Below are 138,231 nucleotides of genomic sequence, written 5' to 3'. Positions count from 1 at the left end.
TTGAGCCTAAAATGAAGTATTAACTCCAGAAGAGCAAACTATAATGTGGACCACAATACCAGACGTACACCAGTATTTAAGGAAACAGTGAACTGTATAAGCTATCATTTCAGATAAGAACACTTAAACCACATCAGCTTACACTGTACCCAAGCTGGAAACAATAGGACAGGCGCGGCGCATGGGTGATAGTGCTATTGTTACTAAGTTGTGCAAGTGTCATACATGCTTGTGCAATTTGTAACAAGCCAAGATACCTGAAAATAGTAATCAACTTGTCATTAAGAATAAAATAATTAAAGGTACACAATCTGTTGTAATTCATTACCTGTTTATGGAAATAAAATAATTAATTACATGAAAACAAATAAAACCAATGCATTAATATAAAACAATAATTATATCCAAATATCCACAAGTCAATATTATTACATACTTCCTCCCCTTCAAGAAATGGCGTCCTCGTCATTTATCATTATCATCAACAATAGAGACAATTGCCCTAGACACGGCATCACTAATGTGTTCGAAAACTCCAACTTTAGCAAGTTGTTCCAAAAGTTTACATTTATTCTGCCAGTCTGGACGCTGCACATTCTGACTCATGACATACTCGCCAGATGTTTGCCATTCGGGTCGTCTTCTGTCTCTTGTTGATCGTCTAGGTCGTGGTGTAGGACGAGGTGGTGGCTCCGGCTGAGGTGGCGTATCTGAATCATCAGATGCTGTAGCAATTCTAGATGTTTCTATGTCTAGACCATCTTCGACCTCTTCATCCAAGCGTTCTCCCGTACTATCGTCCTCGTGAACTGAGTGTTGTAGTATGTGGTCGTCACCACTGGAAGAAACACTCTCTGACTCAGCAGACAACTGATCGTCACCAGAAACCTGTGAGTCAGAATCAAATATCTCAGCAGTCTGGTCACTAATGATTGCTAAATCATTAGGAGCTGCTAAAACAATCACCTGTGAGGAATCTAAGTCAATAGATTCATCATCATCATCATCCCGAGTTGGCGTTGCAACTGGTTGTGCAACTACTCTATTTCTGGGTTTAGGTCTAGGTTGATTTGAACCTGGCAAAGATCCTATTGGCAGAAGATGGTTCCTGTGAAGAGTTCGCCGTCTTCCTTCACCATTCTCCTTTCTCACAACAAATACAGGAATGTCCTGATTAGGCTGAGAAAGAACAAGGTATACATCATCTTCCCATCGATCAGCCAACTTGTGTTTGCCATCAAACGCAAGGATCTTCACCAAAACACGGTCACCTGGCTGTACAACTGCACCTCTCACCTTCATGTCATAACCTCCCTTCTGTCGTCCTTGTGCAATCTTAGATGCTTCTGTCGCAAGTTCATATGACTGCTGAAGTCGTTCACGAAGAGCTGTTGCATAGGACGTCAACGAATGGTGTTGTTGATTGGTGTTAATTCCAAAAGCAAGGTCAATCGGCAATCGAGGTTCTCTTCCAAACATGAGGAAAAATGGCGAGTAACCAGTCGACTCATGCCTAGTGCAATTATAAGCATGGACTAGGGGTGCTACATGAGTCTTCCAGTCCTTCTTCTGGTTAGGATTCAAAGTACCAAGCATGTTGAGCAAGGTTCTGTTGAAACGCTCACACATGCCATTCCCCATCGGATGGTATGATGTGGTCCTCGACTTGTCCATTCCTAAAATTAAACAAAGCTCTTTTAACAATTTGCTTTCAAAATTGGCACCTTGATCACTATGTATTCGAAGAGGAATACCATAGTGCATCACAAAATGATGATAGAAAGCCTCAGCAGTTGTTCTTGCAGTCATGTTACGGGTAGGTATTGCCTGAGCATATCTTGTAAAATGATCCGTTATGATGAGAAGATGTTGGTAACCTCCCTTGGACGTTTCCAAAGTCAGAAAGTCCATACAGACCAATTCCAAAGGTTGTGTACTGGTAATACTTACAAGAGGAGCTCGAGCATTCGTTGGGGTCTTCCGTCTTAAACATCTGTCACAATTCTTGATCCAGTCTTCAACATCAGCTGACATTCCAGGCCAGTAGAATCTGTCTCTGAGAAGTGATAACGTTCTATCACGACCAGGATGCCCAATGTCTGTATGTAAACCTTTTAAAGCATCATTTACATACGCTGATGGAAGCACTAACTGAAGTTTATCACAACCATCTATTGTGACCTTCCTGTGAAGAATTCCTCTTTGGAGAACTAACTTGTCAAAGCTCCGATGTAATGAAGAGTGAACCGAAGTATGTGGATAATCTTCACGGCTAGGCTTCTTCTGAGCTCTAACAAAACACTATCCACCTCCTCAACACATCATCTGACTGCTGAGCCATTCTCCAACCCCGATCTGTCATTCCGTGGAAATCTGGTTCTTTCAGGTTAACATCCACAACATCTGCTGATAAACACAAAGACTGTACAAAAGGTTGAACATATAAACAATTGCAAACAGCTTTGACTGACTCTGAGTCTATATGTGTGGATTCCTGCTTTGCTTGTAATCCTGGCAATCTTGATAACCCGTCAGCATCTGCATTATTCAAACCAGACCTGTAAATAATATCAAAGTTATAAGATGCAAGAGCAGCTAACCAGCGATGACCAGTGGCATCAAGCTTAGCAGAGGTAAGTATATAAGTCAATGGATTGTTATCTGTATAAACAGTAAATTTGTTGCCATACAAATAATCATGAAACTTTTCAGTCACGGCCCATTTCAAAGCGAGAAATTCTAAGCGGTGAGCTGAATAATTCTTTTCTGACTTACTTAAACTTCTACTAGCATAACTGATAACTCTCTTGACACCACCCTGTTCTTGATAAAGAACGGCTCCCAGTCCTTGGCTGCAGGCATCAGTATGTAGTTCAAAGAGTTTGGTGTAATCGGCATACCCAAGAACTGGAGGTGAAGTCAATACTTCCTTCAACTTTTGAAAACATTCTTCCTGGCTAACTCCCCATTCCCATGGTTTCTCGGGTACATTCTTGTTTCTCTTGGACTTTGTAGAAGGCATCAAAGCATACAAGGGTTTAGCAATTTTAGCAAAATCTTTTACAAACTTGCGGTAATACCCGGCAAAGCCAAGAAACTGTCTAACTTCATTATGGTTCTTTGGTGTGGGCCAGTCCTTGATCTTCTTAATCTTGTCACTGTCTGCCTCAATACCTTGCTCTGAAACAATATGCCCAAGAAACTTGATCCTGGTCTTGAACAGCGAACACTTACTTGGTGTTTAACTTCATCCCAGTCTCCCTTATTCGCTGAAAAACTTGTCTAAGCCTGTTCAGATGTTCCTCATAGGTGTCTGAAAATACAATAATACATCAAGATATATCAAGCAAGATTTGAGATGGAGACCTTCAAAACATCATCATTCATTAACCGTTGATATGTTTGCAGGACTGTTGCAGAGACCAAAAGGCATGCGGTTATTCATAAAATCCTAATGCCCAACAGTGAAAGCTGTTCTCTCCTTGTGTGTTTCTTCAATCTCCACTTGATGATATCCACTCTCTTCATGTCCAGTGTGCTGTAATACTTGGAACCTGCGAGCATCAACATCTCCTCGATCCGTTGGAAGGGCATACGAATCCTTGATCGTCTTCTCGTTGAGATGTCTATAATCGACGCACATCCGAAGTTTACCATCCTTTTTGCGAGCCAAGACGATGTTAATGACCATGGAGAGTAGGATCTCGGATAATACCATTCGCCAGTAATTTGTTGCAGATGATCTTTCACTTCCTGGTACATGGCAGGTGGAATTCTTCGATGTCTCTGCTTAAAGGGTTGATCATCTTCTAGCTCAATGCGATGCTTAACAGCAGTTGTGTGCCCAATATCATCATCACCTGTAGAAAAGATATCTTGAAATTCATGAATAACATGTTTGCCGTGTTCCAGTTGTTCTTCTGTGAAATCTGCTTCAGAAAAATTCATCTTTTTAAGAATAGAATCAAATCCACTATCTGAAACTGATGTTTTACCTGGGATATCTTCTACAGTTACCGCTTGGAGTTCACACAAAAGAGCTCGAGATGGTATACTGATGGCTCTAGTTGTAATATTGGTAACATGAACATCCACATACATTTTGTCTTTACAGTTATAATTCACAATGGTTGGTACAATGTCAAAATCTTCAGGTATAATGGAACCTTTTGTGGGTTGAATTAAAGCACATGTAGATCTATAAGCAACAGGCTTATCTACATACCCTGGCAAAACCACTTCACTGTTGGCTGGAATCAGGATACGTTTAGAAGATGCACTTCTCACTTTACCCAAAGAAAAATGTTGTCTGGATAATTCCTTATCCTGAATCAACATACACCTGAAAGCCAGATACCATGGAGTATGAATATCTGCTTCCTGGAGAAAACGATTACCATGTTGTAATCTGCACTCATCCATAAATGTAGACAGGACATTTGTACCTAGAAGTATTGGAACATTCATGTTATAAGAACTGTCGGAAACTACTAATAGAAGACATGGCTGCTTGATTCCATTAGCACCCTTTGCTTGTAACTCAACTTCGATATAGCCATGATATGGAAGTTGTTGACCATCAGCACATTCAATCTTTAAAATGACATCCAAAGGATTCATGGTTACATCAGGAAAACTATTTTTATAAAAACTTTCAGAAATGGTGGATACAGTGGAACCAGTATCCAACAATGCCTTAGTTGGGATACCATTGACAGTTACTTCACTCTCATTTGGATATCCAACTAAATCAGATTCATTTTGTTGTAGATTGCTAATGGGGCGTTTAAACATATAATCTACAGGTCGCCCATCCCCATAGATTGATTCTAGTTTAAAGGATGTCGGGAATGGTCTAACCTTACCCTGCATCCATACTTCAGGTGTCCTGGTTGTCCACAACGGAAACAAACTGGTTCACCTCTTGGTGGTTGACGCTGTCTTTGCTCGACAAACGGGCGCGATTGTGGCTGTTGTGGCTGCTGTTGTCTCCAGTATCGATGTGGCTGCTCCTGTGTCGTAGGTTTAGCATAGTTACCAGAAGAGTTCTTAAGTTTAGCAACATCGGCTGATAGCTGTTTTATCATACCTTTCATCTCCTGTAGTTCAGATGTCTCAGTTGATGTGGCAGCTTTACTAATAGTCTTCTTTGTTGGCTGTCTCTCTGACATGTCAGCTTCCATACGTCTCAACGACCTCAGAAGATTTCCAAAGCTTCCACCTTGGTCGAACAGGTATGCTGACTTGTCTCTAAGATCTGCCCTGAGTCCTGACCACAGCTGATTATGCAGCAGTTTCATCCCTGGATGTAGGCGTGAGACCATCATGGGCTGAAGCTCTGTTGAGTATCTCCTCAAGTCGACATGCCCATGATGTAACATCTTCATCTTCTGTCTGACGTGCTCTATAGAATTCTGAAAGAAGACTTTGACCACGGACAACACTACCAAACATATCTTCAAGCTTAGCAACTAATTCATTTACATCACCATCAGGTCCCACACTCATAGCAACTGTAGCAGCTTTGCCACGCAATGACTGCTGTACTACTCTAAATAACACCCTACGAGACAAAGATTCATTGTTCAATAAACAATTATACTGATGTTTCCAAACATCGAACGCTGTTTCGCACTTGGAGTCACCTGAAAAGAAAGGCAATTTTGGAGGTTGATTTAAAGTAATGGATGTTGGGAAATCAGTTTTTGAAGAACCTGATGTATCTGCTGACTGTACATAGCTAGACATCCACTCAACTAACTCTTCAGCACTATCTGCTTTGGGCCATGTTTTTAACTTTTGGAATGCTGAAACAAGTTGTCTAACTTCCTCGCTTGTAGGTTCAGACATGGTGAAACCGTAAAATTCACAAAAACTAAAAATGAAAAATTATGTACAGAAATATGATATATCACACCAGAATACAAGTAACTAAATATATTCAGCCCGTTTTATCCTGTGTATGACACTGAAACAAACAACGAGTAAACTGGAATATGCTGCAAATAAACAATGAATTACATGGTTAGTATTGCATGTGCATATAAAATTTAGGAAAAGAAAAATGAAAGGAATAAGAAAGACCAAAGAGAAAATAGCCAGCAACTAATACCACTGAAACAACTAATCCTACCACTAACTGACTGTTGTTGACTATAGATCTAACACCCTAAACTGTTTAAGTTTAAACTTACATAGTTTTTTACTGTTTTTATCTTAGTAAACATTCAACACATCTGCTCGGATGAACACATCGTTAAACATTTGTTAAGGTATTATAGCAGGCATTGTAAATATACACAACAAGAAAAAAAACAAACAAAACAAACAAAACAAAAATTATTGAAAATAAAAAATAAAGCCAAGACAATAATCAAAAGAACAAAAGAAAATGAAAAATACAAAAAATAATATAATAAACAATTATGCACGTGCTAAGTAATATAGTCCAAATGTATCAAAATACTTGAATATTGCGCAAAAATAAAAATAAATAATTTATCTGAGAGCTTAATAAATACTAATCACATGATCACATAAAATACAAAAATAAAACTCACAAATGACACAAGTCCATAGAAAAGTCAACACTGCAGCACACAATAATGTCCGAGTGGAATTCCTTTAAAATGTTCACGAAAAGTCAAGATCACAAATGTCAAGGATACTCATGTTAGGACGTCATTCTGTAGAGGGGTGAAGGTCAATCCTGTACTGTCAACACTCCATCCAAACCATCTGTCAGCCCGTTGTTAGTCCCTACGTCGGCTCCAAATGTAGTAGCATCATCGTTTTGGAACAAATGACAACTGCATTGTTTTGGGTTAAAGGCTCTTTAATGGCTGACAAGTTTCCATTCTTATATCACCCTGTAACAATATAATTAAAATACAATATAACAATACATTCATTATACATATATAAATCTCAGGATACACAATACATAATATTCCATCATTTAAATAATAGTATTTAACATGACATGACATATTAAAGTAATTATTGCATAATACAAAATATGTCTTATGATTACAACAGACATAGTTATAATACATACATACATAATATACATTATCACTCACATGTCCAAATAATGATTTAACATATGTCTCCATTATCACAAATACACAAGATATTATCAATCATGTGAAATACATACATGTCCTGAAATAAGAATTATATTATAAAAATACATATACAAATATATTACATACCAAGTATGTGACACCAGGGCAAATGGAACTGGTCACACTTAAAAGGATTGACGTATCTGCATAAAAGAATTACAATAATAAATAACTACACAGACACGTTATGTTTCATAAAATATATAATAAAATACAACAATCTCTAAAGTGTTCATCACCACAAACATACACACTGCATTCATACTAAATTATGTTTATCACATATTTAGATATAGATTAATCAAATTACTGAATTAATAAGAATTAATATTACACTGTACAGTTTATAACGTTATACAGAAATATATAATAATTACTTGTTGTAAAGCATGATTTAGTCAATTACATTTACATTAAAGTATATGTTATTATAGTGTAGCCGAACAATAAATAACCTAACTATAACTAACCTTAAATCTTCTCTAGAAATATCTTCCAATAAATTGAGCCTAAAATGAAGTATTAACTCCAGAAGAGCAAACTATAATGTGGACCACAATACCAGACGTACACCAGTATTTAAAGGAAACAGTGAACTGTAATAAGCTATCATTTCAGATAAGAACACTTAAACCACATCAGCTTACACTGTACCCAAGCTGGAAACAATAGGACAGGCGCGGCGCATGGGTGATAGTGCTATTGTTACTAAGTTGTGCAAGTGTCATACATGCTTGTGCAATTTGTAACAAGCCAAGATACCTGAAAATAGTAATCAACTTGTCATTAAGAATAAAATAATTAAAGGTACACAATCTGTTGTAATTCATTACCTGTTTATGGAAATAAAATAATTAATTACATGAAAACAAATAAAACCAATGCATTAATATAAAACAATAATTATATCCAAATATCCACAAGTCAATATTATTACATATACATGCTTTGTAAACCATAAGCATTGCCTCTGTTTGCGCTCCCCAGATGGTGCCTGAGATTGCTTTTAGTAAGTTTAGAGTATTTTTAGCTTGTCTGACGATATCATTAATATGATCACTAAAGGTTAGTTTTGAGTCGAAGGTGACTCCTAGGAATTTAAATTTGCTAACTCTTTAGATTGGCTTATTGTTTGAGGTTATTTGAAGGTTATCTGACGAGTTGACTTTATTAAATAGCATACAAACTGTTTTTAGTTTCAGATAATGTTTCATAACGTTTTTGCATTAAATTAAATAGATTCTTGGTTACTCTGCCTGTGCGCCAGATGGCGCAGTCATCGGCAAACAGTGCTGTGTTTAATGGAGTGGTTGATTTAATTTTACCTTTAGCATTAAGTGCTTTAGTTATGCCATTAATAAATATGTTAAATAAGGTTGGTGATAGGACCGAGCCTTGTGGTATTCCATTAATTATTTCGGTTTTATCTGAGTAGTGACCGTTTACTCTGACTGAAAATTGATCTATTATGAATAAAATTAGTTTGTAATCGCCAAATCGAGGCTTATATAGCAATGACTTTGTCATCCGTTTAGGTGGCGCACCCTCACGGGTGTAGAGCTCATGAATGCCTGAGGAACTCGGCGAGGACACCTCTCATCATCAACTATCGGATCACCGCTCAACATCAACAATACGTTTCACAACCACTCCAAACGACGCCTGGCGGACTTTCATATCGTCATCATAGAGTTCCCAGCCCATCCCAATCGCCAAATTAATAGGTTACACCAATGAATATCATGATTTTTATTCCCCGTGTAATGATTGACCGTTGGGGTAATATATAGTAATCACGTATAGTCCATGGGCCAGATACCGAAACCCCCCCCCCCCCCCCCCCCCCCCAGGGATTTTTGGAGACAAGTATTTTTAGATACCTCATTATATATGAATTTAATATCTGCTTGCCTGCAGCAAAAATGTTGGTGGATTAAAAAAATATCGCCATTTGAATGGGGGTACCGTTGCACATTTTGTGTTCCAAAAACACTATATTGAAAAATTAAATATAATGATAAATTTGTCATCCATATAAATTTTTAACAGATATAAGGCCAAAATGAATGATATTCTAGATGTTAATAGTAACAAACGAAATAACAATGCAATATGTGGTATGAATAATGATATACTCATCGGCAAAAGTTAAGCAATGCCTGAAATGCACTATTTTTTATATTTACACATATTTTGGGCTGCTTGAACCTTTCACTATTAAAAATTGCACTGTATTTAATATATTGAGGCAGCATTATTCAAATATGGTTCAGTATATCTGCCTATACTATACTCAACAAAATTAATTAAGGTCCAATAGATATTTTAGCATTTTCCTTTAAATATGGGGGAAAATACAACTTCTTCCGTTGAAAGTTGTCAGCATTGTGGCATGTTGTGACGGTATATGCTCTTAATTTCTTTTCGCCTGTGGCGATATTAATTGTTTTAGAGGGCCGTGTACAGTTCCAAATTGCACTTAAGCCCAGATGGGCAACTTGTTACGTGATACCTTTGCGCGACGGTCATCGAGCTGTACTTCTAATACACACCCAGCCCAGGTGTAGAGGCCATGTGGCTAGTAGTTACGTAATATCTCCGGTAGTGCTGTTTATGGCCAGGGGATTGCTCGCGGATGGCGACAGCCAGTCTGACGATCAGAGAAAAATATGCCGGCGTGGTAGTTGTGGAAAATCCACATGATACGTGAGGTACCGCTTTGTATCCCCAGGCGATTTTCGCTGTCTTTGAGAGAGAGAGAGAGAGAGAGAGAGAGAGAGAGAGAGAGAGAGAGAGAGAGAGAGAGAGAGAGAGAGAGAGAGAGAGAGGAGAGAGAGAGAGAGAGAGAGAGAGAGAGAGAGGGATAGAGAAGAGAGAGATAGAGATAGGGAAGATAGAGAGAAGGATAGGGAAGATAGAGAGAAGGACAAAGAAGAGAGAGAGAGAGAGAGAGAGAGAGAGAGAGAGAGAGAGAGAGAGAGAGAGAGAGAGAGAGAGAGAGAGAGAGAGAGAGAGAGAGAGAGAGAGAGAGAGAGAGGGATAGAGAATTCCAGTTAGCAAAATTAAAAGTGGAACATGAGTTAAAGTTGAATACTGAAGAAGTTAGAAGTGAGGCAGGAAATGGTTTTAACATGTCGGAGGCTTATAGATCAGTGCCTGTATTTGATGACCAGGAGGTAGATATGTTCTTCCAACTTTTTGAACGGGCCGCTAAGCAGCTAAATTGGCCGCAGTCTAAGTGGACATTGTTAGCCGTGTCTAAGTTTAAGGGGAAGGCTAGTGTAGCTTATAATTCAATGAGTGATGAGCGAGCAAGTCAGTACGACCTAGTTAAGGCGGCAGTGTTGAGGGCGTATGAATTACGACCTGAGGATTATCGTTTACGGTATAGCGAGTTGAGAAAAACGCAGGGTCAGTCTTATAGTGAGTTTGTGGCTAAGAAGGCAGGGATGTTTGATAAATGGGTGGCGTCTCATCAGGTAGAGTCATATACCGAGTTACGGGAGTTGTTGATCTTACAGGACATTAAGAATGGATTACCAGTTAGCTTACGTATTCATTTAGAGGATCGTGATGTCAAAAGGATAGAGGAGGCAGGCATAGTGGCAGATGATTATGTGTTAATACACAAAGCCCAGGCAGTACAGGGTAGCTCTTTACAACAGGGTGATAAGAAGAAATTTCAGCCAGGTTTTTCCCAGGAAAGTAACTATCGGGGAGAGTCATCTAGTTGGTCAGCTAGTCAGGCAAGGAATGTACCTGGTGGGCAAAGTAAGGATAGGCCTGCATTATCAGCCAATGCACGAACGTTTCGTCCACATTGCAGTTACTGTAAAAAGGATAACCATCTTGTCGGGGACTGTTTTAAAAGGAAACGCGATAATGCGCAAGTGGTCGGTTTAGTGAGGTCAGCTCCGTTAGCGAGAGAGTTAATGGTTAGTCCCATGGCAGAGAAGGTAAACCCGTATGTGTCCACTGGTATGGTTTGTGATGTGAAACAAGAATTGAGTCCTAAGGCAATATCAATCTATCGAGACACCGGCTGTAGTCAGTCGCTGATAACGCAAGAGTGTTTAGCTGGTATTGACAATTCAGATACAGGACGTAGTTTGGCTTTAACCTCAGTTACTGGAGAGAAAAAATGGTTGTTCGGTTACATAAGGTTTTCTTGTGTTCGAAGTTTGTGACGGGATCAGTCATTATGGGTGTTGTAAAGGATTTGCCTGTTGAAAACATAGGAGTTTTGTTGGGTAATGATTTGACTAGTCAGTGTTGTCAGCCGAAATGTGACCAATTGTTAATCAAAGACAGCCCTTTACCAATAGAAGAGAGTGAGGTTGATGAGATTAGATATCCTGCATGTGTAAAGACTAGGGCTATGGCCAGTAGGGTAACACGATACCCAGAGGATATTTGTGATTTGTCTGATATGTGTGTGAGCCATGAAATTGGAGTGGATGAGGTTATCAGTAAATTGGTAGATAAGTCAACTGACGAACTAAATGTGGTGGAACCTGTTGATCTCCCGCAGAGGGGAATTGAACCAGTTGTGTTTGATAGAGGGGAATTACCTTGTAATAGACAAGAGTTAATTCTAGAGCAGGGGGCTGATCCAAAATTGTTGGCAGCTCGCACTACCTTGTTAACTGTGGACAAGGGAGTATTAATGAATAAGAGAGTTAGAGATAGAAAGGATAGGAAGCAACTGAGCCATGCTCAGAGCAAAATAAAATCAGTGTTTGATAGGAAGGCTAGGAGTCGGGAATTTAAACCAGGGGATAAGGTGCTGCTGTACCTTCCCATTAAATGGGGTTCATTGCAGAACATGTATTTCGGGCCCTATGTTGTGCTCAAACGGGTTAATGAGACAGGGTATGTGATAAACACTCCTGATAGGGTTAGGAAAAGTAGGTATTGTCACATCAATTTGCTAAAAGGTTATTTTGACACACTGCCGATAGTTCCAGTGTTGCCTGTCCAAATTGAGAGTCACTCAATTTCCTGTGATGACGTCAAGACTGCAGAGAGAAAATTAACCAACAGCCAGATTCTAGCAGACTTGAGCCCCCAGCGAGAAAAGTTGACTACGCTGATACAAGACAATGTTTCCATTTGTCAGAACCTTCCAACGGTTACCAATACCTTAAGCCAGGATGTGCGCCTGGAACCCAACGCTACACCGATTCGACAGCATGCCTATCGGAGAAAACCTGGAAAACGTGCGACACTGAAAAAGAAAGAAACGAAGTTCCAGTGGTCAGGTGAATGCGAGAAGTCATTCAACCTTCTCAAGCAGATGCGCTACTCGTCTCCCGTGATGGCAGCACCAGACTACCGAATGCCGTTCAAGCTAGCTGTGGATGCCAGTGACGTGGGTGCTGGAGCTGTGCTGTTCCAAGAAGACGAAGACGGACTGGACCATCCTAATGAAAGCCTCCAACCAGAGAGTTTTGAGATGGAGTCTTCTTCTGCAAGAATACCCAATTACCACTGAACATATCAAGGGCACATCCAATGTAATCGCTGATGCCCTGTCCCGAAGTTGAACGTTATGATAATGTGTTGACATTCTTGATTTCTGTTTTGTTTATATATATATATTATATTTGTATACCAGGGACTCAGAGACTCAGTGTGATTACTGGTAGTCACCTTATTATTACATGTGTTATAAATGCCCGGATGCGTCGGTTAACGCACTTTTTGTTTTAATGTAGTATATTTCCCTATTCCTAGAGTAGAGGAAATATCCTTTTTGAGGTGGGGGTGTGTAACGGTACATGCTCTTAATTTCTTTTCGCCTGTGGCGATATTAATTGTTTTAGAAGGCCGTGTGCAGTTCCAAATTGCACTTAAGCCCAGATGGGCAATTTGTTACGTGATACCTTTGCGCGACGGTCATCGAGCTGTACTTCTAATACACACCCAGTCAGGTGTGGAGGCCATGCGGCTAGTAGTTACGTAATATCTCCGGTAGTGCTGTTTATGGCCAGGGGATTGCTCGCGGATGGCGACAGCCAGTCTGACGATCAGAGAAAAATATGCCGGCGTGGTGGTTGTGGAAAATCCACATGATACGTGAGGTACCGCTTTGTATCCCCAGGCGATTTTCGCTGTCTCTGAGAGTTTTGAATAAATAGCTAGGATTTAGATATATCGAGGAGAAACATTTTTGGAAGTATCCAGGGGAACGGCTGTCCGTCCACTGAACGATCTATATTAGTTCAAACGGGACTTTGGTAAATATATATTTTCTGCTCTGTGTATAACCTTGATGTGATTGATGTGACTTTAAATATTTTAATACTGTATTATACCAATATTATTTAGACGGTGCTGCCGGTCATCTGACGCAGTATTCTGTAGGCTCACCGTTCTGATATATATATATATATAAAGCTTAGCCAGTCATCCTAGAGGACCTAGGTAAACTGTAGGTTATTGTCTTTATTGTGATAGGTACCAGTATTAATTCTGAATTACAAGGTTATTGAATGAGTAGTTAGGATTAATTAAAAATTAACCAGTTAGGAATAGTGTTGTAATTCCTTTATTAATTAAGTTCCCCTGGAAGCGTTTCTCCATTATCGCACGTGTGTGTGTTAGCGTTTCTCAATTATCACACGTGTGGGTGTTGTGTCACGGTGAAGTGATTAGCATATTGTGTAAACTAGACACCTAGAGATTAACTAATTAAGTGGTCAGTTCTGGGTTGTTATTATTGTTGTTATTAATTAACTACTGCGGCAGTACATTTGTCAGCGTAGGTTAATACAGATTCCAAAGTGTATTGTGTTTTTGTTGTGTTTTCTAGTGAACTAAACGTACTATAATAATATATACTTTATATAAGATCTTATCTCTGATCAAACCTAGAGACGAGCCACAGCGGGTATAACTGCCTGTTACAGAGAGATCTAATAGTTATACAGTTAGGAGAGATATTTGGACAATCGTGATTCATTCAGTTACGGGTATTGTAGAATCCCCGTGACACATGTTCTTAAACTTAATGACTTAAATAACAATTTTGAGGGAACACAATGACAAAAAACATTCTGAATAAATGTGTAACAAATACTTGCCTAATGCTCATTTCAATATTTTTCATAAGTATGTGAAATACCCAGTGTTTTTTGCGTGTATAACCAGTAATAGTTTACTGAAACAATGTATAGAAGCCATATATATGACCAAAACATGCTAAAATAATATGACAGTAACAAAGAATTATATTATAATATAAGAAAGTTTACTAGCCCTTAATTAATTTTGTTGAGTATACATGTATGTGCATCAATATTATGAATATGTCCCTCTTGACTAAACACCAGTGTTAAAAATTTTGTGTACCTACCATAATTTCTTTTGCATTACATGTACAAGTCATCTATCTCACAGAAGTTCATCTTATACTAGTCTGTGTTTGTAATATTATTAGATTTGCCTTTATATTTACATTGTGCTTAACTTATGCTCAAGTGTATATAATTAGTTTCTACATCAAATATGTCTAGGAAAGTTTTGACTTCCTTTCATATTCCTTTGCATTCATTTTCATGCAATTAAAATATGCCTGTCATGTTCACAATTTCTGGTATTCTCCTTCTCCAGACTCTACTCTGGTTCCTCCATCAGTATGTCCATCAGCTCTCATGGTATCATATCACTATTTCATCTCTAGTGTGCCTTCTAAAATTTCTCAGCCATATGACAATTTGGTTGGGGAATAGCCTGGTATGCCTGGCATGACTGATACCAAATGACAACTTGGCAATTTGTTCTTTTTATGTGCATTCTTAGAGCATTCTCAGTGAATACATACATGTAGAGTGGAGAAGGCTGATTTATACTCTTCTGTAGTTCAATATTATCATCCTTGGTTTGGCAACAAACATTTCCAGATATTTCTCAAGTCATGATGTTTTTGTACGTTATTCGCACCTGCACTCCCATAGAGAAGGTATATGAAATGATCTGCTTCTTAAATATATGAACATCAATTTTTACTGAACTTCCATGAGCTAACAGCATTTCAAGGAAGTCTTGGTGTTGCTTGAGAATATTCAAAACCTCCAGTTTTCCATTCTGCATAAAAGCACTGTTGGTATCATAGGCAGTAATGGCAAGCACAGCTGGAATTGCTAGATGGTGTCTTCTCTGCATCCTTAATGATGCTGTGCACATCTATAAGATGCCTCTTGTTGCCAAATTGAGTGTATACAAATGTCCGTATCTGGGATGGTGAACTGGCAGCAATGTACAGACATTGAAGTATAATCTTTGTTTCTGCATCTTCTTGTGCATTTTACAACACCCTCAGACATGGTTTGCGTTTGAAACATGTACTTTGTCTCACAAATAGAACCCTCTTCCCAAGAAGCTGAGGGCAGAGTTTTCTTTTTTTTCATTTAAATGGTCTTCCAGTCTCTTAAGACCTTTGTAGGGATTCCTTAGATCAAGTGTGGCTTGGAAGAACCCCTTTCACATGAGAAATTTAGTGCCAAACCACGAATGCTGTTATTATGCTACTGTGGATTAGTTGCAAACCTTCCATCCAGTAGATCTTCCCTGAAAATATGCTGTACCAATAGAGCAGGTTGGAAGAGAGCAAATTGCCATGGTCTCATATGGTATTAGTCATATCACAAAGTCCAGGGTATTCCTCAACCACATAGAAATGGCTGAGAAATGTCCAAAGAAATACTGAAGTTGAATTGGATGGTTTGTGATCTGATAACAAGAGCTGTTGACATACTGAGGGAGGAAGAAGAGTAAAGGCCCAGAGGACAAAATAAGAAATTACAGATATTGTGAACATAATAGACATTATATTTGAGTCAGATGATAAGACTGAAATAGGAAAGAATGTCAAGTACTAGATATGCCTGATGACTATATCTGATGTCAATTATATAAACCTAAGCATAAATTAAGCACAATTTAAATACAAATATGTTTTTAAAAATAGTACAAGCTTTTGTGAGATAGATGAATTGTAAATGTTTTAACACACATGCCGAGGAAAGGTACTTATAATTGGTTGGTACTAAGAACAGAGGGACATCTTCATAAATTTGTAAACATAGTATATAAACTCCATATACTTAACCATATTTGAATAATGAAGCCTCAATATGTTATAGAAAAAAGCAAGGTCAATTTGTTTTTTTAATAGTAAAAGCTTCAGGCAATCCGAAGTATGTGTATACATAGAAATTAATACATTTCTGGCATTGCTTACTAGTAACTTATTTTGAGAAGTATATAATTATTCATACCTCATATTATATTGTTTTGTAATTGTTATTAACATCTACTTAATATAATAAAAGGAAGGATGTAGAAATAGAAAATTGTAAACTTCACATATATCATATTTGGGTCACATAAAATGATTGAGAATTGGGAATGAAAGTTAGATTTTTATAGTGCTAGATATTTGCCTGATGACAATATTCTATGTAGATATCAATTATATACACCAAAATATAAGTTAAGCATAATATAAATAGAACTGCAATTCTAAAATATTACAAAAAGCAACAAAATACCTAGCTATTGTAAGATGAACTGTTGTGAGACAGATACATTGTATATGTAATGCAGACTTGCCTAGAATGGTATGTAAATTCACTTTATATGTTTGTAAGACTTGTGTGTAATATAAAAATATTCAAAATATCCATGTAAATGGTTTAGACAGCATGTACTGCATCATATTTAAGTAATGCTGCCTTCAGATATTAAATACAATACAATAATAAAAGGATCAGAATGTTTTAGGTACGGTATGTATATATACACATGTACATAGAGAATTACGTATATCGGGAACTGTGTAACTTTTGCTGATGAGTATACCCCCGGTACTATATCCATACCACATATATTGCTTTGTGGTTTGTTGTTATGAACATGTAATTTAGTATGAATATCATTCATAATTTGGTCTTAAACCTGTTCAAAATATATCTGGATGTTAACTTAAACGTTGCCATGCAGTTTTTTTCATATACTATGTTTGTAATACTCAGGACATTTCAAATTCATTGACTCACTATGCTTAGTCAGATACCAAAAACGTATTATTTTTTGGTGGAATACATTCACCAGTAACCCAGCTTTAAAGTAAAAGCAGTGATATAGTCCAGAATTATTTTCAAATATTTTTGAAAATTATGTGGAACATTCACCTTGATCAGAAATTTGCCCTGTTAAAAATAAATAGGGTGCCTACACTCAAACATGCCCTACAAGCACACCCACCAACAGATTGCCTGCAGACAAGCTGATTTGAATATGTCTATGGATAGGCTTCGAAGATATACTCATCTTGAAAAATCCCGGGGGGGGGGGGGTATAGTGGGCCCACGGTCTAGTATCTATTAGATGCCATATTCACGTTTTCGTGTTTTGGGGTGGGTTTTTTGGAGGGAAATACATCCATCCAATGTTATAAGCGAGGTAACTCTTGGATAACTCAATAAAGTTCGAAGATGCGGCTGCAATTCACATAAACGAGCTTTGCTTAAAGTGTAGTCACGTGATCCGTAGGTGTTCCCTGTGGGATCGAAAAATGCAGGTAGGAAGAAATAAGTAACAATTCCCACCTGTTTCGCTTAATTATAAAACCATTTATACATTAAATTATTTCAAGCTGTATTTTGTCCTCAAGAAAATTGCGGTAAAACAATACATGACAGATATTAACCTTTGTAAATAGCAGTACACTAAAGATGTTTATGCAGTGTCAAAAAGAAATTTATAAGCCAGTTTACACTGTTTGGCATTTGATTTTCATAGGAATGTTTGTGTTTATGTGATTATTACTGTCTGTTGAAACCAATTAACTACAATTTTGAAAGAAAATACTTGCTGTTACCATATGCTTAAGATTGTGTGACCTAGATTCAGATAGTTTTATGGTTCATTGAAAGATTTAATATGCACCAGTTGACACTTTCAATGATGATTTAAGTTAAACCTGCCCTACCCAAAAATGGGTTTGAACTGATTGATTTGAATAGTCATTGGTTAGTCTGTTAAGCAAATGCACCGCCTGCATAAATTTTACATTGTTGTAATGTTTATTTATGTTGTAATATTTGAATTTATAGGATTTGCTTTGACATTTTTTACCCATTTTCATTAAACATGAGTCTGACACAATTTAGTCTAAAGTCTGAACCAAATTGTTAACAATTACAATAAATTATTATCTTTAATTACCTTTAGATTTCCCCAACATTTTGTCAAGACAAAAATTGTGAAAAAAACATTGCAATGACATATTCCACATTCTAGATGGTAACCATGTGACATGTCACCTAGATATATCGACTTTGCTGAAATGTGTTAGTCCGAACCAAAAACATGTAGGCTTCCATTTTACTTTTTTTATGGAATAATTTCCAGATGGGTGGAAGGAGGTGACATAATCTAACAATGTCATGATGTGTTATGGTATTTATAGGCATTCATCATTCTTCGGAGGCTTCCACCCCTCTTGAAGAGTATTCCATAAATAACCAAAATGGCAGACGGTAAAAAAATGCTATACTTTTTGCCGAAGTAGGAGAGCTCAGCGACATCAATATAGGTGACATGGTTACATTTAGTATTGTGGTCCAATCTATGCCAATGCAATGTTTTGTTTTCACATGGGTGACATAGCCCTATGGTAGTTGGGCACTGTACTTGCCTAATGCATGATCAATATCTGGCCCATAACCAGCATATCAAGTGGAGGGGATCGACTTTGAATCAGACAAAACTTGTGTGGAGGGCGTAGTCCGACAAGACAAGTGCTGTAAGCGCGAATCCTGTGACGGGGGATTTTGAAATATTGAACCCGCTTTAGCGCTATTCTGGCATGTTTTCTGCTGTTTTCAAAGGATTTTTTAAATCATACTTTTGGGTTTCGTTAATAACATTTATTTGATTCATCCTGTAAAATAAACTGAAAACATCATAACCATTTCTATCTATACAGGGTAAATACATTTAAAATCAACAAATGCCCCACACTCTTTGGTTTCACTTTAAATATGTCTCAGTCATCTACATAAATAAATATGCTTTATGGGCTCTGTATTCCAAGTATTTTTAAAAAGAAATGGTCATTTTGCAAGCTTGCCATAGTAGGTGTAAAATTTAGCTAGAAAATTGCCACCATAATTTATATCCTGTTTCAAGTCCCATTATCTCAGCAAATATTGCAGATAGAATTCTAACATTTTGTATAGGAAGAAGATATAAACATCTGATATATAGCAGACTGGCAGTATTCATTAGTCTTACTGAATTCCTAGAAACAATTGAAAAATCTTGAAAATCCCATTTTATTTTATAAAAAACACTTAAATTCATTATATTCATTAGACTACACACATTTAAATTTTTCTAAATAAGTCTTAAATATTACAACTATGTTATAATTAATTATGGAATATAACATCCTTCAAAAATCAGAAGCATCATTTTGGGGGTCTTTACAATGAAAAACCCCTGAAACAATGTGGGTAGATTTTTAAAATCCCGAAACCTGTCATTTTATAGCTAATGGTATGTAGTTCATGTGTACCAAATTTAATTATCCATATAGAAAAGAAATATTTTTTAGGAATTAATTTTTTTAACTATGCATGATTTTAGCACTGATGGAGAATTGTGATGGACTTGACAGAGAAACAAACGGACAATAAATAAATGTGTGTAATACTGATTCTACTGAATTTAAAACATTGTTTATGGTGTCTAAAAATTGGCTGCTCGTAACATAAAATGGCATTTTCAAGATTCTTCAGTTGTCTCTAAGTATCCAGTGTGACTGTTAAAAACTACTAGTTTCATGTTTCTATGTACGTTATGTCCCGAGATAATGCGACTTGAAATATAGCACAAACATAAACTTCTTGGAATACAGAGCCCATATGGATGTTTGTGGAATATTTGGTACAAATTTCAAGTGAATCTGAGACCGATGTGTGTGTTCGACTCTAAATATTTGAAAATGGATTTACCCTATTAATGTTATTTTGACATACTAGATGCCATAATAGAATATTGCTTTTCTTAAGTAATAAGTTCATCTTTACAAGAGACCTGTTCTTTTATATATTCCGCATTATTTTTCCTCTTGAACATGAACTCTTTTCTGCGGGGTTACGGGCCAGAATGTAGAATGGAACCACATTGGTGGACCCTAATGTTGGGAATACGTTGATTTTTTTTTATTGATCATCGGTTATTATTGGTTAATTGGCACCAACAGATCAACTTTTAATTACACAACCTGTTACAATTATATGAACATAGGAAGAATTAGAATTTTAAGCATCGCTTGTTACACCTGTGATTTAGACAATAAACTTGATCTATATATATATATAACCAGTAATACTACATATATATATATGTGTGTGTGTGTATATACATATATATATATATATATATATATATATGTGCAGGCCTCACATGAGGTCAAAATTATAGAGCGAAGTCTCTTCTCTATCAAACTTTAGAGAGTGCGAAGTTTTTAACAGCAGGGAGACTTGAATTTTTAATCCAAAAAATTAAATACGCAAAAAAAGAAGTTATTTTAATACAGGTGCAATGTTTACAATCTGTATTTTAATTTTTTTTGTTTTTCATTATTATTTTGTTTTACCGTCTGTACTGCTAATTGAAAGATATGTGCTCTATAGTTTTCACATGTCGCCTTTAGAAATAATGAAATGTAATTGAAAAGCACTAATTTAACCATTTAGAATTCATTCTCTCACAAGTTTGTCTTCTCATTTAATTTAATAACTACTCCATGCAGAATATTATCCTAGTAGATTAATCTACCACGGTCAAGCTTAGATTACCCAGTTAATTAAATGCATTCCACAGTCACAGTTTCTTAATTGTTACACTGTCAGTCTCATTGAGTACTAGTATCCGTGAAGGTGTGAAAAATGCTTGTCAATGTTTAAAAAATAAATTTTTATAGAATTTACGGTGGGCACTCTAGCGACTGGGGAATCCATTTTGTGGCTGCTGGGTGTGTAGCTAGGACAGGTCACCGCTTATTATGAGTGCATATACATTAAAAATCGGCTGGGACAGGTTTGCCTGTATTATTTAACAATATCGACATCTATTTTGTATGTTGAATTTATTTATTATGACAAAGTCTACGTAAAACTAATTAATTACTCCCAGAATTTTTTTCACATCGAGGTCTGCTGCTGCAAAAGAATATTTTGCAATATTCAAACTCCCTATAAAAAAAATCACTCACCATAGTCTAGATTCCCAGCACATTCGCCTGACAATACTCTTCAACAGTCAGTAAGTAGCACGTTTAGGCCTACTATTAGTGCTAGACGTGGATGTTTTTTTTCTTCAGCTACACAGTCAGTCTGTGAGCATGTCGCATGCTTTTGTGGCGCCAGTCTCTCTTCAAACTTTCACACACTTCACACTTAATTTTATCTATGAATTGGTGTTTCTCAAGTTCTTCACCATTCATCCGTGATTCACATTGCAAATGATGACTATTTTTTTAATAGGCAACACAAATTTCGCCTTATAGTGACTGGCACGGCAAAGTCAGGCTGCTCAGAGCAAAGTTTGGGTTCACTTCGCCAGGTCACATGAGCCCTGTATATATGTATATGTATATGTATATGTAATAATGTGTATGTGTGTGTATGTATGTATAACAGTGGTAAAGTTAGCATATATTATATATAAAATACAGCATATATAAATTGAGCAAAATAAAAATGGGCTCTCATCACCTACTATAGTCTTGGGACATGAATCTTGAATCAGCTGAATATCCTGATACTTATATCGAGACATTCTTGACATAAAATGAACTATAATATTATAATCAGAATTTAATTTACATCCAGCTTAATTGTCATTGATATTTCAGAACTATGTTCCTGTCAGTGACTCGACATTGATCTTGTTTGCACCATGATGGTTACCTGTAGCCATGAGTAAGTACATTTCTATTTGTGTGTTTAATTACAAACTTAAGAAGTTGTCTCCCACGGCAATTTTTAAAAGAATTGCCATGGATGAAACAGCCCACCGATGGCAATTTTGAGACTGCCTATTGCAAATTTTTTTAAAGTGACATTTGCAGCAAATAAACATACTGTACAGCTATTTTGCTGTATGTAAACATATTTCAAATGTGCAAATGTTAAATATTGGCAGATGATGTACAACAGGTGTATACATTTTGCCATTGTTGAGGAGCTTTACCGATGGCACTTTTGTCGGTGATGCTCTCTACCTATGGCAATTTATATCTCAATGTCAGCAATTGCTGTCAGTGCCGTTGTTAAATTCTAGCTCTGTCTCTCTACATTGCAACTGATTTGGTCGAATATGCAACCATGTTTTATTTATTTGGCTACTAGAACATGTCATACTATTTGTATATATATATATATAAAAAAATAGAAGTATATGTAGGTTCCATCTGGCTCTTAGATGGAAAAGTAAACGTAGAGGGCTGAATTATTTTACTGAAATGTTTTTTATCAAAATGTATGTGTATATGTTTTTTTCAGTTTACAGTAAGTAGTCTTTGTTTTGAAATGTGAAATTCTACATTGCTCGGAACACAAACAATACATGCACGCTGTATGTTATTAGTCCCTACAGGTCCAACTGGAGGGGACTATAGGCTTCATCTCCGTCCATCGGGATGTTTTTTTTTTCACAATGCCCTGGGATATTAGGGATGTCACGATACACCTACCCCACAATACGATACATAGCCCACAATATGTATCGCTATACCTGATTCACTGTAAAACACAGAGGTAGGATTTCTCCTCTGATCAGCTGTTTTCCTCTCATGGAACATTGCATTTCCTTGCATTTTAATCATCCTTTTCTCCAAAATGTGTTCGATAGCACAGATTTGAACCTAGTATTTCAAGAATTTCCAGGACCCCTCTAGATTTCCTCTTTTTCACAGTTCACCAATACCCACGTCTGAAAACAAGAAGTTAAAGCATAGGTGAAGTGATTTAAAAATAAGAAATGAACATGATAAAAGTAAAACACTGATTAAGCAGAGTTTTAATGTAGAAATACCACATCATAGACATATTAAACAGGCACATATTATCTGTGCACTGTCTTATTATTATTATTTATTTTTATTTCATAGGAAATAACTTGTCAATAATTACTTACTAGTACAAATTGGTGTTGGTAAATAAATACGGAATTAAGATGGGAATCGAAACATGGTCAAATTAGGAATCGATACACAAGCAAGGGTATCATGTATCGTCAGCAATAGCATTGTGATGCATTTGTATTACACTATATTGTGACACCCCTATGGGATATTGAGCTAATATATCGTGTATAGCTTTATCGTGTACTGTTGCAGATCACATTTTACTTTCATGGTGATTTACCCATTTTTGACAGAATTATGGCCCTTGAACTTAGGAAATTTATACAAAAATTGGTTTTTCAGATGTTTTTATCACAATGCCTTGAGATATTGAGCTGGAATTTTGTATGTAGCTAATATATTGTGTATAGCTTTATCGTGTACTGTTACAGATCAAGTTTGACTTGCATGGCTATTTACTCATTTTTCACAGAGTTATGGCCCTTGAATGTTGAAGGAAGGAAATGTTTTATTTAATGATGCACTCAACACATTTTATTTGCGGTTATATGGCATTGGACATATGGTTAAGGACCACACACAGATAATGAGAGGAAACCCACTGTCGCCAATTCATAGGCTACTCTTTTCGATTAGCAGCAAGGGATCTTTTATATGTACTATCCTGTCAGTGGGATAGTACATACCACGGCCTTTGTTATACCAGTTGTGGAGTACTGGCTGAAACGAGAAATAGCCCAATGGGCGCACACCGATAGGAATCGATCCTAGATGGATCACGCATCAGGCGAGCGCTGTACCACTGAGCTACGTCCCTCCCCTTGAATGTAGAAGATACACTACATTGTTGGGCGTGGTAGGGGACATGTAATATTGCTTTAGCAGTATTCTCAGATTGCTTGTTACCCATAATATTGCTGTGAATGATTGCACTTGTTATTAGGTGCCTGTGTACCTATATGTACAGAAGAAATATCAACTTTTTAACTTGATTTTTTTTAAATTAAAAATTGTTTTTAAGACAAAGACTTTTTTGTAATACTTACTTATTATCCTCTTATTAAGCACATTGGATTCCTTTTTAAATTAATAAAAAAAATCATTTTGCTATTCAGAAATCCAATTACATTTGTATAATTCTATCATAATCATGAGTGGCAGAACAGTACATACATTTGCATACATTTTTGTTTGTACATGTACATGAAAAGAGAGTAGATGGTTTTAAATTGTATGAAACAAAAACTGTTTGTTATGCTAGGACTACTACATACATTATTAACCTAAGATAGCGAATATCAGCCTAAAAGTAGCAGGGTATATGTACTGGAAATAATTTAATTTTAGCCAATTTTGAAATTTGTAGAGAATTTCTTTGAACATGACTGGAAAAGGAATCATTTATAAAACAAAATTGTTATCCAGTTACAAAATGTTGTTGCCACTTTCAATAAAAATGAGTAATTAATTTTCCAATTTGACAATGGGCAGGTTGGGCCCACAATAGACTGCTACAGACCATGTCCATTTAGCATGGTTACCCAAAGAGCTACCTATAGGTAGTACTGTAAACCAAATAACTTCTGGCTGGGTCAGAGTTCGAGGTGCACTCAACTTTTGATTGAGCAGTTAATACCACAAGTTCTGTCATTGGTGAGGGTGTTTGTTGTAAAACAAATTATTTTCATCTGGGCAAAAAATGTTTGCAATTTTATTTCATCTAGTACAACTGTGTCAAGTAGCCTTGTGCTTGAAACATGTATGGGGTACCTGTAAAAAAAAAAATGTTTTGCAGAACTAATTTATTCATAGACACTACCTATTATTTCTGAATTGAGCAGCTTAACCCCCATTTTTTTCTGATTTACTTTAAGAGTGAGGGTGCTATAGTATTTGTATATGTCGATTGATACGTTGCAGGTAGGAGTTTTACTTTTAGCCACATGTGTTACTATTGTCATCTATGAAATTTGATTTGGTGGTATACACCCTGTACTGTGCACGAAGAAAAGGGGCTACTGCTCTCCTGTACAGGTACTGGGGTATTAGGTGTCTGAGCAGTATACATCTTGAACACAGGGATGCTGATGTGATCAATCATACATGTACATGACCACCATGTGTTTAACATATTTCTCAGTTGTGTGGCTGTAAACCACTGACCCAGAACAATCACAGTTTGACCTTTCATCAAACAAGCACCTACATGTAATTGTAATGTTGTCATGTTACATACACCAAGGGGTCGACTTCTTGTTTGAACAAGTAGCTTGTTTTGCTTCATTATCTGTCTTGTTTATCTTTCTTTCCTTTTCTCTGAGCAAGATTCATGTGCTGGCCTCGGTGGTGTAGTGGTTAAGCCACTAGGCTGGTAGCTACTGGGTTTGTCTCTGGCCCCAGCTTCCACCCAGAGCAAGGTTGACAACTCGATGGGTAGGACCTACAGTGTAAGGCTACTACACTGACTTTTCTCTCACTAACCACTAACCCACTGTCCTAGGCAGACAGTTCGGATAGCTGATGTATATGCCCAGGACAGTGTGCTTGGATATAAGTATCAAAATAACTCTAAATGATCGAATGAATGATTCATGTAGCAGAAAGATTGCTGGTAAACTATAAATAATATGCAGTTTTGCAGACTTCTGTACTTGTGCCTGAATTGATCATATGTTGAATATTCTGAGCTTTTCTTTAAAATATGTGTCAAACAACAACTTTAAATATAGTTAGTTTTTAAGATTAAAGAGAATGTAAAAAAAATTCAATCTGCAAAATATTTTGGGTATGGTGCCCTCTGGCAGAAACCCTGTTAATGTACATGAAGCTAAAACTTTACTGGGATTGGGCATTTGTTGTATCTAAAATTGTGGTAGCCTGTTTATGCCATCTTAAAATGAAACATATGGGCTCGACATGCCAAAACAAGGTGCATGTATTTAGATGTCGAAATGTCGAACGGTGTTTCGTTCTCGACAAAAATTTCAACAAACTGTAGTTTTGTTTCCAAATGTAAACCAGGCAATGCATTCCAGACTTCAGAGTTTCATTTTCTCGTTAGGAATTGCATAGATGTTCGCACACACTTGTGCAATTGCAAGCAATTATAGAGTCATTCCGCGTTTAAGCAGTGTCCACTAGATGAATTTACTTCCGGATTTTGTTTCTCGTACCGATGTTCACACGCATTGTTACAATTTCAGAACGTCTGTAGTATAGTAGTAGTAACAGGAATTAAATTCTAACATTCATATAGCTGTAGTAACCGATAGGCTACCAGGCTATATTTTGTGGTAACCTGTAAATAGGTTACCAGACACAATGCTTATTTCGATGCCTTGTATTGAACCAGTGTTGCTTGGTGATATTCAGACCTTGTTGATTTAGAGCACTTGGAAATTCAAGCTGCAGTCCCATTTTGTAATGCAGATTTCTGTACATGTATCTGTTACAGTGGCCTTATTAATGACCTGATGGGCAGTGATATACCCTATTTGAACATTATCTGAGTATTAAATATCATAGGTACTTAATGTGCTATTGTTGACAGGACTCTACATGTACTGGCTCTGGCATAAAGTAGTACATGTGTCTGTGTATTTTACCTTGTGACAAAGTCCTAAAATGTGACATGACCCACCCAAATGTTTCTGTTAAAAAGAGTCAAGCTGGTTTCTAGTTAAGCAGCAAAATACTTGCTTGATTAAAATATAACTGTCAAACAAAAACAACAGCAAATTCATGAATAAAAAATCATATTTGTCACACTGTTAGAACAATATACAGCAATATGTACAGTGAAACCCCTTAAAACTGTAACCTTTGTAAACTTGAATTTCCTCAAAACCAGACACGTTTCACAGTCACATTTTGGATATCAGTTTAGAACAGACCCTTTCTAAACTGGATACCCATTAAAACCAGACTTTTTAGTTTGTTCCATAGGTATCTGGTTTAGAGGGGTTTTACTGCACTTATCTTACAAACTAAACCACTTGTTTCAGGGGCCCAGTTCCAGGGCATGACAAATTTTTTAAAAAGTCACTAGCCACAGGGCTAGTGGGTTTGTAAATTCCACTAGCCCACTAAAATAAAGCTGTCACGGGGATCCTATAATACCCGTAACTGAATAAAACACGATTATCCAAATATTTCTCCTAACTATATCTATTAGATCTCTCTGTATCGGGCAGTGTATACCCGAGTAGCTCGGCTCTAGGTATAAACAGAGATAAGATCTTATATAAAGTATATATAATATAGCACGTTAGTTCACTAGAAAACACAACAAAACACAATACACTTTGGAATCTGTATTAACCTTAAGCTGACAAATATATTTGCCGCAGGTAATTAATTAACAACAACAATAATAATAACAACCCAGAACTAATCACTTAATTAGTTAATCACTAGGTGTCTAGTTTACACAATATTCTAATCACTTCACCATGATACAACACACACACGTGTGATAATTGATAAACGCTGCCAGGGGAACTTAATTAATAAAGGAATTACAACTCTATTCCTAACTGGTTAATTTTTAATTAACCCTTAACTACTCATTCAGTAACCTTGTAATACAGAATTAATACTGGGACCTATCACAATAAAGACAATAACCTACAGTTTACCTAGGTCCTTTAGGATGACTGCCTAAGTTTTAATAATTTTAGACCGTGAAGCCTACAATTTACTTCGTCAGTTTACCGGAAACATTGTCTAAATAATATTGGTATAATACAGTATTAAAATATTTAAAGTCACATCAATCACATCAAGGTTATACAACAGAGCAGAAATAATATATTTACCACGTCCGGACTGAACTTATATATTTCGTTCAGTGGACGACGTCCGTTTCCCCTGCAGCCTTCCTATTTTTCTCCCCGATATCTCTAAAATCCTATCTATTTATTACAAAATTCGAATATCGCCTGGGGGCACATCGCGGTACTCCCCTTATCATGTGAATTTTCCACAGCGACCAAGACGACATTTTTTCTTAGATGGCCAGACTTACTGTCGCCTAGTTTGCCAAAAATCACGGTCGTAAAACCGCACTATCGTAGGTATTACGTAACTACTGGCCACATAGCCTCCACAACTGGTCTGGGTGTGTATTAGAGGGGTACGGTCCCGTGGAGGTATTACGTAACAAGGTGCCCACCTAGTCTAAGTGCATATTGGGAACAGCTCGACCACCGTCGCGCGGTGTTATTATGTAACCACGCTGCACACAGCCCTCTAAAACCATTAACATCGCCACAAGCGAAAAAAATAAATAAGAGCATGTTCCGTCACACACCCCCACCTCAAAAAGGATATTTCCTCTACTCTAGGAATAGGGAAATATACTACATTTAAAACAAAATGTGCGTTAACCGAGGCATCCAGGCATTTACAACACATAATAATAAGGTGACTACCAGTAATCACACTGAGTCTCTGAGTCCCTGGTATACAATAGTATATATAAAAACAAAAACAGAAATCAAGAATGTCAACACATTATCATAACGTTCAACTTCGGGACAGGGCATCAGCGATTACATTGGATGTGCCCTTGATGTGTTCAATGGTAATTGGGAATTCCTGCAGAAGAAGACTCCATCTCAAAACTCTCTGGTTGGTGGCTTTCATTCTGTGAATGAAAGTAAGCAGATTATGGTCCGTAAAGACAACCACCTGATGCACTGCCGATTTCACGTAGATCTGAAAATGCTTCAGAGCTTGTACCATGGCCAAAGCTTCCTTCTCTATAGTGGAATAGTTCACCTGGTGTTTGTCAAACTTTTTGGAGAAGAAACTTACAGGATGGTCCAGTCCATTTTCGTCTTCTTGGAACAGCACAGCTCCAGCTCCCACGTCACTGGCATCCACAGCCAGCTTGAAAGGCATTTGGTAGTCTGGTGCTGCCATCACGGGAGACGAGGAGAGCATCTGCTTGAGACGGTTGAATGACTTCTCGCATTCATCTGACCACTGGAACTTTGTTTCCTTCTTTAGCAGCGATGTGATGGGGGCAGCTACCGTCGCAAATTTAGCACAGAAACGACGATAATAACCGGCCATACCAAGGAACCGGCGAACTTCACGACGGTTGGTCGGTGCAGGGTACTGGCTGATGCTTAGTGTCTTGGCCTGCAGTGGGGCGACGCAACCATGTCCGACAGTATGACCTAAGTAGGTCACTGAAGCTTTCACAAATTCACATTTGCCCAGGTTCACAGTCAAGTTAGCTTTCTGTAGGCGACTGAATATTTGTTGTAACCCGGTTAAATGTTCATCCCAAGTGTCTGTGGCTAACACCACATCGTCCAGATACACACTGACGTTTTCTAAGTCTGATAACACCTGGTTCATCATCCTTTGAAAGGCAGCAGGGGCAGTCTACAAACCAAACGGCATCACTCGGAATTGGAAGAGGCCGTCAGGTGTGATGATCGCCAGAATGTCCTTAGCTTCCTCCGTTAACGGAATGGCTAAAAACCCTTCAATAGGTCCAATTTGGTGATGTATTCAGCGTGTCCAACTCGGTCGATGCAATCGTCAAGGCGGGGTAGAGGGTAGGCATCTGCCTTGATGAGTTGATTCACGCGACGTAGGTCAGCACACACCCGAAAACGTATCTCCCTTTTGAATCAGTATAACCGGTGATGCCCACTGACTGTTTGATGGTTCCAGAATGTCGTGTTCCAACATGTAATATATCTCTTTTTTCAGTGCCGCACATTTTACAGGGTTTATCCGATAGGCATGCTGTCGAATCGGTGTAGCGTTGGGTTCCAAGCGCACATCCTGGATTAAGGTATTGGTAACTGTTGGAAAGTCCTGACAAATGGAAACATTGTCTTGTATCAACGTAGTCAACTTTGCTTGCTGGGGGCTGTCAAGGTGCTGTAGATAAGAACTCAAGTCTGCTAGAATCTGGCTGTTGGTTAACTGAGAACTAATCACTTAATTAGTTAATCACTAGGTGTCTAGTTTACACAATATTCTAATCACTTCACCATGATACAACACGCACACGTGTGATAATTGAGAAATGCTGCCAGGGGAACTTAATTAATAAAGGAATTACAACTCTATTCCTAACTGGTTAATTTTTAATTAACCCTTAACTACTCATTCAGTAACCTTGTAATACAGAATTAATACTGGTACCTATCACAATAAAGACAATAACCTACAGTTTACCTAGGTCCTCTAAGATGACTGGCTAAGCTTTAATAATTTTAGACAGTGAAGCCTACAATTTACTTCGTCAGTTTACCGGAAACACTGTCTAAATAATATTGGTAAAATACAGTATTAAAATATTTAAAGTCACATCAATCACATCAAGGTTATACAACAGAGCAGAAATGATATATTTACCACGTCCGGACTGAACTTATATATTTCATTCAGTGGACGGCGTCCGTTTCCCCTGCAGCCTTCCGATGTTTTTCCCCGATATCTCTAAAATCCTATCTATTTATTACAAAATTCGAATATCGCCTGGGGGCACATCGCGGTACTCCCCTTATCATGTGAATTTTCCACAGCGACCAAGACAACATTTTTCCTTAGATGGCCAGACTTACTGTCGCCTAGTTCGCCAAAAATCACTGTCGTAAAACCGCACTATCGTAGGTATTACGTAACTACTGGCCACATGGCCTCCACACCTGGTTTGGGTGTGTTTTAGAGGGGTACGGTCGTGCGGAGGTATTACGTAACAAGGTGCCCACCTAGTCTAAGTGCATATTGGGAACAGCTCGACCACCGTTGCGCGGCGGTATTACATATAATCAAGCTGCACACAGCCCTCTAAAACCATTAACATCACCTCAGGCGAAAAAAAAAAATAAGAGCATGTTCCGTCACAAAAGCACTAGCCCAAATTTCTTATCAATTACAACACACTTTATATAGGGCTGAAAAACAATGTTTCAAGGAACCCAACCCCTATAGTACCTAAAAAAAATTGGCCGACCTGTTTTCTTCTCCTTTATTTTATGTACATGAGTATAAAAATTTTGTTTAAAATATTTGTTTTAGTATTACTTAGTGAAAATTTAGTGATCTCGACCTGTACAACTTGTGAATGAAGTTTCAAAAATAAATTAATAATTTAGTTACATGTGTAGTTTGATCCTAAACCATTCCTGATTGCCAACATCCCTTAGAAGTAAGTGAGGCATTAAATTAGAAGACAATAGATGTAAATAAGACAAACACAGTAATTCTAAACATGACTGGGGTTGTACTTCAGTTATACTAGCCTGTTAATTAATTGGGACTGGCCATTCACACCGTTGCTACCTTGTTGACATTTACTACCACATGACTTGTACAACCGATCAAAACACTCGTTTAAATATTAAGGTTGTTTTCTGTCCATGAAACGAAAAGAAAACAAAGTCTGTATCATATGTATTGTTGTATTTGACAATGTAGAACATTCTTGTTGCTGCATTTTGTAGAAATCTATAGAAATCTAGTTCAAGATGAATATTAATATATACTTATTGATGTGTTGACATTATGCAATGACCAATGTCAGAATAACATTTATCAAACGTAGGTCAGTGAAGGAAAAACATTGTGAGCTAGCGGTGTTTGTTTGTTGTTGTTTTTTTGTTTGTTTTTTTAAGCCACTAGCCCATCAGGCTACTGGTTTTGCATTTGTCACAACCCTGTGTTTTCACTAAACATTGTAAGTTTACGTCTGCTGCTAGCAGTTATACCGGTCGTGCGTTTGCACATGTTTGGCATCTATTTCACGCAGAAAATTACATCATTGCAAAAGCTGGAGTATTTTAAAGACAAAAGAAAATGAAATATGTTTTCTTCTAACTATATTTGTTGAACTATAATAGTAATAAGAATTGTGGTTTAGTCGTAGATTTATGTTTACATGCAAAACTAGGCTTACGATGTTTTATGAAATTGGGCCCAGGTAAGTGACAAGCATTAACATAGAGCTCTCATTGATCAGGTTAAGCATACTTGTTTTGTTTAATTCTGTCTACCACCTCTGATGTTTATAACATCACACAGACTGGTCTGATAGAACTTTCTTAAATTTGAATGACGTCTAAATTCAAGTGTTGTCACTTTGTATCTCCCTGCAATAAATCACCGGCCTCGGTGGCGTAGTGGTTAGGCCATTGGTCTACAGGCTAGTAGGTACTGGGTTCGGATCCCAGTCGAGGCATGGGATTTTTAATCCTGATACCGACTCTAAACCCTGAGTGCGTGTTCCGCAAGGCTCAGTGGGTAGGTGTAAACCACTTGCACTGACCAGTGATCCATAACTGGTTCAACAAAGGCCATGGTTTGTGCTATCCTGCCTGTGGGAAGCGCAAATAAAAGATCCCTTGCTGCTAATTGGAAGAGTAGCCCATGTAGTGGCGACGGCGGGTTTCCTCTCAAAATCTGTGTGGTCCTTAACCATATGTCTGACGCCATATAACCGTCACTAAAATGTGTTGAGTGCGTCATTAAATAAAACATTTCTTTCTTTCTTTCCCTGCAATAAATTAAACTAAACAAACTAAAATAATTATTTTTCAGAATGATTGAAAACTTCAAATGTTAAATACTGGCAGCTAGATAATGTGCACCAGATCATATAGTAATTTTTCTGTCATTGAGTTTTACTGACAACAGTTTTGTGCCACTAGTAATGCTCTCACAATCTGAAGGCAATTTATATCTCAACATCGGCAATTGCCATCAGTACCTTTGTTAAGTTCAAGCCCTGAAGTAACTTATTAACCTGTTTTTGTACAACATATCACCCCATATCGTTTTTTTTTTTTTTTTTACTAGACCGCCAGACTTTCTATATATTATTTTTTAATGATAAACATATTAAGGACAATATTAAGTGATCAACATCATGTAGCAAATGAAAACCTTGACTGACAAATCAATACATTTTGAAATAATCTGGTAAATATAAAGATTTTCACATTTCTTTTATATAGATTTACAAAATTCAAGTGATATCCCGAAAATGTTTAACAGAACAATCTATTCAGAACACACTGTGGATTCAATGCAAAAACAATATATATATATAACAAATTAAATTAGTCAGTCAGAAAAAGGCAGATTGCCCGTCGGACTGGTAGTTGCATTTTTTAACTCGTTCGTCAGAAATTTGACTCGCATTTGGCGACCAGGCGAATACTTTCTGCAGCCCTGATATAGCTACTGTAGTAAATGAGATGTAATAGAAGGGTATGGTGGCAAACCAGGTAGGGCACCACCACATTTTTCTTGCCATCAACAACGTCTGATTTTCAGGGTCCAGCAGCAAGTAAGGAGGGCAACCACAGCATGCACTTGCCGTTACTATCGTTGTGAAATTTGAAACCTGTCAATCTGTAATTTTTCATAATCTCCATACATATTAAAGACATATTGTCACAGGCCACTTACCTATTAAATGGCCTAACAGAGTATTACCTGAATATATATATATATTTGACTTGTCCCTAAATGTACTTTATTCAACCATCTACGTAACCACCATACTCCACTTATTAATGATATTTTATAAAAATAAATGAATTATGGCAATGGTTCATAATTAAAAAACTAAAATTGCCGAGAGGGTTGACATGGATTTCACTCCATCATGGTTCAGTTAGGATGATGCAATAGCCAGTTTCGGTTTTCAAAAATTAATGTAATTTTCATTTACTATCCACTTTTAATGAAATAAGGCCATTACATCTGTGACAGTATGCCTTTAATCCTTTAAAAAACTAAATTTAATGTTAAAGCAGAAAATTACATACATATTCATGTTTCTTTTGGTGTTCAGTGTATTTTATCAGAAAAGCAGAGCACTTGTATTTTATGTGTTTGATGGGATAAAATGCAGCAGGTGACTTCTGAAACCTGCAGCTTGTTAAATACATTTAACTGGTTTTTTAACACCTGTCCTGTCAGACTAGTCTGGCCAATGCATTTGATCATATTAGTACTAATTGCATACATGTATGTTATAGGACCAAGCAGTTAACCCACCTCTAAATGGAAGGAAGGGGGGGGGGGGGGGGGCAAAGAATACAGTGTATTAGAGGAATCTGCCTTTAAATACAAATGGGTGTTTACCCTCAAAAGCATTCAATTCCCTAGACATATGTGTATGGAGTCTGTGACATACAGACTATATGTACCAGTAACTACATTGTCGTATAAATCTGCATTTACTTGAGTATTATCATTGTTGTATTGATTTCCATTGTTATAGTTGCAGTGAGAATGTCAAGCCAAGTGTTAAGTACTTTTTATAGGATTCTACTGATTTTAGCATAATTCCTGTGTTGTTTTACATATGTATATATACATCTGTTTAATCAGTTAATACCCGGTATATACTACTCAAAAGAATTTAAGGGTCAAAAATTTATAACCAAATAAGTTTCAGAGTGTATTAGATTGATGATGTAAACTACACCAAATTTTTTATTTATTGTTCCATATTTACAAAAAACCACAAATAAATGTCACTGTATACAAGAAAGTCACATGACATGCTGTCAAAGTTGAAGGTTGTCAAACATGGATTTTACACATTAGAACATTCGTTTAATAGTGTGTGAATCCACCCCTGGCGCGAATACACTCGACACATCGTTGCCTCATGCTGTTGATCCAACGTCTGAAGAACTCTTGGGGAATGGCCTGCCACTCTGCCATAAGAAGTTGACCCAGATCATGAAGGTTGGCCGGAGGGGCATGGTTATCCCGAACTCTCCTGCCTAATTCGTCCCAGGCGTGCTCTATTGGGGCCAAGTCAGGCGAATATGCTGGCCAATCCATCCTGGCGATACCTTGTTGTCTGAGAAAGTCCGTTACCACCCTGGTGCGGTGGGGTCTGGCATTGTCATCCTGCAGAACTGTCCCACCGCCAATCTGCTGAAGGCCTGGGAAAACCAACGGCCGGATAATCTCATTCAGATAGCGGATTCCATTCAGATTGCCATCCACCACATAGAGGGGGGTCCTGTGGTGGATAGAGATGCCGCCCCACACCATGACGCTGCCACCACCGAACCGGTGACGTTATCTAACGTTAACGTCAGCAAAGCGCTCCCCAGGACGTCTGTAGACACGAACCCGACCGTCGTTGAACTGGAGACTAAACCTGGACTCATCAGTGAACATCACTCGACCCCACTGAACACGTTGCCACCGCAGATGAAGCGTGCACCAGTGACGTCTGGCCGTTCTGTGACGTGGTAGGAGTGGTGGTCGAACAGCCTGGCGACGGCAGCGTAGATTATTGGCTCTCAGACGATTGCGTATGGTTTGAACAGACACTCGAGTTCCAGTCGCAGTCCGCAGATTGTCACGTAATCGGCGTGCAGTGGTTGTGCATTGACGTAGAGCCATATTGGTGATGTAGCGGTCCTCTCTATTTGTAGTGCTTCGGGGTCTTCCCGAACGTGGACGATTTCGAACAGAATTCGTTGCTTGGTACCGTTGCCACAGTCGGCCAACGACACTCTGACTGACACCAAGTCTCAGAGCAACATTTCTTTGCGTATTGCCATCCTGAAGCCAAGCAATAGCCCTTCCTCGATCTTCGATAGTCAGTTGAAGTCGTACCATTGTCGAATTTGGAGTGTGCACCGTACACGAACACAAGCTCCAATTATACGGAAATTCAGCATTGGGAACATGGAATACACGTGCAAAGCGTGCAAATGAAGCGCTTTGTGAAAAAGCAAGTTATGGGCACTTAGCAGACCTTTCGCTTTTGCCCTAATTTACGTGCAAATGTAAGCATGTTTTCGCCATTAGAACTAGTCGACAGTGTCAATGACAGTGGATTTTAATTCATTTATGGGTTACTTAGACCTACTTTCGTCAAAATGGAACAATACCATGCGTGACATGGTCTAGCTAATATAACTGACATTCAGAAAATAATGTCGAAAATATCGTCTGACCCTTAAATTCTTTTGAGTAGTATACATTTTCATGTTAAACTGTTATGTATATGTGTATATGCTATGTGTTAAATCGTCATGTACATACAGTAAACCCCACCTAACGACCACCCTACTATGAAGACAAATATTTTAAAGACCAGAATATTTCCTTATTATTTTATAGAAAAACTACCCCGGTATTAAGACCATCCCGCTATTACGAATTACGACCAGTAAAGTCCGACCCAATGGTTGTTTTCAGAATGCATTTGGACCCCACAAATGCAACCACAACATTTACTTGTCATGTCACATAAGTGACAAACAATAAATAACAGTAAAATCTTGCTTAGTTGTCCACGCTATGGTGTTAAAGTTAATTGCAGGGATATGTGTTGCTCAAACTAGCAATGAAATAGTCTTATATTTATTTAGTTTCAAAGATAAAGGTATTACTTTTGAACTGGAAAGTCATAGTTAATTTCTAGAAGGTATGGCGCATTGTCATTTTGTTGTTAAACTTGTATACAATAATGTTGAAAAGTAACAGTTACACAGAGTAACATGTTTTAGTTTTTTTATGAAAGCACATGCGATACCGTCTTAATATTTAGTTGAAAAGTAACAGTTACACAGAGTAACATGTTTTAGTTTTTTTATGAAAGCACATGCGATACCGTCTTAATATTTAGTTTTTCACAGAATTTGACTACAATTTAAATGCAACAATTACATTTAGCTGTCCAGTGAGACAGAATTTAGGTGTTTGTATTACCTTGGGATAGTGGATGTCCTAAAACATTGGGGAGTGTGTCATTTGTCTAGACAGTTGTAAATCTGTATTGTGTAATAAATAAGAAAAAGAACAGATCCAAGCTCACAAATAACTGAAGCAGGTTTGACACATGATTATTCTTGCATTTCAGTGTAAATGTTAATACACCACCATTGCCAATTAATTTGATCAGTTTACACGTTGCTGATGCCAACCGAAAAGGAGGGGAGACGTAAAATTCACAATCCATATTTACCAAAGAAACATCATTATGAATGTTGGTAATTCAGTATTAGGACCACCCCACTATTAAAACCAATTTTAATAAGTCTTGCTGATAGTCACTATTTTCATTGTGTGTGTGTGTGTGTGTGTGTGTATGTGTGTATGTATATATATATATATATATCAATCAGCGCCCTCAATAGTTTAAGAAGTAGCAGGCTACAACAGTGATGATAGCAGGGGGCAAAGCGGGGGGGTCTGGGGGCCCTCCCCTAGAAACATTTGAAAAATCAAATTTCGATGTGAACTAATCGCATTTCAAGACAAATAAACAACTATTTTGGCACCTTGTTTGGATCCCTTTTGTAGGAGACTTTATTAAAGAAGAGAAAGCACGTTTTTTTTTTTACCATCAACGAAAAGTAGGCGGCAGCAAAAGCTGTTTCAGGCGACGATTTGCCGCCGGAGACCGGGTACTTTTGAGGGCTCTGATATATATATATATATATATGAATAAAATCATTGCTTTACAAGAAGTAAATTAAAAGGGCCAAAACAAAGTTGTGTAAGGGCAAACATTTGTTATTTTTGTTTTTATATATAGAGATTATATAACTTGAATCATAAAAAAATTATTGAACCCAACAGGTTAAACAAATAGCAAAATATGATACAGCTACAAACATGTACTGGCATTATGTTTTGATAATACACCTTACAATTTTGATATTCTTGAGTCAGTTGCATGGATGCAAATAGATTACATTGTAGTTATCTTTAACACATCTTTAATAGTACATAATGTATTAGAACACTATTTTATTAAATATAGTCCATTAATGTAAAGTATTCCAATTATGTGGCATTAAAACTCATTCCTTCATTTTCATATTTTGTTTTGAGTACAGTACTACCCAGTCCAGTTTAAAATACAGTCAAATCCGCTTATTTGGATGTGCCTCATGCAACAAAATTATATTCAAATAAGCGGCATATTCAATAAACCGAAGGTACAATTTCGACATACGATATACCCAATTAAGACCTCTTGTTGATTTATGCAAACCCTAATTACGATTCTCCCAATTTGGGCCTCATGACATGTGGAATTTTCGTCAGAAACCGGTAAGTATTTTGTGTTAATAAAATACTGATTCCAAGTTCCATATTGTGACCGTTATCATTATCAAGTTTGTCTATAAACTTGATAAATACAAGAGGCAACAGTTAATGCCGTTTGTACGCCTAGAAGTAGAAGTGACTAAACATCTAATGACCCAGATAAAACCACCGGAAGCTCAATTAGACTGGCCACAGTCAAATAATTAAAAGGCCGTTATTAACTTCTTGATAATTAAACGGCCGTTATTAACTTCTTTGTACATTTGTAAATCAAATGCAACAAGACCCCACCCCCACCACCCAATATAATCTTGAATAAGTAGTCATTTCCATGTTCTGTATTTTACCAGGACGTCTATCTGACTATTATCTGTGTGCATTTGTAACTGATTTGACAGGTAAACTAGACTGGCCAAAGTCAAATAAGTGAAAGGCCGTTATTCAATGTAACAGAAGGAAAAACACAAACACAAACGCTAATATTGGGCCTGATATTGGAATGTCTTTTTGTCTCGCCACAGAAAACCATTCTGATAAGGCCTTCTCCACATTGGCTGCTTTTCCCGTTCTCTGTCTTTTTCGTTCTGGGTTAGCATTGGCGAGATACTAGGCACATATCTCGTCATATTTCTGAGCCAAAGATAAATCGTTTCGTTTCCGTTTATTTGCCATGTTGACATTGTGAAGAAAAAAAGTTCTTGTCAATATTTATAGCCAAAAGATGATTAATCCAACTTGCTACGAAAATCTCCTACAACTTATCTTTTGTCGGCATTTAACAATTTAAACAGTAATCACCATAATCGGTCACCCCAAATGGGGCCTCACATTGTGAGCTGCAGAGGAAAAATCATGTGATCAAAAGATCCCGCTAAAAATAACACTAGTAGCAAACGGCTTTTGTTTGTTACTGTCACCGACAATTCATAGAGAAAAATATCTGACAAGTGTTTATTTATGGATTAAACATACACTGCTTCAAACATATTCAAATATCCGAAATATACAATAATCCAACATCCAATTAAGTGGATTTGACTGTATCTAGAGAGAAACATGCATATGTGATGTATACAATCGGGGGACATTTTGTATTCAAAATCTTGATTAGCAATATTTGTAGTCAATTGAAAATTGATTAACAACTGTGTTTAATGTTTTAAAATACTGAACGAAATGTTCCCTGACACTGTATATAATATACACTGAACACATAAATATACAGTAGATTCTCATTGGCTCGAACACTGTCGGTGCATCAAAGTCTGTTCGACCCATCAGGTAGTTTGAACCATGCATTCAGCCGTTGTCGTGTGCTTCTGTAAAACTGGCTTAGGCGAGATGGTCCGATTGACTCATGAGTAACGAAGTCGCCGTTAAATGTCGGATGAGATACACATTTGTAACTATTATTTATCACTGTTAAATAAACAAATAACAAACACACTGGTAGTCTATATTTATAAATATTTATTAATTTAAAAAATCGTTCTTTATTATGCTGTTGTAGAATCGTTTGCGACATATCGACAACGTTGAGAAAAAATGAAAGTGCGTGAAGCACAGGCGGAGGCCATTTACCTGTTATTGTTGCAATCACTACATTACATTGATCTCTCATGTATTTCAAGTTAAAAGTAAAATATGCCGAAGCTCATGCGTAGAGTAGCGATTAAAATGATTAAAGTAAACCGGCGAGGCCTGCCTAGGCTCACCAATTGATTGGCGAACTAGCAATGAGACTAGACGTTGTTTCGTGTGCTCTCAACCTACCCCCCCACCTGGGGGGATTGATGGCTAGCTATGGCTTGCTGTTGGAGTACCGCGTCGCGTACACCGGGTCACGGGCAACCGTGACCTTGGTGTATGGTGACGCGGCTACAGCCAAGAGGAAGAGGACAAGAAAGAAGAAACGTGCGCCAGGGACAGCTCAGGCGGGGACAAAGCCGGTGGCTCGACCACCGGCAGCGGTCCCGTCTGCGTCGCTGCCCCCACCACGACCAATAATGTAGTCAGATGTTTTGAATTTCCCCTCACATTGTTTATTCATAAGAGAAAAAAAATACATGTTTCCAACCTACATGTAGCTTGCCATTAAAAAGAAATAAATTGTTACATGGCTATTTATAATTTATCCCCATTGTACATGTGGCTGAATTGATAACAGGGAACATAAAATTTTGTTTTCAAAATTTTTATCAGCAATATTTGCTGTTAGTTTTAAAATTAATTAGCAAGTACTATTTAATTAGGAGATAACCATATGGAGTGTTTAGATTTGTGGGTGTTATTGTCTTTTTGATCCTGCAAATGTCATTTTTGACTGAAGCTTATGTCCATTGTAAACTGAATCGGTTTTTCTTTGGAAATAACTGTAAATTTGGTATTTCTTGAAAAATATACCTGGCTACAATCTAACTGTAGACCCTAATTGAACTGTCAACTTGGCCTGTTCCAATTGCTAATGACATCACTTCCTGATTTCTAATTACGTCATTGGCTTTCCGGGTGATATTTTCAATTGATCCTGGAAAAAGAATGTAATTAACCAATCACAATACAAAACACACTCGCCATCAGTTTACAATGTTAGGTACACAATTGTGTAACGATCTCTGAAACTTGCATAATAAATCTTACCTGCATAATGCTGTTATATTAGCCTTGCATGCTCAGTGTTTCCCCTAGGGGCCGGAAGGACCCCACACCGACCCCGTGAATTTCTTTACTGGGACCGTAAAAATTGTAACCATTAAAAAAAGTGACGAGTTCACTTCTGTGATTAATTCGCTGATATTATTAAAAAAATGCAAATGCTAGTAGTCCTAAATATACTAGTATTCCACAAATATGTACATTGTTAGAGCCCGGTGGCCGGTGAGGGGAAAACAAATAAACCATCATGATGATGATCGAATGAAAACAAATAAAAATCAACCAACATCGATAAAAAAAGGAAAACGGATCTACAAGTCAATACTTTTGATTTCCTTTCACATGCAACAGTTCACTAATGAACATATGGTCACCTGTAATCTATGCCCCATCCCTGAAATGAATATACTTACAGATGTAATTTTATTAAAGTCCAAGTTAACAAAATGTTGCAGTCATTTTGGCGCCATGGTAAGTGACTGGTACTCAAACAGTTGTTACTCTTAACACAGTGCAGGCGTAACAAAATAAACGGTGACCAGTCTCGTCAGATCAGGGTGGTGGTTGTTTTTTTAAAGGTTGCACATAACCATATTGTTTTACGAACTTCCAAATGTTTTTTTGTTTTGTTTTTTTTGGTCTTTTTTGTTTTTGTGTTGTTGTTTTTTAAATTATATTTAAACATTACATAATTAAATTTGCAAGACTTGAAAGATATTATTTTTAATGCATTATATGATGAATTAACACAAATTTAAAAATGTACCTACATATATAAAAAAATAATTGCTTTCTTGTATTTGTTTTATCAGTCACTGAATGATTACAATTTAGCAGGTGAATTTTTTATCATGACCAGTAAATTTTTTATCCACTGGTCAGTATGGGAAGTAATTTTTTTTTTTTTAATTCTAAAACCCCTGATATACATACAGAAGTAGGGCTAATGAATATTCAATCATGGATAATTAATTTTTAAAATCACCAATCCCATGGTTAGTGGATTTTTTTTAAAATTCTAGATGACCTGGGTTTTAGTTTTAGATAAATAGATAGATAACAGATAATACATATTACAATCAGTAATTCAGTAATATGTATTATCTGTTTGTGCTTAGTCTAATACTTTTATACTTCTTTTTCAAATTATTGTTTTGACATTATGCAAATATTTAATAATAATAATAAACATTATTATTAAAATCTATCTTAAAATAAATGTATCTCCTTCTATAAGTGTACATGACACCCTCGTGTATTCCATAATGCATCTAAAAACAACTGGAAAATTAAAAAAAAAAAAACATTACTGGGGAGCATGCCCCTGAACTTCCCTAGCATTTTCGCACCCTTTGGGGGCTCAGTTAACGTCAAACTATTTTGCCAACCCTCTGAACAAAAATCCTGGGGGAAACACTGCATGCTGCATGCAATATTGTTCTGCTAGATCAGAAACATTGCACTGTAGATTTGAACAATAGGAGGATTTATCCTATAGGTTATCCATAATATTCATGTCATAAACCCATTTCATATGTATAGAATACTAAACTAGCTTGCCTGTCATACCATTTTTATGAAACGAGTGAACAATTTCGGTATCTGACGAGTGTAAGCAGAAATCACTAGGCGAGATTTTCATATCGTAGTTTGTCTTTCGTGAAGTGTTGACGTTTTCATGGGCACTGATGTACATGTAGTTGGCAATTTTGGATTGATTGGTGTAGTTTTTATCATTTCAGTTTTAGAAGTTTCTACCGAAACAAGGACGAAAAAGTAATCTTTGTAATGGAGAATGTATGAGGAGGTATAGATTCATGAAAAATAATCCATTATTCATTAAAACAAATTACGTGACTGCTGAATTAACAGCTATGTTGTCTTTTTTAATAAAAAATATTGGTTAAAATGGCAAAGAATATTTACAAAACAAATAACCCAAAACCACAGGATCCTTTTGGATCTAACCTGAATGATTTGGTCAAGAAATCCTCAGTAGTGGGTGGATGGCATTATAAGTGTGATGCACGTGCTAAACGTCACTGTAATCTCTGATTTCCAATTTAGTTTTTGACAATTTTCCCTGTGTTCTGCCAGAATAATTAATATCACTAGTATCAGGTTTATTAGGCTTAAATTACATGTTTATTTGGTGATGCAGATGTTTGGCCAGCTGGGCTAAAGCATTGTACTTGTTTACAGTGTACAAGTTCTGTCAGTAGTGGGTTCGAATCCCTGACTTGAACACATAAAAAGTTCAAATTGCATTGTTTCGCAGGTGTTCTTTCTTGAAAAATAATCTACACCTAGAACAGTAGAGTGACGGCACAGGTATGGATTAAAAAAAGTTCATTTAGATCTACATATAGTCAAAATCGGTCTCGAAGAATTTAGAAAAACGGGTAGTGGAAACAGTTTCTTGAATGCGATGCATACAATAACTCACAACTTGCATTAAGGTTCCATCGTCTAATTTAATGTTTAAAATGTACGTTCCGCGAGGCTTGATAATGGATTGCACCCAAGCCACGAACTTGCCGTCAACTTTCACACAATCGTTCACTACGTTCTATTTCAATTCGGCTATTTGCTATTTGGAGATTGATCATAGATCTGCTAATTTTGTAAATCTTAAATTTATTATTTTAAAAATTAATGATGTTTATGTCTTTAATTAAAAAATTTTAACTCCTTAAACATGTTAACTTATTTATTTAAGCTATGTGGATGAAATAGTATGAATTATTAAAAGAACTTCGTAAATTCATGTCATTTAAAAAAGTGATATTTTGACATTGGCCATTTTGATAGTCACATGACACATGGTCACATGATCAAAAGTAGTTCTAAGGATCTACCTCCAACCATGCCCAGTCTGTGTGTGCCAATATTACACCAATAATATATATGGTGTGTAATAATTACCATTGTTACTCATAACAGGGAAAATATTTTTAATATTTTTTGTCAGTGAGAAATATTTTGCATTGCTGTGAAGTACACTACTTTTGGATTATTTGATTCTTACAAACCAGTGACTGTGACAGTATAGACCTCTGAGAATTGGATATTTGTGTAAACCATTTATCGGTTACGAAAAAATAAATTCAGGTAACCCATTTTCTTTTTGCGTAACTCGTAAACAAGTAAATAATGTCCTAAATTTAATGCGCAAACTGAAAATAGGTTACGTTAAATTAGATTTGCATGAGCGGCGCGCGAAAGAAACGATCGTTCTCGCAATTTTCAGAGGTCACAAATAGAATAACAAACTCTGTAACAGTTAACCAAATAATTTTCACATATCACTTACTAAAGCTTGTGACAAGTAAAAATTATTTCACTCGTGACATACATTTGATATTAACTGGTAATTCATTTATTATCTATTCATTAACTCTGTTAATAATGTTTTGCTGTCAATGGGTCATACCTGAGCTTAACGTTTTCATAAGATTTAGTTAAAGTGTGTGATGTCAAAGTGCATTTGTGCAAAGTGTGATGGTGTCATATTAACAGTGGAGGTGACTTTAAAACTATGATTTACTAAATATTGAATTGTGATGTTATTGTGGATGTGTTATAGGATAAATATAAGTTGCTTCTCATGGGGTTTTTTAATATATGTAAAAGATTAACCTTGTCTAGTTAATAATCGCTATTTGTGTCAGCAGGGCCTTGACAAATACTAATTAACATAGACTCAGATGATTATTAAAACATTTGTGATGAATCTGTTTATTATATGAATTGGGATGATCTCATCATTGTTGATGGCATTATATTGCATGATCGCTCATCATCCTAGACAGAAGTGCCTGGTGAGGTCAGAGCTTTTACCCTGGATGTCTGTTCTTGAACCGTTAATGTATACAGTGTGTATGAGAAGATTAGATTTCATGGTCAGTGCATCTGTAATGATCAGGTGTCTGTGAGTATATAACTGGAACATGACTTGATGATATAATGCCCAGTGTTTAGACACCATGCGGTGGTTGCAGCTGTGGTAAAGGAACTCTGGGTTAGGCTATATAGAGAAATGGAGGAGCATTTGAAACTTTCTTTGTATGATATTAGTAGCAGTGTTTTCTTTCAGGATTTCATGTAAGCTTACCAGGAAGATGAAAAGCACCTGACCAGCTTGTTCAGATTTAAAGAAAGAAAATATACATACTAGTATACAGAGTTGATCCACTGATCCTCTGGGGCATGGGAAAAAAAACTACAGCAGGTGCCAACATGTGATAAAACCCATGGAACACACGAGGTGAAAAAAAAACCTGCCAGAAATACTACAAGTAGTTAATTAATATTGTCCATGGCTTTAATTAGTCCATTGGTGCTAGTCACAAATATTAGAAGGATCGGAAACATAATGAATATATATACATGTATATACAAACACTGATATTTTATTATTTATATAAGAAAATATATTTATTATTTATTATTAGTCATTACAAAATGTTTTAAATTGCAATGCAGCAAACTCTGGATAGTCTCTTTTAATGAGTATTTTTATGCAGATTGTACAGGGATTTCTCCAGGCGTTCTATAGGTCCAAAACATAGGCCTCTTCTCAAAAGAAAGTGGTACTGAAACTTCCATATTTGTGTGCTACAAATTCCCAATAAATATATTTAATTATGTATGTTCTAACAAATTAATGTTGAACCACCTCGGTAGATCCATTCAGCTGATTTTTTCTCATTCCAACCAGTGCACCACAACTGGACAAAGGCTGTGATATGTGCTTTCCTGTTTGTGGGAAAGTACATATAAAAGATCCCCATCTGCATTTGAAAAACTGTAGTGGGTTTCCTCTGATGACTACGAGTCAGATGTTTGACATCCAATACTAGCCGATGATTAATTAATCAATGTGCTCCAGTGGTGTTGTCAAACAAAACAAATTTTTTTAAAATATAAATTATGTAAATCTGGAGTACTGCATCATGATTCAGTGGCCTTAAAAAATATCCCAGATATGATTTACTGGTGCTAATTTTCCCAATTCCATCCGACTTACATGGGACCATGGCAAACATCCTTGATAAATCCCTGCAGTGTATTATTACTATTAAAACAACTGGCTTTATGTTCACCAGTGCCAATTGCTCATAAACACATGCTGTGCTTCTTTGGTAGTTATTATCTCAGAAACCACTTGTGGAAAATAGGCTTTCCCTGTCTCTTATATCTGACATGTGTCAGGCCTGCAGAGTTGGAAACATTGCAGTCTCCTGATAACTTGCAGCAGCAAAATTTGTCTGGCAAATATCATTGTCCAAGCAAGAACTGTTAAGTACTTCACTGGCATTTTCCATCACATGTGTGATTTCTGGTCAGCTCAGTGTTTAGCAACATTGCATTGTTTTTATTACTGGGCTGGACTGCTTGAAACAGGAAATGGTAATTGCTGTCATTATGTTGATGCTTTATTTGGTGGTATTCCTGTAAATAGTTGACACTTTTTTAATACATTATTGATACACTATAATTTCATGAGTGTAACATTTTACGTATTCTGTTACTTTAAAATGTTAGGATAATAAATGCGGCTTGTATAGATTCATTACATGGCTAAATGAATTGTGCACTAACTAATCGGTTGAGGAATAACAAATCACTTATAATTGCAAATGTTATTATCTGAATAATGTTACATGTACGTGTAATACAATTTATGTATTGGATAATTAGAACTACAGTAACTACCGTATATTAGTAATTTTCTGACTATGGAATGTACTACAATCTATTTGTGAACAGATTGTTTTTTAAACTGAACACAAAAATAGGATTCTTTTGTTATTTCTAAAACACTTCTACTTTCCCTTTTCCGTCAAATGAAATAAATTCTTTTTAAAAAACAATGTTCATGGAGGCTGGATAGGACTATATATAGATCTGGTTTGTTTGTTGTTGTTTGTTTGTTTGTTGTTTTTAATGGTGGGGGAGTTGGGAGGGGGGATATATATTTATTAAAACATTTTATTATGTTTTTAAATCTGCATTCTTAAGTTGTTGTTTTTTAAATGTCCGTTTAAAATGGACCATCCACATTACATTACTCTCCTTACTGTTGCACACTATTCTATATTTTTGGGTGATGCTGGCTAATTTAATTAGCATAAAATATATATTATTCTTCATTTTAACCAGAAATGTCATTAATAGGAAGCAACTGGTGAATTTTTTGCTCCCTATTTACATCATGTACTAAATGTTATCCAGGTATATAGATTTACAAAATATAAATGCTTTCCGATGGAATGTTAACAATTTACAATATAATGTTGATAACTTTGTCATATGCGTTTGAACAGCGTTAGTGTTAACATTGATTCCTGATTGGTTATAGTTAAAATGTAGCTGATTGTTCATTTACATATAATGTTAACATTTAAGAAACACCAATAAAATTGCAATATTCTTACGCTTTGGTATCAACCTAATTTTGTCATATGGCATAAGTAGTATTCAGCAATAGCCAGATAAAATTTCAATGTACTAATATTTAGACTTTGATAACCATTTGTTCTGGTCACCTGACATTTGTTGCTGCCTATAATATAATTTGGAGGGAACTACAGACCTCTGCATTGCAACCGATTTGTTCGCATATACAGCCATTTTTGTTCATTTGGCAACTAAAACATTTCATCCTATTAGGGGTGCAACGATGTGGTGAAAACCGTATTGCGATATATTGTGATATAAGAAACCATATTGCAATATGTATTGCAATTATAGTTGATATTATTTAAATTTAATATTTATGTGTGTTTTTTAATGAAAGCAGAAGGCATAATCTAAGTACATAAATCAAAATATTTGTAATATTGATTCCAATAAACCACAACATTTATAGTAGCATAATGTTCTTCTTTGTCATATTTATTTTTTAACACAATACTAGTCTACTAGAACACCGGTGTGACGATTTCAAACTATTTATAAATAGTCTCATTTGGAAATCCTTACTATCGGGCTCATTCCCAGTCTGGAGCTCGTCGCGGTAAGACGTGTTTGTTTCACTTGTTTACACTGCACGTGCTTTCGCAGCTCGACTTGGGGATCCTTCACTTCGTTGCTTTTGTCAGCGAAGTGAAGTTTTCCACTTGGATGTATGCGGCCATTGGAACTGATTGAACGCTGGAACGCTTCTCGTTTTGACAGTCTGCACCACCAGGTTGGATTCTTTTTTAGCGAGATTCCTTTCCTTCACTTCCTTTCCTTCACGTCATGTTCACTTGTTTTTTTCGTGACTCGTATGACGGCCATTCTGCAGAACGCCACGGTGTTCACATTTAGTCTCTACATGTTTGAGCCTGTCCTAGCAGCACTGGAAGATTGACCGCCCCACTCTAAGAAGAAATAGGAAGCGGGGTCGGCCCCTACTACTCTTTTCTAGACTTTACTTTGTTTTATTGTGATACCATCTCATATCCTCCGGAGTCGGGCCCGTCCACACCACTATACCAACCCTAGTCTGATTCTCTCTCTCGTTCAGACGGATCCGGCTTCTCAAGATCTGTATTTCAGCACAGCACTACACCTTCAACATCTATTGCAGGGCACAATTTTTCACGCGAACCGCCGTTCTGTTCGCGTGTCGGTTACACAAAATTAAATTTACGCGAACCACAAATTGGTTACGTCGTGACCTGTAGACGTTCAGAAATTAAAACTCGCAAACTTCATGATTACAGGAAATTTATTCATGCAGACATATTACTAGTATTCTGGCAAATGTTTTAGACTGATTTTTAGTACTTGATGCGCGGCAAACCAGTAGACAACGGTATATTGCAACTGTTGTAACTTGCGACCGAAGGCTCAGTATAGAGTCTAGCCAAAAGTTTTAAAGAAATGTGCACGGACCGCTAAGGTGCCTAAATTATCTGCTGCTATTCTATCTCTAAAGGAATATATGTAGACATTATTGGATTGCCTATAATTTTAAAGGTTGAAAACGGTTTTAACGTAAAGAAAAATGCAAAAATGTCACAAAAGCTGAAAATATAACATCACATAATGAGCTTTAAATCACAAACATTTGGAACGTCACTGTAGTATAGAAGTACCAGCGATAAAGTGAATATAGCATCACCACCGCAAAATATCAGTGTCAAATTGTGGTATTTCTTTTTATGTTATTATAAGATTTATTTTTATTAATCTAATCATGCACCAATGAGTAGCCAGTTTTATAGTTCTGAGGAACTGGACATTTGTTTCGGTTTTTGGTGGGTTTTGTTAAAACTGCTGTATACTAAATTTTACATTTTATCAGTGACAAATGCTAGCCTTTATTTGTTATTTATATAAAAACAAATAATAGTCTAATCATGAGTGACTGAGTGTTTTGCATTATACCTCAGAGGAACCAGGGAATGGACATTTTTCCTCCAAATGTATCTATTTTGTTTCAGTACTGGGCTAATAGTGTTAACTTCAGCAAGCTGCACAGAGGTTCTAGAATACGGTGGCCCGATACCCGAGGACAGTGGTTTTAAGATTCTGGCAATTAAAAATTACTTTTTGCGATCCCGATGGCAAGTAGTGAATAATAATAATAATAATAATAATAATAATAAATCTACAACGCTACGATCGTACGAAAACAAAAGAAACATCTACAAGTCACTTCTTTCGATTTGCAAGCATTAAAGAAACTGTTTTTTAAAACGTTTTCTTTTGTATTTTGTTTTAACTTTAAGTTTGAGCTAAAAATTATGTATTTAAAATATAATTTCAACATAACTTTGAGGTAACCGATCAGGTAATCCACAGGTTACGCAAATATAATTCATGTAACGGTACAATTGGTTACCTAGGTAAAAACCATGTGAACCGACTTCTGGTTACCTCAGATTTCGCAATACTGTCCCCTGTATTGACTGTCAATCTAGGGGTTTTCTTGACGGGATGCAACCCATCTCATCCCTACAAGCTGTGCACCCTAACGGCCTTAATGAGGCCACTCACGTGGATATATAGATCGGACTTTAAACTTTTAGACCTTCGTTCAAAAGTTTATGTCAAAATTACTTTCTTTTTTTAATATTATTAAACAGTCTGATCCTCTCTTCTTTCTCTTACTGTAGATCTTGAAATTAACGCATCCCTAAATTAATGCGAGTGACAGTGGGCAGACTAAAATGTGACATGAAATTAATGCAAGTGTCCTCCCTTTGAAATATTACTTTCCTAGCAACACACGTCCATGTACATTTTGTTTCAATCCATGTTACAGTTGTCTTCAATGAGATCAACTTACTAACATATCTAACATATCTGTGTACACATTAGTTAACCTCTTTAGTTGTTAGTGTTTTTGGTGAGATCAACTCCAAGCATATTTTGCAGCGTTCAATTACGTAATGGGTATGGTTACATAAATCTTGTTAAACATAAGCATATATTACATTACAACTGTATCTTCCTAAGAATGTAGACATATTTCAAATATTTCAAAGTCATAACAAAAGAATTCACCCAAATAAGTTGCAGTGAACTTGAACAGTGAAATCAAAGAAACGGTCGACCTCAGGATTAGCGTGCTAAAACCCATTCACACGCAATGTATTGTCGACTTTCGATAGGATGGCCAAAGACCCTGCAATCATCACGCGTCTACAATGAATTGTGCTTCAGTTGTTTTATAAATGTATTAGAATTTTAAAATAGTGTGACACATAGCTTGCTGGACTAGTCAACAATCAGTCAGACTTGCCTACAATGAATTGTTTTCTAGTTGTGTTATATGTTAGAATTTTAATCTTTGTTTGTTTTGTTTGAATAACGTGGGGCACATAGACAAAACAGAAATAAATGCGTCATATCATTAATGCGAATAACACGAGGTCGCATTTTTCACATTAATATTATGATCGCATTAATTTCAGGATCTACAGTATTTATTTTTGGACTGTCCTTCTAAAATGCTCCAGATTATATAAATATTCGACTGAGCAGTCAATTCTTTTTATTTTTGGCTTCTATTAACTTTTTTACTAATTGCAATTTTAAAAATTCTACCCCTTCCCCCCTCCATCTCGAGTCAGGCTACCAATCTTATCTAATTTCTTTTTGACCACCGATCTAATCTAGCGACCAAATTTAATGAGTAGAGTTTTCTTTATTAATTAGAGATGCACATCAAAATTTTAAAGGCCCACTATTTAATTTTTGCTTGTAAATTTCAAAATTGTCTGCTTAATTTTTTTCTGTCCCGGGACAAGCCCCTGGCTATCCAGAGACAGGCCCCGGGACGGACATGCTCGAAACTTTAGTGGTATATGAGCATGTAAAAATTATTCGCACTCGCACTATCAGGCTTTTTTCCATTGCCGCTCGCTTGACACAGAAAGTACGTCGCAATGTTTTGGCAGATCGACCGAACCAGAGGTTATTGCCCAAGGTGTTCTGAATGATCGGCCAAAGTATTCCGAATTCAGGGTAAAACAGCAAAGTGCGATTTTCACTGTGGTAGCCATATTCCAACGTAAATGAACAATGCATAATAATGTGCAAGTAACAAAACATTTATTTGTAATTATCATCAACTGGTTATTTTTATAGGATTTTTAACACGTTTTGTTTAGAAGTTAGAACCAAGTATAACCAACCTACACATGTATAACTTCATATGCCAACAAGTAAGCTGACTACACTTGACGTGATTATTACGTTTCCTGTCATCACCAATTAATAAAATGGTGGGTTTTTTGTTTGTTTGTTTGTTTGTTTATTTCAAGTCAAATATGATACAAGGAAAAAATAGTGTGTAAAAATCGTGATATGCAAAAGTGTACCGCAGTTCGTATCGAGCTGATCAATTATCGCAGTATACCGGTATACTGGTTTATTGTTGCAGCACTACATCCTATCTATATAAAAAAAATACAAATACTGTAAACCGAATTAAAATTGTGACATGTTTTTTCTCTCTCATGAATACGCACCATAGTGCATGTGCGCGACACTTAAATTTTGCGAATGACTGTTTGTACATGCATATGTAAAACAAAATTTAAAAGGCCAATATTGCCTGTATCGGTATGGAAAAACACACCTCATTGTTGGTGTGGTTGCTATAAATTGATAGTGCATGTCCGGAAAAGCGGTGTTTCCTGCTACTCAACTTCAAACAATTGTCTCAGGTACCAAGTAAAGAGTATTCCCCACCTTCTGTGTATCAGAAACACACAACTCACGGTGTTAGTTCACAGTTAATATGCTGGTACCTTTGGTAGCCGAAACAAGTAATATTTAGTCACCACTGATTGGAGTGGTGCTCATTACTAAAAAGTAGAGAGAAAAAAACAGAACTTAAATATTTAAGCTAGTTCAGTAACCTACATGTAGCTGTTATTTTTGTATTATTTTGAGTGTCATTTCCGGAACAAGAATACTGGCATACTAATATATGCAATACATTCTGCAAATGTTTTTCACAGGCGCTTGGATTTTGTGGTTTAAACATGTACCACTATACCTACAAAAAAGTAATTTTAATCCTAAACATTTTGGTCATATAGGCTACCAGATCCAAATAAATTCAATAATTATTATGACTATTTTATTTATTTTACTTCATGGTTTACTACTTTATAGAAAATCAGACAACACCTAAGCTTTCTAACCTGGAAAATAATGTTTGCTTATAAATTGTGTGACTGAGGTTGGACGCAAAATTAATATGGCTACTAGTATAGGTTTTGTCTCTGTCCCCATGTACATGTAGTTACAGTGCCGTAGCATGGGTTGCCAGTGCCCGGAGCAAGACAAGTATTGCACCCCCAACCAGTGGACCATTAGCACTCTCAGAGTCCCTTCCACCAGTCCCGAATTTTGTGCCCAGGGCAACCGCCCCGGTGGCCCCGCCCATGCTATGCCACTGTGTAGTTATCTACCGTAGACTCGGGTTGTTTTTTTGCAATGCCTTAAGATATTGAGCTGAAAGATTGTGTATAGTGTTATCATGTACTGTTACAGATCAAGTTTGACTTTTCATCGTATTTTACCCATTTTTCACACTTATAGCCCTTTGGCTTGGGATATAGAAAATTTGTTTTCCACATATTTGTTTTCTGCAATGTCTTTAGATATTGAGCTGAAATTTGGTTCATAGTATTATCATGTACTAGCTGTTACAGATCAAGGTTAACTTGTATGGTGATTTACCCATTTTTCACAGAATTATGGCCATTGAACTTGTTACATTTGAGTAGCGGGATGCAGCTCAGTGGTACAGCATTCGTCTGCTGTGCAATTGATCTAGGATCGATTCCCGTCGGTGGGTCCATTGGGCTATTTCTTGTTCCAGCCAGTGGTATAACAAAGCTCGTGGTATTTACTATCCTTTCTTGCCCACTGGACTGAATTAGCCAGCTTTTGCATGGTGCTAGATAAATATGTCTAGCACATCAGTGCTGGATGATTTCTACATATACGTGACATCATAATTCATGCTTTACGACAATTGACATCATAACTCATGGTTTTCAAAATTCTGTTTGCCATTTCACGTTGTATCATTGTTTTTAAAATATTTAAACAAATTCATATATTTTTAACTGTATATTTATTGGTAAGTTGTTACATTTTTATGTTGCATAATGTGGACTGTATTTATGTATATTTATATATTTACTATATATATGTAGGTAAAATGTTTACCAATCCCCATTCTACAATAAACAAATCCTAACTTGCAAAATTACTGTTTTGTTACTGTAATTAAATGGGCAAGAAACAGAATCAATCATCATTATGATGTATAGATAAAGGCATTTCCAACACTTGGGACAAAATGTTTTTGTACCTTGGGTTGAAATTGCCTTATCTATACCTCACAACAGTGATATATTCTATTAGTCTGTGGGATGGTGCATATCAAATATTCCTAACTGCTAATCAAAAAGAGTAGCCCATGAAGCGGCGACAGTGGATTTCCATATAACTGTAAATAAAATGTGTTGAGTGCATCGTTAAATAAAACATTTCCTTCTTGCTACAATCGAAAATACTAGTACTTGATAATTAATACAAATTAAGGCAGAACAGTACTTAAGCCTTGACAAATTACATTGGCAATTCCATCAGTTACCTGCCTGGTGATTTGTGCTATCCTGTCTGTAAGATGGTATATAAAAGATCCCTATTTGTCTACTGCACATAACAGTAAATCCTTGTCTGGACCATATCATGAACCTCACCAGTACTCTTGTTTTTAATGTAGTGCAAGTTGCTATGGGTTTAAAACTTAATATGCTTTTATATGAATCTTAACTTTATTCACTATAGAATTACATGCCAATTCGTGACGCAGACAACTTCATTTTGTGTGAAGATTAAAAGTGACTCAGTCTGTTAAGTCTTTTTCCATTTACTAGTTATTAGTAGACATAAACAAAATTAATGTTTGTTTTGGGTATGGTTGACATCAGAATCTAATGCTCATGGTTCATGCACATGTTTCACACCTATTTATTATTATTACCAGTGAATTATTATTTTCTAGTCAAGATATTAAAATTAACCATTGACAGTGGTGTAGCCGGAGGGGAGCATTTTGACCATCCCCCACCCCCTGCACAATGGTATTGTTTTTAAATACAATATAATTAATTAATGCTACTTCTTTATACTTTAATCTTTTTACATTGTTAATACATTGTCAAGAGTTGAAAAAATATACTGACGTATAATTGGTATTTGCTCATGTGAAAAATAGTAATAATATAGCTGTATTTAAATTTGAATGATGACCGTATTGGAATAACATCACATCTGCCTATGATAATAATAAACGGAATGCATAGTGCTTCTATTTTCAGGATGCTGGAAATCTTTCCATGCAAAGTTGCTATTGAAATGTTTTTATTTGATGACTGCTGAAAGTTAAAGTTTGTTTTGTTTAATAACACCACTATAGAGCACATTGTTTTTTAATGTCAAACACAGTAGTTTAACACGTCTTTAGAGGAAACCTACTACATTTTTCCATTAGCAGCATGGGATATTTATATGCACTTTTCCTTAAACAAGACTAGGCCTTTATTATACCAGTTGTGGGTCTATGGTTGGGATTGGGTAAAACTCATTGAGAGAATGGTTTCACTAAGGCATTCAATCCTTTGACAGTGCATCATAGTACATCTTCATCTACCAGTATTTGAAGGAAATATTGTAAATTAAAATATACTCTTCAAAAGAAGAAACACAAAACCACATTGTCGTAACATTTGGAGAATTGATTTAATTATTGAATGGTCCGATAATTACCAAATGTTGCAGGATTGTTCACAATTCACTCTAGTCCATTGTGAGTAAGTGATAGGACACACCACCAAGGTCAAGGTCATCTGGAATCAATACCGGGTGTGGCCTCCGCGTGTGTTGACAACTGCCTGGCACCGCCTGCCCATTGAAGCAACCAGAGTACGGATGACGTCCCGGGGGATGGTGGCCCACTTGGCCTGCAAGGCTGCTGCCAGCTTGGGCAGGGTCTGGGGCTGTGGTTGTCGCTGTCGGAGGCGTCGGTCCAACTCGTCCCATAGATGCTCAATTGGGTTCAAATCCGGTGATATCGATGGCCAAGGAAGGACATTAATGTTGTTGTTCTGTAGGAAAGCCGTTGTGAGACGTGCTGTGTGAGGCCTGGCGTTGTCATGTTGGAACACTGCGTTGGCGTTGGCCATAACTGGAACGATGTGTGGCCGGAGGATCTGGTCAATGTAGCCCTGTGCATTCAGGTTGCCCTGCACGTGGACCAGGTCAGTTCTGCCAGTGTGTGAGATGGTTGCCCACACCATGACACTACCCCCGCCGAATCTGTCCACTTCCTGCACGCAGTTTGCCGCATAACGTTCACCACGACGCCTATACACGCGACATCTTCCATCATGACGTCGGAGCAGAAATCGGGACTCGTCACTGAACCACACCTGTCTCCATCGCAGTTGAGGCCATTGTCGATGAATCTGGCACCACTGCAGTCGGAGTCGACGGTGTTGTGGTGTTAAGATGACACCTCGAACTGGACGTCTGGCACGAATTCCTACCTCACGTAGGCGGTTCCGTACGGTCTGGTCGGATATCCTGTGCAAACCTGGTATTGCTGCGGCTGTGGAGGTGGCAGTAGTCAATCGTTCCCGAAGGTGGCGTACCCGGATGTAGCGGTCCTGCCCGGGGGTAGTGACCCGTGGTCGACCGGATCTAGGGAGGTCACGTGTTGATCCATGTTGCTGGTAACGGTCCCACAGTCTGGAGATGGTGCTTGGGGACACATGGAATGCCCTGGCAACGGCCGTTCTGGATTCGCCTGCGTCTAGTCGGCCGATGGCATTGTTTCTCTGCGGTTCACTGAGACGTGGCATGTCCTGGATTGTCAACTGTCGGCCAGATACAGAGGCCAGGCAAGCGAACACCCTGCACTTTTATACTGTCAGTGTTCATGTTGCACGTGCAGACAACGCATGTGCAGTGGTGACATGGTTTGCACGTGGCTGCGTTTTTGCGAATATTCACATTTTGGAACTTTATTGTACAGTAGCTGCGTTTTATCGAATATAACCGTGGGAATGTGTTTGGGACATGCATTGACCTTATATTCACAAAGCACGAACCGGTAGGAAACATAAAATCGGAGTTATAACCCATTTGTACCCTTTTGCGTTTCTTTTTTTGAAGAGTATATAAATTGTACCATAAAGTTTACATAAATGATGTAAAGATACGTGATACGTCTTTTGTGCAAAACCAAAATGATTGTATGGAAATTTTCATCGACCTTAGTCATAATATAGCATATTCTTCATGTGTATAATTATTTTTTACATACATGTATATAGAGATTATTATCATTATTGTTTTGGAATCATCAATGTTATATAGTATGAATAAAAATTGTATTATGTGAGCTTCAGGCTAGCTCAGTACATTATGTTTATTCCTAATATATGATATTAGCAATACCAAAACACACAAGGGTAATAATCTCTTTATCATATAATCTCATGTTTAATACAATGTTTTTGTAAACTTTACATTGCAACTTTAATTCAGTCAGCAATTACTAGATATTCAAATGATGTATGATGTGTTGTCTTTTTTAATGTGAGATCCTTATATAAAAATAAACTACATTGTAGTGAATAGCATTTTCAGGTCATAGGATTTCAAATAAACTACATTGTAGTGAATAGCAATTTCAGGTCATAGGATTTCAAATTTCATGGGAAACACTTTTTCGGTTCCGTGCTTTGTGATCATGGGAAACCATCGGAAATTGTTTTTAAAAAAAAGAAAAGAAAAGAAAAAAGATATATGTATTATTTTCATTGAATAGTCTTATTCAATATAATAATCATGGGGAAAAGATATTTTGGTTGAGTTAATTTACCGACACGGTACCAATGATAATTTCCATGAAATCCGAGTGCCTGCATTTTATGTTTTTAGAATGCTGGACAACTGTCAAAGTAAAGTTGCTGTTGAAATATTTTTGTCTGTGAATGCATTTATATATGTCAGTTCTGGACTGTCCCCATAGTTAATACATGTGCTGCCAATATATGCTGTGATCAGTTCTGGACTGTCCCCATAGTTAATACATGTGCTGCCAATATATGCTGTGACCTGTTTAATTTACATCTAATTTGCAGAGTTATCAAATTCTGAGAGTACATGATCGGAAAAATATCACATTGTGTTATTGTATTGGATACGCCACCTGTTATATACTGTTTGTTTTTTTATCTTCAGCCACTAGTACCATCCCTGACTATGAAGAGATTCAGAGAGCTGCCAAGGAGAGGGCAGAGATTGTTGCCAAATACGACAAGGTATAAAATCATGAATAGTAGTTGATACAAGTGCTGTATGTACACTGTAACACAGTAATAATGGGCTAATATTTCACTTGAGTCCTAATTACTCCACAGAATGATTTATAGAAAATATCAGACCCGTCTGTTGAATTATATTTAGGTATTACATTGTAGTTAAAATATCAGCATCATTAATATGTTAATTACATATCTTAGATTATAGTTTATGTAAATTGTTATTTCCACATCAGATGCATTAAATTATGGAGTCAAGACTATATAGAACTACTTTATTGGCCAAAAATTATATTTTCATTGATTCTGAACAGTTTTTTGTCCACTAACCAAATTTACATATTTAATCTGGATACTCATTACTGTATTTTCCCATGTATTATGCGCACCGGTGTATAATGTGCACCCCCCACTTTGAACGTTTATTCCAAGAAAAAAAACATGAACCACAATATAATGCGCACCGTTTTTTTAAACCACAAAATCGACAGTGAATGCAAGATGTACCGCTTTCCCCCCGTCACCAAAATTAATGAAAAGCGAAAGAAGCGGTATATTCAAGAAACCAAGAAACAAAACTTAAGTTAGGTATTTGAGTACATAGACCTACATGTCACATTAAACAAAGGCTAGTACTTGTGTACTTACATGTTACAGACTCACACGTGCATAAATCAAAACAAAGTTAAATACCCCATACACTGTAAATGACTAATAAATATATGAAAACAAAAATATAGCATATTACATTTCGTTCTCATGGCTAACGTGAATGCGCGAGATTTCTAAATTTATAATAGTGTGGTATATTTCCGGTTTGCCGGAAATGGCCGAATTAAATCTCATGGAAATTAAAAATATTTACGGTCCAGTTTTGTAATTTTTGTGCACTTTTTGGCGAGGTATGGATACTTTTGTAGATTTATTTTGCATTTATTACAACCATCACAAGTGAAAAGCGATTTTTAAGAGGGTTTTGGCGTTTCGTTGTAATGAACACTGTCAATAACCTGTAAAGTACCGTAAACTACCGATCGGCGATTTTTCATGGGTGATCGCTGGAAATTTTTAAAAGATATTTTTTCTATTGCTTTGTATAGTGCGCACCCCCATTTTTAACCTGTATTTTCTGGGAAAAAAGTGCGCATAATACACGGGAAAATACGGTACTGTCTTAAGGATTCACCTACTTACATAGCACTATAAAAGGGAATAATTTGTACAGAAAAAAATGGTTAGCAGTTGCTGCTAATCATTTTGTGATTTGACTAGCACATTTGTAAATTTAATTAGCAGTTTCCACGTAGGCTCAAGCATGTAAGCTATGGACAGCACAATGAATCCCTTCAGAGCCCAAGAGATTTTGTGATCTACATGTCTTCAGGATGTATTCTAAGCAATAAGATATACTGCGGAGTGTGAATAAATCATCATTTGATGTGTACCTTAATAAAATGATTTGTGTACCTTGATTGAAAGTTCCAGTGTTATCAGTTTTGATGTACATGCTAAGTATTAGAGGACGTATCCACTTCTCCCTTGGGTCAATTTTGCGAATCCACGCGTTTACCGTTGACAAATTAACAACCATTTTGATCCATGGTTTGCACAAGTGACGTCAGCACAAAAGTTATTTTTAGAACACAGAAAGTCAACTACCGGTATTAATTCCGAGTTTTACCGAATACACGTGACGTCATTGAAATTTAGATTGAATACTGAATGTGACATTCTAATATTGAATTATTCAAGCCGAACTTTGCCAATTGAAAGAGTGAAAAAAACACGATGGTAATTTTTCTACAACCACGAAAACTATTAGATTATTTGGTTCGCAGTAACAGCGATCCATAGTGCAAAATTGGTTCGCACGTGAGCTAGAATGACTAGCAAACTGTGATGCGAACCCCAACAATTTATACCCTGCTATAATATATTATAGACTTGTTTAGTATAATTTACATGCATACATATATATGTATATTATTTCGTTTTCCAGGGCAGAGAAGAGGGCGCACAGATTGATCCATGGGAGGATCCATTATTTGAGGTGTATCACGTCACAGACAGATATGGATTTATTCAGTGAGTCACTCCATTGTGGCTTTTATTCAGGGCATTCTTGTAGTCTTTAATTGTTTTCGATTCAATTTTCTAGGCTTCAGGTCAGGCATATTAATAATGGAATTATTTTATTCATGATGCTATACAGTTTGTATACAATATATGAGTGTATTTTTTTTATTGGTTTATTACAGCCCAAGATCTAACTCTGTATCTTATTTTTGAAAGATTCATGACCTCATATGAACTACATGAAACAACAACTCTTCGTTATTCTTCTGGACCCACCCACATTCCTCTCACTAAGCGTTTCACAATTTATATACAGACTTGTCTAACAGCCACCTGTATATAACAACCACCTGTCCTTAAAGGCCACCATAAATCCACTCTTTGCATTTTCTTCTTTATTTTACCTGTATATAAACCACCTGTTCAATGCTGTCAGTGGCCACTTATTTTTTTTACCAAAATGAAAAATGGCTGAACCTGCTATAATGGCCACAAGACCACTTTTTTTTTTTTCTTTTCTTTTTTTTTTTAAATGGACAACTGAACTTAACATAACAGCATGATGTATTGGCCTGTCCCAGTTGCAATATAATTTAATTGTCTTTAAGTTGAAAGAAACCAAGTACGTGCATCATTAATCATATTTGCACCTTCGCTATTTCAATATCTGTGTTATGATGTTGGATATTTGTGAGGTGACTTCTCATTGGTTGAAGCAAGGCTTCCTTGTGTTTATATTACTTTGTATGCTGCTCCAAGGGAAATTTATGAGCCACTATATCACCTAAGTAAAAATAGTAACACTGTTAAACTGTTAAAACTAACAGATTCACTGGATGTGTATGTTAGCAGCTAACTTTTTTTTTTAATATATGCATATATATATATTTTTTTTTTTTCAGTGACACTCCATTGCCTGAGGTTACCGATGCAGTCGAGGCAAAGGTATATTCCAGAATAAGGTCTTAATTTTCAAAAATAAAATCTCACTTATAGGAAAAGTATCATATCATGAATCATGCACGTTTTAGAGATTTCTATACAATTTTAAAACATTTCACATAAAATTGAGATCCATATTTTTGACAGGATTAAATTTTTAAACTTGCGGATAACAAGAGTTATAAGCAAACTTTCTGTTGGAGACACATAAATATATCACTCTCAGAAATGGGCTATAAAATAGTGAAATTGCTCATTTATTATACAAAAATTACAGTAATTTTGATTAACATGGCAGATCTGTGTTATAAAATATAATAACCAATGTAGGTTTAAGAAATAAATTTTTCGGACATTACAAAATAATGGGGGGGGGGGGGTAAAAAAAAGAAGATAATTTTGGAGGGCATATTTCTTGAATTTTAGTCAAAAATAAGTTTATTTTAATATATACTACTCAAAAGAATTTAAGGGTCAGACGATATTTTTGACATTATTTTCTGAATGTCAATTATATTAGCTAGACCATAATGTCACGCATGGTATTGTTCCATTTTGACGAAAGTGGGTCTAAGCAACCCATAAATGAATTAAAATCCACTGTCATTGACACTGTCGACTAGTTCTAATGGCGAAAACATGCTTACATTTGCACGTAAATTAGGGCGAAAGCGAAAGGCCTACTAAGTGCACATAACTTGCTTTTTCACAAAGCACATCATTTGCACGCTTTGCATGTGTATTCCATGTTCCCAATGCTGAATTTCCGTATAATTGGAGCTTGCGTTCGTGTACGGTGCACACTCCAAATTCGACAATGGTACGATGTCAACTGATTATCGAAGATCGAGGAAGGGCTATTGCTTGGCTTCAGGATGGCAATACGCAAAGAAATGTTGCTCTGAGACTTGGTGTCAGTCAGAGTGTCGTTGGCCGACTGTGGCAACGGTACCAAGCAACGAATTCTGTTCGAAATCGTCCACGTTCGGGAAGACCCCGAAGCACTACAAATAGAGGACCGCTACATCACCAATATGGCTCTACGTCAACGCACAACCACTGCACGCCGATTACGTGACAATCTGCGGACTGCGACTGGAACTCAAGTGTCTGATCAAACCATACGCAATCGTCTGAGAGCCAATAATCTACGCTGCCGTCGCCAGGCTGTTCGACCACCACTCCTACCACGTCACAGAACGGCCAGACGTCACTGGTGCACGCTTCATCTGCGGTGGCAACGTGTTCAGTGGGGTCGAGTGATGTTCACTGATGAGTCCAGGTTTAGTCTCCAGTTCAACGACGGTCGGGTTCGTGTCTACAGACGTCCTGGGGAGCGCTTCGCTGACGTTAACGTTAGACAACGTCACCGGTTCGGTGGTAGCAGCGTCATGGTGTGGGGCGGCATCTCTATCCACCACAGGACCCCCCTCTATGTGGTGGATGGCAATCTGAATGGAATCCGCTATCTGAATGAGATTATCCGGCCGTTGGTTCTCCCAGGCCTTCAGCAGATTGGCGGCGGGGCAGTTCTGCAGGATGACAATGCCAGACCCCACCGCGCCAGGGTGGTAACGGACTTTCTCAGACAACAAGGTATCGCCAGGATGGATTGGCCAGCATATTCGCCTGACTTGGCCCCAATAGTGAACGCCTGGGACGAATTAGGCAGGAGAGTTCGGGATAACCATGCCCCTCCGGCCAACCTTCATGATCTGGGTCAACTTCTTATGGCAGAGTGGCAGGCCATTCCCCAAGAGTTCTTCAGACGTTGGATCAACAGCATGAGGCAACGATGTGTCGAGTGTATTCGCGCCAGGGGTGGATTCACACACTATTAAACGAATGTTCTAATGTGTAAAATCCATGTTTGACAACCTTCAACTTTGACAGCATGTCATGTGACTTTCTTGTATACAGTGACGTTTATTTGTGGTTTTTTGTAAATATGGAACAATAAATTAATTTTTTTGGTGTAGTTTACATCATCAATCTAATACACTCTAAAACTTATTTGGTTATAAATTTTTGACCCTTAAATTCTTTTGAGTAGTATACATGTATACCAAACATCTTACTAGGTGTTTTGAAATAGTTGCCTGCCATTTTGTAAAACCAAAATATGCTATGCAGAATCTGCATTTGAAAAAAATAGGGACGGGACGTAGCTTATTGGTAAAATTCTTGTGTGATGCATGGTTGGTCTGATAGACTGGGGTGTTTTGGCTACCGATTTCTCACTCGGGCTACCAGATTTGTAAACCAAGTAGTCTGCCGGGCTACTAGACTTCCTTGGCATTTCCAGTTACTCCGCAGTCAAGAAGACACTTTCTTAGTTGGTGCCTAAAATTCCATCTTTCATGGCACGAGTCACTCTAACAATGTTAATTGCTCCTCTAGTCTAACTGCGATTGCACAATGTGATTTAGTTAAATAAAAAAGTATATTTGTCAATGGAAGGATTTTTTAACACTGGACTAATACAAATAATTTGAAGTAATTCAGTGACAGAAAGAGTAGTACCAATAACGAGAAATGAAATACTCAACAGTTAACATAAAAAAATAAAATTCCCAACAAACAAAAATGTCCTCGATCATTATCAAGTTTAAGCCTTGAGGCATGCCATTTTCGTACATAAAGGTAATGCGTTGATGTACGGACAAGTTTGCAGTTTTAAAAGAAATGTTTATTGTTCATTAATGTAAACTGCTATAATGCTAATATTTCACAGTATATTCGTTACGATGTAAATACGAAAAACCCACCTAAAGCAGCATGTTTAAATACAAATTATTTTGCTGTTTTTTTGTGGGGTTTTTCCTCATGTTCTTTTTTTGAAATTATTAAAATTATGGGGCTACCAATTTTTACTGAAGGCTACCAGATTTTATAACCTGGTAAATGGGTGGTCTACCACTGAAAAAAAGTTACGTTCAGGCCTGCAGTATCATTCTGAGTAACCAAAAACACTGTCCGTCCTTGCACTTCAATAAAACAAATCACTTGTTTGGACAACTGAAAATATTGCTGGACAAGTAGATTTCTAGATGTACTTGTCCAATGGACCAGTGAAAAACTGCTTATTTCTGTTGCTGAGAATATTTTATGGAGTTATTTTGCTGATCACAGCCTGGCCCCCAGGATTTTAAATTTCACATGTTTGGTTCCATGCGCTGAGAACCCATTGGAAGCGGTCAGGTTTTGTGAGAATAAGTCAGGTTCTGTAATTTTTTTGTCAAGGTTTGTGTTGAGTCATAAAACACCCAGTTAAAACCTCAGTTTATGGCAATTTAAAATTCTTAAAAAAATTTAAATAATTTTAATTGTAGCTGTATAAACTCTAAAACTGCAGTAACATTGTAGTTTAGTTTTGTCTTGGCTTTCTTGATTCTACAGTACATTCCGTTTAATTTTTCTTTTCAGAGCCGTGCCCAGGAAGTGGAAAGAACTCAAAAATGGCTGAAGATGGTAAAAAACTGGGACAAGTATTATCCTGGGGAAAAGGTATGTTTGTGAATTGTCTTGAACATGAGTAAAATACACCACTTTCACCGTATCGACATTTGTTCATTTTTAAAATAAAACCGGAATAAAGTGTATGTAATATTACTGTTAACAGTATAAATAAAACGGACCATCTTTAAGCATCAATTTTGTACAAATAATAATGGAGTACATACCCAATAATGATAAAAAATGCCATTGTCTGAATAAATTCATCATAAGCAATTTGAAGAAGTATTGCTGATTACCAAGATAATTTCACGGGCTGATAAATATAGATTATTTTACGGGCTGATAAATATAGATAATTTCACGGGCTGATAAATATAGATAATTTCACGGGCTGATAAATATAGATTATTTTACGAGCTTACAAAACTTGTACTGGTTTTATGAAACAAGTGTCAGGATTGTTGTATTGCCCTAGTATATTATTATTTATGAATAAAAGGGACTGTCAAAATGTTTCAAAAGTAATTAGGAGATGAAAAAATTACATCAAATGAGCTAACGCTGGGGAAGCATTGTCATGTTATGACGTCACTTCCTATTATTACATCATTGGTTGGTCACATAATTACTTATTATGACACGTGATTCATATGGTTTATATTAACACTGTTATGTAGAACCATGTGGATAATAAAAATGATTACATGACTATGTAAGTCATATGAAACCATTAGTAATTACACCTCCATTTTTATCACAGGTGTCCTTTACCCAGACTAACATGTCTTAAGTGCATAAAGTGTAACATACTGAGCTTCATTGAAAACACACTAGTCAGGTTTATGTCATTAGTCAGTGATCAGAGAATTAATGATCGGGAGCTCTGTATTTGTTCACATTTACATGGACATTAACCTGGTTGTTGTGTTGTTTTGTTTAGCTGACACGGCGCGTCTACAAAGGCATTCCCGACAGACTGCGTGGTGAGGTCTGGTCTCGGTTGTTAAACGTTAAAAAAGTGATGGCTGAACAAGAAGGAATATATGAGGTATTTTAATCAGTTTTTGTGATTTGCACATTTTGAGATGTTCCAACAACAAGTACCATAGTTATGTCTGCTTTTTGCTAAAATGAGAGTTGTCCACTAAATGTATTTCACTTTATCCTTTTTTTTTTCTTTTTTTTTTCTTTTTAATATAGTGGGTTTTTTTTAGTTTGTCTGTTTTTTCAGGTGGTTGTAATTTTAGATGTAATCTATTACAGACTACTGGCAGTACGTTTTAAAAGAACTAAACTACATATATGTACAAATAGAGTGGTTGATTTTCAGTATTAAGATTTTTGCTCATTATAATGATATAATAATATTTGTTTTAAATAAATTCAATTACGTGAATAAGTACAGGTACAAATGTTCTGCTGCTGGTATTTAAATGAAAAATAATTAATGAGTCATAGGGGTGAGTTAATTATTTTTCAGGAATCCACGCTTTGAAGTGAATCTCCAACTTAATCCATTATTCAGTAAATATTTTAAAAACAACTGCAAAATTAATTAATATTTTAATGAAAAATTTGATTAAAATGACAAGGAATATTTTCAAAAACATTAACTCAAAATGACAGGATCCTTTAGGTCGTCTATTGAATAATTTGGACACTACATTCTTAGCATTGGATGGCCGGCATTAAGCATGATTCACATGCTAAATACGTAATCTATGAGTTCCCATTTAGTGTTTGACCACCTTTTTTGAATTTCATCTGAATACATTATTATCACCAGTTTCAAGTTTATTAGGCTTAAATTAAATATTTATTCAGTAATGTACATGTAGGTTATGTGGCCCTCGTAGATTAAAGGTCTGATCTGTTTATGATGTTTGAGTTCATTTACTTGTGAGTTTGATTACCCAACCTAAATGTACAAAAAGTTTTAAATTACATTGATCACAACCGTAAATTGTTGAAACATTATCTACAAGTAGGATAAGAGTATGATGTCACAGGAATGAATATGAATTAATTTTAAAAAATTAATCTGTCTCCATAATAAAATGTTTTTGTTTTTACAGCACATGAAACAGCGTGCCAGACAAAAGTCTACATCTATTCGACAAATAGATCTAGATGTCAACCGAACGTATAGAAATCATATCATGTTCAGAGAAAGATATGGTGTCAAGTACGTAAATTTAGTGGGCAAAACACACAATATTCTTAAGATTTCTGATATAACAGTTAGCAGTGGACTAGCTCATGTTTTCTGACATGCAGGTATTATGTATTAATATTAAAGTATACAGTAAATTAAATATAAACCGTATAGATCAGAGTTAACAATTTTATTATAAAGTTAACCTTTAACAATTTTATTATAAAGTTAACCTTTAACAATTTTATTATAAAGTTAACCTTTAATAATTTTATTACAAAATTAACATTTAACAATTTTATTATAAAGTTAACCTTGGATAATTTTACTATAAAGTTAACCTTGGATAATTTTATTATAAAGTTAACCTTTAACAATTTTATTATAAAGTTAACTTTTAACAATTTTATTATAAAGTTAACCTTTGACAATTTTATTATAAAGTTAACCTTTAACAATTTTATTATAGAGTTAACCTTATACAATTTTATTATAAAGTTTACCTAATAAATACAATTTTATTATAGAGTTAACCTTTAACAATTTTATAAAGTTTACCTTTAACAATTTTATTGTAAAATTTACCTTTAACAATTTTATTATAAAGTTTACTTCTAACAATTTTATTATAAAGTTTACCTTTGACAACTTTATTATTAAGTTAACCTTTAACAATTTTATTATAAAGTTATCCTTTGACAATTTTATTTAACAATTTTATTATAAAGTTTACCTTTAACAATTTTATTATAAAGTTAACCTTTAACAGTTTTACTATAAAGTTTACCTTTAACAATTTTATTATAAAGTTAACCTTTAAAGTGCTGTGCCAGACCATACACTAAAATTTCAAATTCCACAATTAAATGTTTTCTTAATTCATTGCAATAATATTTTACGCCGATATGTAAATCAGTAATTACGAAAATGCCCCATAAAAGTATTAAAACATCACTCCCGTATAACACTGCCGGAAACGACCGAGTAAAATTCTTGGTAAAAACATTTGCCTGTAAATAGCCGTGACGTCGCGAAGGGAACGCGCTTCACAGAAACCTACCACGAGATGACTTCCAGCGCAAGCGAAAGTGGGACCGACAGCGACTGCCAAGCTCATTGATCATGCGATTCTTCTTTCGATGATGAATAGTGTAGTAATGACGACTGGACTAATATTTGTGCAACACAACAAATAATGCCTTATCAGTTTGAACCTGGAACATCTTCCGACGAACCACCGAGATGATGATGAAAATAGTCGTGGAGACCGCTTACCACTAATTTACAACTTTTATTCTTGTTTTGTTCTTTAGCTTTTCGTGCGAATTATTTTGCTACACTGTATGTTCTAATACTTGTGATGTAGTAGAAAAGACGATAAATAACTCTTGAATTCTACGAGTCAAGTGGACCCGATATCGGGAATTTTAAGAAATAAACAAAAACGACTTTTAGTCCGTCCCATCCCTCTATGAAGATGGGGGTTTTTGGTGAATAATTTCAGTTTAGTTTGACGTAAAAAAAAAAGAAAAAAGTAAAAGTGTTTTGGAAATAACAAAACAATACTATTTTTTGTGTGCAGTTGTGTAAACAGTCTGCTCAGAAATAAATAAATAATTTTAATTGTAAAAAATAAACAAAAACGACTTTTAGTCCGTCCCATCCATCTATGAAGATGTTTTTTTTATGTGAATAATTTCAGTTTAGTTTGACGTAAAAAAAAAAAGTAGAAGTGTTTTGGAAATAACAGAACAATACTATTTTTTTGTGTGCAGTTGTGAAAACAGTCTGCTTAGAAATAAATAACTTATAGCACATTCTATAGTATGAAAAAAGGTTTTCTCTGTGGGAAGGTAGGCCTATAGTAAAATTAATTTAATGTATTTATAGTCTGTTTTACAGGGAACGCCTTTTTTCATGCTATGGAATTTACAAGTCATTTGTTTCTGAGCGAATTGTTTTCTAAGATGCATACAAAATTAGCTTCTTTTTTCTTGTTTTTCTTTTTTACAAAAAAAACCTACATTTTTGTAGGATGGTACGGACTAGGCTATAGATACTTACTTGTCTGTACTTCATTGTTTTAATGTTCTCGAACTGTAAAGAAAAATCTCACAAATTAACGAGATGCAAACGACAACAAATCGGATCTCGATGATTGCACAAACCGTGCATGAGAAAACAAACTGACCGGAGTTGAAAGCATAACGTAATTTGGGACATTAACGATATGCACCCCAAGGTCGTTTCGGTGTGGATGGCGTCGGCTTGTTGTCATTTGTTTTGTGTCGCAGAAAAATTGTTGGTACAGCATCTTTTTTTATAAGCCATAACACATGGTATTCCCATATCTCGCTTAAGCCGGTGTACTTTTCCTATCCCACATGATCGCATATGATGGAGTCATAATCCTGACATAATTTTGTATGGAAGATAGAAGTATGTTTTGAAAGTAAATCGGTCGTGATTTGTTTATTTACAGACAGCAGGCCTTGTTCCATGTGCTAGCAGCATACTCAGTCTACAACACAGAGGTCGGCTACTGCCAGGGCATGAGTGAGATTGCAGCCCTCTTACTCATGTATCTCAATGAGGAGGTACGTACATCAGATAGGTTGTACAAATATTTCACCAGTTTGTAGGCAGCTGTATATGGATGTATTTCGTGAATAATATTTCCATATACTTACCTTTTCTGACACCCAATAGCCGATGTGTATTTTTGTGCTGGGGTGTCGTTAAACATTCATTCCTCCCTCAATATCTGTGTGGTCATATAACCGTAAATAAGATGTGTTGAGTGCATTGTTAAATAAACCATTTCCTTCTTGTTTAAAATGATTCTTGTTTTTATTTTACAGGAAGCATTTTGGGGGTTGTCTCAGCTGTTTATAAGTGAAAAGCACACAGTCCATGGTACGGTTTCTATAGTATGCTTTCGTGCATAAATTCTGTTAATCATAAACCAGTCCTACAACTTTTTTTAATATTTGTCTGATCTTGACTGTTTTTTGTTTGTTTTGTTTATGTTCGTTTTCATTGTGTACAAGATAATAGTGCTGAGAACAATTTTAGTTTTTTCATTTTTTAAATTTTTTTATTGTCCCAGAAGAATAGGTAGGGTTTGGGCCCTAAATCACTACAACACATAGCATATATATTAGTAGCAACGTATACAGGAAATTACATAGAGAACAAAAATTGGTGTAAGTCATGTATGATGTCCTAAATTTAAGTTAAAAGTTGTTCTCATAATTTGCTGAGGTCTGGCTAGGTGTTATGGTAATATTAAAACTACTTGAAACTACAACTTTAAAGTTACAAAACATTTGTATTATTGTTCAATAAAATAGCTAATATTTTATACTGGTCAAGATTGAATGATTGTGTTTTATTGTCGAAGCAATAAGCTCAGTCTGTAGTGACTTTTTAATTACTGACATTTACAGACTTAAGCATTATTTCCCTTGTTTTGGATAGCAAAATTTATGTATGTTAGCCTCGGTGGCGCAGTGGTTAAGCCATCAGAATACAGGCTGGTAGGTACAGGGTTCGCAGCCTGGTACCGGCTCCAACCCATAGTGAGTTCTTAAGGGCTCAATGGGTAGGTGTAAGATAGCTGAGCTGTGTGCCCAGGACAGCTTGCTTGAACCTTAATTGGATATAATTACGAAAATAAGTTGAAATGAAATATGTATGTTTTTTGTTGTTTTTTAAGTGGTGAAGTGTTAAAGGGAATTTTTTAATACATATAATGTCAAAAGATTGTTATACTGGTTTTTGAAAAAAAAAAATCCTTTTAATAATGTTTTGAAGAACTCTGAGCTGTGGAAAGTGCTAAATAATATGTAAATTAATTTTAGTTTCTAACTGTTCCTGTTCTTAAGTTGCTATTTATAAAGAACTAGATAAAAATTGTTACATGGGTAGTAATAATATTAATAATACAGAGGGCTACATCACTGGTTGAGCAAAATTGTGTGTTTGTTATTATATTTGAATATATTAATCTTAATATTGTGTTTTAAACTTCTTAATCTTATTATTTTTGGCCAGATAGACTAAAAACAAATTGTTATTTAAAACATGAAAGCAGATGGGACTTAGTTTTATGCATGCGTTAATAATGTACAGTGTATGATTGAAAATAACGGGAATATTATAATTATTCAAATATTTCTTCATCATGATGTATTTTTTTCATTAGGTTTTTTCATTCCTGGTTTTCCGAAACTGATGCGCTTCCAAGAACATCATGATGTTGTAATTAAGAAGTTTATTTCCAAAACCCGGCGCCATCTGGTTTGTGGTTAAATCTCATTTACATTAATCTAAAAAGGTTTACCGCTGAAATTAATAATTTTATATCACCATTAGCATGTGTATCATTCTTTCTGTTTCTGGATGAAGTCCATCATGGGGTTTTGAAACCAACATTACAGTGGTGAAAGAAAATGTTCCTCCTCTATCTAGGTTAAGCATAAATTTATTGCAAACTTATATTATACAAATCAAGAGAACAAATGTTTGCTTCAATGTCCTGAATTAAATATTTCAATATGAAAACATGTCTGGGTTTTGCAAACTTGTTTTAGTTTAGATATATAATTTTGGTGACAAATTAGTGATAAGTTATTTTTAAATATGATGGTGTGTATCCATAATCTTAGATTTTATAAATTTTCTCTTTTTTGAGAAAATATTATCTTTGATGGTTTCAGATAAAAATGAATGTAGCTCATTCGTACTTTTTTGTGCTAATATTAAAAATCTTATGTTAATATTAATTTCACCATCTTCAGTATTGAGTTAAATGCATTATACATTTGTTAATTTGTTCTATTTTAGGAGAAGAATGAAATCTATCCAGCCCTGTACACCATCAAGTGGTTTCTGCAATGCTTCTTGGATAGGGTATGTCTTCATTTCTCTGCTGTCTGAAAAAAAGAAGAATATAGGCCGTCATTAAATGCTATAGATATACTACATTTAACTCATGTAACAGGAAAGTTCCGATTGGGTGTGGTAGTGTTACACTGGCTTTCCACCCAAAACACAAGTACTGTGTAGATAGCTAGCCCTCATTAGCCGACGCTATATACACTGTCGCCATGTTACACTGGCTTTCCACCCAAAACACAAGTACTGTGTAGATAGCTAGCCCTCATTAGCCGACGCTATATACACTGTCGCCATGTTACACTGGCTTTCCACCCAAAACACAAGTACTGTGTAGATAGCTAGCCCTCATTAGCTGACGCTATAGACACTGTCGCCATGTTACACTGGCTTTCCACCCAAAACACAAGTACTGTGTAGATAGCTAGCCCTCATTAGCCGACGCTATATACACTGTCGCCATGTTACACTGGCTTTCCACCCAAAACACAAGTACTGTGTAGATAGCTAGCCCTCATTAGCTGACGCTATAGACACTGTCGCCATGTTACACTGGCTTTCCACCCAAAACACAAGTACTGTGTAGATAGCTAGCCCTCATTAGCCGATGCTATATACACTGTCGCCATGTTACACTGGCTTTCCACCCAAAACACAAGTACTGTGTAGATAGCTAGCCCTCATTAGCCGACACTATATACACTGTCGCCATGTTACACTGGCTTTCCACCCAAAACACAAGTACTGTGCAGGGCTCGAAATGCAGTGTTAGTACATGCACCTGTGCATGCTGATTTTTGCGTGTGCATGTAACTTTTAAAACTGGGTGCACGCGGTGCATGCTAATATTTTTCAAGTACTGTGTATTGCGTATACTAGTATCCTGTTGTCTACCAGATTCAGACTCAAGTTGTTGAATTTTGCGTATGCATTTCGTAATCTGTTCGCCACATGAAAACGTTAACTTTTATCTTATGGGCGCATCCATTTTGTATCCCATAATCCTACTTACAACAATGGTGCCCTTTCGGTCATTTCCGTGAAATATATTTGCGAAAATTGCCGGCAATATCTCAGTTATATCCGTGAACGGTATTAGGGAAGGTGGTCGAGGCCGACTTTGGGGTATCCACGTGCATAACACAGTTGTTGTCGTCACTGACAAATTGAACTCCGCCAGATCTGTGATCAATACAAAGTACCGTAACTGCCTTGAACATTTTCGACCTCAGGTATGGGCACTTGATCAGACGATTGCGAACGTGCAGGTGCGTTACTCGCGTAGTTGACTCGAAGTCAGCCAGTGATTATTTCAATCGCAACTTCTCGTCGAATTCCGTAGGCTAATTTATATTATACCAACAGATCTTATCGAGTTAAAAAAGTTGATAACTTGCTTAATACAAAACATAAATATTTGTATGTTTTTGTAATAGGCCTATTATAGATTTCTGTAAGGTGTTTACATTGGGTGAAATTATCAAATTTGATCAAGAATCAGTAATAAACGCAGTTGTATAACGTTCCGGTACTGTTAATAAATAAATCTAGATATTTCCGAATAATTCCGAATAGCTTCGTATAAAAAAAACAACGAAGTTGCCTTATTTTTGGTGCATGCAGAATTTTAATGGTGCATGTAACTTTTTTTTCAGCATGCACCTGGTGCATGTAGAATTTTTTTTTCATTTCTAGCCCTGCTGTGTAGATAGCTAGCCCTCATTAGCCGACGCTATATACACTGTCGCCATGTTACACTGGCTTTCCACCCAAAACACAAGTACTGTGTAGATAGCTAGCCCTCATTAGCCGACGCTGTATACACTGTCGCCATGTTACACTGGCTTTCCACCCAAAACACAACTACTGTGTAGATAGCTAGCCCTCATTAGCCGACGCTATATACACTGTCACCATGTTACACTGGCTTTCCACCCAAAACACAACTACTGTGTAGATAGCTAGCCCTCATTAGCCGACGCTATATACACTGTCACCATGTTACACTGGCTTTCCACCCAAAACACAAGTACTGTGTAGATAGCTAGCCCTCATTAGCTGACGCTATAGACACTGTCGCCATGTTACACTGGCTTTCCACCCAAAACACAAGTACTGTGTAGATAGCTAGCCCTCATTAGCCGATGCTATATACACTGTCGCCATGTTACACTGGCTTTCCACCCAAAACACAAGTACTGTGTAGATAGCTAGCCCTCATTAGCCGACGCTATATACACTGTCGCCATGTACATAATGACTTCTGTATTATGTGACAAAGATGGTAGCTTCCATTGCCATTGTATTTATGAAATTCATCTGCAATATTTAGCAGTGTGTGTATGGTAGTCGATTGGACCTGAGTGCAAATATCCCTGCGAAGTGTGGCATTGAGTGAGAACAAAGAAGGCAGTCGGCAGTACAAATCAAAAGAGGAGACACATTCAGAATGATCGGAAACGACAGTCACTGGATTAACCTGCTCATTGTACAACTATTTCAGTTTCAGTTTCCAGAATGATATGGCAGAATACGTAGAATGTTAGATTGGTCTCTGACAGTAATTAAAATATTCAGAGTAAAAGTGTGTTTAACTTACTAAAATATTATTCAGAGTAAAAATGTGTGTTTAACTTAATAAAATATTATTCAGAGTAAAAGTGTGTGTTTAACTTTTTAAAAGTTCTAAGGACATGTAGGTACAGGTGTATCAATTTTGATGTCATATGAAGTTAATAATTTAAAGCTTAATTACTGTACTAAATACATTGCTGCCATACTTGGCTGGGTTATGTTTTTCTTTTCATACGAGGGCGGGACGTAGCTCAGTGGTACAGCGCTCGCTTTATGCGCGGTTGTTCTGGGATCGATCCCCGTCGGTGGGCCCATTGGGCTATTTCTCGTTCCAGCCAGTGCTTCACAACTGGTGTAACAAAGGCCATGGTATATACTATCCTGTCTGTGGGATGGTGCACATAAAAGATCCTTTGCTGCTAATCGAAAAGAGTAGCCCATGAAGTGGCGACAGTGGGTTTCCTCTCTCAATATCTGTGTGGTCCTTAACCATATGTCCGACACCATATAACCATAAATAAAATGTGTTGAGTGTCGTTAAATAAAAATAATAAAGAATAATTTTCATACATTAACCTGATCTCTTACCTGTTCAGGGTAGGATCAAACTTGGTTGGTAGAGCAATCACCTAAAGAGCTTGGGTCGAATGATCGAATCCCCTTGGTGGACCCGTTCTCTGATTGGGATTTTTCCATCCCAAACTGTGTCCCAAGACTGGAATATCAAAGGTTGTGTGTGATATGTGTTGTCCTGAGTGTGGGAAACACACATAAAAGATTTCATGCTGCTGATGGAAATGTGTAACTGGTTGCCTGCAAGACTACATGTATATGTTAAAATTACCAAATGTTTTACATCCAATAGCTGATGATTAATTTTTTTTTTCATTTCAATATTTATTATCTTTTTTAATGACAAGTAATAGTTATTTAAATATGAATGCTGGATAAAATCCTTTGGAAAAAAATTGTTGATGTTTATCAGAAATTCAATGTTACAATTATGGTACTTATTTTGCAGACTCCATTTCACCTAACTTTACGACTGTGGGACATTTGGATGTTGGAAGGTGATCGTGTTCTTACAGGAATGGCTTACTGTATTCTTAAACTTCACAAAAGTAAGTTATATAAAGTTATTGTGCAGTTTGGTTTTTCACAAAGCAAATTTATTTTTGCCTGTTTGTAATCCTCCGATTTGGTTTCTTGTATATTTATTGTGCTTAACTTTAACCATAGAATGTTACATCAGTGGTACATACTGATTAATATTTCCCCCCATTTCTATACATATTTTGTTTTGTTATTTAACATACAATTGTCAATATATGTTGTTGTTTTTCTTGTTGACTTTGATTCATAAAATACTACTTATTGTGCACCCATAAGACATGCTTAGAGCCTTTTCATATAACACTCTTTATTACATATAATTTAAAAACTAAAACAAAATTCAAACGTCTGTAATTTAGTCATTATTCTTAAGCCCAGTTCTGTATATATAACGCTTTTGGGTCTGCGTTCTTCAGACATTCTAAAATTAATTGTACTAAGCAGACTGTTCGGGATGGTGAGAAAAAGGAGACCACTTAGTAAAATACTTATAAATTAAAAAGAAATTTGTAATGATTATATATACAGTTGAATCCCATTGGCTAGAACCCCGTTGGTGCTTGAGAAAGTGTTCGACCCATCAGGTAGTTCGACCTATCCATTCAGTTAATATCGTGTAAGTGTAACTTGGGACTTTGTTTCTGGATTGAGCGTTGCGATGTATTCGACCCTTCCGAGTTCAAGCCAACAAGATTCTACTGTATATAGTATCACCGCTTGTTAGTAAATAGTGCACAGATTACTCATTTTATATGATCTTTAGTGATTGCTTGGCTTTAAAATTCAAAATTTATTATTTACATGTAAACAAGTAGGTTTAAACATTATGTAATGTATATAATAAAACACTGAATGCTATGTTATAAAAACAACAACTTTAACCTACTGATATAAAATACTAGTGCACAAATTGGGTTTCTATTTAATATTTTTACATTATTTTTATATTGTTTGGGCATTGTATTATTTCTTGTTTGTTTTATTCAGGACGGATTAACAAAATGCAAATAGATGATCTTCTGACATTCTTCCAGTCAACGTTAGAGAAAGACTTTGTTTATGACGACGATTCTGTGATAGAGCAACTGCAAATTTGCATGGAAGAACTCCGTAAGGGCCGAATGGATCTTCCACCGAAACCTAGGATAAATGAAAGCCCGACCCTTCCTTTCGGTTTGGACATTGAACCCAGCCTGGACCAGCTGGTTGGGAGGAGAACCTCGGAATCGATAGACGATCATTTCCGGCGCCATCCCCCACCCCGTAGCGGGAAGGCAGCCTATTTGAGAAAACGCCATCTCAACAATCTGAACAGTCCCGAAATGGCACACAGCGACACACGATCTGTACAGTCTAGTCGATTATCGGAATACTCAATAGACGACCAATCGTCTTCGTACGACACGGCGGCCAACTCGAGGATGTCTCTCGTGGACTACAGCCGCCGGACGTCGACGCCCAGTTCACGGACGTCGTACGCCGACGCGTCCGAGGTGAACAGTCTGAACCTGACGCTGAGTCATCAACACCTGGAGCAGGTGGAGGACACCGGTCACGATGACTCGTTCGACCGGACGGTCGAGTACGACCACATAGATCCGCCACTTGCGTCTACCTCACAGTTTCACAGAGTGGACCAGCCTCTGCAGGCCGTGAAGATACTGAACGTTCACATCGAGCCCATGGAGGCCGATTCGAAACCCCCATCGGACACGTCGGAATACGACAATGTGAACGGCGTCGAAGAGCGCCGCGACGGAGACACGACGCCAGTGCCGATGCACGTCAGCCAGTCGGGCGGCTTTGACAACGTTTACAACAACAAGTTTCCCAAGAGCAAGTCAGATGGGTACGTGTCTGTGAGTCGTGACAGCGAAATGGTTGTGGTGAACGGTGTCGACGGCAGCATCACGTCGCAGATGAAGGTGGCAAGGACCGAGGACCAGCTGAGTCGTAGTCAGCACTCGGACTCGTCGTATCGCAACTACGTCGACCAGCAGAACGGGTTCCAGGTGGAGAGGCAGTACTCGCACCACGTCACCCAGTCCACCACAACACGCACCAGAACTGTACACACAAAGCAGCACAAAGAAACGGTTTTCTTATGAGATATCATCTTTTAGATACTAAATCTTTATTATTTAGAAATAAAGTATTTACATAGGTTTGAAATTTTCATTGTTTTGACATTATTCTTGACAAAATAAAAATGAGTGCAAGTATTGAACAAATAATTAAGGAATTTTTTTTATATTGCAATAGAGTTGTGATGATATTTTAAAAATCCACCTTTATCATGTTTATATATATATATATATATAAGTGCTATCGGTGTAACATTTTATTAAGAATCGGTATGGATAGATAATTGCAGTGTTCATTGTTAATATACTGTGTGTATATTACATTGTATATTTGTATAGATACATGTTGAAAATGACTCCAATAATATAAATTGCATTCAGTGATATGCTTGTGAGTTAATCGAATGGAATAGCCAGTTTGTTCTTAGATTCTTGCCAGTATTTGCTTTTATTTCTAGTAGGCTGTTTAGAATTTCAATTAAATCATATCTGTATATTTAGTAAACATAGCTTTGATTCTAAAGATTTCTTCAGTTAGTTTTTGGTATATGGTATTAACACTCAATAGTTTGGTCTGCAGTAAGAAGTATGGTGCTTAATCAGAGGCCTAGCTTGGGATTTTTAAGTGGTACGCAGACTTTTTCAGCAATGGAATAAAACTCTATTGTCATAGAGCATGCATACCTGCATATATGGAAGCTAGGTCCCTGTTAATAATATCCAACCTTCTTTCTTTCTACCTTCTTGAATCCTCGTTGCAACAGATGTGCTTAAAAACAGCTTTATTTTATTTCTTTAGTTAAACCATGATTTTGACTTGCAGGAGGGGTGGGATGTTGCCCAGTGGTAAAACGCTCGTCTGATATGCAGTCAGTCTAGGAATGAATCCCATCTGTGGGCCCATTGGGCTATTTCTCGTTCCAACCAGTGCAACACGACTGGTATATCAAAGGCTGTGGTATGTGCTATACTGTCTTTGGGATGGTGCATATAAAAGATCCCTTGTTACTAATGGAAAAATGTAGCGAGTTTCCTCTTGAAGACTATATGTCAAAAATTACTAAATGTTTGACATCCAATAGCCAATGATTAATAAATCAGTGTGCTCTAGTGGTGTTGTTAAATAAAACATTTTTTTTTAACTTTGACTTGCAGGAAGATTGAAACACATTTACTTTTTTTCCCTCTTTTTTGTTTGTTTGTAGGGTGGGGAGTAAGTACGATCTACTATACACAGAAATTACATGATTGCAAAATACTTTGTCTAATTTCCTTATCATAATAAACAAAATATGACTCGATATAAACTATTTGATGCTAAACTCTAGGACATTTTAAGATATGCTTTAGGGCCCTCCTATGGTAGGGTTCTATTTATGAAAATTCTGAGTTACTTTACACTTATATTCAATATTCATGGAACATAATAATAAAATTAAAAAATGTAATATTCCTTGACCACATTCAGGCATTTATCCAGGCATTCTGTGGGTCTGAACATGGGCACTGAAAATTCCACAATTTCTCTGCTAAAAAGTCCCAATATTATATATTTAATTATGACGGTTCTAATCAATTAATTTAATAGTTGTGTACTGCATTATTCAGCAGGCTGAAAATATATCCCAAGTATGATTTACTCGTGCATTTTCCCAATACCATTAGACATGGGATTCTGGATAAATCCTGGATAAGTTGCTGACATTGCAACATAAACCTGTTTGATGTCAAGAGTCTGAGGTTATCAAGTGATCTTCAGCCTATTCAAACACCAGTGTTTGGAAAGTTGTAAATATTTTATATGTATATGTAGTTAATAATACAGCATTATACTGGCAGTTAATGTGGGTATACTGACGCTTAATGTAGGTATACTGGCAGTGAATGTGGGTATATTGGCAGTTTATGTGGGTATACTGGCAATTAATGTAGGTATACTGGCAGTTAATGTGGGTATACTGGCAGTTAAATGTGGGTATACTGGCAGTTGATGTGGGTATGCAGATAAGCTATGGAATACTGGACTGTATATTTTGAACTGTTTATGATGGTAGCACAGTGATTATAGCAATACATCAGGTGGGTTGGGTTATTTTTAATACATTGTATATTCTTTAATCATTATCACTATATATATATATATATGGCAGTTAAACATTGCGGTCATTAAAATTATGTTGGAAGATGTGTGTTGATGTGTCTGTTCAGTATCATCGATTTCACATTCAATTGCCATTTTAACACATTTTATTGCTGTGTTATGTTTTCTTGAAAAGAAAATCTTTAAATATGAGTGTCCTTTTTAAACCGACTAACGGGTTTGTTTTTATAGTAAGTGTATCGACACCAGTCGTGATGTATATGTATTTAAATGTGAATGTTTTATTGTCTGGTGGTGTATCCCATGTTCTCGATGCCAAGTTGGTGAACAGTTGTAATCTGTATTGTACATTATTTTAGTTACTTTTGTACGAAACAGTGCAACGTAACTAATTTACCTTTGTGTGTAGCATAATATACTGTATAGTACACACTGGAATTGTTCACTGCCAAGTAGCTTTAGAGATTAGAACATTTGCCGAGTAACTTTCTTTCTGAGGTCATTTGGAAAAGTGTTGCAATCAATAATAAGAATAATAAATGTACATGTATATAGATAGGAAAACAGTTAGTGTTTAATGTAACACTTGCATGTAACTAGTACTCGTAAATTGTTAATAAGCGGCTGTCGGGTGAAAATATCAATACAGATTTTGTTATATATGATCTAGAATATATGGGGTCAAAATAAGATTCCGTGATATATGCAACTGTGCAGACTACATGTGAGAATAACCAAGTGTTTGACGTTCAATAGTTGATGATAATTATGTGCTCTAATGGTGTTCAAACAGACTTTATTAATATCACAGGGTCTTTTATATTCACTCCTTTATCCGAATAAGACAGCACACACCATGTTTTTTTAAATATTGGTCTTGTGGCTGGGATGACATAAAAAGCACCATATGTTTTTCTATATGACCTTGCTACGGTCACTAGTATTTAAAGCTTACCAATATTTTAAACAGGTTAAACAACAAAAAGCATAAATATTTTGGGTTCTTTTATTAAACTGTGTTTATTGTAATTTTGTATCTTATTCTTACATTCAAGTTAGAAGTATGTATGTCATAAACATGATCTGATACACACTTGATTAATGTAATTTCTTTGTGAATTATTTTTTGATGCATCTTAGCAGTTCATTTGGGTATCATTTTGACCCCAGAAACCAGAACCAAAATTACAATTCTTAATACATCATTAATTCTCATACTGTATATTTATTAACTTAATTGCAGTTTGTATGTTTTTAATGTTATTTCCATGTAGGATAATGGGGAGGTACATATGTATGCTTTTTATCTCACACATTTCTTCTTCTTTTTTTTTACTCCAGCAGTTTATAATTACATAATTATCTTGTGTTTGATATGAAGTAAAGTGTTGTTAAGTGTTCTTTTTTTTAACTTTCACATTTTCCCAAAAGCCGATTAGCCATGATTGTATCTTTGTGTTTGTAGAATCTTGTGCATTGTATATTGTGTAGGTACTCCTAGCAACCAGTAACTTGTGGTTGACAGTGCAGGTGTATTACCTTTGTAGCTTTGAAAAGTGTACATGTGGTTTGTAGACTGTAGATATTCACTGTCTTATGTAGATATATTTATATATACAGCTTAGAACATCGGCTTTATCAGGGTTTTGGTCACAAAACGTTTCAAATATTATATTTCTTTTTATACATTAAGCTAATCTTTGACTTGTTCACATTTCTCCTCCCCCAGTTTTCATAACAAACAAATGACAATTGAAAATTATTACATATATACCTATAGATAATAAACCTGATTTACAATAGCAGTGAGTTTAATTATTTGTGTGTGAGGGGGCTGGATATTGACCAACAATCATGTTTTGAAAGTTAAAAATTATATCATAAAGAATGAAGACAGCTGATATACATGTTCAGATCCATCGACATAAACTGACCGACAGTTTGACATCGTAAACAGGAGCCAAGGGATTAGTTTCATATATACCAAAATAGGTTGAACAGTGTTGGTAATAACGTACTGAAAAAATAATGGTTAAGCATTTTGTTCAGTTATGGAATTTTCAACTGAATTAATTGTGCAGTATTTTGTCTCGCTGTTCCAAAGTGAAAAGGTGAGATATAGGTATTACTTTTCCACCAGCAGTGATGACATCAACTTTTGCATTTACTTAATGTTAAAGTTCAAGTTTAGCTCACAAGTTCTATATCAATGAAACTTATAGCTCTTGATTACCATGCATATGAAACATTCATTATATTATAATTTCAATCCACTTTTTGTTGTGTTTGAGGTTTAATTTTTTAAATAATTTAATTACGGATGTTCTGTTATTTCTTTTACTTTCATCGGAATATGAATCAAAACAAATTATTCTGCAAACTGTGTGAATTGGCGATGCCTTCTCGCATAAATTTGCGAATGACTTTTTTTGTTTTGTTCATACCTTGATGAACGTAAAAGAAATAACAGACGATCCTTATAATTAAATTTGAAACATACAAATAATAATGTTAAAAGTTCATAATTTATTTTGAATTATTTTTTGGTCCATAAACAAAAATGGTTAATAAGATAATTTGGCCATATGAGATGACATCATCAGACGATTCCCTGATGACGTAATGTTTACGTTCATTAAGACATGAACAAACTCCTGTTGCTATAATTGCTATGGGTTGACCAATGGGATAATGTTATATTGTAATGAATATAAACAGAAGTTTAATTATTTATTATTATTATATTTAACAAATACATGTATGGATGCAATTTCAGCAACATCAAATACATTTATGGTAGGTAAGACATAATTCTATGGAAATACTTTTTTTCTTTCTTTTTGTTAAAATTTGAGGAAACCCTAACAATTCTGCATTAATTCTATATGGCCTTGCTAAATTACAAATATTTAAAGTTTACTCCAAATTTATTATTTAATAGTATTTAGAGAGATTTGCTGGCTTGATACCTAATTAAACTGTAAATGATTAGAATTTAAAAGTAATTTTAAGCATTGAGTGAGGCTTTCTTTGGTAGATGTTTAAAAATCATTATTATTTACGTGTTATATAGTGCAATATTGTATCAATATATTTCTTTTGATTGTGTTCGTGGTCTATTTTAAAGAAAACTTGTGTTATTTGCACTTAAGTCATTGCCCACAAATGGGAAATAAAGCATTTAATTAAACTGTACAATCAGTCTCGATTTTAAAAGTTTCTATTTTGATAATAGATGAGTAATTGTTATAAGGTGCCATTATTAAGTAGCAGATTCATCTGCTGTGTTTTCATTCTTTCTTCATCATTTTATTGCCTTGTCTTGTAAGTTTTATCATGCTCCTATACCACTAAGGTTTCAAGCATGTCTATCCCAAGTCCCGTCTCTGAATGCCAGGGGCCCGACTTGGGGCAGAAGTTTTATTGCAGTGCATATTGCATGATTCATCCCCAAAACAACGCTGACAAAAGCTATAGTACACCTAGGTCTAAACATTTCTCTTTATTAATTTTGTTACAGTAGAGTTTGTAGAACTATGCAAATATTGGCATTTGATGCACATTGTGTTAAAATTTAGCGTGTTAATAATGTTTCGATCTATGCATGATTCATTTGTTTTTGTTAGACTTACACAAATTCATGTTGTTTCATACAAAACATGAATGGGTCATTTTTTTTGGTTGTTAAATATTTAGGTTTATTTTGTGGTAAAACTGAAAAAACACCTTTGTTTACTGATGTGTAGTAAGTGACATGTGTATTTAATGTGTCTTTGTGTTTGTATTCTTGTGGCTGTTAGTAGAATGTAACTGTTTAACCATCTTGATCATGTAGCGAATTTAAATTTATTTTTAGAAGAAAGGTAACTATATATGTTCAGATTTCATTCAAATTCTGCTATCTGTAGCATGATTCATAATCGGTCAGATTCTATAGTGTGTACTTAATATTGGTTAAATAATGCACTGATATTAATATCGGTTGAATAATGCACTAAAATTATATATTGTTCTCAATACATGTACATCAATTATTAGGGGTGGACGTTAACTTTGTTCAGATAGCATATAGATTATGCTAATTGATTTATACTTGGGTTACATACGTTGTTGTGGGGTTTGAGGGTTTATTTATTTAAAAAAAAATTGTTTTGCCATTTTTCTGTTTTTCAGGGGGTAGGGTTGTGGTTGATATCTCAGGGTCATATGTATCTAAAAAATGTATTGTGTTAGCAGCCAAACACCTTTTTATGACCACTCCACCCTATCATTTCTGTGTAAACGAACGATTCTCGCAAGGATTTGTAGGTCTGACGAAGGTTATGCCTATATCCTAGGAGATTATTTTTATGTACCATCAAATTTAATTTTATTAACCTTTTCACCACTAACTTTCTGTAGTATATTACTCAGTCTGTTGAAACTGTCTTGACTAAAGTGGTTTACACAGTTGAAATAATTATTAAAGACAGTTCAGCGGGTCTGCTCTAGCGGTCATCTGTGTTAAGAGAACACTTATTTTGTTCTCCCAAGTCGTCTAATATTAATTGGCTTGTATTAAGCAGCCATGTTTGATACTGTTGGTGATTGCTTAACATGGGTGTGACTGCAACATTGAGTCTACGTCATGTACGTCTTATTAATCATCTGGGCTGATCCAACTCTGTTGATAAACCGCTCGTCTAAGGTGATTTGCTCATAGGATCGAACTCCCTCAGTTGACCCTTTCTCTGATTGTTTTTTTTTTCCCCCCATCCCATTTAGTGCTCCATGATTGGTGTAACAAAGGCCGTGATATGTGCTGTCCTGTCCTTGTGGAAAGTGCATATAAAAGATCCCTTGTAACTGATGGTGGAAAATGTAACGTGTTTGCTCCGACTTGTGTGTCAGGATGATCTAATCCAATAGCTGATGATTAATAAATGAGTGTGCTCCAGTGGTGGTGTTAAACAAAACCAGATTTTGACTTTATTAATTATAGACCTTTACCCAACATTGTAGAGCTGTACCTAGGCATAGTAATGTAGTTTTCTCCAGCTAGACAAACGTGGTACATGTAGTTATAAATAATACAGGGCATTATTATTATTTCAACTTATTTTCGTGCTTATATCTAATTACGGTTCAAGCACACTGTCCTGGGCACACACCTCAACTATCTGAGCTGTCTGTCCAGGACATGGGGGTTGGTGGTTTCTGAGAGAAAAGAGGGTGTAGTGGTCTTACACCTACCCATTGAGTTCGTTAAAACTCGCTCTGGATGGGAGTCAGTACCAGACTGTGAACCCAGTACCTACCAGCCTTATGTCTGATGGCTTAACCAGGACACCACCAAGGCTGGTGTGTGCGTGTGTGTGTGTGTGGGGGGGGGGGGGGGGGGGGGGGGGGCAACTACTTCCTCCCCATATTTTTATGGTTCTTCAACTCAAGGAAAATATTTTTGTATCCTGTCCTGGGTGCCATGTCTGCTGGTCAGCATTGCATCAGATTTTACTACAAAATGTTAAACATTATTTGAGAATCGCAATAGTGAAATACATTTTAAATTAAAATAAAAATAATGTAAAAAAAATGAAAGACAAACTACTTGTAATGTGTACAAATATTTTTATTTATCTATGATTATGAAAGGCTTTATATTTAAGATTCGATTTAATTATTAATGTTAATGTCTCGGTGACTGACCAATACATTGCTGTACATTTACATTGATCATATCATTTTTCAATTTTTTCTTTCTTTTCTGTCACTTCATTACATTTTGTAGGTACTTGGCTTCCAGTGTTGTAGTACTTTTCTAAAGTACCTTGTGTTTTGCTTCCAATAATTTAGATTCCCATTATTGTGCATTGTTCATTAGGTCTATATAATTATACTTTTCCTTGTCGGTGCACTATCCAGCGTATTTACTAATATTACGAAAACGAAAGTGAAAACTAGTTTTTATTGTGTTACTGATTTGTACCAGATTAGTTTTCACGATTGTATTGTCTTTCTAGCTGGCTGTCGCACTTATAATCAGATTATACACCAGGCAGTAATAAAACAGTGAATAAGCTACCGATATTTGTTGTTTTCACTATCTGTTTTTTGTTTTGTTTATCAGAGTAGGATGGAGCCCAGTCATAGATCACTTGCCTAAAGTGCGGTGCACTGGCGTAGGACGCGGGGGGAGGGGCAAGGGGTGCACGTCCCCCCCCCCCCCCCCCCCCCCACACACACACACACTGTGGGAGCAGCGATGTTTTTTACACACACGTTTTGTCATCTTCCTACGCCCGTGCCGGCGGGTGAATAGCAGGATTGATCAGCCTCGGTGAACTAGAATTTGGGGGGGTGGGGTTCAGACCATGGTAGGTTCTGCATTTTATTTAAAAGACTTTGCAGCTTCTTCCGTATAAGTAGCCTCTGTGGCTGCTACCGGTTTCCACTCTTTCTCTAGACCAAATGTCAAAATAATTCTATGTTATACCTCAAACGCATGCACCTGTGTACTCATATAAGTATATTTTATTATAAACTGGGCATATATACCAGATACAATTTTTTTCATTGCGATTTTCAGACGCACTTATTAAAACTAATTTATTTCGAATTTGTTTAAAGCATTTGCTCACATAAGTAAAATTACCTAAAGAGTATATTTGTATTTAGTCCCGAGCTCGTGCAAAAGCAAATTCGTTATGCGGACCCTTAGCAAAATTATACATATGGCTATATTCTGAGGGGGTCGGGACGTAGCCCAGTGGTAAACGCTAACTTGATGCGCTGTCGGTATGGGATCGATTGCCGTCGGTGGGCTTATTGGGCTATTTTTCGTTCGTTTCAGCCAGTGCACCACGACTGGTATATCAAAGGCTGTGGTATGTGCTATTCGGTATGGGATGGTGCATTTAAAAGATCCCTTGCTACTAATGGAAAAATGTAGCGGGTTTCCTTTCTTAGACTATATGTTAAAATTGTCAAATTAACATTTGTTATTATATACCAAAATGTTCGTCTTGTTCTCTAGTTTTCAAATCCAGTGTTTGCCACCTTGGCAAACCTTGCATAACTCCATAATTCAAGATGGCGTCCAATATGGTGACCAAAAAAATAAGAATTTTACATTCAAGTCACACTGGTTGCCTCCGAGAGCTTCCCAATGGAGCAATTTATTTTAAAATGATTGCAAATGCTCTTAAATGTATTCCTAGTACTGTCTGCATGAACGCTATGTCTGGTTTCTCATTAATTATTGGATATGGTTCGTAAAAATACATCCAATATGGCTGTCAACAGCAATTATATAAAACAAAACACGTTTTGTTCAACTTAATTTCCCCAAATATCAATATGTTTGGTTAAAGTTTGCCCAGTTACGTATAAATGGTATTTCATACCATAAAGAAAAATAGCATTAGCCTTGAAAGTATCGAGAGTTGCCTATAAAGCATGGATCTGTATTCCTGAAAAGGACATGGAATCTGACAAAAATACATTGAAAAAACTTTCTTATCTTTATTGCTCTAATTATCCATTGTTATGGACCGATACAGTTCCTGGTCTCTTATGAAATGTTTATTTGTCAACTAACTAGGGAATACGTTTGTTAACCATTGTTCTGAACTAAGCTTATCACAAAATGATAACATATAAAACACTTATCCACCAACTGGGAAGTTAACATCAAATCAAATCACACATGTTCAGTCTTCAGTAATTGAAATGAAGCAGTATGCTCCAAGCTTAATTGTCTTAGTCTGATTCACTGCCATATCCCTCTGTGAACATGACAAAGAATATTACGAGTCAAATTAAAAACTTCACAACCGTTTATCTTGACTAATTAGTAAATATGACAGAATAACCTGTTAAATAAGGTATTTTTTTTATTGTATGACGTCCAAAGAAAGAGGGGGCGAGACGTAGTCCAATGGTAAAGCGCTCGCTTGATGCGCAGTCAGTTTGGGATCGATCCCCGTCAGTGGACCCATTGGGCTATTTCTCGCTCCAACCAGTGCACCACAACTAGTACAACAAAGGCCGTGGTATGTGCTATCCTGTCTGTGGGATGGTGCGTATAAAAGATCCCTTGCTGCTAATCGAAAAAGAGTAGCCCATGAAGTGGCGACAGCGGGTTTCCTCTCAATATCTGTGTGGTCCTTAACCATATGTCCGACGTCATATAACCGTAAAATAAAATGTGTCGGAGGCGATCAGCTGTGGTGCCCGTTTGTTGTACTCGTGTCCGCAGTTCATAAATTGCCTATCAACTGCAACCCAACGCTCTTGCAACGTCAGTTACTGACATTCCCGCATGCAACATGCCGACGGCACGTTCACGCTGCACATTTGTCAGTTGTAGCATATAAACAGGTCGTAACAAATATAATTTTTTCGTTGTGTCTGACTACTGTAAACAAGTAACGATGAAAAACGTATGCTTGTAGTCACGTGACCAGTGGCACGTGCAAAACCACTTTTGCCTCAATGGTGCTGTGCACGTGCTATGGATCGTGTCACGTGGGCTGTGATGGTTTCAAATGGAGTGTAGACATTGCCATTACAATATTTATTCCTGAAAAATACCTGCTTTCAACACCCATTGACTTTATTCAAATTTTAGATTGTGAAGTTTTTAATTTGACTCAGTATAGTATGGACATTTGTGCATATTGTGGCATCAGAATCTTCATCAGTAACGACTGCAGCTTTACATTCACATGCTACAGTACAGGGCTACCTACAAACATCTTAACCTTTTTACCTGGTACTGACGATACATCGAAAGTTCTGTCTTGTATCCTGGGTATTCGTTGGAAAGATACTTTGTCGCCAATCTTTGGAGATACTAAGACAGGGGTCATCGTATGAGTGGGCCGTTCGTTGTGATCCCAACTATCAGCCGCTCCCAATATAAGCTTATCACCTTAATTGACAAACATCTATCAGATTCAAATATCCTGTCGTTCGGTGTTGTTTCACTTTGGTCGTTCTCATCCATGATATATATTCTGTATATTGTTTCAGTAATCAAAATCACCGTTTCTGTATTAAATGCATCTTGTAATTGTGAGCTTTACTTTCTGCCTATGTGAGTTATTGTCTGAAAAAGTGAGAACTTCAGTGATTCAGTTATCCAGCTATTTTAATGTCCATTGACTTACAAAACTGACCAATATCTGCATATAATAATTTTCATATATTTGAATTTTTTCTGACAAAAGCTTTTAGAAATTCTTATATAGAAATAGGAATACCTAAATGATGATCATGGAATTAATATTTTCAAACTGAGTGATAAACTACATGCGACCTGTTTTGCATTGTCAATCGTATTACTTGGAAAATGTTTTGGGCAGTTTATTGTGACCATATGCTAATTTTATACGTCACGTGCCAATCCATTTTAGGTTTCCCAAAACAAAAACAAAATAAGCATCATTACAAAGTCCTTTTTGGTACATGTATCTACTTATGTAAATCGTGGACAGGCAGGTAGTATACTGGAGTGCAAGCCAGACAGTTAATAGTAACACCTTGCACTAAATATTACATAACTGTGAATTTCCAGGTGTCGTCTGCTTTTTTGTGCCAATTCCAAATGTAAATAGTAGAAAGATAACTCATTAGCTCCAAACTACAACTGCAACTGCAAATCAATCACTCCAACTGCAAATGTACTCTCATTTGTCCAGTACAAACTATTGTTAACAAAATACTTGCTGATATGAAATTTACCTGATTAGCTTGATTGCAGTTCTCCAAAACCTCTAAGAAAAGATATGTATAAAGAAACATTTCTGACCTTAAAACATGCATAATTAATGTATTTTGTAGCCATATGTCTCAAAAATATGCCCAATTACAAAACAAATAATAAAAATGCAACAATAATTATTGTACGTAAGGTAGTAAGATTGGGTTGCCATCATTTGGTATGTTTTGGCAGCCATTTTGATTCATTTATTGAAATAATATTACTTTTTTCTAAAGATATACTCATTTACCATTTTGACAGTCGCTGATTCATTTAAATACCAGATTTGATGCATAGAAAGAGAATTAGACATATTTTATAATTTTAGGGTTCATTTTTATAAATGGCGGTCATCTTGAACGCCATCTTGAATCGTGGAGTTATGCAAGGTTTGCCAAGGTGCCAAACACAGGATTTGAAAACTACAGACTAAGACGAACATTTTGGTGTATAATAATAAATGTTATACTCCGTAGACCACCCCGTTGAAAGATAGCCCCAGATATTTGTTCCACTAAATGTTTGGCACTCAATAGCCGATGATTTTAATCAATGTGCTCAAGGTGTCGTTAAACAAACAAACAAAACTTATTTAAGTATATTTACTCACATAAGTAAATCTATGTTATACGAACGGATTTGCTCACATGAGTAAAGTTGCCCAAGGAAAATATTTGCGTCTAGTCCTGAGGTCGTGCAAACATATTTACTCGCATGCAAATTTGCTCCATATGTAAATTCATCATGCGAACCCTAAGCAAAATTTTGATTCACTTGAAATTCAACTCCATTTTCTGTCCCCTGCGCGTGCTGTAACCTCACCGTGGTGCAGGGGTGTAACATTCTCTTTGAGAATGGCCAATACAGCACAAATTGAAGTTTAGAGTAAAATTCGGTGTCCGTAAAATTCTGTGATATTTGTATTTATATTTTTGTACAGTTCTTTACACTGTTTTTGTTTAAACCTTGAATTTTTATATTGATGTTAATCATCACTTTATTTATTTGCATTACCATAGTTTGACACCCAATAGCCGATGTATTTTTCGTGCTGGGGTGTCGTTAAACATTCATTCATTCATTCATTCATTCATTCATTCCATTTTCTGTTTTCATCTGCTCACGATGGAACGCGAATTAGAAAAACAGAAATTTGATATTGAAATGAAACTAAAGAACTGAAAAAATGCAAGGTACAAAACAAAATAGCGACGTAGGAGAGAGGGAAGCATGCAGATGAACATTGTATTATGTTAGCCAGAGTAAGTCTAATTGTCCAGGGGCCTAATTCACTAAACTCTAGCAATTTTGCGATCTCGCAGTGCAATGCTAAAAGACTTGCAAAGGATGCTTTGTTGTCTAACAGAGCCTAGAGACTTTTGTGTATTAGGCCCCAGGTCGTAACAGAAGCATACAGCCATGGACTAAGCGCACGCGTACATGCATGTGTAATATATAGATTGTAGACAAAGTGTTTCGCATCAACAAGGGAAGAGAGATTAGGTTGAGGTGGGAGTTCAGGGGCCAATCCTTCAAAATGTTTTAAAAGGTAGGATGGGTCACCAGTTAAACCAAATGGTGGATTAAACAGTCTGGAAGAGATATTTTCTTCATCTAGCGTGAGAAGAAAGCACCCTTCTCACCCATGAAGAAGAGCTCGGAATGTCGCAAAACTGGCATCACATTCTTGTGTCTAGTATGGCTCACCCACACACACTGTAACATCACTGTCAGAGAGTACAAACTTTTCCTATGTAAATAAATGTCATGGGAGTTGTGATACAATGATGAGAATGTTGCATTCATTAATGGCTTAAGCACAATTGGGAGAATATTTCTTTTTAAATTCATTTGTTACTTTCTTCGGTTTTATCATCCATTGGGACATGTATTTTATCTTCAAACTGATATATTTGTAGAATGGTCGCTGCCCACTCATTTAACTGGCAACGAATCCAGTTTTCCATTGGTTTGAAGAAAAAACAAAACACCAGACAGCTTAACACAGACTGGCTCAAAAAAAACTTCCTGTCAATTCAGAAATTATGAAGCCATTTTTTTAATGTTGATTACTGTATCTCTTGGCTCGATATTCTTTTCTTGAGTTGGTCCAACCGCAAGTGCAGCACATACTTTATGTGGCTTGTTGTTTCTTTGCAATAACAACCTGTCTATCTTATGGTCTACACAAAGAGAGACTCGGAATATACACATAAGCAAATTTACACATTGGAGTAATTGTTGTTTATAGCCTTAATGTAAAATGTCCATCTTTGTCTTAACAACATGAATTATGTAAGTTGTTTATTGCAGTACATGCTTCTGCTTGTATCCACTTAACAATAAATTATACCTTTTGAGTTCGCCATTAAATCGAATGTCTGTCTAAGACGGATTAACAGTGGTTAATGCAGGGCTAGAACTTAAGAATTTGTAGCATATGCACTCGCGTGTGCAAGACCCTATACTGGAGTGTGCGAAGTTTATGCGTGTGTTTCAGTCATTCTCCATGAAAAATATATTGTGTGGGGGGTGGGGGGTGGGGGAGAGAAAATTAGTTTGAACAGGGTGAGTTTACCCCAAATCCCCTAACCCTGGTGTGTGTGTGTGTGTGTGTGTGTGTGTGTGTGCGTGGTGTGTGTGTGTGCTAGTGTGTGCATGGTGTGCGTGCGTACGTGGTGTGTGTGCGTACGCGATGTGTGTGTGTTCATGTGTGTGTGCGTGCGCGTGGTGTGCATGTGTTTGATGTGTCTGTGTGTATTGTGTGTGTGTGTGTCTCTGTGTGCGTGTAGTGTGTGTCTGTGCGTGTGTGTGTGCTTCTAGTGTGTGTGTGTTTGTGTGTGTGCTTGTAGTGTGTGCTTGTACTGTGTGTGTGTGTGTGTGTGTATGCTTGTAGTGTGTGCTTGTAGTGTGTGTGTGTCTGTGCGTGTGTGTGTGTGTGCTTGTAGTGTGTGCTTGTAGTGTGTGTTTGAATGTGTCTACTTGTAGTGTGTGCTTATAGTTTGTGTGTCTGTGCATGTGTGCGTGTAGTGTGTGTGTGCTTGTAGTGTGTGCTTGTAGTGTGTGTGTGTATGTGCGTGTGTGTGTATGCTTGTAGTGTGTGCTTGTACTGTGTGTGTGTGTGTGCTTGTAGTGTGTGCTTGTACTGTGTGTTTGTAGTGTGTGCGTGTACTGTGTGTGCTTGTAGTGTGTGTGTGTGTGTGTGTGTGCTTGTAGTGTGAGTGAGTGTGCGTGCGTGTGTGTGCTTGTAGTGTGTGCTTGTACTGTGTGTTTGTAGTGTGTGCGTGTACTGTGTGTGCTTGTACTGTGTGTGTGTGTGTGTGCTTGTAGTGTGTGTGTGTGTGTGTGTGTGTGTGTGTGTGCCTGTACTGTGTGTGTGTGTGTGTGTGCTTGTAGTGTGTGCTTGTATTATGTGTGTGTGTGCTTGTAGTGTGTGTGTATGTGCGTATGTGTGTGCTTGTAGTGTGTGCTTGTAGTGTGTGTGTGTGTGTGTGTCTGTGTGTGTGTGCTTGTAGTGTGTGTGTGTGTGTGTTTGTGTTTGTGCGTGTGTGTGTGCTTGTAGTGTGTGCTTGTACTGTGTGTGCGTGTAGTGTGTGCTTATAGTGTGTGTGCTTGTAGTGTGTGCTTGTAGTGTGTGCTTGTACTGTGTGTGTGTGTGCTTGTAGTGTGTGCTTGTAGTGTGTGCTTGTAGTGTGTGTGCTTGTAGTGTGTGCTTGTACTGTGTGCTTGTACTGTGTGTGTGTGTGCTTGTAGTATGTGTGTTTGTGCTTGTAGTGTGTCCTTGTAGTGTGTGCTTGTAGTGTGTGTGTACTGTGTGTGTGTGTGTGTGTGTTGTGTGTTTGTGTGTGTGCATGTAGTGTGTGCTTGTAGTGTGTGTGTGCTTGTAGTGTGTGCTTGTACTGTGTGTGTGTGTGTGCTTGTAGTGTGTGTGTGTGCTTGTAGTGTGTGCTTGTACTGTGTGCTTGTAGTGTGTGTGTGTGTGTGTGTGTGTGTGTGTGTGTGCTTGTAGTGTGTGCTTGTAGTGTGTGTGTGTGCGTTTGTAGTGTGTGCTTGTAGTGTGTGTTTGTACTGTGTGTGTGCTTGTAGTGTGTGCTTGTACTGTGTGCTTGCGTCTTGTAGTGTGTGCTTGTACTGTGTGTGTGTGTGTGTGTGTGTGTGTGTGCTTGTACTGGGTGTGTTTGTAGTGTGTGCTTGTAGTGTGTGTGTGTGTGTGTGTGTGTGATTGTAGTGTGTGCTTGTAGTGTGTGCTTGTACTGTGTGTGTGTGTGTGTGTGTGATTGTGGTGTGTGCTTGTATTGTGTGTGTGTGTTTGCATGTGTGTGCTTGTAGTGTGTGTGTGTGTTTGCGTGTGTGTGCGTGTAGTGTGTGCTTGTAGTATGTGCTTGTAGTGTGTGTGTGTGTGTGTGCTTGTAGTGTGTGTATGTGTGTGTGCTTGTAGTGTGTGTATGTGTGTGTGCTTGTAGTGTGTGTGTGTGCTTGTAGTGTGTGTGTGTGTGTGTCCTTGTAGTGTGTATGTGTGTGTGTGTGTGTTTCTCTCTCTCTCTCTGTGTGCGTGTGTGTGTTTGCGTGTGTGTGCTTGTAGTGTGTGTGTGTGTGCTTGTAGTGTGTGTGTTTGTTTGTGTGTGTGTGTGTGTGTGTGTGTGTGATTGTAGTGTGTGCTTGTAGTGTGTGCTTGTACTGTGTGTGTGTGTGTGTGTGTGATTGTGGTGTGTGCTTGTATTGTGTGTGTGTGTTTGCATGTGTGTGCTTGTAGTGTGTGTGTGTGTGTTTGCGTGTGTGTGCGTGTAGTGTGTGCTTGTAGTATGTGCTTGTAGTGTGTGTGTGTGTGTGTGTGCTTGTAGTGTGTGTATGTGTGTGTGCTTGTAGTGTGTGTATGTGTGTGTGCTTGTAGTGTGTGTGTGTGCTTGTAGTGTGTGTGTGTGTGTCCTTGTAGTGTGTATGTGTGTGTGTGTGTGTTTCTCTCTCTCTCTCTGTGTGTGCGTGTGTGTGTTTGCGTGTGTGTGCTTGTAGTGTGTGTGTGTGTGCTTGTAGTGTGTGTGTTTGTTTGTGTGTGTGTGTGTGTGTGTGTGTTCTTGTAGTGTGTGTGTGTGTGTATGTGTGTGTTTCTCTGTCTTTCTCTCTGTTTGCGTGTGTGTGCTTGTAGTGTGTGCTTGTAGTGTGTGTGTGTGTGTGCTTGTAGTGTGTGTGTGTGTGTGCTTGTAGTGTGTGTGTGTACTTGTAGTGTGTGTGTGTGTGTGCTTGTAGTGTGTGTGTGTTTGCTTGTAGTGTGTGCGCTCGTAGTGTGTGTGTGTTTTAGTGTGTGTGTGTGTGTGTGTGTGTGTTTATGTGTGTGTGTGTGTGTGTGCTTGTGTGTGTGCTTGTAGTATGTGTGTGTGTGTGTGTGTGTGTGTGTGTGCTTGTAGTGTGTGGGGTTTTTTTCTTTCTTCTGGGTGTTTTTCTGAGTGTTTGCAATGTGCTTGTAGTGTGTGTGTGTGTGTGTGTGTGTGTTTCTCTGTGTGTTTGCGTATGTTTGTAGTGCGTGCTTGTAGTGTGTGTGTTTCTCTGTGTGTGTTTGCGTGTGTGTGCTTGTAGTGCGTGCTTGTAGTGTGTGTGTGTGTGTGTGTGTGTGTGTGTGTGTTTCTCTCTCTCTGTGTTTGCGTGCGTGTGCTTGTAGTGTGTGCTTTTAGTGTGTGTGTGTGTGTGTGTGTGTCTCTCTCTCTGTGTTTGCGTGTGTGTGCTTGTAGTGTGTGTGTGTGTTTCTCTCTCTCTGTGTTTGCGTGTGTGTGCTTGTAGTGTGTGTGTGTGTGTGTGTGTATGTGTATGTGTGTGTGTATGTGTGTGTGTGTATGTGTGTTTCTCTCTGTGTGTGTTTGCGTGTGTGCTTGTAGTGTGTGCTTGTAGTGTGTGTGGGTGTATATATATGTGTGTGTGTGTGTGTGTGTGTGTGTGTATGTTTCTCTCTGTGTGTGTTTGCGTGTGTGTGTGCTTGTAGTGTGTGAATGTAGTGTGCGTGTGTGTGTGTGTATATGTGTGTGTGTGTGTGTGTGTGTGTGTGTGTGTGTGTGTGTGTGTGTGTGTGGTATGTAGCTTTGAATCACTATCGTCAATATAAATTGTGTACATAATTGTATGTAAACAATACAAATTGACTGTGGATCAAAGTAGCAACGTGAATGCAAAATAAGAGAACAGGGCGTAACACGAGTACAATATACCATCGAAGGTTCTTCTCTTCTCTTGGGTAGTACTGTAGGCAGGCTATAAAAAGATAAAAATGAATGAATGAATGAATGAATGAATGAATGAATGAATGAATGAATGAATGAATGAACGAACGAACGAACGAACGAACGAACGAATGAATGAATGAACGAACGAATGAATGAATGAATTCGTGAAAAAACAATTATAAAAGCATGTGTCTTTCTTGATTAATATATTTATTTTACGCCTGAAATGAATCTTTCGAAAGCGAACTTCCTTTCTTTTCTTTTTAAAAAAAATTATATTCGTTTTCAAGATATATTATATTATGTCTTGATATATACCCTTATATCGCAGACCCGTGAAAATTGAAACTAAGTTTGATTAATCTGCAAAACGTGATATTACAAACACCATGATGACCAGAAACAGTCTGGATGTACGGAAATGGATAGCCTAAACAATAAAAAGAAAACAACGTTTAATTTCAATTATTAACAAACCGGCTCTAATGGTGAAAAATACGCCGTAGTGTTTAAAAACCTGGGTCTGTCTCTTTAAAACATATCTTGAAATTCAGTTATTATTGTTAGATCTGCCTGGCTGGTTGGCTGGCTGGCTGGCTGGCTGGCTGTTTTGAACACATCCTAGAGCAGTTTCAGTTACACTTCATAAATATTCACATCAAAGTTATTCGATTACGTTTGTCCTTGCGGATCATTAAGGTAATCGCGCGTGATCTCGTCTATAAATCACGTGTTTAGAATTGATCTGAAATTACATGGTTTGAAAGCGCCTAGTTTCATATTTCGAATAGATAATGCAATTTAGATGGAAGATACCGGAGTGTTTATCCACATTTACGCCGAAATGCCTAGCCATCGTCCCATTAGGGTTGGTTTGACTAAGAAGAGGTGTGAAGAATACTTGATGATATCAAATGTCAGTCACATGTACTCTTCGAGACGGTCATTCGTCACAAATAGCTAGTGGAATACGGGCGTAGGAAGGTACCAAAAAGTGTGTGTGTGTGGGGGGGGGGGGGGGGGCGGCACACACACACACACACACACACACACTCGCACACAGATACACACACACACACTCGCGCGCGCGCACACACACACACACACACTCGCACACAGATACACACACTCGCGCGCGCGCACACACACACACACACACACACAATTGAAAAGCAATATGTGGGGCATTAAAGGTAGCACTACACTAAATTGTATCTGAGCGCGTCAACGTTCCTGGTGCCCCCGACAATTACCACCCTACTACCCCCCAAAACCCCCCCAAGAAGTTTGTTTTGTTTAACGACACCACTAGAGCACCACTAGATGTCAAACATTTGGTAATTCTGACACATAGTCATCAGAGGAAACACGCTACATTTTTTCCTAATGTAGCAAGGGATCTTTTATATGCACTTTCCCACAGACAAGAAAGCACATACCACAACCTTTAACAAATTATCGTTCACTGGTTGGAACGAGAAAAAACCCCAATCAATTGAATGGATCCATCGAGGTGGTTTGATCCTGCAACGCAAGCATCTGAAGCGAGCACTTTCCAGTTAACACTACCATTCCTGTCATTGGTGATACATGTGATAGGCTTTGTTGTCATAAAATGTGGTATCATCTGGCCAGTAAATTCTTGTAATCTGTTTCGCATTAGTGCCAATTTACCGGCCTCGGTGGCGTCGTGGTTAGGCCATTGGTCTACAGACTGGTAAGTACTGGGTTCGGATCCCAGTCGAGGCATGGGATTTTTAATCCATATACCGACTCCAAACCCTGAGTGAGTGGGTCAGTGGGTAGGTGTAAACAACTTGCACCGACCAGTGATCCATAACTGGTTCAACAAAGGCCATGGTTTGTGCTATCCTGCCTGTGGGAAGCGCAAATAAAAGATCCATAAAAGAGTAGCCTATAAAACAAACTTTACTTTTTAGTGCCAATTTACCAGCTAATAGTGTGCTTGAAATATAGGAGGACACTTTTTTTTTTGTGGAACTAGGGTAGTTAAAAAGCATCTTAATACCTTTTTTTTAAGATTGAGGGGGTGGTAGTATTTATATCCATGGTATATATGTTTATTAAAACACTGTGTGTAGCAGTTTTAGTCTCAAATGCTACTACTGTCGTCTATATGATGTGATTTGGTGGAGATACCCTACAGGGTGTATACTACCAAATCAAATCCCATAGACGACAATAATAACATATGTGGCTAAAACTCCTACCTGCAGCGTATCTACGGATATAAATACTACCACCCTTAAAGTGAATCAGGAAAAACAAACTGTGGGTCAAGCTGCTTATTTCAGAGATAATGGATAGCATATTAGACTACACTAATTCCGCACAAAACTCTAGTACTTTTTTTTTTTTTTTTACAGGTACCCTGCTGTGACGGGACATGCTCTTATCTTTTCGCCTGTGGCGATGTTAATTGTTTTAGAGGGCCGTGTGCAGCTTGGTTACGTAATACCCCCACGCGACATGGTAGAGCTGCGTCCCAATATGCACTTAGACCAGTGGGGAGGCCATGTGGCCAGTAGTTACGTAATAACTCCGGTAGTGCGCTTTACGACCGGGGTAATTCTAGCGAACTGGCGACAGTAAGTCTGGCCAGCTAAGAAAAAATACCGTCCCTGGGAGTTATGGAAATATACATGATAGGTGAGGTACCGCGTTGTGCCCCCAGGCGATTTTCGCTGTCTCCGGACTAGTCTGAGATTTTTGAATAAATAGATAGGATTTTAGATATATCAGGAGAAACAATGGAAGGCTCCCGGGGAATGTTTGTCCGACTGGACTGGTAAATATATTTTTCTGCTCTGTTGTATAACCTTGATGTGACTGTTGTGACTTTAAATATTTTAATACTGTATTATACCAATATTCTTTAGACAGTGTCTCCGGTAATCTGACGAAGTAAATTGTAGGCTTCACTGTTCTAATATATTTATACGAGTATTTGGTAAGATAAAGCTTAGCCGGTCATCCTAGAGGACCTAGTTAAAGTGTAGGTTATTGTCTTTATTGTGATATGTACCAGTATTAATTCTGTATTACAAGGTTACTGACTGAGTATTTAAGGGCTAATTAAAAATTAACCAGTTAGGAATATAGTTGTAATTCCTTTATTAATTAAGTTCCCCTGGCAGCGTTTCTCAATTATCACACGTGTGTGTGTTGTATCACGGTGAAGTGATTAGAATATTGTGTAAACTAGACACCTAGTGATTAACTAATTAAGTGATTAGCTCTGGGTTGTTATTATATTGTTGTTGTTAATTAACTACTGCGGCAAGTACATTTGTCAGCGTTAGAGTTAATACTGATTCTAAAGTGTATTGTGTTTTGTTGTGTTTTCTAGTGAACTAAACGTGCTACATATATATATTTATATAAGATCTTATCTCTGATATACCTAGAGCCGAGCCACTCGGGTATTAAACTGCCCGATACAGAGAGATCAAATAGATATACAGTTAGGAGAGACATTTGGATAATCGTGTTTTATTCAGTTACGGGTATTGTAGGATTCCCGTGACACCTGCTTAGAAAAAACTTTTTTTTTATAACCGGAACACACATATTTATCATCGATCACAGGACTTGTGGTGTTAACTTCTCTATTAAAAGTTGGGTGCACCTCGATCTTTGACCCAACCGGAAGTTATTTGGTTTAGTACTATCTATAGGCAAAATGTCTAAAATATTTACAGCTCATACTGTGAAACCCGAGAGTGAGGATCGGAAGGCCAGTATAAGAGGGACTTTTAGACCAAAATGTAAGCAAAAATACTACTAATTTGACCATATTTTTCATGTCTGTCTGCAAATACAATAATACAGGAAATTGTGATACAATAAATACACACACGCACACACACGCACACACGCATACATGCATATATATATATATATATATATATATATATATATATATATATATATAATTTTCTATGATTTCTAATTGTATTTATTTATTTATCATTATTGGGGTGTTGTTTTTTTTGTGGATTTTTATTATTTGGGTTCTGTTATCATTGGGTTTTGGTTTACTGTGATGTAGAATCCGGTTTTTTTATACACCCAAAATTACAGACAGTATAACGTATTAGTTTAGTTCTCTGTATGCAATGAATTACTTGGCAACGCACAGATGATCAGTTCCATGTATGTGCAGACACCAACGAAATAAAAGGAAAACTTATTTCCACCAAAGTGAAAACCACTAAACGCATTTATAAATCCTTACAGACGGGTGATGGGGAGACGTTTATTAATTTTATGTTCCATTAGGCGGGTCGTGTTTTCTACTCGTGGATATCGAGGGCCTATACAGTCCCTAGAAACGTAACAGTAATCACTAACGCAGTGTATTACACACATTTCAAAGAGTGGGGAACTGCAGCTAGACGTAGCTCCATGGTAGATTACTCACCAATTTGATTAAAATCGGAACTTACTGGCCATTTTATCTGTAATCGGAGGGGACGAGTTACTAAGAAATGTGAGTGGGTGGATTGGGTGAGTGGGTGGACATGATCGTAAGAGCTAAATTTTGGATGAAACATATTTACGTTTGTCATTCGCATGTTTTTGGTAACAAAAAAACAAAAACACCCAAGCAAAACAAAAAAACTAAAAACCCATAAAAACAACCAACAAAAAACAGTAACACGTCCCCAAAACAACAATAACAAACACAAACACACACACACACGCTCGCACACACACAAAAAGAAAGAAAGAAAATGTGTTATTATTTTTTATCTTATCATCGCTATTGGACATCAAACACATGGTCATTCTGACACTGTTTTTAGAGGAAACCCGCTGTCGCCACATAGGCTACTCTTTTACGACAGGCAGCAAGGGATCTTTTATTTGCGCTTCCCACAGGCAGGATAGCACAAACCATGGCCTTTGTTGAACCAGTTATGGATCACTGGTCGGTGCAAGTGGTTTACACCTACTCATTGAGCCTTGCGGAGAACTCACTCAGGGTTTGGAGTCGGTATCTGGATTAAAAATCGCATACCTCGATTGGGATCCGAACCCAGTACCTACCAGCGTGTAGACCGATGGCCTAACCACGACACCACCGAGGCCGGTTCACACACAAAGAGAGACACACAAAGACACACAGAGAGAGAGAGAGAGAGAGAGAGAGAGAGAGAGAGAGAGAGAGAGAGAGAGAGAGAGAGAGAGAGAGAGAGAGAGAGAGAGAGATAGATAGATAGATACACACCGAAAAAACGTTAAAAAACAAACAAACACACACTCCCCCTAAAGCAATAGCAACTGTATCAATTTATTAACTGAAAGCTGGTGTATCAATTTATTAACTGAAAGCTGGTGTATCAATTTATTAACTGAAAGCTGGTGTATCAATGTATTAACTGAAAGCTGGTGTATCAATATAGTAACTGAAAGATGGTGTATCAATTTATTAATTGAAAACAGGTGTATCAATGTATTAACTGAAAGCTGGCGTATCAATTTATTAACTGAAAGATGGCGTCGTTTATCAACACATTTAGCAGTGATTCGCGAATGCTCTCACTGTATCACAGGTATATCTTGTACACATTAATATATCTGTGTTAGTTTGGATTACAATTACAAGATAATGGCCTTCATCTGTCAGCAAGCACGGAATTGGAAGATACCTGATCAAAGACATCTGTTTAGAATTCTTTGCGTGTGTTCATTTAAAACAATTAGTCCGCGAAATGAACCCTTTTCAAGCTTGCTGCCTGCCGACGACTTCGAGATAATTAAACTGTTCTTGGGAAAGCTAAACAGCAATGAAATGTTTGTAATGATCTTATCTTGTGTAGTTAATTTGTGAATTAGTCTTGGCCATTGCCTTCTTGAACGGATATTACTCTTGAGGTAATTGTATTTTAATCAGTAATAACACTCGATGACTTCAACAAGGTGTACGATACACTTTGCTCTAAGCACATGGGGCACAGCATTATGACCTCGACATATGTTATACGACATTATGACCTGGACACAGGGTGTACACTTTATGACCTCGACACAAGCTGCACGACATTATGACCTAGACACAAGGTGTATGACACTTTATGACCTCGACACATGGTGCACGGCATTATGACCTCGACACATGGTCCGCGGCATTATGACCTCGACACATGGTGCACGCAGGGTTTCTGCCAGAGGGTAAAATGGGTATAGTACCATTCCCAAATATTTTTGCAGATTTTTTTTTTTTTTAAGTTAACCTTTTGACAAAATTAATGACATCATAACTGTATGATTTTCTTAACCCTAACCCTAAACCTAACCCATTTTCTTTCTGGGGGACACCAGGTGTATGCAGCACACACATTGTAAATATTCAATTCCATAGTGCCATACCCAAATATTTAATTCTGGCAGAAACCATGGCACGGCATTATGAACTCGACACTTGTTGCACGGCATTAGGACCTCGACACTTGGTGCACGGCCATAGGACCTCAACACAAGGTGTACGACACTTTATATATACTCTTCAAAAAAGTAGGGCAACTCTAATAAGAATTTACAGTTGCCAAAATTGTAAGGTATATTAGCTGTGGGGAAAGGTTATATAATAATAGTGAATTAATTGGGCAAACATTACAACCGGTAGTTCAGTATTACAGTAGGTTTTATGACCACCAAAGATCTTGAAGGACGATTGGAGTCAGAAGTCAAATTTGAAAGTTGACGTTTTTTTATCAGTAAATTGCAAATTCAAACAATAAAAATGACTAAAAACAAAACAATAACAACTGTATGATCAACAGAATGAAAAAGATTGACAGAAATAATGTTCCACAGTGATTAATGGACCTTCCTGGAAATTGTCAAAATCAGGAATGACACCCCGTGTATGTGTACGGGGCAACTGCGGGATGTATGTGCAAACTATGGAATGTGTTTCGGTGTGTTGATAAACAGACCTGAACGTTCTTTACTAGGATGTTTGTGGTCAAAACGTATGTTCGGTCTAATAGTTGATATTAACATTAATAGTTTAGGTTCCCCTACTTTTTTTGGAAGAGTATATATATGGACATGGGGCGCACCAAACATTTTAATCTGAACACTGGGTCCACGATATTGTATGACCTGAACACGTTACGGTACTAAACGTTTTTTGTGCAGGCCTAAACGGTACTAAACGTTTTAATCTGAACACTGGGTCCACGATATTGTGTGACCTGAACACGTTACGGTACTAAACGTTTTTTGTGCAGGCCTAAACGGTACTAAACGTTTTAATCTGAACACTGGGTCCACGATATTGTGTGACCCGAACACGTTACGGTACTAAACGTTTTAATCTGAACACTGGGTCCACGATATTGTGTGACCTGAACACGTTACGGTACTAAACGTTTTAATCTGAACACTGGGTCCACGATATTGTGTGACCTGAACACGTTACGGTACTAAACGTTTTAATCTGAACACTGGGTCCACGATATTGTGTGACCTGAACACGTTACGGTACTAAACGTTTTAATCTGAACACTGGGTCCACGATAGTGTGTGACCTGAACACGTTACGGTACTAAACGTTTTAATCTGAACACTGGGTCCACGATATTGTGTGACCTGAACACGTTACGGTACTAAACGTTTTAATCTGAACACTGGGTCCACGATATTGTGTGACCTGAACACGTTACGGTACTAAACGTTTTAATCTGAACACTGGGTCCACGATATTGTATGACCTGAACACGTTTTTTGTGCAGGCCCGTAGCAACGATATAGATCTGGGCCCCTTTCCACAAAGCGATCTTAGCGCTAATATCACCTTAAGTGCATATGTTAGCTGTGCAGTTACGGTGATCTTAGGTCTAAGATCGCTTCGTGGAACGGGGCCCTGTAGTGGAGGGTGCACACTATCCAGTGGAGAGATCACAGCCTGTGGGGTGAGGAGGGGGAGGGGAAGCCATAGTTTTATCTTTACTTATATAGAGTTGGACAAACAATATTTTAATTTTCAACCTCAAGTGGTGGTGGTGCCCTGAGGTAGGGGGTGGGGGTGGGGAGAACTTTTGTAGAAAAGTCTCTCAGAATCTTCATTCGGCTAACAGTATGGGTAGCGCAGCATTACCCCGTTTCCTGTAAAGTTCTAATTTCGTATAATGGAACCCACGCACGTACATACAAACCAATGAAATTCGCGATAAAGAAAATGACCAATTGCAATACCGTTTACAACTGTTTTTGTGCCTTGAGTGAGAACGTGAGACCAAAAAAACCTCGTCTCCGCAGATTAACGCCGACCACATTTACTGCTGGCCCCTTTATCTAGACACGACTCAGTAACTTGTAATCATACTTTCTTGTTTCTGGAGCCGCGTTTAGTATCACGTATCGATATTGCAATTCATGAGATGGGCTGTGTTGGAAGCATGTACATACTCGTATGAGAACATTTCTATCACAGACTTCGCTTATCAGTGTAATGTAGCTATATCACTGAGTTCATTTCTCCTGCACGCATATGTCTACCATATAATTTGAAGTAATACCTATGTAATAACATCAGTTAATGAAAGCGATATCGTAGGAATAATCCAGGGAGATGATAAACAAGCACATTATTAGGTCGATGCGACGACCACCTAGATGAACAGTAAGACAACCGGACAGAGATCGAAATTAGCTGAATTTTCAACGGAAAATTAGTCGGGTCGGAATTATTTCGACCCCTGCGACCGTGGTTGAAATGTGAGCAGTCAAACATTGAATAAGTAGTATTATATTGATTCAAAATCTATGTAAAATACATTTATTATTGTTTCAATCTTAAAGTATGTAGCTTTTACCGTTCGCATACAAAGAATTCTGAGCTACTTCTGCTAGAACCATCAGAAACACGGTGGATTACAAACGATCTTTAATAAATATACATACATACATACATAGATAGATAGATAGATAGATAGATAGATAGATAGATAGATAGATTATATAGATAGATTGATAGATCAAATAAAAAATAATAATAAATAAATAAATAAATAAACCAAAATATGCAACAAACAAATATAAACATACCGAAACTGGGGCAGATGCGTACGGTCATGGTCCTGGGGATTTCCTCTTCAGAACAGAAAGGAAGTTGGACAATACGTAGTATAGCTTTATTTGGTTAATTAGTGATCTGTAACCCACAAATAAATGTGAGTACTTGTCCATGAAAATATGTTTATGGTCGTCGTCCTAGATCTACAGTTTTAAATAATTTAGACGACGATTTTGACTGTCCCCTAAATAAAACTGGAAGCAGACATGTAGACCAGTTTTGATGCCACAACCTGAAGAGAAAAAATTACATACCCACCCATGAGCCTACGGGTTATGGTTGTATATGGTGTTTTTTTAAAATTAATAAATGAATTAGGGTATGAAGAAAAACGAAAAAAAAAGAGAAGAAAGTTTGGTTTGTTTAACGATACCACTAGAGAACATTGATATAGTAATCATCGGCTACTGGATGTCAAAGATGTGGTAATTCTGACTCGTTGTCAACAGAGGAAGCCCGCTACATTGTCTTAATGCAGCAAGGAACTTTTATATGCACTTTCTTACTGAGAGGAAATCACATACCAAGGTCTTTGACCAGTTGTGGTGCACTGGTTGGAACGATAAAAAAAGAAGGTAAGAATATGAATACGACGATAGTTAAAACGTATAAATTAATTTAAAATATTAAAATATTATTTTATTATTATGTTAAAAATTAATCATTAAAAGACGCCCGGACACACAAACTAATACCATTTCAGAATATAAATAAGAGGAAAATGGTTTAAGCAAACACCGAGAACATATATAGGCCTAAAGGTTATAATTAATAATACTAAAATATATCCGACAAACCCCCCTCCCCCCCAAAAAAAAACCCCAAACAACAACACACAAACAAAACACAAAAAACCACCCAAGCAACCACGGGTTAAAAAATTAACCATTGAAAGATGTTGGCATAACATACTATATAAAAAAAAGAAGAAGTCAATTTTTAAAAGCAAACATCATGAAAACATATTTTTAAATAATGCTAAAATATATATATATATCTGATTGAAATATGCCAAAATTGATAAAAGAGAAAAAGACAGGGACATAGAAGGTAATCAAAAAGGAAAGAAGGTGGTTAAATCGTGAATTTTTATATGTGATATCCGGTGTTAGTTACAAATTCTAGAATATATTTGACAGGTTTAGAAGAGACTTTGCAGCTAATGGAAAGCTCATATTGAAAATGAAGGATTTTAGAGGTTTCCTAAGATGTTCGAAACCAATAAATAATGTTTGACATCTTCGGTTTGACCACACTGAGGGCAACTGGGTGTTCAACATGTCTTTCGGCCCTGAACTAGCATGTGTATTCAAATTGACCCGCATTATCGGTCTGTTTTTATTACTTTGGTTCCAAGACTTTACAAAGTTAAAATAACAAGCTACAGATCTTTCGGACTTTGCTTTCATACATGTTGAACACTTGCCGTTAAAATTAATAACCGTGATTATTAAAATAAGCAAATATCATTACGCTGTATTCTGGATGACACCGTTTCTCGTTATCGGTCACGAGATCGCTATTACGCTAATTGAATATTTGGTATTATTATTATGCTTGAGGTGTCGGATAGATTGTTCAACACTTTGTTGAAAATTTTAGCCACTTGCAAATTTTATTAAAATAAATTAGCCAATGGCTAATTTGGCTACCGACAGCGCGAGCACTGCACAGTTGGTACAGCGTTCCGTTTGAACTTAGTGGCAACTATCCCGGAGGAAAGAAAGAAATGTTTTATTTAACGACAAACTCGGCACATTTTATTTACGGTTATATGGCGTCAGACATATGGTTAAGGACCACACAGATATTGAGAGAGGAAACCCGCTGTCGCCACTTCATGGGCTACTCTTTTCGATTAGCAGCAAGGGATCTTTTATATGCACCATCCCACAGACAGGATAGTACATACCACGGCCTTTAATATACCAGTTGTGGTGCACTGGCTGGAACGAGAAATAGCCCTATGGGCCCACCGACGAGGTTTGATCCCACGCCGACCGCGCACCGAGCGAGCGTCTTACCACTGGGCTACGTCCCGCTCCTATCCCAGAGGAAAACCCCATACTAAGTCTGGTGAAAATCGCTGTGGGTTTCTTTAATTTCTTTAACATGTTGGCACCCATTCCAGTTTTATATGCTTGCCCATTATCATACAGACACATTCGTATGTGCACATGTACAAATGCACACATTCTTGAGTTATGGTTTTAAAGTCCTGCTTTCATTTAAACAAAGTAATAAAATTCTAAATTGGGGACCTCTTGTGGGAATATATATCAATATGCACTTTTTATCGATGAGCTAACCCATAAATATCACAAGAAGTGTATGTCACGCACTCAAAACTATCAATTGGAACAATTTCTTGACTTTCTTCACAGACAAATACGACATGTAATTAACAAAGCTGTCACAAAAGTTGACAAATTTGAAATCAGTCAAGAAAAACCTTGCCACAAATGAACGTTACGGCCATTTTTTGTATGAAGAGAAGCCATTCAAAGTGTCAGCAATTTCAACTGAAAGTTGTTTTATTATCTCCATGTTGCCGATAAAACTGAATGGGTTCGTATTAGCCTTGGCTGTCCACTGGGAGGCGTCACTTTATAAACGCTGAGATGTTTTACATTGTGGTTTCAATAGAAAATAACTGTTAACGTTACGTAATAGGCTTTGTACAACATTTAATTTACTTGGGAAACATTTGTAAAGGTTTATAAATATCATATTATAATTGAATTACTCCTTATTAGGGGGTTTTTTAAGGGTTTTTTTTTTTTCTTCTTCTTTTTTGGTGTGTCTACGTCTGTGAATGGTTATTTGGGATGACAAAATGGCACACACACTTCCTGTCTCTGTCTCTGTCTCTGTCTCTGTCTGTCTCTCTCTCTCTCTGTCTGTCTCGCTCTCTCTCTGTCTCTCTGAGGGCGGGACGTAGCCCAGTGGTTAAGTGCTCGCTTGATGCGCGGTCGGTCTGGGATCGATCCTCGTCGGTGGGCCCATTGGGTTATTTTTTATTCCAGCCAGTGCACCACGACTGGTTTATCAAAGGCCGTGGTATGTGTTATCCTATCTGTGGAATAGTGCATTTAAAAGATCCCTTGCTGCTAATCGAAAAGAGTAGCCTATGAAGTGGCAACAGCGGGTTTCCTCTCTCAATATCAGTGTGGTCCTTAACCATATGTCTGACGCCATATAACCGTAAATGAAATGTGTTGAGTGTGTCGTTAAATAAAACATTCGAAAACTGAAACTCAATTTTAAAAATAAATACACTGACTGCTATGGTCTTTACCTTGGTCTTTGAATCGTGGTAACAAAGCGTGCGCTTTTGAAACGAACTGACGATATTACAGCATTGAAGGACAACCATGTGTTTGGTCTCCAGTGCATACGATATTATATGTGATAAAATATTATTGGTTATTGATCAGTTTTGATAAATACATGGGACTTGGAACAAAACACTTTGTCAAAATATATTGGTTTGTACGTTTTACTATCTTCACATCTCCATAAAGGGCTTCAACTATTCATTACTGGTTTTCGAACAATCCCGTCGTGTCCACCCACCCTCTACCACTACCACTACCACTGCCAGCATACTTCTAGTATTTTAAGAGCATGGGTCCAATTTCACAAAACATTGTGAAGCTAGTTTTGTAACGTAAACGCATATTTACGACTAAACTACAGTTCGTATTCCGTAATAATAGTTTCTACGTGAAATAGACGCCAAACACATGTACATGTACAACAAGTATAACTGCTAGTCGCAAATTAAAACTAACGATGTTTTATGAAACTTACTTCTGGCATATTACTAATCAACATCAAGTGTTTGTGCTTCTCTCTGAGACAAGCGCCATTTGCCATTTGTAAAACAAAAGGAAAAAAAAAAGAAAAAAAAAGTGAGAAAAGAATGCATCCTCTAGTTGTTACATAACTCGCTAAAAGCTGTGTTTTGCCGAAGGAAACTAGTTTCCACGTTGTCGATGACAGAAAGGTAGAGAGAACTTCCATCTCAGACATTTCAGCTGCCAAATGCTGGAGTTATACAATCATAACGAAACATCGATACCGCGGGAGCAAAGTCATTAGTCACGGGAGGCTCATCAACGGCTTACACGTGTCTGGAGATGTTTTCACAGGGTTTTTTTTCTTTTTGCCGCTGGTTGTTGAATTGTGTTACGTTCATCACAAACAGAACATAATATTAGTTATCTGACATTGTAAACTTGTAGAACTGGAGTTTAGATTACAAACCCTAAATGGACTTTGAAAGAAACAACATGACCCATAACAGATTCTTGCTTCGTCGTCTTTCTGTATAGCTGTTTTTGTTTTGTTTAACCTAGTAGAACGACTGTCTATTTAATTTTGAAGTGCACTATTATATATATGCACATAAACGTTCAGTGTACCTATACATACTGCCAAGAAAAACAAATGGTTCGCATTTGATGTAGTACACACTGAAAGATAAACAAACCCACGAAAGCTCCGGACATTTTTAAAACAATGTAATTTCCACTAAGAGCATATATTATCCCTTAACATTGTACAATACATTCCAAAACCACACGTCCAGAAGAGCATGTAATTTAACGACAATTTTCTTCCCGGTAGCCAAACATTGTTTCATACAAACAACGGTTCCTTTCCATCTGCTATTATCTTGCCACGTTTATGGACATGGATGGAGGAGAGTACAGTTTCAATTCTATCACTTGCTAAAAATGTATGGCAAATAAGAAAGCTACCCATGAAGGATTAAAAGGTTTCGACCCCCCCCCCCCCCCGCGCCCTGATAGTAAAGTAAACGTTTTGTTTAACGACACCACTGGAGCACATTTATTAATTAATCATTGGCTATTGGATGTGAAACATTAGGTAATTCTGAAACGTAGTCATCAGAGGAAACCCGCTACAGTGTTCTTAATGTAGCAAGGGATCTTTTATATGCACTTTCCCACAGACAGAAAATCACATACCACGGCCTTTGTCCAGTTGTAGTGCACTGGTTGGTACGAGGAAAAAACCCAATCAGTTGAATGGATCCACCACGGTGGTTCGATCCTGCGATGCAAGCACTTCAAGCGAACACTCAACCGATTGAGATAAATCCCGCCATTTTTAACAGAATGTGAGAGGTTTTGTAACAATAGCTGAAAAATAATACACAAATAATCTCTGTACTGAAAAGAAGATAGCAATTCTTTCCGTTTTGAATAATCAAGTCTTTTAATAAAACATTTTACAAATCAGACTGGGGGTTTTAATCACGTCTTCTTTAAAAAAAAAAAAAAAAAAATCATCCTTAAAGATTGACGTTTTAGACATGCAATAATTGTAAAAGCTGTTCTGAGAAACGTGGTGACGGAACAAAAGTCTTAATCCAGTTTAAGAAATGATCGGTAAAACAAGCATTAATTGTCACCAACACGCGATGTCGTCAGTCAAACAACCGGAACGTGCATTCGATTACCCGGTATGGATGTCTTAAAAGACGACAGATATCTCCATAACGTCAGTATATCATTTAAAGTGTGGTCTGTTTGGTCAGCTGTACGATTTTAATTCTGGTTTTCCTTTCCTGTCTGTGTCTGTAGAGGACGGAAGTACTTAGCGCCTCGAAAAAAAGCTTTGACAAGATAAATTTGATAATTTTTGTTTTTTTCCCTGTGCCTATCCTCTGTATATGGCTTTTGGAGACTCAAATTGGCTTTTGTGGACTCAGATTGCATGCAAGCCTAGCTTTTAAGCACGATTCTAATTCCATACTTAAGACGTATGCACGGAGTCCCAAAGGTCTGGTAATTACATGATCTGTAATGTACAAACATTACAGAAAGTCGGATTTTGTTTTATTGATTTTTTTTTATTGAATTTTTTTTTTTTTTTGGGGGGGGGGGGGTTCTTGGGTTTTTTCTTTTAAATAATATAATATATATTAGTATACTGTTTGATTTAGTTCTGATGGCAGGGTGGACGTAGTTATATCTTAGATCATAAAAAACAACTTAAATGGGTGTGAGATTACAATTACTTCAAGACTATCACGTCAAAATATAAGGAATTTCGTAGCTGATTTTTTTTATTAAAATTCGAATTGACATGCTATTTAGCTGCATTAAACTCACGAACCTAATCGACTTCCAGTTTTCATAAACGATATATTTTAATATTTACATTTCTAATTGTTTTAATAACTATACGGTTGTTTCAACCCTTTGAGTACTGAATAAATATTTTAAAAAAATAGAAGTATAGTCAGGTCAGGGGCCTAATTCACTAAACTCTCGCAACTTTGCGATCTCGCAGTACAATGCTAAAAGACTTGCAAAGAAGATGCTTTGTTGTCTAGCAGAGCCTAAGAGACCTTTGTGAATTAGGCCCCAGGTTTGTTTTAGATACAAAGAAAACATAGCAGAGATATTATTACATCTACTCCTGACCAAAGAAAACATAGCAGAGATATTATTACATCTACTCCTGACCAAAGAGAACATAGCAGAGATATTATTACATCTACTCCTGACCAAAGAAAACATAGCAGAGATATTATTACATCTACTCCTGACCAAAGAGAACATAGCAGAGATATTATTACATCTACTCCTGACCAAAGAAAACATAGCAGAGATATTATTACATCTACTCCTGACCAAAGAAAACATAGCAGAGATATTATTACATCTACTCCTGACCAAAGATTACATCTACTCCTGACTAAAGATTACATCTACTCCTGACCAAAGATTACATCTACTCCTGACCAAAGAGAACATAGCAGAGATATTATTACATCTACTCCTGACCAAAGAGAACATAGCAGAGATATTATTACATCTACTCCTGACCAAAGAGAACATAGCAGAGATATTATTACATCTACTCCTGACCAAAGAAAACATAGCAGAGATATTATTACATCTACTCCTGACCAAAGAGAACATAGCAGAGATATTATTACATCTACTCCTGACCAAAGAAAACATAGCAGAGATATTATTACATCTACTCCTGACCAAAGAAAACATAGCAGAGATATTGTTACATCTACTCCTGACCAAAGATTACATCTACTCCTGACCAAAGATTACATCTACTCCTGACCAAAGAGAACATAGCAGAGATATTATTACATCTACTCCTGACCAAAGAAAACATAGCAGAGATATTATTACATCTACTCCTGACCAAAGAAAACATAGCAGAGATATTATTACATCTACTCCTGACCAAAGAGAACATAGCAGAGATATTATTACATCTACTCCTGACCAAAGAGAACATAGCAGAGATATTATTACATCTACTCCTGACCAAAGATTACATCTACTCCTGACCAAAGAAAACATAGCAGAGACATTATTACATCTACTCCTGACCAAAGAGAACATAGCAGAGATATTATTACATCTACTCCTGATCAAAGATTACATCTACTCCTGACCAAAGAAAACATAGCAGAGATATTATTACATCTACTCCTGACCAAAGAAAACATAGCAGAGATATTATTACATCTACTCCTGACCAAAGAGAACATAGCAGAGATATTATTACATCTACTCCTGACCAAAGAAAACATAGCAGAGACATTATTACATCTACTCCTGACCAAAGAGAACATAGCAGAGATATTATTACATCTACTCCTGATCAAAGATTACATCTACTCCTGACCAAAGAAAACATAGCAGAGATATTATTACATCTACTCCTGACCAAAGAAAACATAGCAGAAATATTAAAAGATAAATGTAAAATATGGACAAAAGCATTTGTGTATGAAATACGAGATAAAGAATGGAGGACTGTGGACGTATTTTGTCAATATTAAACTGCAAAAAATCCATGAAATCCAGGCTCAGACTGTAAATGTTCAGCTTGTTTCTAATTCCATTAGACCGTGATCGGTAACAAAGTAGGTATATTGTTATCAGTCCTTGAGTTTTTACTCCCACTCGGGTGTGATCACGGAAAACGATTTCCGCGTGGACGAAAAACTGCTCGCTTTGTCACATGTCGATATACTTTTTAAATACTAGCTAAATTTAACAAAAACGTATTTCTGCTTTCTGTGCCCGTATATTGAATCCGTTTCAAAATAGTTAGTATTTAACCTATTGTGTTGTTTATAAGTAACGAAATATCTAATCAGTAAGTTAACTTAAGTAGATTTAAAATTATTATATCGGCCTTTTTGAAATAAAGAAATAGAAAAAGTATGCTTGAGGGAATCAAAGTTAAAGTTTGTTTTGTTTAATGATACGACTAGAGCATATTGATTTATTAATCATCGGTTATTTTGTGTCAAACATTTGGTAATTGTGACATATAGTCTTAGGGAGGAAACCTGCTACATTTTCTATGAATAGCAAGGGATCGTTTATAATATGCATCATCCCACAGACAGGATAGCACATACCACAGTCTTTGACATACCAGGCTTGGTGTCCTGGATGGAACGAGAAATAACCGAATGGGCCCACCGAGAGGGTCCAACCTCAGGTGCTCCTGGGGGAATAAAATGCAGGAGCAGAAGAGATACTTTTTTATTTATCATTTAGACACTGACCATAGAAAATTTATGTTTAACAATTTTATAATACTGCCTTGTGGAAATATCGCTACCTGTTTTGAATTTATATGTCTATATGCAAGCGAGCCTGTACTTCCGGTTGTTAATGTGTTGTGTGGGGATTTTTGTGAGGTTTTTTTTGTCTTTGTTTGTTGTTGTTTTGTTGTTGTTGTTTTTTTGTGTGTTTTTTGTTGTGGTTTTTTTTTTGGGGGGGGGGGGGGTATTGTTGTTTTTTTAATATTATTATTATTGCGAGGGTTTTATTGCGTGGTTGGTGTTTGTTGTTGGGGTATTTTTTTGCTTGATTTGGATTGGGTTTTTTGGTGGATATTTTTTCTAACTCTCGTTAGTAAATTAATGGAAGATGGTATTTTTGTACTCTATCAGATGATAAAAAAAGTTCATTTACAATGTCTCAAAATGCAAACAGTGTACAGCATTGTGTCCCATTTCCTTTCCATCCATAAACAGTTAACAGCCTTCATTTCCAGTAACCGGCCTCGGTGGCATCGTGGTTAGGTCATCGGTCAACAGGCTGGCAGGTACTGGGTTCGGATCCCAGTCGAGGCATGGGATTTTTAATCCAGATACCGACTCCAAACCCTGAGTGAGTGTTCCGCAAGGCTCAGTGGGTAGGTGTAAACCACTTGTACCGACCAGTGGTCCATAACTGGTTCAACAAAGGCCATGGTTTGTGCTATCCTGCCTGTGGGAAGCGCAAATAAAAGATCCCTTGCTGCTAATTGGAAAGAGTAGCCCATTTAGTGGCGACAGCGGGTTTCCTCTCAAAATCTGTGTGGTCCTTAACCATATGTCTGACGCCATATAACCGTAAATAAAAAATGTGTTGAGTGCGTCGTTAAATAAAACATTTCTTTCTTTCTTTCTTTCATTTCCAGTATTAATAATTATTTGTTTTAATGCACCCCAAATTCAATTTGGTTTTCTACGGATCGTTATATACTGGAAACTATCGGAGATTGAAACAGTTTTAGTATTTGACCTCGAGGGTACTAGTAGAATTCGCTCATGAAAATTGGTATGTCTAACAAGCGACACGCACAAAAGAGGATGCCAAAAAGACAGACAATTTACACTTGGCAGACATCTAATTTGAGTTGTCAACTCGAGGATGAAAAACGAGCGAGTTCTCAATTCGACTAGTCCGTCAGAACCAGGGCACATTGAATTCAACGTAACGACATTTCCAGATTCATAAAAGGGGCGTGCTCACAATGCGACGTTTAATAACTGTTAATAATGATACGCCGTCCCCAAAGTTCGCTCTTTTGTTGCTGCGTTTAAATCATTAACAGAGGAGGAAGTGCCTTAGCTATATGGTGAATAGCTCTTCGTCGTTTTAGCCAATATTTAGTTCCATTGTAATATTAGGAATGGATGATCAACATGGAATTAAAGCCTATATGTTACCACCACCTTCATAATGCATGCGTATAAGCAAGTAAACAAACAATTCATACAGATATACAAACATGCATACACACACACATACATACATACATACATACATACATACATACATACACACACACACACACACACACATATATACTTTTAAAGTTTTATACATATATAATATACATGTATACCTGCATACTTTCCTTTTTATGTGTGACAATATTTTCTTTATCATCTGCTAAAACTAGTTTACTTCTATCATCATTTATCCATTCGACAATACAACTTTGTAATAATCTACGAGCTGAGATTCGAACTTGTCAAATTATATCTTCATCTGTTTGTAAAAGCAACACAAGCTGATGTCTCTAGCGTTGCACCATGTTGTTCATTTGGCAGCAGAAGAGAAAACAATAAATATTGCATACCAAGTTAAGACACGGAGATGTAGTGATTTAAGGCGGATTTATATCGAGTTGAACTTAACACTGATTCCTAGTGTAGTTGTGGAAATCATTTCAAAAACCGTTTTCATTTTTTCTTTGAATGCATTTTATATGAAAGGCAAAGATGCATTCTCTGAAAATTATTGCAAACATTTCAAACAATAAATTTACAATTAATTTTGAAATGACAAAGAAATAAAAACAATTTCCATGTACAAAAATATATAAATGAAGCAAAACGTTTCCCGTAGTTACTAAATAATGTATGGTCCTTTTTCATAGCCTCTACGTAATTAGATTGCGATGACGTGTTTGCGCTTTGATTGCAGCAAAAAGGTTTATTTTGTTTAACGACATCACTAGAGCACATTGATGTGTTAATTATCGGCTATTGGATGTCAAACATTTGATAATTTTATGATTGCAGCAAACCTGCTGTCTGATTATTGAACATGTAGAGAACTTTCATTGTTTCTTTTTTCTTTCTTTCTTTTCATCCTTCTTTCTTTCTCTCAGTAATATTAATTTCTGTTCATGTTTAAATTGAATAAATATATGACAGTCCTGATGTCTATGATTCATGGAGAAAGCTTAGTAAGTTACCTTGTGCCTAATCCATTTGTTTTTCAAAAGCAATAAAATATATTTTAATGAATCCTAATTTAAACTAGGATTTGGCAGAAATGTGACGAATATCATTCTAATGTTTATTGGTTAATTATTAATAGTTGTGTAGCTAGGTGTTTTTGTTACATTTGTATGGCCTCAGATTACAGTTATCTTCCAATTAGGTTGTCCAAATCCGAAAATTTGTGCGCGCAAGTAGTCTGCTGCTTGACTGATTATTTCATGGCAGACAGCTTTGAAGTGGCAACTATTTAACTGAAGTTGACAGGGAAGAGCATGTAGTTTGTAAAGATGTATAATTTGTTGACATTGAAGACTTGTTTGTGGTAATACCGGCCCATGCAAAAGTAGTCCTTTTAGTATAACATTGGTGTACTCCGGCCACTTTTTGTGAGTGTGTTTGTTTAAACCAATATCCTGGGAGAAAGAGCTGGACAACAGGGGTTGTCCTTTTCAGGGTATGTTTTCCTCAGGCAGGCAAAGGTACATAAACAATTCTATGGGCCTGCTAATATTAATAAACATGTTATAGCAACTAACGCTATATAGAAACATATAGCGTAATTAATTGTGGTCTGTAGCCATATTAAAAATCAAGGGCGTTAACTCTGTTGCAACAGGTGTCCTGGACTGAGGTGAATGTTTGTCAGCGTTAAATAGAAGAATAAAAAAAAAACATGTTATGTCCTTAATCTGGGTTGAGATTATGTGAACAAAAGGACGATCCCTCAACATATGGGTTTTTAATATAAATGTAACAAAAACTACTTGCTACACAACTATTAATAATTAACCAATAAACATTAGAATGACATTCGTCACAGAAAGACAATATGCTGAGGTATCGTTAATCAAAGCATTCCTTTCACTGAAACATGCTGGTAGCCTACCAATGAGCAATGATTGGATATATCAACCAGTCTTTACGAAGAAGCACTGAACAATCTGGCGATTTTGAATCTCCGACGTTTTGAACGAGATAACAGGTTTCCCACGAACTTCCGGTCTGAGCTGGACGGTTATAGAAACAGGTAATTATTTACACGGTTTGAACACACAATTTGAGTTGTCAACTACCAGATGAATAACGAGCCAGATCATTGACGCCTCGGCTCGTCAGAGACAGGCAGGCCGTGTGATGGAACCACGTCCCACTGTAGACACATCTACAAGACGCCTCAAGCCAAATTAGGCGAACGGGAGCCAACAATGGCGGGCATTAATAGTGTTGCGTGCCGTGTGCAAAATTTAAAGTTTTGGTTATTGGTTTTAATTACAGTCAATGCTTTAATAAAGTGGTGAGTGCCGTAGCCTTTAGACGAATGGGGGTTATTGGCCAGTAGAACACCAGTTCATCGGTTGTTCTTAAAGCAGTATTCATTTCTGATTTAAAAAAAGGTTGATGAACAGGTAATCAATGTTCATACAGATAAGCAGCTAATACTTGTCTTTTTTTTATAACGAACGAAAGAAATGTTTTATTTAACAACTTATTGAACACACTTTAATTACAGTTGTATGGCGACACACAGATAGTTAAGGACCGCAGAGCTAATTAGAATGGAAACCCGATGCCACCACCCCATAACATTATCTTTTCGATTAGCAGCAAGTGATAAATCGGCTCTTGGTTGTTGGGTACGACCTGTCGGGCCTTGTCGTAATGACAGCTTTTAACTGTCGGTTGTAGGTTCATTGTTGGTGTCTTCAATGTCGCTTGCGATAAATCGGAACAAAAAGGGTCCAAGAAACGATTCAAAATTTGAATCTTGTGCGATAAGCGATTGTTGGTGTCTTCACAAAATCGTAACCGTCAAACGATAAAGTAGCAGTATGTTCATACCTTATAACTCGATTCTCGGCCGTCGTATTGGATTCAAAAGATGAATCTTGAACGACATTTGTTGCTGGTCTGAGCGCGCACTAAAACTAGTCTGAGCATCAACCTCAATTCTACTGGCCAATCACAGAACAACATTACGTGGATTACCAAAACGTAGCCTCTTGTTTATTACATTATACATTTGGGATATTACACATCCGTAGGAACAATATCTGGAGTGAGGGAGGGGGCAAAATTTCTAGTAGTAGGGACAGTCTTGGGAGGGGTGGGGGAGAAGCCATATATATATATATAGAGAGAGAGAGAGAGAGAGAGAGAGAGAGAGAGAGAGAGAGAGAGAGAGAGAGAGAGAGAGAGAGTAGTAGAAAACAACCTATATTTTCGTACTGCAGGCCTTCTACAGACACATTTGCAAAAAATTATAATAATAATAATAATAATAATAATTACAGTTTAAGCAAGAAATTAGTATAATTATTATATATCCATGTAATTTAACGATATATACAGTACTTTTATTTTAAAATTTTAAAATAAATAAATAAATAAGATGTAGTAGCTGAAGTATGGCAAAATAAATACAAGTATAGAGAATGTCCAAGTTACTATAAAATTATATTAAATAAAAAATGAAGACCACACAAATTTGATGATAAAACAAGTACTAGTATACTTTTTATTCAAGAACGTGATGCATCCGTTCCATCAGGTTTGTCACGTTTTAGTGCATCTACCCAGAAGCGGCGTCTGGTCGAAATTTATAAAACGATATATTTTTTTTAACATCATGCTTTGATCTATGCAGCCAACTGCACAACATTTTGTAGGCATCTTGGCCGGTAACTGTTGTAAATGATCGACGAAAGTTCACTATCAAATCATAGGTAACTAAGAAAAAGCTTCACCGCGTCACGTGATAAACAATGGCGGCCAGGGGTCGAAGTACCCGTATGTTCGGTTCCGAGAATAAAACAATTTGCATCATATTAAATGATTTTGAACAAATAAAAAATGGCAGCTGTACATAAGCAAAGTATAGTACTTAGTTTTTATGGTACTAGTTGATTTCATTTATAACAATAACCCCATCGATGGGCCCATTGAGCTATTTCTCGTTCCAGCCAGTGGACCATGACTGGTATATCAAAGGCCGTGGTATGTACTATCCTGTCTGTGGGATGGTGCATATAAAAGATCCCTTGCTGCTATTGCTAATCGGAAAGCGTAGCCCACGAAGTGGCGACAGCGGGTTTCCTCTCTCAATATCTGTGTGGTCCTTAGCCATGTCTGACGCCATATAACCGTAAATAAAATGTGTTGAGTGCGTCGTTAAATAAAACATGTCTTTCTTTCTTAACCTATCATTACTACTACACACGTGTGCCACAACAGCTTGCACAGAAAGTACGCACAAGACCCACAAGTCAATCTGACGCTTTTGTTATCTATTTGCAATTTCATGTTACATACTATATCCTCGGTAGTATAGTGGTCAGTATCCCCGCCTGTCACGCGGGAGACCGGGGTTCAATTCCCCGCCGGGGAGGATTTTATTTTCAAAAATATTTTTTAGTTTTTTTTTACATATAAAACGCAGAATAATTAAAACCATTCTATCAATTCATAAAATTAAAATGTAGGAAAATGTAATGCCCACCAGTCGCAAAAAAAGAGCTGAATAATTTGCAAAACCAAAACTACAGACTTAGAATTAATTTGGAAATATATAACCCTCTTTATCCCCGCCTTCAAAACAAAATTTAATTAATTGAAATGTTGCCATTCGACACAGCAAACCCCTCATCTGGTGAACTGAATATAAACTTAAGTTGCCCCGGTTACCTTCGTGTGTTCATGCATGTACGTGTAAAACTAAATTAATTTGACATTATGTTAAAGGCGCAGACCCTAGTTATAACACGTAATAAATGGACACTAAGTTTAGTTAATTTATAAACCTGTAACTCATTTGGACAAAGTTACAATAGAGTGAAAGAAGAGTCTGTGACGTTAAAACAGGAAATATCCTTAAAAATAGACTAGAATTCGAATCAATAAACCGCTACTTCTCAGACGCACGTGTGTTTTTAAAAATATGAAACATGCTATTTTTGGTACTACAAACACCAGGATGACCAGTCGGTTCTACGGAAATAGATAATCTAAAGAATAAAATATAAGTAATGTTTGATTTCAGTGATCATAAACGGCTCTAATAATGAAAAATATGCTATAGTGTTTAAAAACTAGGGCATGTCCCTTTAATTTAGAGTTGTTATAACAAATCGACTGTCAACTTCTTCTTTTTTAAGTGAGATAAAAGAAAACAAAAGCGGCTAGATCAGCCTGATTTATATCTCCAGTGGTAAAGCGCTCGCTCGATGCGCGATCGGTCTGGGATCGATCCCCGTCGGTGGGCCCATTGGGCTATTTCTCGTTCCACGACTGATATATCAAAGGCCGTGGTATGTACTACCCTGTCTGTGGGATGGTGCATATAAAAGATCCCTTGCTGTTAATCGAAAAAGAGTAGCCCATGAAGTGGCGACAGCGGGTTTCCTCCCTCAATATCTGTGTGTCCTTAACCATATGTCCGACGCCCGATAACCGTAAATAAAATGTGTTGAGTGCGTCGTTAAATAAAACATTTAATTCCTTATATCTTCAGAACTCTACCGTCTCTACAGTAAATATGTTTACGGGACAGCGGGGGGGGGGGGGGGGGGGGGGGGGGGGGCAGTCCTGGAGAAAATCTCAAATTCGGACAAAAACAATAGAGAGATTCGGGTAAAATTAGCTATCCTGTGCACGTTTCACCATGCATTCTTATTATTCTACCCACAATATTAGTTGTAATTCATGTAAAAATTCGTGGCGATTCGTTTGCAACCCAGTAATAGCTGTTTGGCGGTAATGCTAATATGAATAAGCACTGTAATCCAGATTCGGGCACTTTTGTTTAATTCGGGCAAAAATCAGCCTCCCCCCCCCCCCCCCCCCCCCGCCCCTACAAAAATAATGAGCCTATGTTTTTACTATTAAAGCCGTTTTTGATCATTAAAATCAGACATTACTTATATATTTTATTGTTTATGTCCATACGTCCGAAGTGTTTTTGGTCATCATAGTGTTTGCAATACAGTGATATGCATTTTCGTATTTTTAAAAACGCAGGTACTTCTGTGAAGTAATGGTTATGGAGACAAGATCTGGTCTATTTTAAAAAAAAAAAACTTTACTTTACTTTTTTTTGGTCTATTTTTAACGGTATTTCCACGTTCCAACGCCATAGACTCTTGTTTCAATCTATTGTAACTTTATCCACATGTTCTACAGGTTTATAGATTAACTAAACTTAAAGTCCGCCGGTTAAAACTAGGGTCTGTGATTTTAAGAAAATATCCAAACGTGGCATAATTTTTATCTGACCTATATATATACACACACAAAAGCTACAGCAAATGGAATTCTTATCTTCAGATATTTAAGAAAAATATAGCGTTTTATTGCCTAGTGCAGCAGCCATTTTAAAAATATCTGAGCTTGACCTCGAGAGACCGGTAATTCGGATCCAGTGTAATGTTTGGGCGATTTGAGTGAACCTGTAAAACGACCTCTTTAGAGCCGAGTTCGTAATAAAGGTATTTCTTGAGCAGATTTGATTGTAAAGCTGCAAAGAAATCAGAACTTGCGACATCAAACACACAACTGGTAACGGGGCATGTTTGTGCATGGGATTACGTGGTTTGCAGCACCAATGACGACAAACCATCCATATTCGGCGAGATAACAAACATGGGCCAAGTGTGAATTTGCATTCCCGCGCGGAACATTTACCGAGATTTAGCACACTTATTCCCTGACAGTTACACACCAAAAAGAGAACTGTCAATTACTCTGGCTTTATACAAAAATCACTTATCGACTGTTAACGTCATTAACTCTCGTACGTCGTGACAGTTGACGCACTGAGGTTGTGTTAACTGGACAACGATGGCGACGAAAATCGTCTTTTATCACGTCTTAAGTGTCTGCCCGGACTTGCGATGTCTAAGTACAAATCCGTGTTTGTATATTTTATAAATTAAGCAATTATTAATGCCTGGACAAACGGTCCGCCATTGCTTGCCACTATAAAAAAAGTATCTTGCTAGGTTTCATTATTCAGGCCTGTTAGACATGCAGGAACCAATGGCAGTCATCTTCGCAAGTCGAGATGAGGAACTAAAAAAAAAAAAGAGTAAATTTTATTTTATTTAACGACGCCACTAGAGCACATTGATTTTTTATCTTATTTTATCGGCTATTGGACGTCAAACATATGGTCATTCTGACACTGTGTTTTTTTTTTATAGAGGAAACCCGCTGTCGCCACATAGGCTACTTTTTTACAACAGGCAGCAATGTATCTTTTATTTGTGCTTACCACAGGCAGGATAGTACAAACCATGGCCTTTGTTGAACCAGTTATGGATCACTGGTCGGTGCAAGTGGTTTACACCTACCCAATGAACCTTGCGGAGCACTCACTCAGGGTTTGGAGTCGGTATCTGGATTTAAAATCCCATGCCTCGACTGGGATCCGAACCCAGTACCTACCAGCCTGTAGACCGATGACCTAACCACGACGCCACCGAGGTCGGTAGATGAGGAACTGTTTTCTGTTCCTGTTCACCATTTGAGGACCACAGAATGTACTCCTTTTATCAGTCTTACAGTGTTTCACACCACTAGAGCACATTAATTCATTAATTATCGGCCACTGAATGTCAATAGCAAGGAATCTTTTAAATGCACCATCCCACAGACAGGATAACACATACCACGTCCTTTGATATACCAGTTGTGGTGCATTGGCTAGAACGAAAAATAGCCCAATGGGCCCACCGACGAGGATCGATCCTAGACCGACCGCCCATCAGGCGTGCGCTTTACCACTGAGCTACGTTCCGCCCGAAAACTAACATTTAAAACAGCAGCAGTAAAACGTCATCCAAAACATGGCGAGGGGGACGGGGAGTGGCCCAGTGGTAAAGCGCTCGCATATAAAAGATCCCTCGCTACTAATGGACAAATATAGCGGGTTTCCTCTCTAAGACGATATGTTAATATTACCAAATGTTTGACATCCAATAGCCGATGATTAATAAATCAATGTGTTCTAGTAGTGTCGTTAAACAAAACCACCTTTTCATCGTAATTATATTATTTTCTTGTTCTCCCGATGCTAGGAAATCTTGTTTGAAGCTATCCAAAGATAAATATTTTGCGGGGTGCCGTACCCTCCCCAACTTCAAATATTGTTACTGTCATTTATTGAACGAATATAACTTGGGATTCTTCTTCACATAAGTCTGAATTATGGTGTACAAAATACGACGATTGATTAACGTTATGAGTATAGCTACGACCTGTGACAAGAATAAAGTTTTCATCAACGGGTTCCACTTGATATTATTGGATGGTAGCAGACGCAATCAACGGGAGATAATCGATATCTGAAAAATTACAGGCTCTACAAAATCAGACTGCGGAGGATAAATAATTAGCGTGATTACATCGATGACTGTGTTCGATTTGTTAGAGGTATTAATCAGCGGAACGTCAATACAAATACAGTAAAACTATGATAAATTGATTAATAAGAAGAAAATATATAGTAAACTGTATATAAAAATTTTAAGTTTAAAGAATTTATTTATCTGTGCATAAATTATAAGGAATTAATTAAAAAGTAGATATACTGTGTTATAAAAAGACAATTAAATTGTTTTGCTCAAGATCGTTCTAGGTGTTTTAGCAAGATTTGAATTTGACACAAACGAAAACATATCTCTCTTTTAATAATCAACATACATTACCAACTGGGTTTATATATATATATACTGTACTATTAATCATGTATACGTGTTGGTGTTAAGTAAGTACGGATAAGTGCCACCCTTACCCACTCCTGGTCTTATACATCGAGTTAAAATAAAACTGATTGTTTTTAAACTGTTTAAAATAAACCATTGATTGTCTATTAAAGGGACTTACCCTAGTTTCAACCAGTGAAAATTAACACTACGTTTAATTAGTCTACAAATCTGTAAGACATTTGAATAAAGTTACATTTGAGTGAAACATGAGTCTGTGACTTTGAAATGGTGAAATACCCTCTAAAAATAGACTAAAACTCGACTCCATAACTGTTACTTATCAGACGTACTTGCGTTTTTAAAAATATGAGAAATACATTTCGTGATATTAAAAACACCAGGATGATCAAAAACACTAATCTATACAATAAAATCTAAGTAAAGTATGATTTCAGTTATCAAAAAACGGCTCTAATTAGTCCAAAATATGCCTTAGTGTTTAAAAACTAGGGTAGGTCCCTTTAATACTTCACTTAGTAAGTAACGATGAACCGTCTAAACCAGATCTAGATTCAGTTTGTCCTGGTATAAGCAGTTAAATATCTTTTAATTTAGAACACATTTTAGAGTTAATTTTAAATTAAAATAAGAATTTCAAATTATTTCTGACAGACATATTTCATTAGGTCAGTAGTTATAACTTGATATAAAGACAAACCAAATAGATTGGCCGGAAGTCCTTTGTTATTATTTCCGGATATTGCCTGCAGAAATTGTGTTGCGATGAAAGTACCCTATTGGAATATCATCTACTTTTGGTAGAGATGAGTTTTCGTAATGATGCCTCCAGATACTCAACGCTGGTGTAATTGTAGTATAAATAAAATCTACAATTGTTATTAGCTTTGAAGGGAAAAAGAAGAAAAAAAAAACCCACTCGATTTTTCTAATTCGGCGCTTAGTTTAACATCGCCTTTGGTTTTGTTTATTCAGTGCCGTCAGCCGAAAGCGTGATCAAGGGGGGAATGTTGGAGCAGTTTATTATTTCCTCGACGTAGAGGTTGTTCATTCATAAACACTCGAAATTGAGTTTTAATGTTCATCTGATTGCTAGTCATATTGGAAACGAAATAAGATTATTAGTAAAATATTAGTTTTTATAAAAGCGTTTTACACCTAAAAAAAAAACCAGAAAGGAAAAACAACAGCATTGTTACAAGAGAAGAGAACGCAATGACTAAAACAGAAAGGGATAGTGAAGATATGAAAAGGAAATATGAATGAATGAATGTTTAACGACTTTTCAAATACAAGCGAACAGCCGAAGAAATTGTTTTGTTTGTTCAACTACACCACTAGAGCATACTGGTTTATTAATTGGTTATTAGATGTCAAATATTTGGTAATTTTGACTCGTTTCTTCAGAGATGACCTGCCACATTTTTCAAAATGTTCTTTCCCCCCACCCCACAACAGGACAGCACATACCAGAACTTTTCATACACCCGTCGTGAGCACTGGTTGAGACGGGGGAAGAACAGTCGGAGAATGGGTCCACATAGGAGGTTCGATCTTACAACCAAAGCACCTCAGGCGACTAAGCTGGGTCTCCATCCCTACGCCTACCCCCATCCAAAGACGATGAACAAAGATACAGGCATATATAAATAAACATAGAGGACATCCACACAGACAGACAGACAGACAGAGAATGGCTGCGTATGACACAGCATCGCCACAGAAGCTAGCGCGTTATGTTATGTGGTTTATGATAGCATCATAGCACACACGAAATGGGCTACACACAAATTAAAAGAACTCAGAGGGAAAGGATGGTGATCCTTGTGTAAGACAACTAGTGTGTCAACTCACCCTGCTTCCTCGTCAGCCTCAAGCAACAAACGAACAGGAACATCAAACGAATTCATAAATATTATAGCAATACACGGTTTTGTTTTTTAAATTATTGTATACTTAGCTCTTCTTTTGTTTTTGGAGTGGAGGGAAAGAGGTCTCGATCGAGGCCCACCTCAGAGATTGAAAACGTAATCAACTTTATTTATGACCACTTTCAGCGAGAAGTCGGCTGCAGGCAGAGCTGGTTGTTTCCTCCATCAAAACGTCCTCAACACATCCCAGATGGTTCTTGTACGTCTTTTAGCAGCAGACCGAAGTTACATCCGCAAACATTGGTGTTTGAATAGAGTATTTTGGGAGCGTAGAAAATACAAATGTATTAGATCTTACGGTGATAATAACTAGACTTTCGCCCAAAGAAATTACCCAAAGAAACATCCAAGTTATGTCTGGTGTAATTAAACAGACAATTATGTATCCTATTTACTCATGTCTACGTGTAAAGTTTGTTATAAAGCATAGATGATCTTACAAGGGAATTATCCAAATACTACGAAATCCCGGGTTACCTTTGATGTCATATTATGTCCCCTCTCCCTAGGCTTTTCTCTGATACACATGTCTTAGTGGTTTGGAATATATATGTACTTTAGTATTGCTTTTACAGTTTCAGGTAAACTATTTTCCTCCTTTTGCTTCTAACTGAACTAGTGTATGCTTATTATTGCAACCACTGTCAAGTCTTAAAGTCTTTTAATCCGACTACATGTGGACAGTTTATGGCCAACAAAAGTCGTCAGCGTTAATAATGTGTTCGCCAAAATGTGGGATTCAACTCTCACACTACCATTTCAAACTAAGATTGTACATATTTTTTTGTTTTCAAAAAAGATTAAATAAAAACAAAAACAACCTACACATCCACTTTAAACACACACACACATACAAACAATGTTGAAAATTTAATCACAGTGTTTTTAATTTAAATTTTATTTTATAGTATTTTGTATTATTATTATGCCCAGAAACATTGGTGATGTCAAGGCTGGAGAGTCCTGACATTTTTCTCATTTTTTTGTTTTCTTAGTATAGGGAAATACATTTCTAAATGCGTTTTCTAAAACAGTTTCCCCATACAAACACTTAACAAGACGAATATACATTTGTTTATACATATACCCAGATTAATTAGTATTTAATAATAATAACATCCCTTACGCTTTACAGATATTGCTTCCTCAACATTTTCTAAACTTAGGTTGCTTTATCTGACAGAAATTGTGAGAAAAAATCTTCAAATTTTTGTAAATATTTTCCTTGGAAATACGAAAAAAAAAGGTTGTAAAGTCTGACGTTCGTTAGCGAAACTTGGCAAAGTCAAGAATAAGTCAATGTCGTTAGAAAACGCTTGAAAATAGAAGAAAAAAACTAATTGCACCGGTAAAATCATCAGTTATCAAACGTGAAATGCTTTTCCTTCCCGTCTGCTATAAACTGAAGTCGATCTGCAAGGCATATAAGACATTTAGCAGATTTATACCAGAAACTGCATGTAGTGATCCCTAAATTAATATATTCTTTGAATCATTCATACAATTAATTACTCAGTTAGTGAGTCCAAGAATAATCAAGGTATGTCCTGCTGGTATTTGTCTTTGGTTTCACGTGTAAACAAGTTGTGATGCTACATACATGTTAACAAAATACGAGGGTGCTTTATGAAATAGGTAGAAGACGCGAACGTTTTAAAGGGCGCCTGATGCGCAGCCGGTCTGGGATCGATCCCTGTCGGTAGACTCACTAGGCTATTTCTTGTCTCAGCCAGTGCTCCACAACTGATGTAACAAAGGCCGTGGTATGTACTATCCTGTCTGTCGAATGCTACATATAAAAGATTCCTTGATGCTAATCGGAAAGAGTAGCTCATTTAAGAATTGAACGTTATATTTTTGACGTTCATGTGATAATAAACACCAAAACCGTTTTACACACTGTAAATGGCCATTATACAAAACTATATTTAAAAATCTAATCGTACTCTATTCCACAATGATTTAAAACTGTATCAATACACAAATAAGGGAATTCTCTTAGAAAGTTACATTCGGGGTTTTTTCCGTCAAATCTCCGATTCATTATATTGATTTACATACGGTTTTATAAATTTTAATTTTCTGAATCAAATGTGGATAAAACGTTATAAAATTTAAAATAACAGAACATCAACTGGTCACGCAAATTTTTTTTCGATGAATTTTGAACTAAGTAACATGAGGGAGAGCGTCAAATTATTTAGAAGATTTATTCACTACCTATATTAAAATTGCAGTTGTCAAAAGTTGAATTAGTGAAAATGAATGTGAAGACTGACTTGAAAGGGATAAAGTGGTTTCAGTGTTACTGTGTGTGTGGATTTCAGAGGAAGTTTGTGATTGTGTGATATTATTCTCGGAAAGGACAGATCGCGGAATTGTGCACGAAGGCGTATGTGTTTTCGCGCGTGTAAGTTGTCGGTTTGGTGTTTTTATCAAATGTGACAGAGCTGCGCTCATGTCTCTTTTTTGATTTGTGAAACATCCTCTGCTATAACTTCTAATAGAAGCTTCATTTTTGTGACCTTTCATATACAGTATGTGTCTCAGATCAAATCCGGAGTCGTTTAAAGCCTGAATTGTCACCGTCACTCACAGTGCAGACGAACTTGGGATAAAAATAGAGACGGGGATTCCGTTGTTTACCGAAAAAGTGCAGGTTTTACATTCATGGAAGAATGAACGTTTTTTTTTTTTTTAGATCACGTGACAGTAATTATAAAATGGAATTATAATGTGGTGGCATTGGGTTTCCTCTCTCATTATGCCCGACGCCATATAACCGTTATAAAAATGTGTTGTGCTTCGTTAAAGAAAACCGGCCTCGGTGGCGTCGTGGCAGGCCATCGGTCTACAGGCTGATAGGTACTGGGTTCGGATCCCAGTCGAGGCATGGGATTTTTTAATCGAGATACCGACTCCAAACCCTGAGTGAGTGCTCCGCAAGGCTCAATGGGTAGGTGTAAACCACTTGCACCGACCAGTGATCCATAACTGGTTCAACAAAGGCCATGGTTTGAGCTATCCTGCCTGTGGGAAGCGCAAATAAAAGATCTCTTGCTGCCTGTCGTAAAAAGAGTAGCCTATGTGGCGACAGCGGGTTTCCTCTAAAAAAAAACAGTGTCAGAATGACCATATGTTTGACGTCCAATAGCCGATGATAAGAAAAAAATATATGTGCTCTAGCGGCGTCGTTAAATAAAACAAACTTTACTTTTCGTTAAAGAAAATATTTCTTCTTTCGTTTTCAAAAGGGACTATCTTCAGGGTTTTGTTTTGGCAATTGTTAAGATGATGTCGACCAACAGAGATGTTTTAACGACTATAATTACAAATTAAGTATATATTTATGAATAACATATTAGTGGCTGCTTATTAAACATGTTGCTGATCGTTCTAAGATATATGTTGTCGTACGTACGAAATTATTGGGATACCAGTTCTAGTTTGTACTATTTAAAAATACCAGGACGAACAGAAACACATTGAATAAACAGACACAGATAATATTATTGTAAACAAGATAACATATTTAAAGGCGCTCAATCACGGATGATTGACTTAATTATTGACCCAACAAAGTATTATATGACAATATATACATTTGATTTCTACCTAAAAGTACTTTATTAAATTATCTACATAATCAGCATATTCCACTTATTATTGATATTTTATAAAAAATAATTGAATTATGTCAACGGTCCATAATTCAGAGAAAAATAACGGCTATTTGGAGAGCTGGGGTGTGACGTATTATTTTGAGTAACGTGACGAGCATCCCCCCCCCCCCCCCCCCCCCCCCCGAATAACCGCAGTGTCATAACTATTTACCAAGCTCGTGTAAGGAGAACGCTTTGCCGTCCTCTGCGACGTTGGGTAAATAGAAAAATAACAATGAAAATAAGTTATTAAAAATTAATAAAAACACGCACTGAATGGTAATAAGCTTACACATTAATTTAGTTTAGTAACAGGAGCATGTTAAACGTCGACAATCCCGACTAGTTAGGCTTTTGCATCTATAGGTAAATTTATCGTTAGTCGTACGCAAAAAAATCTAAACATCTTTTAAAGAATGCTCTGAGCTAGACTCCGCTAACGAGGACTGGCTATATGCACAGCAAAAATGTATATAGGCGGTAAATTCGTATTTGATTGATCCATATTACCGAACCATCTGGAACAGGAGGAATACATACTAAGTACTGTACGAACAGTGCGTTTTTTGAACAGGGGAGACGGGGGAGAGGGGGCAGTATATGAATCTAACAAAATAAATAAATAAAACTAAAACTTACAAATTATCAGCTGCTGAGGTAGGTTATCTGAAAGAGAAACTAACTTCGGACAGTGCACAAACTATCAACAGGGCTTGAACTTAATACATTTTTCACTGATTGCAATTTTGAGGCCCCTTACGTAAATTTAAAAAAAAAGTTAATTTTACCGCAAATAAATATGACTAAAAGGTAATTTTGTTGTATTTAGTCATATTTCAAATGCGCAAAATTGCAAGGGGCAATAAAATTCTAAATATATATTTTTTTATACCAGTAACACTGAGACCATTCCCAGGTCCCCCTCTATGTAATGTTTCTGTAAAACCGCCCCCATCCACCCCACCGCGACGTGATTTTACCAATATTATAATACATGTAATAATAATGTATTATTATTATTAGCCTACTAGTACCTTTTTGGGGTGGAGGGGCTGTGTTTTATCGGGGGGGGGGGGGGTCTATAAAAATGCAATATTAACGTGCGTGCACTCACGCACACACAGCAGGCTGAACTTGTCCCTGCACGTAGAACTGGATTCAGCTGGGTTAAGTAATAATTAAGCCAACCTTTGGGCGGAAAAGCATGCAACAGTAGGCCCCTATACTGTTTTGTTTTGTTTTGTTTTGTTTTTTGTTTGTTGTTGTTTTTCACGCTGTACATTAAACTGAATGACCACTTTGCAAATGAGTAAATAATTTGCAAACGTTTAACAAAAAACGACTGGCTGGTTGTATGCCACATTTGTGACGCTGGAAAACATGTTATCCGTTTTCGAACCATTTGCCAAGTCTCTATACACGGCGGTCGTTTATATAATATTCTAAAATGCATTATACCGTTGTCGTATATATACAGCCTCATCAATACGTGTCTGTTTTGCCGTATTTTTTATGACTTCACAAGAAGAGTTCCGAATTTTAAAAATTAAGCGTGTCATGGAATTCCCTCGATCGTAGTTCAGTTAAAATGTTTAGGATCATACAATAACTAGGTTTGGTATTCCAAATGAATGCAATTTCCATTTATAATGCATATTTAGAGAAATAAGGTCCACTAAATCCGTGATTGAGCGCCTTTAATATGTAATATTAGTTGTTACAAATATTTATTGGTCGAAACATCTTACAATTCAGCAAACAGAAAAGAGACCCTTTAAGTTGAAGTCGATTTCCTCTCCAATCGATAGAACCATATTCATCGTCGCAATGTGTTCAAGATAAAAGAATGTCTGAAGTCATTTACCAATACGTTCATTTAAAAGGTACTTTTTGTTAGGCAAAAAAAGGGTCGTTCTCTGGTCAGATCGAAGTTCCAGAATTGATCGGCGATGCTGCTGCTTTTTTTTTTTTTTTTTTTTTTGGGGGGGGGGGGGGGGGGGGGTCGTGTTTTTGTTTTTAAAGGGACATACCCTAGTTTTTAAACACTAAGGCATATCTTTTACTATTAGAGTCGTTTTTGATAACTGAAGTCATACTTTACTTAGATTTTATAGTTTATTTTATCCATTTCCGTACATGCGAAGTGTTTTTGGTCATCCTAGTGTTTTTAATATCAAAAAATGCATTTATCATATTTTTAAAAACGCACGTGTGTCTGAGAAGTAACATATATGGAGTACAGTCTTAATATATTTCTAGATGGTATTTCACCATTTCAAAGTCACAGATTCATGCTTCACTCAATTGTAACTTTATCCAGTTGTGTTACATGTTTGTAGATTAAATAAACTTAGTGTTAATTTTCACGGGTTGAAACTAGGGTCTGTCCCTTTAAACATGGATGGCACAGAAAAGATGAGTATATTTAATTTTGTATGTCCTCCTCATTTACCTTGATCCATCCTCAGTGGCCATGGTGCCCCCTCCTAAATATTATCCTAAACAGTTGCACGGGAGTTCTGTACAACCCACAGGTTATTCCTACAAAAATCGACATCATAGTCTACCGCGAGAAATTAAAAAATAATAATAATCGACGCGCACGCTGACCAGAAATGTATTTTGTTTGGCCTTATTGATCCATCAGTTTCTTGCTTGCTTGATTCAAAAACACAAGTATTGAGCTTATTGATATGTGTATATTTTCGGAAATTATTATATCTTTATGTTCGGTAAAATCAAAGTTCCTACATCAGAGCTGTTTATTTTTTGCGAAATTAAATCCAACTAGAAACGTGCAATATCCTAAAACACGTGCTCGTGCTTATTAGCTTATTCCCCAAACCTTATCGAAACATTTTACGATCAACAAGCTACGAGCTATATTTAAAATCTTTAAGCTAACGCTTACATAAGAAATGTTTACAGTGGATATAGCAGAACTAATGAGTGCGGGATTAAGTTTAAGTCGTTTACCACCACGCTGCGGTATCCATGGTGGAACGCACATTAAGCAGATGAACACGATTTAGACTAATTCACTGCATTTTGTTCCCGTTTCAATATAATATGATGTTGTCAATCAACCAAGCGCAGAAACTAATAATTAAATAATTTTCGATCTGTTCCAGCGATATGATTATGCAGTTTTAGTTTTCTTTAATTTTAGTTAACTGAATTATAAGTGAACTCAATCTGTTGGATCCGTTTTGTTTTGTTTTGTTTTTGTTTGTTTGTGTTATTTGTTTGTTTGTTTGTTTTTGTTATATGTTTGTTTTTGTAGTAGTTATTGTTTTGTTTGTTTATTGTTGTCTTCCTGGGGGTTTTAATAAAAAAAAAAATATTATTTTATATATATATATATATTGTTTTACCGAATTACCGATGAAAACCCCCAACACTAAAACATCATTCAAAGAAAAATCGTGTGCGGGAGGGGGGGGGGGGGGGGGTGCCACAGTTTAAAATGAAGGAATGAATTGATGTTTAACGACACCCCAGCACGAAAAATGCATCGGCTATTGGGTGTCAAACTATGGTAAATGCAACAACAATGTGATGATCAACATCAATATAAAAATTCAACAGTTAAATAAAAACAGTGTAAAGAACTGTGCAAAAACACAAATATCACAGATAGATACTGACTTTTACTCAAAATTTCAATTTGTGCTGTATTGGCCATTCTCAAAGAGAATGTTACACCCCTGCACCACGGTGAGGTTACAGCACGCGCAGGGGCCACAGTTTAGAATTCCCCACCCCATACACACCACACCTTGCATACATTCCTGAACACACGACCGGCACATATTCTAAAAAGATTATAGTCGCCAAATGATCCTTTTTTTTCAACTATTCCCCTCTTTTCCCCATTCCTCCCTGCCTATAGGTCTAGGATGGTTAACACATAATATTTCAATGCCCATGAGCGTATGTGAATGTCGCCAATCATTGTGGATTTTAGTATACCCTTATAAGTACTTATGATTTTTATTTTTTATTTTTTAACATCACTAATTTCCTTCTGAATAATATTCATATAAATTCATCTATCCTTTTCCCGATAACGGCCTCTCTTTTATAAAAAGGCTTGTTAAATTGCCGATTTTACCGCGGTTTTGCCGACCAAAGTCAACCCGTTAACGACATCTCGTTAAAAGGGCGCGAATATCCCGAGAAAACTTGTGTCAATAAAATCCTCCGATAAATTGAAAGCACCATCCATTGCTGTATTGATCTTTTAAACACTCTTGTGCAAGCCGCGAAAAATGAAGTTTTCTTCATGACCGTAATTATTGCGCTCGCATGAAGATACTGTTATACCGAAAGTGCAATTAAACATGAAAAGGGCCAAGAATGTGATTTTGGCCTGTCATGTAATAGCCGAGATATGCATTTGAATACCACTGACTATTTGAATGAAATGGCTGTAGATGAATTAGTCTTCTCTGATTTTGAGCCAAAGTAATTTTCTCAGGCACTGAATAAGATTGGGGGTAATCGCCAAGTGTTCTGCAGAAACGCTGTATATCATACTGTCAACATTAGTATTAGTATTGGGCGAACCGGACACGGTGGAGCCATTGTACCAATATATGGAATTGCTCCTAGATCGCTATAGGAAAGAAACATGGAAATATGGTTGTGATAAAGCCTTCACCCATATTGTATTACAAAATGGTGATCCATTTTCATTAATTTATGAAAGACTAGGAGAATTTTAATTCATACATACACAAAAGAACACGCGCGCGCACACACATACACACACACACACACACACACACACACACACACACACACACACACACAGAGAGAGGGGGGAGAGACAGACATACAGACAGACATACATACATAGACATACATACAATCACACACATATACACACACATACATATCTCAATAGCTCAGAAGTCTGCAATTTGCGGGCGATTCGGTGCCATAGGTTCGAGTCCCAGCAACGGCATGGAACAATTTGTGAGGCCAGAAATGATTTAATTATTCCCTGCGCCAGTGCGTTGATATCTATGTATATAATCGTCAACCTCGACATAATACAATATATAGATATTCATTCATACATACATACATACATACATACATACATATATACATACATACATACATACTTAAAGCAATCATATTTTGGGGCATCTTGACAATGCGTCTTTGGGGATGTTGGGGATAATGAGTAAAATGATGTAAAATGTTTTGTTTTCACGCCTGCTATATATCTAACTTGATTGTTACACCCCACGTGAATTCTAGGGATTATAATTCCGGTTGCTGCCGGCGGGGACCTGTCTAATATTATAATTCACCAAAATTTCCAGCCAGACACTGTAGGCTAGAAGCTGCTTCTTCCGAATCCAGTTCGTTATAAACATATCGCTCTAATTCAGTTTAGGAATTACGTAACTCATTAAAATATGTGTTAACCCTCGTCCGTACAGTTGCCAGAACTTACTAATCCGTACATCCATATCACGAGTTCAGGCCTTTCTGATTACTTGTCATTATGTTTTCGTCTCTGCGACGGCACATGCTCTTAATTTGTTTTCGCCTGTGGCAATATTAATTGTTTTAGAGGGCCGTGTGCAGTTCCAATATGCACTTAAGCCCAGATGGGCAACTTGTTACGTGATACCTTTGCGCGACGGTCGTCGAGCTTTTCTAATACACACCCAGCGCAGGTGCGGAGGCCATGTGACCAGTAGTTACGTAATACCTCCGCGATTGCGGTTTTTACAACCGTGATTTTGGTGACTAGGCGTCACTGAGTCTGACCATCTGCGAAAAAAAATACCGTTTGGTTACTGTGGAAATATACACATCATAGTATTCGGTGCCGCGATGTACCCCCAGGCGATATTTAGGTTTTATGATAAATAGCTAGGGTTTTAGAGATATCAGGGAGAAACATAGGAAGGCTCCAGGGGATCGCTGTCCGTCCGGACTGGTAAATAATTTTATTTCTGCTCTATGTATAACCTTGATGTGATTGATGTGACTTTAAATATTTTAATACTGTATTATACCAATATTATTTAGACGGTGCTGCCTGTCATCTGACGCAGTAAACTGTAGGCTCGCTGTCTAAATAAATATATAAAGCTTAGCCAGTCATCCTAGAGGACCTAGGTAAACTGTAGGTTATTGTCTTTATTGTGATAGGTACCAGTATTAAGTCTGTATTACAAGGTTACTGAATGAGTAGTTAAGGGTTAATTAAAAGTTAACCAGTTAGGAATAGAGTTGTAATTCCTTTATTAATTAAGTTCTCCTGGAAGCGTTTCTCAATTATCACATGTTATTGAACGAGTAGTAAGGGTTAATTAAAAATTAACCAGTTAGGAATAGAGTTGTAATTCCTTTATTAATTAAGTTCCCCTGGAAGCGTTTCTCAATTATCACACGTTACTGAATGAGTAGTTACGGGTTAATTAAAAATTAACCAGTTAGGAATAGAGTTGTAATTCCTTTATTAATTAAGTTCTCCTGGAAGCGTTTCTCAATTATCACACGTGTGGGTGTTGTGTCACGGTGAAGTGATTAGCATATTGTGTAAACTAGACACCTAGAGATTAACTAATTAAGTGATCAGTTCTGGGTTGTTGTTATTTGTTGTTGTTAATTAACTACTGCGGCAGTACATTTGTCAGCGTAGGTTAATACAGATTCCAAAGTGTATTGTGTTTTTGTTGTGTTTTCTAGTGAACTAAACGTGCTATAATAATATATATATACTACTCAAAAGAATTTAAGGGTCAGACGATATTTTCGACATTATTTTCTGAATGTCAATTATATTAGCTAGACCATAATGTCACGCATGGTATTGTTCCATTTTGACGAAAGTGGGTCTAAGCAACCCATAAATGAATTAAAATCCACTGTCATTGACACTGTCGACTAGTTCTAATGGCGAACACATGCTTACATTTGCACGTAAATTAGGGCGAAAGCGAAAGGTCTGCTAAGTGCCCATAACTTGCTTTTTCACAAAGCGCTTCATTTGCACGCTTTGCACGTGTATTCCATGTTCCCAATGCTGAATTTCCGTATAATTGGAGCATGCGTTCGTGTACGGTGCACACTCCAAATTCGACAATGGTACGACTTCAACTGACTATCGAAAATCGAGGAAGGGCTATTGCTTGGCTTCAGGATGGCAATACGCAAAGAAATGTTGCTCTGAAACTTGGTGTCAGTCAGAGTGTCGTTGGCCGATTGTGGCAACGGTACCAAGCAACGAATTCTGTTCGAAATCGTCCACGTTCGGGAAGACCCCGAAGCACTACAAATAGAGAGGACCGCTACATCACCAATATGGCTCTACGTCAACGCACAACCACTGCACGCCGATTACGTGACAATCTGCGGACTGCGACTGGAACTCGAGTGTCTGATCAAACCATACGCAATCGTCTGAGAGCCAGTAATCTACGCTGCCGTCGCCAGGCTGTTCAACCACCACTCCTACCACGTCACAGAACGGCCAGACGTCACTGGTGCACGCTTCATCTGCGGTGGCAACGTGTTCAGTGGGGTCGAGTGATGTTCACTGATGAGTCCAGGTTTAGTCTCCAGTTCAACGACGGTCGGGTTCGTGTCTTCAGACGTCCTGGGGAGCGCTTCGCTGACGTTAACGTTAGACAACGTCACCGGTTCGGTGGTGGCAGCGTCATGGTGTGGGGCGGCATCTCTATCCACCACAGGACCCCCCTCTATGTGGTGGATGGCAATCTGAATGGAATCCGCTATCTGAATGAGATTATCCGGCCGTTGGTTCTCCCAGGCCTTCAGCAGATTGGCGGCGGGACAGTTCTGCAGGATGACAATGCCAGACCCCACCGCGCCAGGGGGGTAACGGACTTTCTCAGACAACAAGGTATCGCCAGGATGGATTGGCCAGCATATTCGCCTGACTTGACCCCAATAGAGAACGCCTGGGACGAATTAGGCAGGAGAGTTCGGGATAACCATGCCCCTCCGGCCAACCTTCATGATCTGGGTCAACTTCTTATGGCAGAGTGGCAGGCCATTCCCCAAGAGTTCTTCAGACGTTTGATCAACAGCATGAGGCAACGATGTGTCGAGTGTGTTCGCGCCAGGGGTGGATTCACACACTATTAAACGAATGTTCTAATGTGTAAAATCCATGTTTGACAACCTTCAACTTTGACAGCATGTCATGTGACTTTCTTGTATACAGTGACGTTTATTTGTGTTTTTTTGTAAATATGGAACAATAAATAAAAAATTTGGTGTAGTTTACATCATCAATCTAATACACTCTGAAACTTATTTGGTTATAAATTTTTGACCCTTAAATTCTTTTGAGTAGTACTTTATATAAGGTCTTATCTCTGATCATACCTAGACGAGCCAGCGGGTATAACTGCCTGTTACAGAGAGATCTAATAGATATACAGTTAGGAGAGATATTTGGACAATCGTGTTTCATTCAGTTACGGGTATTATAGGATCCCCGTGACAGTCTCAGAATACACTGATATGATTATTATGATTATTATGTCGGTTTGGGATCGATTCCCGTCAGTGGGCCCATTGGGCTATTTCTCGCTCTAGCCAGTGCACCACGACTGGTACATCAAAGACCGTGGTATGTGTTATCCTGTCTATGGGAAGGTGCATATAACAGATCCCTTGCTGCTAATTGAAAAGAGTAGCCCATGAGGTGGCGACAGCGGGTTTCCTCTCTCAATATCTGTGTGGTCCTTAACTATATGTCTGACGCCATATATCCGTAAATAAAATGTGTTGAGTGCGTCGTTAAATAAAACATTTCCTTCCTTCCTTTATATGATAAACAAAAGAAGAAGAAGAAGAAGAAATAATGATATTCGGGTATAAGCACAATATTTTAACTGAGTGACATTATTATTGTCAGAATTATACGTTTTTCTCTCATCGAACAATGGGGTCCAACCGGACCCCAGAATACTACAGTAATGTTATACTGGTATAGCCAAGACTTTAGAATTTTATAAAAATCCACCAGCCATGAGATCAGTGATTTTAAAAATGTACTAGCCATGATTAAAATCTCACTAGCCCAACTTTAAATAAATACAGTTTTACTAATAGTAATAATCAGATACTAGTATGTCACCTATAGAAGGAGATGGAGCTTAAAACCCCTTAGATTGGGGTTGGGAAGAGGGGGCAGGATATTCATATTTACAAAATAACACTTAAATGCAGCATTTGACAAGGTTTTTTCCCACTAGCCGTCGGGCTAGTTATAGTAGTTATTTACTAGCCCAACACTGAATATCACTAGCCATGGGAGTGGGCATACCATAATCTAGTAGCCATGAGTATAGCAGTGTATGGATAAAAAATGACATTTAGAGAATATTTTGGAACATTATAACGCCAAAGATAATATTGCGTTCTGTACTCATTAATAGTTGGGATCCCTGCGGACACCAATCGTAAATTGTATATACAGATCCTGTGGCTG

General features: G+C 37.0%; 2 protein-coding genes and 1 non-coding gene across 3 annotated transcripts; 2 read left to right on the top strand and 1 right to left on the bottom strand.

The window, feature by feature from the left end:
• Positions 1 to 465: 465 nt before the first annotated feature.
• On the bottom strand, positions 466 to 2,034 carry LOC121369973. The gene has a single exon (XM_041495056.1). The coding sequence runs from the start codon at positions 2,032 to 2,034 to the stop codon at positions 466 to 468; it is 1,569 nt and encodes a 522-aa protein (XP_041350990.1).
• A 15,645-nt stretch (positions 2,035 to 17,679) lies between these two features.
• LOC121371016 (USP6 N-terminal-like protein) lies at positions 17,680 to 78,131 on the top strand. Its single transcript, XM_041496625.1, has 14 exons — positions 17,680 to 17,712; positions 22,060 to 22,126; positions 57,796 to 57,875; positions 59,875 to 59,960; positions 60,854 to 60,896; positions 64,320 to 64,400; positions 65,293 to 65,400; positions 66,428 to 66,537; positions 68,990 to 69,104; positions 69,369 to 69,423; positions 70,715 to 70,809; positions 71,356 to 71,421; positions 75,002 to 75,101; positions 76,081 to 78,131. The coding sequence occupies exons 2-14, from the start codon at positions 22,123 to 22,125 to the stop codon at positions 77,199 to 77,201; spliced, it is 2,064 nt and encodes a 687-aa protein (XP_041352559.1). The 5' UTR covers positions 17,680 to 17,712; positions 22,060 to 22,122; the 3' UTR covers positions 77,202 to 78,131.
• A 40,609-nt stretch (positions 78,132 to 118,740) lies between these two features.
• On the top strand, positions 118,741 to 118,812 carry Trnad-guc. Its single transcript has one exon. It is a non-coding gene; the product is annotated as a tRNA-Asp (tRNA).
• The last annotated feature ends 19,419 nt before the right edge of the window (positions 118,813 to 138,231 follow it).

Source organism: Gigantopelta aegis, chromosome 4, assembly GCF_016097555.1.
Source record: "Gigantopelta aegis isolate Gae_Host chromosome 4, Gae_host_genome, whole genome shotgun sequence".
NCBI lineage: Eukaryota > Metazoa > Mollusca > Gastropoda > Neomphalida > Peltospiridae > Gigantopelta > Gigantopelta aegis.
Note: the sequence above shows the minus strand (reverse complement) of the source record. Positions and strands in the feature narration are given on the sequence as shown.

What these genes read in the sequence shown, in the direction of transcription:
- LOC121369973 (XM_041495056.1), bottom strand. Translation starts at nt 2,034, where the DNA reads ATGTCAGCTGATGTTGAAGACTGGATCAAGAATTGTGACAGATGTTTA.
- LOC121371016 (XM_041496625.1), top strand. An exon ending in TTGTTGCCAAATACGACAAG is followed by an intron (nt 57,876 to 59,874) that starts GTATAAAATCAT and finishes TTCGTTTTCCAG; the next exon opens with GGCAGAGAAGAGGGCGCACA. An exon ending in TATTCTTAAACTTCACAAAA is followed by an intron (nt 75,102 to 76,080) that starts GTAAGTTATATA and finishes TGTTTTATTCAG; the next exon opens with GACGGATTAACAAAATGCAA.